The 138,806-nt window shown below is 56.3% G+C and overlaps 4 protein-coding genes across 6 annotated transcripts; 1 reads left to right on the top strand and 3 right to left on the bottom strand.

The window, feature by feature from the left end:
* Positions 1-297: 297 nt before the first annotated feature.
* DNAJA3 (DnaJ heat shock protein family (Hsp40) member A3) lies at positions 298-30,091 on the bottom strand. 2 transcript variants are annotated; one of them, XM_052664282.1, is made up of 12 exons: positions 29,881-30,091; positions 20,988-21,121; positions 16,869-16,952; positions 15,897-16,097; positions 14,732-14,884; positions 9,767-9,914; positions 8,626-8,690; positions 7,361-7,489; positions 6,792-6,907; positions 5,953-6,050; positions 2,010-2,126; positions 298-1,467 (listed from the first exon to the last, which is right to left on the bottom strand). In XM_052664282.1, the coding sequence occupies exons 1-11, from the start codon at positions 30,089-30,091 to the stop codon at positions 2,023-2,025; spliced, it is 1,443 nt and encodes a 480-aa protein (XP_052520242.1). In that variant the 3' UTR covers positions 298-1,467; positions 2,010-2,022. The 2 variants fall into 2 exon arrangements, with proteins under 2 accessions (XP_052520242.1, XP_052520250.1); XM_052664290.1 differs by lacking the exon at positions 2,010-2,126.
* Positions 30,092-38,769: 8,678 nt separating this feature from the next.
* CORO7 (coronin 7) lies at positions 38,770-99,264 on the top strand. Of its 2 annotated transcripts, XM_052664255.1 has the most exons (31): positions 38,770-38,874; positions 41,210-41,306; positions 42,124-42,198; positions 45,810-45,880; positions 46,262-46,445; positions 49,312-49,388; positions 57,652-57,702; positions 63,172-63,258; positions 63,709-63,791; positions 83,513-83,567; positions 83,958-84,015; positions 84,104-84,249; positions 84,331-84,423; positions 84,538-84,669; positions 85,092-85,218; positions 85,532-85,707; positions 86,192-86,300; positions 86,414-86,500; positions 86,581-86,723; positions 86,798-86,902; positions 86,980-87,065; positions 88,010-88,151; positions 88,242-88,331; positions 89,134-89,250; positions 89,520-89,655; positions 90,070-90,158; positions 90,484-90,570; positions 97,446-97,530; positions 98,261-98,397; positions 98,732-98,797; positions 99,117-99,264. In XM_052664255.1, exons 1-31 carry the CDS (start codon positions 38,815-38,817, stop codon positions 99,201-99,203), a joined length of 3,138 nt encoding a protein of 1,045 aa, XP_052520215.1. In that variant the 5' UTR covers positions 38,770-38,814; the 3' UTR covers positions 99,204-99,264. The 2 variants fall into 2 exon arrangements, with proteins under 2 accessions (XP_052520215.1, XP_052520220.1); XM_052664260.1 differs by lacking the exons at positions 97,446-97,530; positions 98,261-98,397; positions 98,732-98,797; positions 99,117-99,264 and adding an exon at positions 90,701-90,835.
* VASN (vasorin) lies at positions 67,738-78,326 on the bottom strand. The gene is made up of 2 exons (XM_052664268.1): positions 78,204-78,326; positions 67,738-70,330 (listed from the first exon to the last, which is right to left on the bottom strand). The coding sequence occupies exon 2, from the start codon at positions 70,319-70,321 to the stop codon at positions 68,303-68,305; it is 2,019 nt and encodes a 672-aa protein (XP_052520228.1). The 5' UTR covers positions 70,322-70,330; positions 78,204-78,326; the 3' UTR covers positions 67,738-68,302.
* A 641-nt stretch (positions 99,265-99,905) lies between the features above and the next one.
* GLIS2 (GLIS family zinc finger 2) lies at positions 99,906-106,293 on the bottom strand. Its single transcript, XM_052664276.1, has 6 exons — positions 106,078-106,293; positions 105,042-105,214; positions 104,332-104,508; positions 104,121-104,254; positions 103,905-104,023; positions 99,906-102,621 (listed from the first exon to the last, which is right to left on the bottom strand). The coding sequence occupies exons 1-6, from the start codon at positions 106,247-106,249 to the stop codon at positions 101,822-101,824; spliced, it is 1,575 nt and encodes a 524-aa protein (XP_052520236.1). The 5' UTR covers positions 106,250-106,293; the 3' UTR covers positions 99,906-101,821.
* Positions 106,294-138,806: the final 32,513 nt, after the last annotated feature.

Below are 138,806 nucleotides of genomic sequence, written 5' to 3' on the forward strand. Positions count from 1 at the left end.
TTAGGGACCTGAGGAGGCCACACTGCAGGTGTTTCGAGGGGCGGGCTCCCAGAGTAAAAGCGACATGCTGGATCTATCACTGCAGGATAAGCTCCCTGCTTCAGGTTGGGAGGGTCCACACCTGTCAGAGTGATACCTGTCCCTCGGTGGGGTTGATGCTGAGGAAAGCCACCTCCAGTCACCCCCAGGAAGGCCAGCAGATGTGGGGTGGCCTGACGGGCAGGTGAGCACCTGCTGCTGGGCCACCTGCAGAGAGCTGTCCGAACTCTTTCAAAGAAGAGATGACCACAATTCAGGTTTTAAATATCTCTTTGCAGTAGATAATCTTATTTACATTGATACAGAATCATTTTACATTCTTAGAGCACACACTAGCAGATGCTTTATTTCAGTAAATTATGGGGGGGAAACAGAAAGGACACTAATCAGAAGGGTTCTCCATTAGCCTGTCTCGCCAGAGCGGGGGGATCTGGAAACAGAGGGGAACCTGCGCATCCCAGGAGCCAAGGCTGGGAAATGGTGCTTGGTCTGGCTGGATGCTGGAGAATCTTCGATTGCTGAAACTGCGCTCTCTTCTAAACAAACATTCGTACGGGAAAAGACAATGATTCTCAGCACTGAATAATTTAAACACATGTCTGAACACAAGTCAGAAGTGAGTGGTGAGACCCAAGGCCCTGATAGTAGCGGGGCAGGGCTGGGGTTGAGAGGCCCTCAGTCAGCCCCAGGCCACACTGGCTGTGGTCCAGCAGAAGGGCAAGAGCCCCACTCATGCCTGCCTTAGAAAAACACAACTCAACTCTCGGGGGACAGGGCCACCCTGTCCTCCTGACAGAGGTCACAGCCCATGTGATCAAGAGCGAACTCTCCAGGGACTGTCCTCTAGGTGTCACCCCAGGCCCTCCAGGCCCCAGGTTCCAGCTGCTCAGTACCTTTGGGAATTAAAACCAACTCCAGCTGAAGGGTGGGTGACACCAGTGGGGTGTGTGCCCCAGGTTCCTGGAAAGGATAACCTGTCAGGAAAGACTCATTCTGGAACGTCCCGGAGGTTTGCTGAGAAGGAAATCAATCACGTCAAACTCGGTGCAACTTAAGGCTTCATTTTCAAGCTGTAAGCATGGCCTTTAATTCTTTAACCACATTCAGTTCCAAATTAAGAGTTTCAGCTCTGCAGGAAGTGTCCAGCCGTCTGACTGCCAGAGCCTGAAGAGGCCAAGTTACCTACCCACGGAAAGGAAACTACCAGCCCTGAGGCTGGCCATGCCTGACTGCCCAGCGTCTGTCCCATATGCCGCGACGTTCCGTGAAGAGCTGCGTGGCCACGTGAGTTCGCTGTAGCCAAGGCGGTCCGGAGGCCTCTGCAGGCAGGGGGCTCGGTGCTGCCATGAGGAATCCTCCTGCGTCCAAGGTGCCCTGGCCACGAGGAGGTGCTGCTGTTCCCTGCCTAGTTCCCGGTGGACCGTTTTCCTGAGCCAAGACACAAACAGGTACAGTTCACTGGCCTCGCAGGAAGGACACGCCCTGTTGGTGAACTTCTGCGGTCCCTGGGAAGGAGCCCCCGCCATCAGGGACCAGCACAAATGAAAGGTGTGTCCCAAGACACCATGGTGAGCAAGCAGGACTCCCATCACTGCCCCACCCCACTCCACACTAAAGCTGACATTGCCCTAGACATCCCAGGCAGGACAGGGCGGGGCTGGGGAGATCTGAGTTCTAGGCCTGGCTCTGCTGTGACCTGCCCTCTGTGACTATGGGCAACCTGGTTCCCACCATGGCGGGATGCAATGCCCCCGGGAGATGGTGGAAGGAGGGCTGGGGGCTCCAGGAGGTGGTTCAGCCCTGCACTACTGGCCAGCTCCCCTTGGGCTGAGGCTGGGTTCACACCATGCCTGAGATGAGAACCTCTTCACCTCTGGGGGTGGGGGGATGATACTGGCTAAAATGAGGGAAAACAGGGATTCATTAGTTCAGAGGGGCATGAAGGGGAGGAACCTCAGGGGTTTTCCTACCTCGGCTGGGATATCAGGAGGTAAACATTCTCTTAAGTTTGGAAAGGAATCCCTCCTTGTCCTCCCCAGCCTCAGGCCTAGCCTTGCCTCCCGCGGAGCTATCCATGGTGCTGCCACCTGGGCATAAACAGCAGAGAGAACTGGGGTCAAGGGTGCAGACCTCCTCGCAGCCCGCCCCAGGCCCCGCCTGGCCACCCAGGGCTCGCACTCCAAGAGCCACCAAGCGCCACCCCGAGAGGAGAGGTGGCCGTATCAGGTTGTCCAGGGTTGTCCCGTTCATCAGATGACTCAGCACTTAGAGCATCCCAACTGTTCCCCAAGTCACTGGCCCTCAAGAGGAAAACAAGGAACAGAAAGGGACATCAGGCAGCTGTCCCACCTTAACAACCATAACAGAAAAACAGCCGGTGCCGATGCATTCCAGGCCAGGCTACATGGCGTCCGTACCTCAGTCAATCCTTACGATAACCTTACAGGTAAATTCCAGATGAAAGAAACAAAAACCAGAGGCACAAAGGGGTTAGGTGGCATGACTAAGGTCACAGAGCAAATAAGTGAGCAGGAGGTCTGAGTTCAGACCCAAGCAGTCAGACACCAAAGCCCAGGCTCTGAGAAGGTGAAGAGCGTGTGCCGAGAGCCACTGACCAGCTTCCACACCCAGCTAGTGCACACAGACCATCTCCAGGGCACCCGGGACCCCAGGACATGTGCACTGCTCATCTGGGACGGGGCAGCCAAGGTCCCCGTGTGTCACCGGGCAAGCACCTGGCTCCAAATGCTCCAAGACAGGGTGGCCGCCCTTCTGTTTTCAGAGGGGCCGTGAGACCCCTCTGCACAAACATGTCACGTTAAAGATCGGCCACCCACGAGGCAAGAGGACCAACGCACTACGAGCTGGACTGGACTCAATGATTTTCATTGTGCCAGGAGAATTAGCGCATGTCAGTGTGCGGGGGGATGTATGTCAAGGGCAATGTGTAGGACAAATGCCCATGTCCCCAAGATCTCAGTCTGAGACGCCTTTGTCAGTGAGAGGCCCAGAGCTTTGGGCAGCAGGCCTCCAGAAGAGGTGGGGAAGGTAATCCATGGCTCTTTACAAGGTGATGAATAACCAGGTAACGCTCATTCCATGAATCTGTACCACCTTTTTCTCCACAGGTACAAGCTCCTAGTGTCATGAGCAAGGTCTGGCACTCACCTGGGGGTTCAGTGCCTGTTGGCCTTCCCCCCTCACACTGTAAGCTGGGCGGGACAGGGACCCCATCTCTCTGGTCATCGCTTCTGAGCACATGGCAAGTGCTCGGTGACCATCAGTGCGAGAAACAGAAGCCAACAGGACTCCAGCGTGACATCTGAGGACCGGACCCACCCTACAGGCAGAGGTGCGGGGTCTACATGCACAGTCTGACTACCTGAGCTGACTACACACTCAGACTGAGCCAGCAGAGTGCCTCTTGTTCCACTAAAATGTCTTTTTCCTCATCTTCCTCTTGCCTCCACCCTGCCTAAATAAAGGGGCTCAACAGTCAATGCCGTCAGCTCATCAGAGAAGAGACCGCAGGTGGATCCAAGCTCTGGAAGAGGTTCCTGCACGACAGCTAAATGGACGTACAGAGGTCGTCACAGGAGTTAATGACAATCCACAAACACAAACAACGAGCCATGCTGTCTCTAAACCCAAAAGGTCACTCAGTAACCTCAGAGTGCCCCAGGCCCCCAGCTCGCTGAGGTTTTTCTGCTTCTCAGACTGGGAACGAAGCCAGGGCCAGCCATTATTAAGGTTTTCAGCAGGGGCTACAGAGAACAAAAATAAACAAGCGATACTAAACCCACCAAAAACGTTTAGGTTGTTTTCCTACATAATGGTAACTTTTCCAAATGCCTTCCTGATACCTTTCCTGTGGTGAAAGCAAAGACACCCAGGACTCAGTCTGCATCTGCAGTGACTATCTCCACGGGCACTTGGGGGCTATTAAGCGACACACTAGCCTAAGAACCACTGATGACTGCAGGCAACTGCTTCCAGTGTAACTTTAATAGCAGAGATTCAGGCTCTACTTGAAAGTAGGATGCACCTTAGTACAGACGTCGGGAAAGGTTACTGTGTGCACCATGTCCTCACACGTGGACGCCAAAGTAACTTTCTTCACAGTAACAAGAGGCTTAACCACACCCAGGCTGCAGACTGACCGACAGTGCATTCCAGTGCTAAGATTCTTAAAAGCCATTTAAATAATTATGTCTGGGAGCCATATTTCCCACTGAATACAATTCTGAAATGACAATGGAAGTGAGTGGAAAAAAAAATAATTCAGGACACTCATTTCACTTTATGAACTCTTCACAAACACATGCAACACATATGTTAACATCATGATATATTCAGCAAAATTACGTCAATAGAAATTTAAAACGAAGAACTGGCAAAGTGTCTGGCACATAAGAGCCTTTCAATAAATCTCGGCTAAACGAGGGGAGAGGGAATGAGCTAACAGGATGAGAACCGAGGACATTACTCAGAAACTGACTGCAGGATCAACTTCCAATCTGAGCTCTCAGGAAGGGGCTTGATAACAACTGGTGGATAATACCCGACATGCAAACAGTGAACAAGGCCCAGGGTCTCACTCAGAGCTCAGTCAGGAAGACCTCAAGTTCCCCTGGAGGAGGGGCGCATGGCTGAAAGCTGGTTGCAGAGCAAATCTCACATGCTCTATGACTGTGGGACTATTTGGGACTCAGGAAAAAAACCTAGAGGTGCATAAGTAGAGTTATGTGGAAGAATCATCCCCACTTCTTTTTAGTCCAAGGGATAGTAACAAGAAAATATGAAAAAGTCTATGAACCAAACCACTAAAGTAAGTGCTCACTTTATGCCCAGTTGGCCACAGACAGAATCTGTGGCAGCTGTTTTTTCACAGAGGACTTGGTCCCCTGGATTTAGGGGAGCTAGGCCAACTCCATGCAGAGGGTGCTGCCACTGGGACTCCCAGCCCTGCCCCAGGGCTCCAAGACCAAGACCCCACCCCCAGCTCTGATCACCTGCTCTGACTGTACACTAATCTAATACCACTCAAGTTCTGAGAAGGTGACAGAAAATTCAGGACCCAGACAAAAACAACGTGGTACAACCAGGAGGCAACACATAGGGCAGCAGAAGCCAACTCACCCTCAGCACAGCCTGTCCCAGCCCAGCAGGAGGCCCAACTGACAGGGAACAGCATTTCCTTGGCAGAGCACCCCATCCCAGCAGAGCACCTCGTCTGCGCAGAGCACCCCCATCCAGAGGGAGGAGGGCTGCAGCCAAGGTGCCTGTAGCCAAAGCTTCTGCCTGAGGTCAGAGTGGGGGGCATGGCTACTCACCAATCACCAATAATTAACTGCACTCTACAGACGTTTAAGCTCAGAGTAAACAAGGCGTTTTGTTTGTTCACGGCCCTAGAAGCTCAGAGTTTAGACCTGCTGCACACAGGCAGACCTGGGGTCGTTAAGCCTGCCGCAGCTGCTGTTTACAGGACACTCTGAAATCCAGGGGAAGACTTCTGGGCGAGGAAAACATACATCTCCTCCTTTAGTGGCTACAAGCTAATCTCATGCAGGAATGAGCCCAAGGTCACAGGGCAAGTGGCAGAACCAAGGCTAGAACTCAGAAGAGCAGCCCTAAGACACAGAGCTGCTCCCTGGAGGGAAGCATCACAGAACTCACGGACCTCGGCCAGCAGCACGTGCACAGAGGATGAGGGCCGGGGCGGGGGGCCCTGCTGGCCAGCTTTCCCCAGAGTGTGGCTGCCCTGTGCCACTCTGCCCAACGCTCAGCCCCTCTCTTACTACTGGGCCCTCTGGAGACTCCAGGAAGATTCCCCAGTGGAAACCCCAACATGCTTCCAAACCGTCTGCCCTCCCAGGTACTGGGGGGCTCCCACGGGCCGCGGGGCTGTCTCACCAGTACTTGTGTTGGTGACGCCGTTCACCGTCCCCTCCACGTCGGTCTCGTCCTCAGCGTAGCTCATGATTAGGCTCTGCTGCCGGCTTGTCAGTCTCCTGTGGACCGAGCGCAATCAGTGTCCGAGTGGCTCCTCTGGGCAGCTCTTCAAAAGGACGTGGACGTGGCCAGTCCCCATGCAGCATGTGGGAAAGGCAGGACCCTCGACCCAGGCACCAGGCACACCCTGAACCCAAGAGCCCACACCCTTAAAGCTTCTGTAATGTAAACCTCTTCAGCTACCCTGAGTTGTTCCAAACAACTGCCACTGTGGCCATGGTAAACAGTTTACCAGAGGAATGAAAAGCTGTTACAAGTGTGTGTGGGAAATTATCTAACTAAAGAGAGTGCTGGAAACCCAGCCCTCTGAGAGGAGTCGGTAAGCCCCGTTCCAGATGTCCACAGCTCCCCCTTGGACTTTTCTCCTGAAGGCCAGACATGATACCTGCCGCCAGCTGGTTCTAGATCATCTCTCAGATGGAGGGTGACCCGAGAGTGATAATAAAACCAACAGCAGCAATAATAGCTAACTGCTCCCTATGGGTTATTCATTTCATCTCCCAGCAACTCAGCAAGGTCAAACTTTTATATCACGTCCGCTTTCAGAAGGAGCACCTGGGCAGGACAGACTTAGAGGGAGAAGTAACCTGCCTAAGCCTCAGTGCTTATAGCAGAAGTGCCACACAGGCTGGCGGTCGGGCTCAGCACCTGCCTAGGAGGTGAGAAGTCCTCGACCGGCTCCTGCTGGTGCTGGAAGCTACAGAGAGCGGGTGGGCCTCGCCACACCAGGTGGCACTTACTTCGGAACTCTGATCTTGATGTGAATGTAGTGGTCTCCGTAGCCATAGCTGTTAATCCTCGGGATGCCCTTCCCACTCATCCGAATCTTCTGGTCTGACTGAGTCCCAGGGGGGATCTACAAAGAAAGGAACCTCAGGTTTTCCTCCACCTCCAGCTGCCCAAATGAAAACATCTCACGACATGAAGACAATCTTACTCCCGAAAAGAACTCCATTCAGGTTTCTAGACCAAACCCACCAAACACCACACAGAAACTGGCTAGGCTGAGTCTACCCTGAGCAGAGCCTGTGACGAGCTTGGGGCCAGGAGTCTGGGGTGGAGAGCCCACAGCAGGAGGGAGGGAGCTCGGGGAGTAGGACCTGGGAGGAAGCAGAGCCAACCCGGGGCGCCACTGAGGCTGCTGCCCAGCCCAGCAGGATGGACACGGCCCAGGAGCTGCTTCCCGGCCGAGTCATACCCAAGGCATGGCCCACACTCCTCCTGCCTTCCGCCAGGTTGTTCCCAGGTTTCAGCCATTTCCCATTTTAGAAAAACAAAAAGAGCAGTGAGAACGTGCTTGCACTCTTACCGTCACGCTGATGGTCTCGTACAGGCCCTGCGTTCTGGCGGTGCCCCCGAGGATGGCCTGAGCTATGGAGATGAAGAGGTCTGAGTGGATGTCTGCGCCATCCCTCCGGAACACAGGGCTTTTCTGCACCTAGGGTCAAGCACGGGAGGGTTATTAACGCTCAGAGAAGTCCTTCTGGAGAGCAGACCACAGCCGCGGCTCAGCGTGCAGCATCCAGGGAGACAGCGTACTTTCACCAAAGCGCCCACCTCCCCAGGCTCCGGGAATTACAGGGCAGCTTCTTCCTTCACTGCAATGCCACAGTGTCCTCTCAGATGAAGCTGTTCAAGTCTTGAGGGAAATAAAACTAAATTTTGAAAACTTAAAAAATATAAAAATCTTACTTTATTAGAAACACAGATGAAATATTTCACACATATGTAAATCAGCACAAGTAATTACCACACGCTGTACACACAACGCTGCTTAGGTCACAGAAGACCAGGACACAGGTGACTTCTCCCCCTCCTGCTTACCCCTCAACAGTAGCCGCTACGTTTAGTCTGTATCTTTCCTAGGAGCATCTGTTTACCTTTTCTACATGTTTACATGTCCCTAAACAATACATGACACCACCTCATGTGGTTTGAAACTACACAGATGACCTCATTCCTCGGCCTGCAACCCGCTCGCTCCCTGTCCGTAACTGAGAGCTATCAGGGCGTCTCACAAAAACCTGTGCATCTCCAGCTTCTGCTCCGAGGTGCCCACAGTGCGGCCCCCTCGCCAACTCCTCCTGAAGGACAGCAGGCCGTTGGCAGTGTCTCACCGTTGTAGACGAGGCTGGCACACACCTTGCCTCCGCCTGCCGCACCTCCTTAGGGACATGCCTGGTAGAATCAGTGGCAGAGGTGCCACTTCCTCTGTTATCCTTGCCTCAGAAAACTTTGCCTGCACGTCACACATAAATCTGTAGCTCTGGCACTTACTGTCCCCATGAACAATTCAATACATCAATAAAAAATAAACGATGTTTTCTGTATTTTTATGAGTGCTTTGTGGCCAACTTGTAAACACCTTGGGGTAACTTTGTTCTCTCCACATTTAGCACAAAAGCTTAATGTAACACATGTTTAATCATCCTGCTGAGCTGGCCACTACTTGACTAGAAACTTGAACAGCCAGGCACATTCTGTGACGCTCTCACCTCACCCCTAAGAAGCCTGGGCTGCACCCTCTCCACGAGACCATGGGCCTAAAAGAGGCTGCGCAAACAGAGCACCTACCCTAAATGTGATGAAAATTTCTCGTTTTCCTACAGGCATCCTCACAGTCTGGCCATCCTCGACTCCTGTAAGCAAGAGAACAATTATTTTGGGATGTCTGAAGGCATTTTCTACGCTGGATCTATTTACAACCCACCCACTTACTCATTCCTGTTTCCTGTTAACAAGGAACAACACAGTTACCCAATACAGCAACAAGTGAAACAAGTGTAACTTTTCAAAGGTGTGGCATATAGTAGTGGCATATAGTAATTGATAACCAACCAAATGAAAGCACCTTCTATTCATTTATTCAAGTTTACCAGCAGGTCCACCTAGTATCCCAGTGAGTTTAGAGTCTAGTGGGGCACAGTGCTAAAGAATCCGCCTGCCAATGCAGGAGATGGAGAAGCAGGTTCGCTCCCTGGGTGGGGAAGATCCCCTGGAAAAGGCAATGGCAACCCACTGCAGTATTCCTGCCTGGAGAGCCCATGGGCAGAGGAGCCTGGTGGGCTGCAGTCCCTGCAATGAGTTGGATGCCACTGAGCACATCCGCAGGGGAGACAGTTATTAGCTGAATAACAACACCATGTATCACTACAAACAGAGATAATTGCTTACAAGGAAAAGATCACAGCTCCAAAGGAACATCTAAGGAAATGCTTCCAGAAGGCTCCCCTGGGGATGAGGAAGCTGCAGGCAGCAAGGCAACAAGGGAGAGACTAAGAAGATAGGAGGCTGAGACCAGGAGGGCCTGGAAGAGGAGGCCAATTTTTGGCCCCTGAGAACCGCCACAGGGTCTTCAACAGTGTGAGATGTAATCAGACCACCCTGTGCAAAGACCACTCCAGGAATAGGATTGGTTTGGGGTGGGGGGTGGGGGTCATAGGCCGGCCCTGGGGGCAGAGAGGGTGGCTTGGCCAGCTGGGCGGACAGTGGGTACAATGTTGGCCTTGGGACAGAAAGAGGTGGAGGAGCTGCTTCTTGCAGGAGCAGGGCAGGCACGCGAGGTGCCATTTCCTTATGACATACGCAGATCTTAAGGGTAACTGGTGCAGAGGAAAATGCATGAGACTCTGGTTTCTCCCTGAGTTTCAGCTCCAGAAACAAGGGCAGGTGGCCTCAGCTCCCAGCCCCCATGCGTGAAGGAGCCCAGACCCACCGGCAGGCACGGGGATCACCACCTTCTTCTTCTGCTTAGCCTGTCCTGCTCCTCTGCACACCACACAGGGAGACGTGATGATGAAGCCCCGGCCACCACACCTCCGACACGTGGAGCGCATCACAAAAGGGCCTGTGTTTATGGTTTCCTACAAAGACAAAAAAATGGGACCCTTAGACACCAGTGCACCCTGACAGCAAGGCCCTGGGACCACAACGAGCATGAGAAACGTCTCACCGAAGACCCGTATGTGTGGTGTGCGCCTGCACTACAACACACTGCCTGAGCACAAGCTGCAGGAGCTCACAGTTAACCTGACCTAGAGCACACTGCCTCCTGAATCCTGAACCACACCTGACTGTATGAGACTGAAAAATGAGACACTGCCTCTCTACTGAAGGTCCTCAAGCCCCCAGAGCTGAGCAAATCGCTTTAAAGAGAACCCTCTCTTCCCTTTACAAAAGGGACAGCTGGGAAAGAAAGAGGAAAGTGACAACTGGAAGCAACTCCCACTCAGAGTTGCCCCTGCCTGCCCCAAGGGAGGAGCAGCATAGGCCTCTGTCCCCCACAGCCCCCCACAGCACCCCCTTGTCACAGATGCCCATTGCAAGGAGGCAAGCAGCTCCTCTTGCAGCCACCCTCAGCCCAGTCCTCCAGGAGCCTCCTCAGCTCCCAGCCCCTTGCACAAGTGGGGCCTTATGGTCTGTGGCCACTCCCATCAGCTCTTCACTGGGCAATGGAACTCAGTTACCATTTTCTTTAACTCAACATCCTTGGGTTTTTTTAGGGGGTGAGGGTAAATTATCAACACGCTGTTGTAGCAAATCAAAGGATACAGAGATATATAAAAAATTAATCTCCCCCTCACCTTGACTCCCAGGGTGACCTGCTCATAGGAGCTCAGTTTGAGGTGTTCTTCCCATGACTCACTCACTCTCTTTCTCACCATAAAGAAGTTTTTAAGTAAAAATTTTACAAGAAGAGTGTATTGCATTATCACTCTGCAACATGCCTTTCCCTCTCACCTTTATGATGCATCATGACCAATGTACACAGGCCTCAATTTCTATTTTAATATTTTTGTTTCAGTGTTGAAGAAAAAAATCTCTGCACATAGACACCCTTCAGTTTTACCGTATTATCTCAATGTTCACTAAAGAAATAGAAAAAAGAAAGTCACAACAATTCAGGACCTTGGAGAAAGGACCTCAGGTGTGAGAGGGAACTGGGATCAATAAAAAGTATCTGTAACAAGAGGCAGTGACTCGATGGTAAAACGATAGCCACAGGAATCTTCATCCTCTCCAAGGGCGCACTCTAGAGGAAAGCAGGCACAATTTTACTTTTTCAGACTAAGCTATAGGATTGTGTACAGGTAACTGCGGACTCCCATCAGTGGACTATTTTTTTTTTTTTTAAGAAACTTATTTTTATTTATTTATTTGGCTGCTCCTGGTCTTAGTTGCAGCACATGGGATTTTCAGTTGCTGTATGTGGGATCTAGTTCCCTGACCAGGGATCGAAGCCAGGCTCCCCGCTTTGGGAGCTCTGAGTCTCAATCACTGGACCACTAGGGAAGCCCCCATCAGTGGACTATTATTCAGCCAACAAAGAGAATGTTTAAAAGTATTCAAAGATACGGAAAAATGCCTTCATTATAATAAACGAAAAATAGGAAAAATTTCACTATGATTCTCAACTGATGAAATCCACACACAAATAGGCAAAAATACATTCAAAGTCAAAAGACAAATACAACTAAAATCAATGACAAACACTGGTGATCCAGTGGTTAGGGCTCTGCTCTCACTGCCAAGGGTCTGGGTTCAATCCCTGATCTGGGAACTAAGATCCTGCAAACTGTTCAGCTTAGCCAAAAAAACATGAAAAGATGAGAACCCAGGCATCCAGCAACAGGGTCTGGCTAAACAAAAGGGGATTTATCCGTATGGGGGAATACGGTGGCCACAGAACAACTGAGGCAGCTATAAACGTAGACTATTTCCCAAACACAGTGAGAACCAGAAACAAAACCAAACCATCAAGGTACAGCTGGGGCTAACAGTTGTGTTCTATCTTTGGTATGAAAACAAGGCACACACAGACACACATGTCTACACAGACTTGCATCTAGAAAGACAGAAAGGATGCTTCTGGAGAGTGGAATTCAATGGGTAAAAGTCAAGAATGAGAGGGAGATTCATTGTACAACAGCTTTCTATTTGTACCCACTGAATTTCAATGATTTGCATATACAACCTGTTCCAAAACTAGTTAATATAAAACAAAAATGATATTCCTCATCAACAACTGATAGGAGACACATCAAAAGTGGGATTATCAGGGACTTGTTTCCTTTTTTATGCTTTTCTTCTATGCACTCAAAGATAACTTCTGGCGGTGGTTTAGTCACTCAGTCGTATCTGGCTCTTGTGACCCCACGGACTGTAGCCTGCCAGGCTCCTCTGTCAATGAGATTCTCCAGGCAACAATACCGAGGTGGGTTGCCATTTCCTTCTCCAGAGGATCTTCCTAAACCCAGGAACTGAACCCAGGTCTCCTGCATTGCAGGTAGACAAGGATTTTATTTTAAAGGTGGGCAGTAGAGAATCTCCCAACCCCCTTCAAAAAAGAAACCATATAAATGGAATACAAATATATTCAGTGGAAACCTACCTGCATTTTAAGCAGATAATATAATCACAGTGAAGGGGGAGAAAAAGAAGTGATCTGAGTAAGCTGAGCACAATATTTTGGCCATATACCCAAATGCCAGTTAAGCAGGATTGCTTTTTGCAGTGGTATGAGTGACAGTTTTCAACATTCTTTTTGTATGTTATAGGATTGAGCAAATATACAGGGTAACCAGAGCCAGATTTCTCTTTGTTAGAAATTAATAATCTCTCTTAGTTTCAAATATGGACAGGCAGGCAGAAGACTAGATAAGCCTTGCGGTGTTGGGCTGAAAGTGGAACTATCAGTTTGAACTCACTGGTTTGTTAAATGGATGCATCGGTGTACACATGTATGTATATATATATATACTCTATCACATGAAAAATATGGAAAGACAGGTATCGAACATATGTCTATAAGTGCACATGTGTGCGTGTGCTAAGTCGCTTCAGTCATGTCTGATTCGGCGACCCTATGGACTGTAGCCTGCCAGGCTCCTCTGTCCATGGGGATTCTCCAGGCAAGAATACTGGAGCAGATTGCCATGCCCTCCTCCAGGGGACCTTCCTGACCCAGGAATGTGTGCTCATACACACTCACATACACACATTTATTTCCTGTCTCAGTCAGCTGAGAGGACCTGGAAGCAGTGACACTCCAGATACAATGAGTACACCGAGAGCACAGATCTTGGTTCCTAAATCCTACTAGACAGTTGAAAGGAATCAGGACTCCCTGGAGAAATGGCTGGTTCCAGGATGTGGCTAGGAAAGTGTACAGAGGCTGTGACACAAAGTGAAGAAGTGCCAAAAGAACGATGGGACACGCCAGAAGAATACAGGAGCAGCCAGAAGAGACTTCCACAAGCACAGTCAGGGGCCGCTTGTGCATCAGAGTAACAGTGATGATGGTGTGGTGAATGAAATAAGAATCCGTGAGTTCATACTGATACAAATGAAAGAATAAATACATGGAGAAGAAAAGAAAGCTCTTCCTTTCAGTAGAATGCCAACTAATAAACGGAGAAAGGGGATTTCTCTGGTGGTCCAGTGGCTAAGACTGTGCTCCCAATGGAGGGGCACAGGATCAATCCCTGGTCAGGGAACTAGATTCCACATGTTGCAACTAAAACTCAGCACAGCCAAATAAGTTAATTTAAAAAAAAAAAAAAAAAAAAGAAGGGACATTGGAATCAGAAAAATCATCATTTTTCAAGTCACAGTAATAACTGATTTAAGCAAAGACTGATTAATGGATGCTGTAAGTACTGGGTATAAGTTTGATGGGACAGGACATTTATATAGTGTCAAAGTAAGTCACAAATTCCTTGTTAATTTCAAAGGAAAAAATAATAACTTTATAATGAAGAAACCCGGTGGACAGTTCCTTAACTGACTGGGATCAAATATAATTATCATCGCTAATGGGACAAACTGACACCTCATGACTCCTGACGTGATCCATGCAAAGGGCACTGTATCTCTGTGCTGTTTCTGTCAAAAAATGCATGATCTGAATGTTATCATGAGGAAATATCAGATGACCCAACTGAGGGACATCCTACAAAGCAGCTGGTCTGCAATCCTAAAAAATGTCAAGGTCATAAAAGAAAGACTGAGAAATCGTTACTGATTAAAGGAGACTAAAGCTATGACAACCAGACACTATGCAAGGTCCTAGACTGGCACCCTGAGTCTGGGGTCAAAAGAACATGATAAGGACAGATGAAAAACTCTGAGTAAGTACAGATAACAGTATTGTTTGGACATTAAATTTCTTGATTTTGAGAACATACTGTAGTTACATAAAAGAATGTTCTTGCTCTTAGAAAATATACACTATAAATGATAAACCAAATGGGATAAAATGTTAACAACTGTTGAGGCTTGGTAAAAGGAATAAGGGAGTGGTTATTTATACTAGTCTTACAAGTTTCAATTATATCTAAAACTTACCAAAAAGAAAAAGAAAAAAAGATTACACTTCAAGCAAAATTTAAGTTTCCCTCCCCCAATTTTAAATTACCAACATACTCCAAAACGTATTTTCAGAGGAGACAGCAGAATTTCTTTGCTCCTTCTGTACAGAGCACTCCTGGGACAATGTGGAAGGTTCTAGATCACAGAGTCCCACCTATTAAAGAGCTCTCAAAGCTCTAGGTACACTGGCACACAGAGAAGAGGCGTGGTGGGGAAGCACAGGGAGGCGGCAGAGACAGGAGCCCCTGGGGAAGCACAGGGAGGCGGCAGAGACAGGAGCGCCAGGGGGAGGCAGGCCCACCAGGCTCACCATGCCGGAGCCACCGCAGTAGTGGCAGTGCTGAACTTTGGTGCCTGGCTCGTTCCCTTTGCCATCACAGCGCTCACAGGTGTCAGTGATGTTCACGGTGAACTCCTTGTTGACGCCCTTGGCAGCTTGATTGAACGTCAACTCCATGATGTACTAGAGAAATCAAGGGACCACTGTTATCGCTCTGAAAGTAAGGGAGAGCGCTGGCTAAACGTTTACAGTTACTGTTTCTTTTAAAGACTCTTTTTTAAAGCAGTTTTAAGTTTAAAAAACTGAGAGGGAGGTAGAGATTTCTCTCATACCTTTGCCCCCACACGTGCACAGCCTGCCTACCGTGTAATCAACATCACTCACCAGAATGATACATTTTTTTTTTTTAAATCAAGGATGAACCTACATTGACACAGCATGACCATCCAGAGCCCACAGTTTACATTAGGGTTCACTCCTGGTGCTGGCTATTCTATGGGTCTGAACAAGTGTATAACACACAGCTTCCTCACAGAATCATGCAAAGTATTTTCACTGTCCTAAAAATCTTATTCATGGCTCCACCAATTCATCTGTTCCCCTAGCCACTTTTTACTTTATAACTTGTACTCTGTCAAGTCAAGAACAGATGGGACTCAACTGATTCTGCTCTACTCCTCATGATTTTCAACAGATACCTGTTGTGTAAAGGAAAATGTGCTTTTCAACAAGCTGAAAATGTTCACAAATAATATTAGCACGTGGTCCTAACAGTTCAAATGATCCACAATCATAACTTACATTGTAAAACGCTTCCCCCCACCCTTGGGTTCTCTTCTGATAATGCCTGAAACAAGACATAAACATGGAAGAAGCAGGACTGGCAGTGCCTCCCTATGGACCGAGTCTCCTAGAATAACGAGACGGGCTCTACATAAATTAACTACTCTATGGACTCTCAGAGCCACGGGGCTGCCCTGATTAAGCAACTGTAAGAATACAGGAGAACTGAATGTACACATTATTAATGGTTTTTCAAATACTGGAACCACTTGCTACAAAGATGGCTGCCTCCCAATCACCCCATTTAAGCTACTTTATCTTTTTTCTTTGAGAAAGAGAAACTGGTAAAAAATCTGTTTGTGTCACACTTAGCAGCTGAAATTTGAACAGTTCTTCAAAATGAGGGGCTTACCTCCTGAGGCTGATTGAACACACTCTGGAAATCACCAAAAGAGGAGGATGAGAACTCCCCAAAGATCTTCCTGAAGAGCTCCTCTGGGTCAACTGTGGGACCTCCTTTCCAGTAGCTCTGCCCAGAGCTGCCGGCCCCGGGATCGAAGCCAGCAGAGCCGTAGGTGTCGTACTGCTTCCTCTTCACTTCATCGCTCAGGACCTGCCGAGAAAAGCCCGGCAGTCAGTGCCCCCAAGGCTCCTGGGGCCCAGGGCACGGACACCAAGTACAGACGGTGGTGGTGGCCTATTGACATTAAACGTCTTGATCCTGTCAATTGTACTGCGGCTATGGAAATGGCCTGCCCTTAGAGAACGCACACAGAAGCACTTAGGAAGAAACAGAACACATCTGTGACTTACCCTCAAATGGTCAGGGGCAGGGCGGGGGATGCACACACATGTGCATGGACACACATACACAGCAGATATACAACACCCTACACACCCCCAACCCCTTCAGCACGGCTGAGTCTGAGAAGGAGGTCCGCACTCATTTAACTCTGCCCTTGTTCAGCTGCTGTTTCACACCCTCTTTGCTCTCAGATGACATTTGACACTCCTCCAGGGCAGTGGTGGTTTCTGCTTTTACAACATCCACCATCCCACCAGCCCTACGAGGGGGAGGTCACCAAACAGGCACGGAACTGGTTAATCTGACAAGAAGGTCCCAGACCCAGCTAAAGTCCCAGTGACTGGGACTGGGAATACAGATTACTGGGTTCTGTTCTTTGTTGAGATCCCTAGTGAGATCTCATGTGAGCATTTTGGAACTGCAAAGTTTGTTTTTTTTCCCCCATCAACAAGCTGGTCTGGAGGGGGACACGGCCTTCCCACTGAACCTTCTCACGCATCAGGTTTCCAGTGCAGCATGCTCTGACCCACACACACAGCTGAATGACAGGGACTGCACACACTGGGGGGGCCACGTTACCTCATAGGCCTCTGCCAGCTGGGAGAACTTCTCCTTGGCTTTGGGATCATCCTTATTCGTGTCTGGGTGATATTTCTTGGCAAGCTAAGGGAGGAAATGGTCAATTAGTATGGACACAAGATGATCACTAAAACTGAACCCCAGACACCAGTCACAGCTCACCACCTTTGCAGCAGTTGTCAGATTTCACAACTGACAGCAATTCTTAAAACAAGATTTAAGACTACATCATCTCTAACTAGACTTATTATGATAATCATTTCATAGTGTATACAAATGTTGAATCATTATATTGTACACCTGATACTAATGTCAACTACACCTCAATAAACACAAACTAAAAGCAAAACACACACAGCCAGAATTAAGAACATACACTCCATCTCTAGTACGTGCTAAGGGCCTCACATGCCCCAATAAGTTGGTCCCAGTCTCCATCTCGCCAATCTTCACCTGCCTTTGCACCAGGTACCTTACCTTCCAGCTCAAAAGGAGAGACAAGCTATTTACTCTCCCAAGATGGAAAAGCTAATCAAAACCACAGTAGTTATCACTTCACACCTGCTAAGGTGGCTTGAATCAAAAAGACAGGCTCTTTGAGGAAGACACAGTCGCCTCTGCAGTGTAGCTCAGTGCCACCTGCTCCTGCTCCTGACTCACCGCTGTACACTCTCGCCGAGGAACAAGGCAGTCAGGAAGCCGCGCCATGCCATAGCCTTTAAAGATACCGGCACGACTCCTGTGGAGCCAGTGGTGGCCATTCACCGGATTAGGATCACCCTCACCAGCCGCAACGTGAAGTCTCTGGAGAAGGTGTGTGCTGACCTGATCAGAGGCGTGAAGGAAAAGAATCTCAAAGTGAAAGGACCTGTTCAGATACCCACCAAGACTCTGAGAATAACTACAAGAAAAACTCCTTGCAGTGAAGGTTCTAAGACTTGGGATTGATTCCAGATGAGGATCCACAAGTGACTCATTGACCTGCACAGCCCTTCTGAAATTGTCAAGCAGATCACTTCCATCAGCATTGAGCCAGGAGTCAAGGTGGAAATCACCACTACTGATGCCTGTTACAACCTTTTTAATAAACCGATAATCAGTTGTTAAAAAAAAAAAGATAAGTATTGGCGAGGATGCAGAAAAATCAGAACGTTCACACACTATGGGTGAAAATCCAGAATGGTACAGCTAGTCTAAAACAGTCTGGCACCAGAAACAAGTCCACACACCAATGGTCAATTAACATACAACAAAGGAGGCAAGACTATACAATGGAGAAAAGACAGTCTCTTCAATAAGTGGTGCTGAGAAAACTGGACAGCTATATATAAAAGAATAAAATAAAAAGAACCCTCTGTAACAGCATGAGTGATAGTCGCTCAGCCATGTCCGACTCTTTGCAACCTCATGAACTACAGCCCGCCAGGCTCCTCTGTCTACGGAATTCTCCAGGCAAGAACACTGGAATGGGTTGCCATTTCCATCTCCCTCTAATACCATATACAAAAATAAACTCAAAATAGATTAAAGACCTAAATATAAGACTGGATACTATAAAACTCCTAGAGGAAAACATAAGTAGAACACTTTTGACATAAATCACAGCAATATCATATTGGATCTGTATCCCAGAGTAATGGAAATAACAACAAAATACATTAATGGGACCAAATTATACTTAAAAGCTTTTGCACAGCAAAGGAAGCTAAACAAAATGAAAAGACAACCTACAGAATGGGGGAAAGAGATTAATTCCCAAAATATACAAACAGCTCATATAGCTAGCTCAATATTAGAAAGAAAAAAAAAATCCAATCAAAAAATGGGCAGAAGATCCAAATAAACATTTCTCCAAAGAAGACAAATAGATGGCCAAAGGGCACATGAAAAGATGCTCAACGTGGCTAATTATTACAGAAATGCAAATCAAAACTACAATAAGGGCTTTGGTCTCGGCAGCAGAAGCAAGATGACCAAGGGAAGGTCATCGTTTGGAAAGCGACGGAGTAAGACGCACATGCTGTGCCGCCGCTGGGCCTCTAAGGCCTACCACCTTCAGAAGTCGACTTGCGCCAAGTGTGGCTACCCTGCCAAGCGAAGAGAAAGTATAATTGGAATGCTAAAGATAAAAGACCAAATACCACCAGGTCTGGTCGAATGAGGCACCTAAAAACTGTATACCCCAGATTCAGGCATGGATTCTGTGAAGGAACTGCACCTAAACCCAAGGGAGCAGCTGTTGTAGCATCCAGTTCATCTTAAGGATTTCAAAGATTAGTCGCACAATAAATGTTCTGGCTTTAAAAACAAATTAAAAAAACTACAATAAGGTATGACACACTGGTCAGCATGGCCATCATCAAAAAGTCTACAAATAAATGTTTGAGAGGGTGTGGAGAATCAATATCCATCAACTGATGAACAGATAAATAAAATGTAATATACCCATGCAACGGAATATTTGACCATTAAAAGGAATTAAGTACTGCTACCTGTTACAGCGTGGATGAACCTGGTAAATATTATTCTGAAGTTAAAAAAAAAGTCACAAAAGTCTACATATTACTTTTCATTTCTATTTCATTTCTATGAAGTGTCCAGAATAGGCAAATCCCTAAAGACAGGAAGTAGGTTAGTGATTTCAAAGGCAAGAGAGAGAGGAGAATGGGGAATAAGGGCTTATAGCGTGAGGTTTCTTTTCGAGGTGCTGAAAATGTTCTCAAATTGATCGCAGTGATGCTTATACAACTCTTTGAATAAACTAAAGACCAGTGAGTTCTACCCATTAAAAAAAAGAGAAAGAGAGAGAGAGGAGAGACTAGCTACTCAAGCCATAAGCTGTTAGGTCTGGTCTTGATCAGTCCTTGGTTCACAAATATTAGGCTTAGCCAAAGTATTTATTTCCCCACCAAAAAAATTTAAAAAAGAAAGAAAGAAAGAAAAAATCAAGACTCACAGCAAATTTACATAAAAGTAATTTAAAAAACTTCTCTTCTTTCTGGCCACACTGTGTACAGCTTGTAGGATCTCAGATCCCCGAGCAGGGATTGAACCCAGGCCACAGCAGTGAAAGCTTGGAATCCCAGCCGCCAGACCACCAAGGAACTCCAAGTAACTTTTAAAATTTAAATTCTATTCATTAACCTTACTAAACTGCTGCTGCTGCTAAGTCACTTCAGTCGTGTCCGACTCTGTAGTGTGTCCGACTCTGTGCGATCCCAGAGATGGCAGCTCCCCCATCCCTGGGATTCTCCAGGCAAGAACACTGGAGTGGGTTGCCATTTCCTTCTCCAATGCATGAAAGTGAAAAGTGAAAGTGAAGTCGCTCAGTCATGTCCGACTGTTTGCGACGCCATGGACTGCAGCCTACCAGGCTTTTCCATCCATGGGATTTTCCAGGCAAGAGTACTGGAGTGGGGTGCCATTGCCTTCTCCGAACCTTATTAAACTAATCTTCTTTATTCCGACATTATGGCTTCCCTACGTTTTACGGTATTAAGGTGCTCTTTCTTCCAACAAATGATATTAACAGATTGCACCTAATTATTTCTAACATCTGTATTAGGCAAAATAAAAAAGATAGCATTCTACATTGGCACCCTTGCTCTTTATTTTTTTTTTAATTTTTATTGTGCTGATCAGAGCAAAAGTCTGGAAACCACAGGTTGAGATAACTCACAGGCCACTTCACCAATCAGCCCAACACATTCTGGGATATGATAATGGGAGTTTCACACTTTTTGAGTTTAAAAAAAATAATAATTCTAAATTCATAAACTTTTATCTGAATGCAAAGAATGAGTACCTAAAACTTAGACCACCACATCTACCGATTCAGAAGACTCGGTAGATTCAGAAGAATAGACTTAAATACAAAAACAGCCATGGAAAAAGATTAAAAGAAAATCTCTGGTTCTGAGTCTGCGTTTCCTGAAGCATTAACCAGCGTGGCCTCAGGCACTGAGGAACATGCTCCAACAAAGCCAGCTTCGTCAGCCCACACTGTCGGCTGCACACAACCCACACGTATAGGCGCATGCACTGCACGGCTCAAGGTCACCCTAGATTCACACCATCTTTTCTACAGTCTCGCCTCTAAAATCTGGCTTCCACACAGACCTGGTAATAGGCTTTCTTGATCTCCTTCTGGCTGGCGCTCCGGGGCACTCCTAATATCTGGTAATAATCTTCTTTAGCCAAATGGGTGCTCGTGCGGAAGGAGGCAGTACAAACAAAAGGGTACCGTTTTACTCCTGAAAAAGAAAAAAGGAAAGAAAATCACTCTGGGAACGTACTCAACAAATGGAAATTGCGAGTAAGTGACCAGCCAGGCCACACCTATGAAGGAGCAGAGGTAGGTCATAGCTTTTGGAGGCTGTTCTCCTCCAAGCCTTCTGGAGACCAAACTCACTGCACCTCAGAAATGGCTAAAGGGACTTCCCTGGTGGTCCAGTGGGTAAGAATCCACCTACCAACGCAGGGGACATGGGCTTGATACCTGGTCCGGGAAGATCCCACACACTGTGGGGCAACTAAGCCCGTGAGCCACAACTACTGAGCCCACATGCTCTAGGGTCTGTGCTCCACAAGGAGAAGCCACTGCAAGAAGCCTGCGTGCAGCAACGGAGACCCGGCGCAGCCAAAAACAAAACCAAAAACGGCTAAACCCAGAGTATATGGAAAATACAAAAATCAGAGTGCGGGGTGTGGCTAGTCCTGCTGGACTACACGAGGGCTGCAGCCTCATTACCTCTCTAGAGATGGGGGCTGCACCTGGGGATGACTGAAAATTAACTTCACTCTCCTGTTACACAGCCGGCAGACCACTTACCACATCCCAGGTGCTGGCAGAGACCTCATCTCACTTAAAGCTCAGCAGCTCCCCAGGTTCTCTCCCGCCACCGTGCAACCCTGAACATCTGCTTATGGGGTGGTTTTTAGAGTGTGGTCCCTGAACCAGCCAGCATCATTGGCCTCCTGGAAATGTACATTTTTCAGGCGCCACCCAAACCTGAATCCAAAACTCTGGATGTAGGGTCCAACAAGCCGTGTCTAACAAGCCCTCCAAGGGACGATTCTGCTGCACACTGTTGAGAACTGCTGGGCTAAAGAAATGGTTCTTGGTCTTCAGCGTCACACATCTCTTTGAGAGCATCTGATAAAAGCACTGACCCCTCCCCTAGAAACAATACATATATACAGACACACAAGGTTAAACAACCCTGTGCCAGAACCTGTGTTGATCCCAGAGCACGTGAGAGCACATGGCAACCCCACCTCCACGCCCTGCCTTCCTTTCAGGCCTCTTGCATCAGCAGCAGGGAGGCAGCTGATGGGACACAGCTACTCAACCTCCCTCTACTCTACTGACCTGTCACCAAGCGAAGGTGGGGGAGCCGCTCTACAAGCTGCCTCCTAACCCCCAGCCCATCCTGTGACAGCTGAAGATGGGGAAGGTGGGGCTGGGGGGGTGCGGAACAGGCCAAGTTAAGGCGGGGGGTGGGGGGGGCCAAGAAAAAGAATGAAGACCAGGAGGCAGATCAGGCTTTTTAGTCAAAGTTTCCCCTGCCAAAGAGATTCACCACTCATTCATTCAGCAAACATGCCTGCCAGGCACTGGGCTACTTGCAGCAGACAGCAGCAAATCATGCCAAAGGTCTTGCCCTCCAGGAGTTTGCATTCATTCATGATCTCAACACTGGACTAGGCACTGAGGACACAGACTGAGTAAAAGACTCAAAACCAGTGCCCTCAAGGAACTTCCAACCCAGCAAGGGCATGTGGGAAGCAGTGTGAGAAGGGATGTTAGTGCACAGGAACACAGAGTGCGAACATACAGCAGTATCCCCTAACCAGGGCCTCTCAACCCCCACACTGCTGAAGATGGGAGGATCTGATTCCCTGCTGGGGGGTAGGGGGGCTGTTAAGGGCTGAATTGTGTCCCCCGCCCAAATTCATATGCTGAAGTCTTAACCCTCGTGCCTCAGAACATGACTGTATTTGGAAATGGGGATCTTTAAAGAGGACCCTAACAAAAGTCTCAGACTACAGCCTTCAGAACTGTGAAAAAAGTAATGTCTTTTTAAGCCACTTATTCTCTGGTACTTTCTTATTGCAGCCTGTGTATTTATTTATATCCTAACATACCTATGTGCTTACTGGAGGATGTGTTAGCAGGATCCCCAGCTACCTAGTTATCAGGAGCACCTCCCACTCTCAAACAGGTAACTAAAACTCCAGACACTGCCAGTTGCCCCCTGGAGGGCAGAATCACCTGCAGCTGAAAACCAGCACAACCCAGTCTCAGAAGTTTCAGTGAAGGTCTTCTAAGGCAGCTGCTGTTAAGCTGCAGAAATTAATTTGGCTAAGGAGGGTTGGAATCCATCCAGATTTTCGCCTGCAGTCCTGGCGTTGTTTGCAATAGCATTCTCATTCACTTTCAAAAGTGCTCCCTTGACAGTTACATCATATGATCACCTTTGGTTTGGAGGGAGAAAGTCCTTGTTCAACTGTAGGTGCTATGACATAACTAGAGACTCAAGTAAGTGTGTATGGAGGTGGGGTAGGGTAAAGGGGTGGTTAGAGATGATGATGACGACAATGACAGGTGCTGGGAATAAACAGAAGGGCCTCTGAGTATGTTAGTTGTTGCTGTTGTTCAGTAGCTAAATCGTGTCTGACTTTTTGTGACCCCCATGGACTGCAGCACACCAGTCTTCCCTATCCTTCACTATCTCCCCAAATTTCCTCAAACTCACATCCATCAACTCAGTGATGCTAAAGTTGGATTTTATCCTGAGGACAACAGGGAGCTACTGCAAGTCTTAAACAGAGGCTTGATCAGATTTGCATGAAAAAGAACTCTCAAACCATTAACAAGAACTAGGAAACTACTTAAAATCTGTCTAGGCACAAAAGACAGCCAAGGGTATTGAGCATATCCAGGAAGGGTGCCGAGATTAAGGATAATCAGACATGAGAACAAGTAGGAAACAGTCAGTTCAGTTGTTCAGTCATGTCCGACTCTTTGCGACCCCATGGACTGCAGCACACCAGGCCTCCCTGTCCATCCCCAACTTTCAGAGTTTCCTCAAACTCATATCCATTGAGTTGGTGATGCCATCCAACTATCTTATCCTCTGTCGTCCCCTTCTCTTCCGGCCTTCAATCTTTCCCAGCATCAGGGTCTTATCAAATGAGTCAGCTCTTTGCATCAGGTGGCCAAAGTATTGGTGTTTCAGTATCAGTCCTTCCAATGAATATTCAGGACTGATCTCCTTTAGGATGGACTGGTTGGATCTCCTTGCAGTCCAAGGGACTCTCAAGAGTCCTCTCCAACACCACAGCTCAAAAGCATCAATTCTTCGGCACTCAGCTTTCTTTATAGTTCAACTCTCACATCCATAGACAACTACTGGAAAAACCAAAGCTTTGACTAGATGGACCTCTGCTGGCACAGTAATGTCTCTGCTTTTTAATATGCTGTCTAGGTTGGTCATAACTTTTATTCCAAGGAGCAAGCGTCTTTTAATTTCATGGCTGCAGTCACCATCTGCAGTGATTTTGGAGCCCAAGAAAATAAAGTCTGTCACTGCTTCCATTGTTTCCCCATCTATTTGCCATGAAGTAATGAGACCAGATGCCATGATCTTCATTTTCTGAATGTTGAGCTTTAAGCCAACTTTTTCACTCTCCTCTTTCATTTTCATCAAGAGGCTCTTTAGTTCTTCACATTCTGCCACAAGGGTGGTATCATCTGCATACCTAAGGTTACTGATATTTCTCCCGGCAATCTTTATTCCAGCTTGTGCTTCATCCAGTCCAGCATTTCTCATGACATATTCTGCATGTAAGTTAAATAAGCAGGGTGACAATATAGAGCCTTGACGTACTCCTTTCCTGATTTGGAACCAGTCTGTTGATCCATGTCCAGTTCTAACTGTTGTTTCCTGACCTGCATACAGATTTCTTAGGAGGAAAGTAAGGTGGTCTGGTATTCCCATCTCTTTCAGAATTTTCCACAGTTTGTTGTGATCCACACTGTCAAAGGCTTTGGCATAGTCAATAAAGCAGAAATAGATGTTTCTCTGGAACTCTCCCACTTTTTCAATGATCCAGTGGATGTTGACAATTTGATCTCTGGTTCCTCTGCCTTTTTTAAAACCAGCTTGAACATCTGGAAGTTCACGGTTCACGTACAGCTGAAGCCTGGCTTGGAGAATTTTGAGCATTATTTTACTACCATGTGAGATGAGTGCAATTGTGCAGTAGTTTGAGCATTCTTTGGCATTGCTTTTCTTTGGGATTGGAATGAAAACTGACCTTTTCCAGTCCTGTGGCCACTGCTGAGTTTCCCAAATTTGCTGGCATATTGAGTGCAACACTTTCACAGCATTATCTTTTAGGACTTGAAATAGTTCAACTGGAATTCCATCACCTCCACTAGCTTTGTTCGTAGCGATGCTTTCTAAGGCCACTTGACTTCACATTCCAGGATGTCTGGCTCTAGATGAGTGACCACACCATCATGATTATCTTGGTCGTGAAGATCTTTTTTGTATAGTTCTGTGTATTCTTGCCACCTCTTCTTAGTATCTTCTGCTTCTATTAGGTCCATACCATTTCTGTCCTTTATTAAGCCCATCTTTGCATGAAATGTTCTCTTGGTATCTCTAATTTTCTTGAAGAGATCTCTAGTCTTTCCCATTCTATGGTTTTCCTCTATTTCTTTGCACTGATCACTGAAGGTTTTCTTAAATCTCTCCTTGCTGTTCTTTGGAACTCTGCATTCAAATGGGTATATCTTTCCTTTACTCCTTTGCTTTTCACTTCTCTTCTTTTCACAGCTATTTGTAAGGCCTCCTCAGACAACCATTTTGTCTTTTTGTATTTCTTTTTTGGGGGATGGTCTTGATCCCTGCCTCCTGTACAATGTCATGGACTTCCATCCATAGTTCTTCAGGCACTCTATCAGATCTACTCCCTTGAATCTATTTCTCACGTCCACTGTATAGTTGTAAGGGATTTGACTTAGGTCATACATGAAAGGTCTAGTGCTTTTCCCTACTTTCTTCAATGTAAGTCTGAATTTGGCAATAAGTTCATGCTCTGAGCCACAGTCGCTCCGGGTCTTGTTTTTGCTGACTGTATAGAGCTTCTCCATCTTTGCTGCAAGAATATAATCAATCTGATTTTCATATCAACCATCTGGTGATGTCCATGTGTAAAATTGTCTCTCGTGTGTTGGAAGAGGGTGTTTGCTACGACTACTGCGTTCTCTTGGCAAAACTCCACTAGCCTTTGCCCTGCTTCATTCTGTACTCCAAGGCCAAATTTGCCTGTTACTCCAGGTATTTCTTGACTTCCTACTTTTGCATTCCAGTCCTCTATAATGAAAAGGACATCTTTTTGGGGTGTTAGTTCTAGAAGGTCTTGTAGGTCTTCATAGAACTGTTCAACTTCAGCTCCTTCAGCATTACTGGTCAAGGTATAGACTTGGATTACTGTGATACTGAATGGTTTGCCTTGGAAACAAACAGAGATCTTTCTGTTGTTTTTGAGATTGCATCCAAGAACTGCATTTCAGACTCTTTTTTTGACTATGATGGCTACTCCATTTCTTCTAAGGGATTCTTGCCCACCGTAGTAGATACAATGGTCATCTGAGTTAAATTCACCCATTCCAGTCCATTTTAGTTTGCTGATTCCTAAAATATTGATGTTCACTCTTGCCATCTCCTATTTTGACCATTTCCAATTTGCCTTGATTTATGGACCTAACATTCCGGGTTCCTATGCAACATTGCTCTTTACAGCATTGGACTTTACTTCCATCACCAGTCACATCCACAACTGGGTGGTGTTGTTGCTTTGGCTCCATCTCTTCATTCTTTTTGGAGTTATTTCTCCACTGATCTCCAGCAGCATATTGGGCACCTACTGACCTGGGGAGTTCATCTTTCAGTGTCCTACGTTTTTGCCTTTTCATCCTGTTCATGGGGTTCTCAAGGTAAGAATACTGGTTTGCCATTACAAATGAGAAGCAGGAAGCAGATCCATATTTTCTGGATCCCCCACACTGACTGACCCTAGATTTCCTGCAAATATGAGAAGCAGACAGTGTGGGAGCAGCAGGGACCACTTTCTTTGGTCATATTTGAGAAAAAACAGCAGAGCTAGTGTCTGAGCGCTTCACTGAAGGAGTGAGGGGTTACCTTGACCCACCCTGCCTCTTCCCCTCATCCACCTTTAATCCAGAAGGCAGAGGTCAGTAGTGGCAAAGGTTCTGGAAGCTGCAGGTTCAACATCATGAGGAGACAACTTGGGCTTGGGTTAAGAACAGGAGACAGTAATGTGTAAAACTGAATATAAAGACAAGTCACATTGAACTAGTAGAAGTTTGATGGCTTCTGACACCATCCCCAAAGCATCAGTGATTAGCAAATGGCAACCCACTCCAGTGTTCTTGCCTGGAGAATCCCAAGGGACAGGGGAGCCTGGTGGGCTGCCATCTCTGGGGTCGCACAGAGTCGGACACGACTGAAGTGACTTAGCAGCAGCAGCAGCAGCAAGAGTTCACTTAATAGATATATTCCCCACCACCCAAGATAAGACCAATAAATGTCTGGACCATTTCAGAACAAGCCAGAACAGGATGAGCCTCCAAGTCATTCCAAGAATAGCCAACCTTCCACTCTGGGAGAAGGTGGGTGTGAAATAACTACCTTCCACTCTGGGAGAAAAAGTCAGATTCAAAGTGTTGTTTTAACATCAGCTAATTGTACTACTGGATTTGCGATGAGATCGCAGACCAACGTTTGGGAGCTGAGTTGATGCTCTAAGATGTGATAGGTAACAGAGCACCATGAAGGACGCTGCCTCTCACACATGTTCAGTACCTGATACAAAACATGCCCACTGTGGGCACTGGGCTCACTTGGAGAAAAGGACAGGTGACCGCGTAGTTCCTCAGTAATGACCCCATGCCAGGCTCCGTATTTAGCGCTTGTCTGTCTCCTTTCACACATACACAATCACTAAAAAATGTTCCCCAAATGTGTGTACGTGATACGAACAAATTTACCTTCATAGATATATAAAGTGAATTCGCTCAGTCATGTCTGACTCTTAAGATATCTAAGGAATTATATTTCAGCATAAAGATGCAGGCAAATGCTATTCACAATAACCTTGATATTAGAAAATGTTGGCAAAACCTAAAAATGACCACTTTTGCTCATATTGAGAAATACAGCATGACATCATTTCCAAATCCTGAGGAAACCAGGGAAGACTACTGTGAGGAAATATAGGTAGCAGGAACAGAATAAACAAATGGGATCACCTGACCAAAATCATATCCCATCTCTTTGTTCTCTGCTGTATCCCCAGTACCTAGAACAGACCCTGGCATATAACAAGTCCTCAATAAATACCTGTAAATTATTTTCAATTAAGGATGAGAAACACAAAAGGATTTAAATAATCCACCCAGGTCTCTCTCTCTCTCTCTCTCTCACACACACACACACACACTATAGGAACCAGTGTTCACTGTACAAGGCAATCACAATTACTGATACATAATGACTGGCTTTTATGTAAGCATTACAAAACTGGATCTTATTAGGACATTATCTTCAGTAAATTACCTTGTCAGGACCCTCTAATTAATCATCTCGGTAAGTTTATAGATAAAATAGCATTTGCACAAATTCTAGGGGAGACACAAACATCTAGCACAACTCAGGCACATAATTAGTGGTTCAATGTTTCCCCCTTCCTTATCTCACTATAAGGGAAATTGCCCAAACAGTGTAAGAAACCACCATGGCTAAGCTAAAAAGCTTAATATATGCTAATTCAACATCACCCCCATCAATTACAGAAGCAGCAGGCAAAGAGCAATCACTTTTTAGTTTTGTGACATTCTACAGATTAACATCTAAGACTCAGTTTCTTAACCTATAAAACAGAATAACAGTGGGAATTCCCTGGCAGTCCAGTGGTTAGGAGTTCTCACTTTCACTGCAGGGGCCCAGCTCTACTCCTGGTTGGGGGACTAACATCCCACAAGACCACCAGCTTGGCCAAATAATAGTACTCGTCTACCTCATGGAAGCAATCCATGCCTCATACATAGGAAGTGCTTAGTAAATATTAGTTTGCATTTTTATTGCAATAACCAACACACAGTGCTCAGTCCCTAAAGTGTTCAACTCTTCCCGACTCCAAGGACTGTAGCCCGCCAGGCTCTGCCCATGGGATTTCCCAGGTATCAATAATGGAGTGGGGTGCCATTTCCTTCTCCAGGCGATCTCCCCGACCCAGGGATAGAACCTGCGTCTCCTGCACTGGCAGGCCAGATTCTCTACCGCAGAGAGCCACCAGGGAAGCCCAATAACCAACATAAGGACCTCTAAAAAACAGTGTGCCCTTCGATTTACACCGTGTGGCAGAAAGAGACTAAGCTCTGAAAGAATAACTCTAGGTTCGGGACAACTCTCCCTTATCTAACTTTATGACCTTGGGCGGGTCAACTCTGCTAGAACCTCAGTTTCCCATTCTTTAAAATGGGGATCATTATCCCCACCTTGTAGGGCTGTCACCGTCAAGTGAAATGAGGTACACAGTGCCCACCGAGCCCAAGAGCCGGTGCTCACCGAATGGCAGTTACCTCTGCCCCGCCGCTACAGGCTAGGAAGTAGAGGGATGAGAAAGGAATTGGGCACGGGAGCACTAGATGGCGGGAAAGAGGCCTCCAGAAATGTTGCCAGAGAGGTGAAGGTTCACGGCCTCGGAGCGTTTCGTCCCCTCCGCTCGAGGCTCCACGCAGCTCTTCCTCCTTCACCGCCTCTGAGCAGCCATCTGGGCCTCTCTGCCTCCTGCCGGCCCACCTCCCCCGAGCGGTTCCGCAAGTAGGTCAGAAGACACACTCCATCCCGCTACCCCCGTAGCTGGAGCGAAACAAGTCACTCCTTTCCAGGCCTTGGGCGCTAGAGCCTGCCCTCACCTGTGAAGCTGACACCGGGTCTCAATGTCAGCAGCGCCCCGGGACCGCGACCTCCCAGGGAAGGCGGGAAGGTGGTGACGCTCAAATTGCGGCCCAGCGACGCCCCCACCACGCCCCCCATGGGCGGCCGGGCCCCTCTCCCCGCAGCCGCCGGCAGCCGCGGGGTCCCCACAGCCACCAGCAACCAGCGTGTGGAGCGCCGCGCCGCCATCTTGGCCCGGGGACACTGCGCCTGCGCCACCCGGCTCAAGGAGGCCTCACGAGGACGACGCACGCGCGCGGAGCCGGCGTTTCCGGGGGCGGGGCCTGCTGCGGGCACTCGAGCGGGGGGAACTACGAGCGTTGCGCGTGCGCATCCGCACCCAGTGCGGTTTCTCGGTCGCTGACTCCGAAAAGGTATTTACTCTAAAAAGTGCTAATTGGTAACTTGGCTTAAGAAGACCCTTCATTCTGTGCTAGACGATCAAAAGTGCATCTTATCTGTGTAAAGACGTGGTTGAATGTAGCCGAATGTAACGGGTCTGAGGGGCCTGGCCGGGGCGCGGGGAGGGGGGGAGGCGGACTACAAGTCCCTGCGTGCAATGCGGCTGTACATCCGCAGATCCCAGCATGCCGTGCGGCTTCCTTCCTCTTGACTCTGAGTCTCAGGTCTTGCCGAGGTTACTCACTCGTGTGCGCAAGCGGTTGCCTTGGTTAACGTATTCCCAGAGCCAGGCTTCACGCTCACTGTTCCTCTGGCTGATTCACCACGAAAAGGACTTGGATCGCTCGGCTCTCTGCTAAGCGTATTTGTCTTCTCCAAACCTGTAGTGAACTTGCCGATCGCGGACTGTGAGCCGAGCTACCCAAAAACGAGTTTAATAAACGTTGTGGGTACCTACACGGTGCCACGCGCGTTCTAGAACGTCGAGGATACAGTGATGACTGACACACCATCCCTGCTTTGTAGGAGCACACAGTGAGGCGAGAGGCATCTTAGCCACTAAGATAACGTGGTAACAATGTTACAGGCACACAGGCGAGGGAGTTTCTCCGACAGATTGAGGGTATTGCGGTGTCAGGGAAGGCATCTAAGAGGCAACAGACTTTGGTGAAAACTGCGCCAGGTTGGAGTGGAGGGGAAGAGTGTTCTAAGTAGCAAGAACTTCAAAAGCAGATGCGAAAATACTTGCCCTGTACGCGCTAGCTAAACTTAGGATATATGACTGGAGATAAGTCTAGAAAGAAGAACCTGGCCTGGTTAGTCCTGCAGAGGGGTTTCCGCTTTCACAATCCCACCACCACCACCCCCCCCCCCCAAAAATAGAAAGGGAACCTGAGGGCTCCTGGATGGATTTAAGGTGATGTGTGCTCCTTGCCCCTCCCCCATTACACATGACATTTTTGTGTATGTGGTTATTAATCTGGGGAAATATCCATAGCTTTCATCAGTCAAATTCTCCACAGGCGCTAAGATTGAAAGAAGGTTAAAAACCACTGGTCCAGTGAAGAACAGTTAGGAGGCTGCTGTAAACTGCAAGGAATACTTGGGAGTTTGGGCTAGGGAATTCAGAGAACTGAGGTGAGCAAGGGATGTTATAGAGAAACAAGAAAAGATTGATATGGGATGGGAAGTGGGTATAAGTTTGTTTGATATATTCAACAAATATTTAAATGTCTCCAGCATAGTGCTTTTGGGGTTCCCTGGTGGCCCAGACCGTAAAGAATCCGTCTGCAATTGGGGAGACCTGGGTTCAATCCCTTGGTTGGGAAGATCCCCTGGAGAAGGGTGCGGCAACTCATTCTAGTATTCTTGTCTGGAGAATTCCCATGGGCAGAGAAGCCTGGCAGGCTACAGTCCTTGGGGTTGCAAAGAGTCAGACACGACTAAGCGACTAAGCACAGCACAGCATAGTGCTTTAAGAGTGTGGGCTCTGGAGTCAGACTGCCTGGGAACGAATCCCAGCTCTGCCAGTTAACAGTGGTATGTCCTTTGACAACGTACTTTACCTCTCTGCGCCCGTTTCCTTTCTCTAAAGTGGGCATAGTAGTACCAGGGCGTAGTCATACCTCAAGGGATCATCTGAGGAGAGAGTGAGATAATCCGTGTAAAGCCTTCATACTGTACTTGGCATGTAGTACATGTTCAGTATGTGCTGAGGCTCTGTGCTAAGCACTGGGACACCAGAGAGAATGCTGACAGTTACTTGCCCACAGGGATCCCAAAACCTAAGGGGAGGTGAGAGGGTGCTGGCTGAGAGAAGTACAGCTTTCAGGAATAAAAGCTGAGAACAAGAGCCAAAGAGATTTTCATTTACCACCTCAGAGTAAGTTAGGAATGAGGGCTCACTAGTATGAAACCTTTGTCAGCCTTGTAACCCTCATTTTTTGGTATTTTAGTCCCCCTCCTCCATCTATTTCCCCATAGTGATTAACAGCAAAGATCCTTCATACAGAAAGTGGGTACGTATTCTTGTTTTAGTGGGTGGCAGGAAGGCTATTTGTCAGGGAGCCTATATCTCCTCTTATGAAGCAGAGTGCCCCAGGGTAGTGGAGTAGGTGAGGGTGGATACTAAAGGAGGGAAGAAAGGCCCTGAACAGAACACAGAAAGCCTCTGGCAAGATTCCCTGGTGAGGGGACCTCCCTGTGATCCAGTGATTAAGAATCCACCTTCCAACGCAGGGGACATGTGTTCAATCCCTGGCCGGGAACTAAGATCCCAGATGCCACGGGCAACTATACCCGCATGCCTCAACTAGGGGCAACTATACCCGCATGCCTCAACTAGGGGCAACTATACCCACATGCCTCAACTAGGGGCAACTATACCTGCATGCCTCAACTAGAGACACAGCCAGAAAAAAAAAAAAAAAAGACTCCCTGGAGAGAATAGCCTAGGCCTGCTCCTGGTTTCTCTCACTGCTGATCACCATAGAAAAACAGGAGATGATACAATTACTAAGTATGAGTATGGTACAAAGCTTGGGAAGTCTCCACAGAAGTGGTCCTTGGTTTGTGCTTCCTGAATCAGCCTGAGTCATGGTTGTTTGGAGACAATGAATATGCTCTTTTTATGTTCTTTAAGCAGTGGTCACGCCAAACTAAAAATCCTGGGAAAGGAGCGGTTTGGGGGAAAAAGATAATGAAGTTCTTTTTTTTTTCTTTTGGCCACATTGGGTCTTCACTGCAGTGCTTGGGTTTTCTTGGTGTGGAGCACAGGCATTAGACGCATGAGCTCAGTGGTTTTGGCTTGCTGGCTGTAGGGTGCGCAGGCTTCAGTAGTTGCGGCACAAGGCTCGCTAGTCGTGGCTCTCGGGCCCTGGAGCATACAGGCTTCAGTAGTTGTGGTGCACTGGCTTAGTTGCTCCGCAGCAGGTGGAATCTTCCCGGACCAGGGATCAAACCCTGTCTCCTGCATTGGCAGGCAGGTTCCCATCCACTGTGCCACCAGCAAAGTCTGATAATGAATTATCTTTATTTGGACGTAACAACCTTGAGACATCTACAGGACCAATTTCAGGCAGTCTCTTTCTGGTTCACAAAGAACTTCCTCATGTTTTCTCTCCTGATACAATCACAGCCCTCTAGGTTAAGTAGGGCAGAGGCTAGCCCCATTTTTAGGAATGGACCCTCTCCCCAGCGTCCCGCAAAACAACACCAAACTAAGGCCTGAAAAGTGGAAAGGCTTCTCCAACGTCACACAGCTTGTGGGTCGGTGAACCAAGATCTTGTAACAGCCAAACAAGAGCTCTTTCCTTTAAACCATGTGCTTTCATAGATTATGATCAATAGTTCCCAGTCATACAGCTCTGGATGGCTTACAAATCACTTCCTCATGCAGAATATCATTTGCTTTTCACAAGGAAAGGAAGCAGGGCTAATATTTACTACCACCCTCACCTACAGACTATTTCACTGCCATGCAAGTCTTTCAGCTGTGATGAAACACAAACAGATCCTCCCCAGGCTTGTGATTAAAAACTGGGATGAGCACACAGGACAGAGCTACCCACACTGTCGGGCAGAATATGTCCTGGGTCTGTTTCCTCCACCACTTCCCCCCAACTCCCGCTGCCCCCTTCTCCAGTCTAAAGCCAAAAACTTGAGCTCTAAGGAGAAACAAATGTTTTGCAAGAGGCAGACAAGTTGCGCAAGCCTCTCCCCGTCTTCACTTCTCATTTTACTATTCCACTGGGCCCTCTCCGGCTCCCCCGAGTTGAGGAGGTCTGTGAGTGCTAGCAGGGAATTGAAGCATGGTCCACCAGGACATGCAGGACTGAAGGCCAAGGGAGACCAGAGGGGCTACCCCATGATTTCCAGTGGATACTGGCCACCTGAGGTACAAGGGACCTCCCAAGTCCTTGGCTCTGTGATGGAGTGGCTGGTTCTTCTCCAGTGTGAGTGAGGAGCCCTTCCAGGGAGGGCAGAAGGGCCTAAGCCTTCAAGGGCAATACAAGCCAGCTCACCATTCCTCTAGTAGTGTTTTCTTTCCTCCCCAAGACTGTGTGTGTTAGCTGCTCTGTCGTGTCTGACTTTGTGGCCCTGTGGACTCTAGCCCGCCAGGTTCCTCTGTCCGTGAGGATTCTCCAGGCAAGCATACTGGAATGGGGTACTGATCCCTTCTCCAGGGTATCTTCTGGAGCCAGAAATGGAACCCAGGTCTCCTGCATTGCGGGCAGATTCTTTAACCGTCTACCAGGGAAGCCCAAGAGAGTATGGGACAATTCCGAGGAAGTGTGGAGTGTCCTGCCCAGATGTTCCCAGGCCTGACCTCTGCAATGGGTGCAGTTCCCTGCAGCAGGAGATGAACTGTGTCCTTGCCTGGCTGACCCAGATACTTCCAATGGGACTTTCGTGGTAATGATTTCCTTGAAAGCCCTTTAAACCACAAGTGACTCCAGCTCCCAGCTGAATACCGTTCTGCCCAAACTAGGCTTAAACTTCAGCAGTGTTTTACAAACCTGAGAAATGAAAGGAACTTTTTTTTTGAATATTTATTTAATTTGGCTTTGTGGGGTCTTAGCTGCAGCACCAGGGATCTTCTTCATGTCATGGGGCTTCTTTCATTGTGGCTCATGGACTCTACCTGTGACCTTTGGGCTTAGTTGTCCCGTGGTATGTGGGATCTTCGTTCCCCAACCAGGGATTGATCCCATGTCCCCCCTGCAATGCAAGGTGGATTTTTATTTATCATTTTCTTTTAATTATAGGGGGATGGTTCCCTATGCCGTGTAGCCTGCCATGCTTCTCTGTCAATGGAACTCTCCAGGCAAGAATACTGGAGTGGGTTGCCATTCCCTTCTCCAGGGCATCTTCTCAACCAAGAGATTGAACTTGGGTCTCCCGCATTGTGGCCAGATTCTTTATGGTCTGAGCCACCAGGGAAGCCCTGCAAGGTGGATTTTTAACCATTGGACCACTAGGAAAGTCCCTGAAAGGAACTCTGAAATGGAAAAAAAAAGGGGGGGGGAGGGGCGGATCACAGATGATGAGAATAAAACTCTGGATCCCCCAGTGATTAGCAGACTCCAAAGTGCAAAACATCACCTTGAAAATGACAGACTTTTCTATGGAAATGTCCGTTAGTTTGAATTATCACCACAAAAGTTAAAGTGTGTGTTTCTATTAAAATATTCGGGGACTTCCCTGGTGGTCCAGCGGTTAAGATTCTGGGCTTCCATTGCAGGGGGCATGGTTTAAATCCCTGGTCATGGAACTAAGATTCCCCCATGCTGCATGGTGTGGCCAAAAATAAATATACATAACTTGCAAAAAATCAGAACAAATCACTAGATGTAGTAAGACTCCTGAACCCCAAGACTACATGGGTACACTTCCATAAACAAGAAAATAACAACACAAGCTGCACTATCATGTTTTTCTCCATTTTTGAAATGTATTTTGTTGCTTAATAGTTCTTTTCCTGTGTTGACATAACTACACATGCCTTTCTATGCCAGCTCCTGAAATGAACATGGCTTATGCATAAAAAAGTGTTTTCAATGTATATTTTAATAAACAGTCATTTCAGGGGCAGATAACTAGATCTAAATAATTTGCTGTTGGCACTGCAGCTGGCCTCATATCTCCCTCTCTTGCAAAAATTCTACTTTACAGAAACCACTGACCTTGCTGAAGATTAAGGGAACACCATGTCAGATACTTCTTTTCTTTAGCATCATAGTATAAAATAAAGATGCATCCTAAGGCTCTTTAATGCTTGTTTGTGTGTGTGTGTGTGTGTGTGTGTGTGTGTGTGTGTTTGGTTTCTTTTTGCTTGTCCCTTTTCCTTCTGCTGATGTCTCTTCCTGTGGTTACATGAAGCACTTCTGATTTCTCCAGAATGAAGACCACTACAACTGGACTCCCAAATTCTTTGTTCATTATTAATTACCCTTGGAAATAGGACCTGTGAAATCGACATCATCTTGCCATGCACCTAGCTAACCAGACATCCTCCCTTTGTTGAAATTTGATCCACATTTTGATAGACTGCCTTTGAGGGTGGAGAGGTGTTTTCCAGTGTCCTTATAAGCAAACATTGAGGTTGGGATTCTAGGATTGCAGAGACAAAGCTAGTAATTTTAGCCCTGGGGGGCTAGAAAGAATCGTGCAGGCTATCAGTTGAGTTTTGCAATCCATGAAAAAATTTATTCTGCTCAAGTCTGCAGCAGTCTTCCAGGTCTGAACTCTCTACTAGAATCACTCTCTCCAGCCAGAATGGACCTGGCTACATGTGGGATGGTCACTCTCTGGGCCTTGATGATATCCCTCTGGCCCTTCCCTCTCCCCTGCTATGGCACTCAAGTTGGTCACTATGGCAACCGAAAAGTTGACATTCTTCTAGTTTTCTTCCACCAGCCCCTAGTTTGTAGCAAGAGTCACATGAACCAGCACAGCCAGAGTCAGAACTTTAACCCCCAGAGGTAACAAATGGATGTGTTTAGTCGCTCCGCTTTGTCTGACTCTTTGCCACCCCATGGACTGCAGCACGCTAAGTTTCCCTGTCCTTCACTATCTCCCAGAGTTGCTCAAACTCATATCCATTGAGTCGGTGATGCCATCCAACCATCTCATCCTCTATTGCCCTCTCTCCTCCTGTCCTCAATCCTCCCAGCATCAGGGTCTTTTCCAGTGAGTCAGCTCTTTGCATCAGGTGGCCAGAGTATTGGAGTGTCAGCTTCAGCATCAGTCCTTCCAATGAATATTCAGGATTGATTTCCTTTAGGATTGGTTAGATCTGCTTGCTGTCCAATGGGCTCTCAAGAGTCTTCCCTAGCACCACAGTTTGAAAGCATCAAATGGACATTCCATGGGCTAAATTTGGTCTACAGATATGGGGACCTTAAACCAAAGGAAATAAGCCAGTCACAGAAGGATAAATGGTGTATTATTCACTTAGATTTGGTATCTAAAGTAGTCAAATTCATAGAAACAGGAAGCAGAATGATGGTTACTAGGGGTTGGGGAGAAGGGGAAATGGAGAGCTGTTGTCTAATGGCTATAGTTCCAGTGTTGCATGGAAAAGTTTAACACTCCTGAACTGTATAGGTAAAAATGTTAAATTTTATTTATTTTTCTTGCCACAATTTTTTATAAAAAGCACAAGCGATGTCTGCAATAATTGAAATAACCAACCAACTGAAGATTGCACTAATGGTGCCTTTTGCAAAGCTGCTGGAATTCCAGTGTTTGAAGAGTATGTCATGGGAAAGCTACACTTCAGTGGCTGTCAGCCTGCTCAAAATTTAAAATCCCAGCTCAGTCAACTTAACCTGACAGTCTATGGAGATCAAAGTTCCCTCCTAACTCAGTAATGGCCTCTGAGTGGTCACAGTTTACCTGTGAGAACTGAAAAAAAGAACTTGTATTTTAGGGATCCATGCATGCTAGTCGCCAGGCCGAGCTTTCAGAATGACCCTCTAGGCATTCTGCCTCAGTTTAAGCTGTAGTCTGCAGCCGGCTACGGAAAGCGAGTTTTCACAGCAGCTGGCCGCTGCGACTGATCATTCGTCTTCCTCAGATCAAAGTCCCCTTTCCAGACTCGCCTGAGCGGGTGTTCCGTCTGGTATCAAGCAGAAAGCCTATTCTGGAATCAGAGGCAATTTTCAAAGCGAAGAGAAAGGCTTGTGGAATGAATGGCCCCAGGTTTGTTCCGTAACTAAACAAGAAGTGCTGGTTGTGCAAATTGGCCATTCAAGGGATTCCCCACAGCTCTTATCTACTGCCGTTTCAGCTTATCTGTAATTGATTGATTGCCTACCAGGAGTCTTGGCCCACAGCGCCCAAGGCCTGCGGCCAAGACTTGCCCTTATAAGGGACGCCGAAGGCTCCATTCCCCCCTCCTACGGAGCCCACCTGACCTAAGCAGGGTGGGTGAGAAGCGGAGCCTTTAGGTCCCATCAGCAGGGATTTGCATCAGATACGGGCTCTCCTCTGCTGCCATTCATTATCCCTGTGACTCGGTGCCAGCGGCGCCTGAGAGCGTTCCCTGTCTCCGAAATGGAACTAGTTCATTGCTGCTTTCCCTCCTCCCGAAGAAGGGCGTGCCCCGAACCCTGGAAAGCCTCCCGGGGCCAAACCCAGCCCACAAAATCGCAGCCGTAGTCCAGGGTCCTGCACGCCCAACCCGGCCGGGGGCGGACAGCTAGCCGCACGTGACGTCTCGGTACGCGACTCCAACCCTCCGGCGTTGGGGCGTGGCCTCGAGGGGCGGTCGAGTGGCGATTGGCCGGAGGTGGGGCCTGCGGCGTGCGCGCGGAGGGAGAGGGGGATGGGGGTGTGGCCCGACAGGCCGGAGAGGGCTGCGATTGGCTTGGGGCGCTTAGGGGGCGTGGCCAAGGGCGGCAGACCGCGGGTGGGGCCGGAGGCGGCGGGAGTCCCGGCTGCTAGCTGTGCACCTGAGAGCCGACGCCCGGGTCCGCGAAGCTGCACCCGCCGCTGTCCCCGCCGCCATGAACCGCTTCAAGGTATCCAAGTTCCGGCACACGGAGGCTCGGCCGCCCCGCCGCGAGGTAAGCCCGGCTTCCGTCGCCCCTTGCCCGGCGGCCACCCTTCCCCCGCCCCTGGCTCCGCGCGGGGAGCCCCCCGAGCCCGCCTGCCCCGGGGGCGCCCCCTTAAGGCCCGGGTCAGGAGTCCAGGCCGCCCTGTGGCCGCCCGGCGGTCAGAGCCTGGCGCTCCTGAGACACTCGGCTCTCGTTGAGCACCAAGGTCCTGCCTCGCAACGGGACCCTCGAGGCGGTGCTGCCCGCCCGGTGGGGCCGAGGCCTGAGGCCTACGAGGCTGCCTGCCTTCCCGGCTTCCGGTCGGCCTCGCCTGGGAGCCACAGCGCCTCCTCCCCGCCTCCTTGATCGCCCCTGCCCGGGGCTGGGGTGCGAGAGAGATGCCCCTCTCTGTCCTGGCCTTGGCGAGTCCGGGTGTGTCACTGGAGAGGGGGAGCTCCTCGACCAGAGACGCGCCCCTCCCTTGGGTTTCCGCCGGCGCTTCCTCTCGCGGCTGGCTTGAGCTCTTCCCCTACTCAGGGTGATGCTGCCAAAGCCTGGGTGGGGCGTGGGAAGCCGAAGCAGGTGGAGGCCAGAGAAAGAGCTGAACCAGGTGGCGGGGGAGTCCCTCGGCCCGCCGGAAAGGCAGGAGGCCTGATGAGGGATGTGCTTCAGAGTCGATGCCAGCTCCGGTCTGCTGTGAAACATTATTTGGAAAGCCTGGGAGTGTCTTCCAATAATGAAGAGGAGAAACTGACCTCTGGTGACCCCATCAGAGGCCATCTCAGGTCAGGACAACCTGAAGCAGAAGCCTGGTTCTGATCCTCTGGACAGTGTTTCCTGGGCACGTCCCACGTCCAGCTGCTGGAACCACAGTGGTGAACATAACAGCGATTTCCTCCCTCTCTGGTGCTTACAGGCTCAGGAGAGAGACAGACAGCAAGCATGCAGGCAGGCAGGAGCAATGGAAATTTTAATAAGTGCCCTGGGGAACACACACAGTGGCGCTGGGATTAAGATGGAGATGGACCTAGAGGTGGAATTAACCTCAGTAGGGTAGTCCAGAACGTCAGCTGGGAGGACGTGACATTTAAGCTAAGGCAGGAAGGGTGAGAAGCAGCTGGGCATTCGGGAAGAGTGGGATGAGAAGGAGCCAGGTGGAGCAAGGAAAGTGGGGCAGGGTGGTTGGAGGGCAGTGAGAGGGAAGCATGATGTCAGATTAGTCCAGAGTGGACCTGCAGAGCCCGAGAGCCCCAGGAAGAAGCTGGGTTTTCTTCTGAGTGCAGCGGGGAGCCATTGAAGGGGTGGTCACTGATAGGTTCTCACATTTGCATTTAAGACGGTCACTCAGTGTAGTCAGTACACTTGGAGAGTGTCCTGACCTGAGATGGCCTAGAGTGGACTTGAGGGGCTCAAGTGGACTTGTTCCTGGTGGACTTCAGTCCAGCAAGGCAAGCAGACAGGTGTGGAACTAGAGATAGCAGAGAGAGCTTAACACGGTTTACATGTTGGGGAGATGGGAGGACAGGTGGTCTGTTCTCTTTGTCAAAACTATTGTATTTCCTATCATTGTATTTGTACAGTAAACACGAGTCCAGAGGGAAGAATAATACTGGATGATAACATTTTAGCCCAGCAGGTGAACACTGAAATAGAAACTAGGGTGGTGGAGGTGGTTTCCGGGACACTGTCAGCGGGTGGGCTGGGACATGTGGGTGCCTGATGATCATCAGGGGTGCTGTGAGGTGCTGATACAAGAAATATTGGGACCTCACCGAGCTCAGTCTTAGAAAAAGAGTTGCTCTGCTCTTATGCTGGGGTTGTTAACGTTAATGTCTATTCATGGGGGTGCATTGTTTACCTGACTATAGTACTTCATGGAAAGGCCTTGACTGTCCCCTTTCTGAGCTTGTATATTTTCTCTTTCTGGGGCCTGGAGGAGACTCGTACTTGGTGGAGGCCTTCAGTAATGCAGTTGAGGAAGTTGAGTCCATCTATCTTAGATGCTCACTTCTCCTTTCTCTGCTTCTCTCTCCCTTTTAACAGAGTCAGTCCGCACCCTCAGCCAATACACACACTGTCCAATTAGCCCCTTGACTTCGTTCAGCCTGAACTTCCTTCTGACATTTTCCTGCCCCTTATTAGAGAACTTATTTAATACTCAAAATTGACCCCCTTATGACAGATTGTTGTTTCAAGGACATTTTTTGTATTTCCTAAGGGACTGTGCGTGGGGACAGGGTTTGATCCAAAGGCCTGCATCTCTAATGGTGCAGCTTTAAGGTAGAGTCTCCCTCCAGTATGCCCTACTCCCTGCTTTAGGCAGAGCCCTAGCCAACCCTTTTTTGTTGTTTTTCTCTATTTTCAGGCCTGGATCAGTGACATTCGAGCAGGCACTGGCCCTTCATGTGGGAACCATATCAAAGCCAGCTGCAGCTTAATTGCATTCAACTCTGACCATCCAGGTAGGGAGGTGAACATAGATGTGGAGAGTAAGATGTTGTCACCCTACCAAGGGCAGAAGGACAGGCTTGTTGTAGGCCAGAGGCTTGGAGGGACCTCTCGGGGTTCAGAAGTCACCACCATGAAGGGCCTTAGATGCCTGCAAAGCGGTCAATGTGCAGTAAGCAGATGGACTTCAATTTGGGCATTTGACAGCACACATTGTATAAACGTGTCGGCTGTGGTCTTCAAGAGCTTGGCCTGGAGTGGGTATGGGGGCTGTTGCTTTTGTTTCCAACAGTCCCCATATGCAACCCACTCCTCACGCGGGGGCAGCTGGGGTCAATAGGGCGGTAAAAGCTCCCTGTGTTAGTTGGGCCTCTGAAGGTTGCTAGTGATGACTCAGACCTCAAATTGACATAAGCAAGAAACAGATAAAACAGATACCATTTGGTTTATATAACTAACTTCCAGGGGATTCAGGCAAAGCTGTATCTCACTGTATCCTGTTCCTCAGCTCTGCTGCCCTCGGGTGACAGCTTCTTTCTCAAGTAGAACTGGGAAGGTGGCAGCTGGTGGCCCCAAGCCGACTACCAGGGCCAAACAGCGCCATAAAGAGACAACTGTGTCTTTGCATAGTCGATGTCGTGGAAGTCTTATGTGGGGCCGGAACCGAGCCTGGGCCAACCACTCCGTCCAGAAGGATGTGGTCTTACTGTTTTTGGAGGTTCTGGGAAGGTTAGGGTTAGGCCAAGCTTTTGGGTCTCGTGTCCTTTGGGAGCCCTGGACAGTAGATCCCCTGTTAGGCCTGAAGTCAGAGCCCCTGTTTTTGTTTGACAGGTGTACTGGGCATTGTACCTCTGGAAAGCCAGGGAGAGGACAAGAGACAGGTGACTCACCTGGGCTGCCATTCAGGTGAGTAGAGACTGGACCCAGGAAGCCTGGAACTCACCCCTCCTGCCCTGGGGCAGGGGATTCCTACTCACCTGGTCCTGCACCCCTGTGGTTGGCTGGGCCCTTCCTGTCACCCTCACTGTGGGAAAGCTGTTGCTGGTTGAGAACTCCAGCCTGGGCAGAGAGGAGGGAAGCTGGTGCTCCAGGTGATCAGGCTGGAAGGAGGCGGATTTGCACCAGCCTGTGCTCCAGGCTGATGATGGCTCCCTGTCACCGTGGAAGACTCAAGCCCGTGTGGTTCTTAGCCCTCTGTGCTTGTCTGGAGGCCAGCAGATCACCTCTCACAGCAGGCATCCTCCCAGCCAGGCAGGCTGCTGAGGGCCCTCCAAGGAGGTGGCGGGTTGGGCTGCAGAGCCAGAGATGGGCCCTCACAAAGAGAGCTTTTGTCCACCCCTGCAGCTGCTTCTGGGGGCGCCCAGCAGTCCACCTGGCAGCCTGCCCACATCGAGGGAACAGTTGGTCTTCTCAGGCTGCAGCAGCGCCTCTTCTTTCCTCGTCCAGCTGCAGTGGCCACGGGCCCAGACCCTCTGGCCTGTGTTCCTGGCTGCCTGTTGGGTGGCTTGGGGTGAGAGAAGGGCGCTGATCCTCCATCCCCAGTCTGGATGTGCAGCTCAGTGTCTCAGTCCTGATGCAGAGGGTGGCAGTTAATAAGATGACGGTAGTGAAGAATGATGGAGCTTTCCGTGGGCGCTCAGCACTGTCTTCGTTTTCTTACCCCATCCTTGTTTAAAACTTAAAACAACTTTGTCAAGGTATTGTTTACATACTTATAAACATTGCTTGTTTTATTTGAAGCATTTGATGACTTTTGTTAAAGTTACGGGGTTGGGTATCCCACCATTGAGTTAGAGCATTTCCTTTATCCTGGAAAGACCCCCCTCATGTCCCTTGGCAGTTAATGTGTTTGCCTCAGGCGCTGAAGCCTCAGGCATTCATGGACCTTTCTGCCTCTGCAGCAGGGGCTGCGAGCTACTGTGTGGCCAGAACTGGCCCGCTGCCTGTCTTTGTAAATAGTTTTATTGGATCGCGGCCACACCTCTTCATTGAATTATGTTCTGTGGCTGCTTTTCCCAACAACTGCAGAGTTAAGGAGACGGGTACCGTATGTCCCTCGAAGCCTGAAATGTTTTCTGTCCCGGCCTTCACGGAAAACGTTGGTTGATTTCTGCTCTGTGGACTGGCCTTCTCTGGACGTTTCACATAAATGGATTCACGTTATATGTAGCCTTTCAAATCTGGTCTGTTTCATTCGGCATAATGTCTTTGCGATCCATCTAATGTAGCCCATAGACGAATTCTGCTTTCTCATCCTTTTTCATACCTTTCTGAAGTAGGTTTCTGTTTTTATTTTCTATCTGACTGCACCATACAGCTTGCAGAATCTTAGTTCCCCGACCAGGGATTGAACGTGGAACCATGACAGTGAAAACACCAGGTCCTAACCACTGGACCACCAGGGAATTCTCAAGAAGTAGGTTTTTAAATAACCGATTTTTCAGCTAAGAAAACCAAGGCTCAAAGGGATTATTAGGAGCTTAGCGATGCTGGCATTGCTGCTGGCAGAGCCAGAGTCTGAACCCAGGTATTTTAGGCACAGTGCTGTTGGCTTTGTGATTTTTCTTCACAGGGAAGCAGCCCCAAGTTGGAGCTGTATGTAGGGTGGTGAGGGCCCTGTTACTGGAAGCTGGACTGGGCTTCGTTGGTGGATCATAGCCTCTCTGTGGCTCCAGCTTTTCAGCACCTCTCCCCAAGGGAGCAGCCTTGCCTGGAAACTGCTCCTGGGGGCGCTTCACTCCAGCTCCTCAGACTCTACCCTCGGGGCGCCAGGCACGCCTCTCCCCTTTGGGTGCTGGTGGAGGGTCGGGGGGGACTGCAGTGACAGGGGTTTTGGCTGCTGCTCTGACTTTGGGGTGCCCTGTCTTCTGGGACACCTTCTGCCTCTTAGCTCTCGGGTGGCGCTTTGGTCTGGGGAACAGGATGCTGGGCAGCATCTGGAGACCGTTTCTGCAGGACTGGGCTGGGGGACAGTGGCCGGGAGCATGCTCTAATGTGGGAAAGGCCGCGAGCTGTTGTGCTGAGGTTGTAGGTTCTGAAGCTGGGCTGACTGCCTGACCTTCAGCCTATCCCCTTCTTAGCTGTGCAGCTCTGGGCAAGTTACTTAACCTCTCTGTCCTCATGTTCTCATCCTCCACTTGGGGATGAGGCCACAGTGCCATTCTCAGGGTCGTTGTGAGGATTTGGTGAGATGAACCCTCAGGGCACGGTCCTACAGCCCAGCACAGCTGGGCGCCCAGATCAGCCGCTGCTCATTCCCTTGGGGAGGCCAGAATCTACACCCAGCCTGGGCCCTGCCCTATCCTGTCAGGAGCCCGCAGGGTTGGGTGGCAGGGATTCTGTGATCAGGAGTCCAGATTGGGGTTTTCCCAGGAGTGCCTGTCCCTGTCCGCCCCTTCTCTTCCTTGTCTCCAGGGTCCACTGGCCTGGGACGACAGTGTATCTGCTTGGCCCCACTGGGGAGGCTGGCAGGAGGGTGGTCACTATGCTCCTTGCCTTGGTGACTCGGGCCTGGCTGTCCTGCTCACATCTCAACCAGCTCTACCCCGCTGAAGCCCCCAGTCTCACTTTCCTTCTGGGCTCTCGCTCACTCCGTGTGCCCCATCCCCCATCCTGGTCCCCCCAGAGCTCAGCAGTTCAGGTTTTTCAGTTGCAAGGATCTGAGACCAACTCCAGCTTTCATAAGCCACAGAGGGATTTATTGGGAGATTCTTGGGGAGCTTCTAGAACTGAAGGAGCAACTGGACACACAGGCCTTAGGTGGGTTCTGCTCAGAGCTGACCGCCGCCTCCCAGCTGGCTGCTCTCCACCCAAGGCAGTCCCTAAGGTGCCTGTCACTCAGCCTCCTGTTCCCGGTCGTATTCCCTTCAGAGAGAAGCCGGCACCTGGGCTTGGGGCGGGTGAGCTCCTGCAGGTGGGCCAGCCCTGGCTTGTCAAGGGGCAGAGAACTCCTAGGTCGGCAGTGCCACCCCAGCCCCCTCCTGCCCGGTGCCCTGACCCGTGCCACCCTCAGTGTTCTCCAGGGCCTGCTTTGCCCCCTCCAGGAAGCCCCCCTCCATGCTCAGCCCTCCTCTTGCTGCATCTGCAGAGAAGTGCGTGTCCCTGTGGTGGTGGGGAGGGTCCGTGAGCGCTGAGTAGCCCGTGGTCTGTCCTGTTTGTGATTCCCTTGGGGGCTGGCACTTGTTTCTGTTCACCCGAACCGGGCTCTGGATTTTGCGCGAATGCAGGTGCCTGGTGACATGGGGAGCTTCCCACCCATCCTGCCAGTCTCTTGCTGCTGGGCCCTTGGCCACCAGGGGCCACAGGGGTCTGGGCCTGTGTCTGGCAGGTGGGGACTGTGGTGTTGGCCCACCGTCTCTAGAGTGCACTCCCCTTGAGGATTTCCAGCCTGCCATCGTGTGGGCAGAGGGGTCAGCCCGGAGGCCCTGGGCTGTGGTTCTGGCCTTGGGAGAGGGCACAGTGGATTGGAACAGGACATTCATCCTTGTCTGGCCGTGTCAGCTGTTTCTCTCCCACAGACCTGGTCACAGACTTGGACTTTTCCCCCTTCGATGACTTCCTCCTGGCCACGGCCTCAGCCGACAGGACGGTGAGTGGAGCGGCTGGAAGACCTGTTTGAGGCCTTATGAGGCCCAGGGCCCTGCTGGTTCCCAGTCCAGCCCCTCCTGCTAAGTCCCACCCCACCACATCAACTCTCATGCGCCCCTGGGAACTTGCTCTGAGCCACGGCTGTAACCTGTGCCCTGCTGCACGGCTCCTGCAGACAGCAGGGCCCGGGTGGGGTGGTGGGAGTCCTGGAGGGGACAGAGCAGAGCGCCTGGCTCCCCCACTCCCACGTCTTCCCCTCGGCCCCCCAGCCCGCCCCTCCCTTCCCCTGGGGTGGAGGCACCCGGAACACGGCTGGATGGAGGCAGGGAGACCCCCTCCGCCCCCACCAGCCCTGGGCTTAGAGACTCACTGTTCTCTGCAGGTGAAAGTGTGGCGACTGCCGGCATCTGGCCAGGCTCTGCCCTCGGGGCCCGGGCTGCTGCTGGGCCCCGGGGACGCCCAGGTGGAGGTGCTGCAGTTCCATCCCACCGCCGACGGCATCCTGCTGAGCGTGGCGGGCAGGGCTGCCAAGGTCTGGGACGCCACCAAGCAGCAGCCCCTCACAGGTAGGGCCACCGCGACGGCCCCTCCCCGGGCAGCCCCATCTGGCAGCACTTTCTGTCTGTTTGCAATTTCAGTAATGTGAGTTTCAAGACACGTGTCAGGTTTCACATGTGTGTGATATATATATGTATATGTAGTTACGTGTGTATGTATCTATGTATTTGTTTACCTGTGCGTGTATATATAATATGTAATTTTACAAGACTTGTTAACAAGCACCCTGACCCTCCCCACTTTCCATAGCTGTCTGTTTTCATCTCATTTGGCTGTTTTTTCTGCTTTCTTCTTCATATGTCTAAATAACTTCCTTATACTGTTATTTCTTGACTTGGGTGTCATTTCAGTTTTGAAAGCAGACTGCTAATTTCTCCTCTAGGAGATGAGAATTTTGCTGTCTTCGCCACTTCCCCCTGTCCCTGCACAGCTGCTTCTTCATTTCCCCCGGTGTGTGTCCTGGTTCATCGGACTGCTCCAACAGAATCCCACAGACTGGGATCATAACTGGGTTGTAAACATTTATTTCTCAGTTTGGGAATCTGGAGGTCTGAGATCCAGGCACGGGAGAGGACCTGCTTCCTGGTTCGCAGGTGGCTGTCTCTTCACACGGAGGCAGGGGTGAGGGAGCTCTCAGGGGTCTCTCTTATAAGAGCACCGAGCCCTTTCATGAGTGTAACCTTATCGCCTCCCAGTGGCCCTGCTTCCAGATTCCATCCCAGTGGGAGTTAGGTTTCAACCTGTGAATCTGGGGGCACACCAACATTCAGACCACGAATAGGCAGTGGCAGCTGTGGGTCAGAATCTTTAGTGTTTGTGTGATTTTGACCCATCAACAGGGACCCACCAAGGAGCCTAGGCATTTTCTGAGACAGAGTCGCCAAATCCTTTCTGCAGAGTCCTCCTAGACAAGTTCATCCCCTTTTTAGGGGATAGACGTGAAGCTCAGAGAACTGAAGGACCGACTTGCCCTGCAGGGCTGTGCAGACTGTCCAGGGCTGTGCAGGGTCACCGTGGTGGTGTCCCCCCTCTGGGGGAGGGACAAAGGGCCAACAGCATAACGGGTCTGAGGGACCCGCCTTCTGACAGTATCAGTTCCTGAGAAGTCACTCAGCGTTCACCATGGAGCCGTCTTGTGCCCCAAGGGACCTGAAATTCAAGGTGCTCCTCGCCCCCAGTGTGCTCCTGGTGCAGTTGAGAGCAGCCCAACCTTGCAGTGGAGGTGAAGACCACCAGGCAGTGTGTCATCAGGGAGTCACCGCAGCTGTAACTTCCGTCTCAGGCCCTTCTTGTCTGCCCAGCACTGTGCTGAGGGCTTCACACGGGGCTGTTGCCGTTCCCGTATAGTAGCTGAGGTTAAATAACGTGACTGAGGCCGCAGCGCAAGCGGGTGACAGGGCTGGGATTAACTTGAGGGAGGTAGACCTTGGCATGGTAGTTACCTTGGGCTGCAGAAAGAATTACCCCCAAACCCAGAGGCTTAAGAGAACTGAAAACATTTATCAGCGCCAGGGATTTGGGAGCAGCTTAGCTGGGTGGCTCTGGCTCAGGTTTTCTCATGAGGTTAAGGGTCCCACTGTCAGCGGGGGCTGCTGTCACCTGAAGGCTGGACTGGCCTAGGAGGATCTGCTTTTTAGATGGTTCACTCTCACGGTGCAGGCTGTGGGTAAGAGGCCTCAGTTCTCCCCTGTTGGCCTCCCTGTGGGCTGCTTGATCACCCTCACCACATGGCAGCTGCTTCCCCAGGGGACAGTCCCAGAGAAGCAGCAAGGAGGAAGCTGCTTATGCTGCAGCTTTGGGAGATGCATGCCCTCTGCGAAAAGCCAGTCACCAAGTCCTGCTCACACTCAAGAGGAAAGGGCTTGGGCTGCACATTTTGTTCATGTATATTTTACGTTTGTTTGGCTGCACCAGGTCTTAGTTGTGGCATGTGGGATCTAGTTCCTTGACCAGGGATCGAACTCAGGCCCCCTGCAATAAGAGCGCCCAGTCTTAGCCACTGGACCACCAGGGAAGTTGCTGGGCTGCACATTTTGAAAGGAGGAGGTGTTAGTTTCCTAGGGTTGCCGCAAGTTGAGGAGTGTAACGTAACATTTATTATCTCGCTATTCTGGAGACCAGAGTCTGGAATCAAAGTGTTGGTAAGGTTGATTCCTTCTGAGGCTGCACAGGAGACTCTGGACCACGCTCCCTGCCCAGTGCTCCTGTGGTTCCCGTGCTCCGTGGCCTGTTGATGGCTGTCTTCCCTCTCTTCACAGCGTCTTCTCTCTGTGCATGTTTGTCTCGGTCTGATTTCACAAGGGCACCATTCATACTGGATCAGAGTCTGTCCTAGCGTTAGCAACTTAACTTGATGATCTGCAAAGACCCTATTTCCAAATAAAGTCACATTCACTGGTGCTGAGGATTGGGACTTTGACATCTTTTGAGGGGAGACACAATTCAGCCAGTAACTGGAGAGATGTCAAAGAATTTGTGGACACATTTTAAAATTGTCATGCTATTCCGGGAGGGAGTGAAGAAGGCCCGAGCAGGTGCCCAGGGCAGGGGTGTGTGTGACACTTCCATGGGCTGTGTGGCCCACTGCAGGGGTATGGGGAGGCATGTTGATGGCTGGGTGAGCGAGGTGACCCAGGATCAGGGAGCTGGCTGGGGGCGTGGCCTGAGAAGAGTGGGGCTGAATGAAGCCCCGCCCCCAACCTGGAGGCCCGGCTGCCCTGGCTTCTGCACAGAAGGCACCCTCCCAGCAGCTACCCCTTCCCCAGAGTTACCCCCAAGCCAGGCCTGCCTGCACCCGCTTTCCTGAGACCCTCACTGCCTGGGACAGAGTGGGGGGACCCTGGAACCCTCCTGACCTTGGCTGCTTCTGTGCAGAGCTGGCGACCCATGGGGACCTGGTGCAGGGTGCCGCCTGGAGCCGAGATGGAGCCCTGCTGGGCACGACATGCAAGGTAAGGGTGAGTGGTGAGACGCGAGAACGTGCCTGCCAGGGCCTGAGGCATGCCCAGCTCTGCCAGGGCCGTCGCATCACAGAGCCTAGAACCCTAGCAGTACCTGTGAGGCTCCGCGGTACTTGGGGGGCAGCAGAGAACTGAAGCCAGGATGGCTGTTCCTCTCTGCTGTCCTCACTCCTCGGGCTCATACTTTTCTCTCAAAGCCCCTGCCCAGTGAGAAAAGCCCCGCACTGGTCCTTAAGGGCTCCCGTCACCACCCTCAGCCAGCCCCTCCTGGCTGCTGGCCACTTTGTTACCGTGGCAGAGAGTTGTGTCAGGCAGCATCCACAGCAGGGCACTGTGCCAGCCCCCCTCCCCCAGGCAGTCAGCAGGCCTCAGGGTCCTTGGTGACGTCAGGTCCTGTGTCCACCGTGGCCCATGCTGGTGGGGGCGGCCAGTGTAGGTCCAAGGATCATAGACAGAAGGATAATTGTGACCGCTGATGGTGACCCAGGCTGTTTAAAGAGGGATCAGAGGTGCTTTGAGTGGTTAGAGACGCCAGGGAGGCCTGGCCTCTGACCAGGGCCTGGGAGGGGAGGGCTCCTGGTGCGGGGCCGGGGGGAGCGGGCTGTGGCAGAGGGCAGAACCGTGAGCACACCGTCACGCTTGTTACTGTAGAAGCAGCTGGAAAGCAGCGGAGTGTTTAAAGCCAGACAGGGTGGGGGTGTGAGGGGAGCAGGTCTGCACCGTGAGGCTCCCTGGCCACAGTGTGGACAGAGCATCTGGCCAGTGTGGTCAGGGGAAGGAAGGAGGGGTGTCCAAAGCAGAGGTGGAGCGACCTTCGGGGGAGGGAAGGAGGAGCCTCCCGGGCAGGGGGCAATGCAGACAAGACACAGAGTACCCAAGAGAGCTGCGGGGGGGGTGTCACGAGGCCGGCTCCTGGGTTGCAGGCTGGAGGAGGGCCTGCCCCCGAGACCGTGGGGTCGGAGGCCCCAGGACGTCCCAGTGATGTCTGTTGAGTCCAGGGACTGGGCCTTGGGCAGCGGTCTGAGCTGAAGGTGGGGGTCTGTGTTCATGTGGCACCTGCAGGGTCTGAGCTGAAGGTGGGGGCCTGTGTTCATGTGGCACCCGCAGGGTCTGAGCTGAAGGTGGGGGCCTGTGTTCATGTGGCACCCGCAGAGGGACGGGAGCCCCGAGTGGGAGGGAAGGGGTGAGAGGAGGTAGAGGGAGCGAGGAGGGACAGAACCCATGAGGAGACAGGGAGCCCCCGGTCGGGGGAGGGTGCGTCTGGGGAGGAGTCTGCATGGAAGCAGCTGGCAGTGCACGACCTTCAGGAGCTTGTGGGATGTCTTCTGCCTGAAGCCGCCCATGAAGGAAGGAGCCTACACAGGCTCTTCTGGGAAGTGTGGCTCAGGCTTCCCAGGGGCAGTGAGGTTGGGGCTACCCTGCTGAGGAGGGGACAGATGTCCCAGGCAGAGGGGCTAACACAGTCCTGACAGACACCGAAAGAAACAGGGAGGGAGGAGACATGGAGGCAAGGAGGGAAGGGGATTGTCACAAGGTGTCTCCTTTTGATCACCCAAATACAGTATTTTGCTAAGTCACTTCAGTTGTGTCTGACTCTTTATGACCCCATGGACTGTAGCCCGCCAGGCTCCTGTGTCCTTGGGATTCTCCAGGCAAGAATACTGGAATGGGTTGCCATTCCCTTTTCCAGGGGATCTTCCTGACCCAGGGATCAAACCTGCTTTGGCAGCAGGTTCTTTACCACTAGTACCACCTGGGAAGCCCAAGTATAGTGTGGGGTTGACCAAAATGTTTATCTGGGTTTTTCCATAGCATCTTTTTTTTTTTTTGCCCCTTAATATTTATTTATTTATCTGGCTGGGCTGGGTCATAGTTGTGGTGTGTGGGATTTTTAGTTGGAGGCTGTGGAATCTAGTTCCCTGACTAGGGACCGAACCCAGGCCCCCGGCACTGGGAGTGTAGTCTTAGCCACTGGACCACCCGGAAAGTCCCTCTGTACATAGTATCCACATTACTCTACCCTGTACATTTTTTGTCCAGCGTAATAAACATTTTTTTCTTTCAGTTTATCAAAGATTTAACAGATGTCACAGGAAGCATTTTATCACATAGATTCACAGTTTGTTTAGTGGAGGGCCTGCTCTCAGAAGTGTGGATTACTTCCACTTTGTGTCACTGTGTTACAAACTATAACATTTGGATGTATCTCTATAGAGGGTTGTTCCCCTTTGTTCTCTGTAACTTCCTTAGCCTGGAGCAGGGGCAAGACTTTTTCTGTGAAGAGCCTGGTGGTAGAGACTCCAGGTTCTACAGACCAGACTGTCTCCGTCAGCACCGCCTGGTAAAGCGGCAGCCATGGACAGTATGTATATGACGTGAGAGCTGCAGCCTCGTGGCCAGTCCAGCCTGTGGCCTCTGCCCCACGTCCCCTCGGCTTCAGGCCCCCATCCCAGCCCCAGGCAGGGTGTCTGGGGAGCAGGTGTTTAGGGGCTGGACATGGGTCATTTCCTGTGGAGCAGCCAGAGGTACCAGCCCTCCCCAGAGCTCACGGCCCAACTGGGTCTGGTGTGAACCAGACCCCAGTGTGGTTGGAGCTCCCAGAGGGGTCACAAATGAGGCTGCAGAGGAATTAATTGGAAGGCAGGCTTGTCTCCCAGGGGTCCTGCCATGTTCAGAGATGGCCAGTGAAGGCGTGCAGCCATGTGGAGGGGAGGGTGGGGTGAGGGCAAGTGAGGGTGTGTTTTGAAAGGCAGTAGGCACCCCTAGCATTGGGGGTGACCTGATCAGATGGCGCTCTGGGGGTGGGGTGACAGCGAGGAGCATGGCAGCCTGGGAGGGGGCAGGACAGTGAAGAGTGGCTCCCTGAGGAGGGCCTGCCAGAGCCCAGGAGAACCTAGAGAACCCAGGGAGGGGACGAGAGCCTCCGGTCTGGGGATTGTGTGCGGAGGGCTCGGGGGCTGCATCAGAACCATCCCTGTTGAGACAAGGGGCTCATGCTGTCCCCACGCTGACCGTGTGCATGGGTGTGGGTGGCGGTGCGGGAGGGGTGACCGCGGTGGGCCCTCAGCATCCAGGGCTGAAGGCCCTCACCACCCAGCCTGCGGCCAGGCTGCCCCTGAGGTACTACCCCAGGGGCTCCCAGACTCCAGACTGGCCTCCTGCTTTGGGGTGGGGGGTGTCCAGCCCCTTCTCCCCAGCAGTCTTGAGTTCCATTTACCATCAAAATTGGGCACTAACTGGGGCAAGTGGAGAGAGAAGATCCATCTAGCCACAGAGCCCCACTTCCCCATCGGGTCCCAAGACGATGACTCAGCTCCATGCCTGCTGGTGTCTTCGTGGGGAGGATTAGTGGAGCCATCCAGCTCCGAGTCTGGTGGAACTCTGGCCCTCTGCACCCGGAGCCCAAAGGTGCAGGGACAAGAAGCAAAGATTTCCCAAGGGCATTGCTGGAGTGGTGCCCGGTGGAGGCGCCCCGGTTCCTGCCCCCTCAGTTGCTCTGCCTGTGAGGCTGGCCCCTTCCTGCTCCCGTCCCAGCTGCTACCGCTGCAGGAAAGGAAAAGTGGGTGGCCACTAGGGGGCGCACTGGCCCCACAGATGGCTGAACGCGGCCGGCTAGGCCTGCTCGGCGGGGTGGGCTGCGCTGGTGAGCTCAGTGCTGTGCTGGCCCCGCCAGCGCCACACCAGCCCCCAGTGCCCTGTCTGGACCCTGGTCTGTACCTGACACTGGGATTCTACGTTCCGTGGCCCAGGTCCCCGGGTGCCTCTGACCTCTGAGAATTGCTGCCATCACGTCCAGTGCACCCTGGGTTTCCCAGGTCACGGAGCACGTGAGTGGTGGAGCTGGCGTCCTAACCCTGGCCCTTTTGTCTCCACAGTAGGGGGAGTGCCCTTTGCTGCCAGGAGGCCTTCTGTCTTGCCTGTCACCTCGAGATCCAGCGCTGCCCCTGCTTGACCCGCCCTCCTTCTGGCTCCTGCTGCCGTCTCTGTCCTTAGCCTCCGGTGGTTCTTTCCTGGCCCCCACTGTCTTTTCTGTTTATTGCTGTCTCTGTCTGTGTCTCTGTTTTTCCCCATCCTCTCACTGTTCTTTCTGCCCTCGGTCCTGTGTCCCTCACTGGCTGGCCCCATCTGTCTGATCTCTGTCTGTAAGCAAACTCGTCCCGAACCTGAGACTGTGGAGTAGACAGTGCCTCAGGGTTAATCCCTGGTCTGTGCCTGGTGCCCACCTGGCACATAGCAAGGGCTCAGTAAACTACGGCCGCAAGGCTGTGCTGGGCGAGACCCGAGAACCCTGGGACCCTGCCAGGTGTCAGGAAGGCCTGGCTTTCGAGGACTCTCCAGGCTGGACCCCTGCCTTGTCCATCTGTGCGCTTGCCCAGTGCCCCCCATTTCTGCCATGCCCTCCCCGCGTGACTTTGTCTTCCCTGCACGTCACGTGCCAGCAGACTCCCGTCTCCTCATCTTCAGTCATGCTCTGTCCTCTTCCTCGAATGCCTTTCCCTTTCCAGCCCAAGCTCCGCTTGTCCTTTGGGCTCAAGTCAGGTCTGGTTCCTCCCCAGAGTTACCTGTGACCACCTCTGAGTGGCAGACACCAGCACTGTCTGCATCCCAGGCACCCGGGAGGGACCAGGCAGGCAGGGCCGGGAGTCATATATCCCCCTCCATCCCCGCTCCATCTTGCATCAGTGAGGTGTACTTGTTAAAGTTAAACCAGTGTTGCTACAGTAACTAAAGCCCACAGTTTACATTAGGGTTCACTCCACGTACTTCCTGTGGGTTCCCACAAGTGCACGACGTCCTGTGTCCCTCCTTACAGCATCACACAGGATAGTTCTGCTCCTCTAAGAAAGTGCCCCGTGCTTAACCCGTTCATGCCTGCCTGCCTCTTCCCAGACCCTCAGCAACCACTGATCTTTGTGCTGTCTCCGTAAGAGATTCGACTTCTCCTGGATGTTGAGTGTCACATAGGTGGAATCATGGAATGTGTACCCTTTCCAGATTGAATTATTTCACTTACCTAGTAATATTCATTTATGTATGGGTCTTCCCTACCTTTTTGCGGACTGATAGCTATTTTTTCAATTTTGGCATAAAAACGCTTATAAAATTTACTACTATAACCATTCTAAGTGTACAGTTCTCATATTAAGTATTTTACATTGTTCTGAAGTAGAAACTCTGCACCCGTTGAACAACTTCTCTTTGCCCCCTTCTCCAGCCCGTCGTAATCATTTTATTTTCCATACCTAGGAATTTGACTACTTTAAACATCTCGTATAAGTAGAATCATACACTGTTTGTCTTCCTATAACCGACTGACTTTATTTAGCATAATGTTCCTCAGTAGCGTCAGTTGCTCAGTCATGTCCGACTCTTTGTGACCCCATGAACTATAGACCACCAGGCTCCTCTGTCCATGGAATTCTTCAGGCAAGAATACTGGAGTGGGTTGCCATTTGCTTCTCCAGGGGATCTTCCTGATCCAGGGATTGAACCCAGGTCTCCTGCATTGCAGACAGGTTCTTTACTCTGAGCCACCAGGGAAGCCCATGATGTCCTTAAGCTTCTTCTATATTATAGCATGTGACGTAATTTCCTTTTTCAGTCTGAATAATGTTTCATTGAATGCGTTTTGTTTATCCATTCATCAGTCAGTGGACCCGTGGATTGCCTCTGGATCTTGGATTTTGTGAATAATGCTGCTATGAACATAGGTGTGCAAATATTTCTTTGTGACCCTGTTCCCAGTTCTTTTGGGTTTATACACAGAAGTGGAATTGCTGGATCATATGGTAATTCTATTTTTAATTTTTTGAGGAACTGCTTGACTGTTTTCCATATCATCTGTACTGTTTTATATTCCCACAAACAGTGCATAAGGGTTCCAACTTTCCACATCCTCACCAACACTTGTTATATTCTGGGTGTTTTTTAATTAATTAATTCATTTATTTTTGGTCACACCCAATGGCATGTGGAACTTCCCCAACTGGGAGTCAAACCCATGCTCCCTGCATCAGCAGGGTAGAGCCTTAAACTCCCAACCACAAGGGAAGTCCTATTCCGGGTTTTTTTGACAGCAACCATTCCGATGATGAGAGATGCAAAATCTTAACCATGATTTTGATTTGTGTTTCTCTGGGAATTAATCATGTTCAACATCTCTTCACATGCTCGTTGGCCATTTGTGTATCTTTGGAGAAGTGTCTATTGAAGTCCTGTGCCCATTTTTAATTGGGTTATTTGTGTTTTTTTTGTAGTGTGAGTTCTTTATATTGTCAAACGCAAGGTCACCGAGGTTTTCTCATATGCTGTCTGCTAGAGGTTTTATTGGAGAAGGCAATGGCACCCCACTCCAGTACTCTTGCCTGGGAAGTCCCATGGACGGAGGAGCCTGGTGGGCTATAGTCTATGGGGTCGCGAAGAGTCGGACGCAACTGAACGACTTCACTTTCACTTTTCACTTTCATGCATTGGAGAAGGAAATGGCAACCCACTCCAGTGTTCTTGCCTGGAGAATCCCAGGGATGGAGGAGCCTGGTGGGCTGCCGTCTGTGGGGTCACACAGAGTCAGACACGACTGAAGCGACTTAGCAGCAGAGGTTTTATAATAAAGGTTTGCATTTTAATGTTTAAGTGTATGTTCCATTCTTAGTTGATTTTTGTGAAAGACGTAAAGTCCATGCCCAGATGGATTTCTTTGCATGTGGATACCGAGTTGCTCCAGTGCCATTTGTTGCAAAGACTGTCTTTGCTCCTGTGTTGGAGGCCAGCTGGCTGTAGCTAAGGGGGTCTCTCTCCGTGCTTTGTTCCATTCCATTGGTCTGTTTGTCTGTCTTGTGTGGACCCACACTGCCCTGATTCCCAGAGCTTTAGGATATACTCCAGACCAGCAGTCCACCACCTTTGTTCTCTTCCTTTCCTGCTGTGTTGACCATTCTGAGTCTCTTGCCTGTCCACATAAAGTTCAGAATCAGTGGGTTGATATTCACAAAGTAACGTGTTGGGATTTTCATTGGGATCATATTGAATCTGTATGTCAAGTTGGGAAGAACTGATATCTTGACAATATTGAGTGTTCCTAACTGTGAACATGGATTAGCTCTCCATTTAAGTCTGTGATTTCTTTCATCAGAGTTTGGTAGTGTTCCTTGTGTCCATCTTACATATATTTTGTTAGATGTATAGCTAAATATTTCTGGGGTGTTTTTTTGGGGGGTGCTGATATAAGCAATATTGTTTTACATTTCGAATTCCAATTGTTCATCGCTGGTTGATTGTTTTTTGAAATAAGAAAATATGAACCGTGCTGACTGAAACAAAGGGGAGCCATGCTAAGATGTAAAAATAAAAAGCTGACCACCTCTCACCTGCCTCAGCCCTGGTTCCCAGTGTTAACACACGTCCCGTACCTGTCAAGACCGTTCTCCTTACTCAGCACTCTTGCAAAACATACAGGAATGTGGTCAGACAAATGGAGGTTTTGTTTATTTTTAACCACAGTAGAATCACACCACCACGAATTACTGGGCATCTTCCCTTTTGCATTTAACAGTTCATCACGGCCAAACCTGTAAATAGTCAGTGGATATAGATTCTGTCCCCCTCCCCCAGTTCTTTATGCATGTGTGTTTGTGTACACGTTCACACACTCACACACGCAGAGCGATTATTCCACAGAAATAAAGCTGTTTAAAGCATGGGCATTTTGTTTTATTTTATTTTTTCTTTTTCTATCTGTTCCCATCCCCACCTTTGGGTATTCTGAACCAGTAACTGCATGCTGAGTGTTAGATGGATGTGTAAGCATGCCATCCTGGTTAGACGCCAGGTTCAGTGTAGAAGTGATGTTGTCCTGTGAGCCCCTCTAGCCTGAACAGGCCCAGACACGTATGGCAGCTGGGAACCTCGAGTTTGGTTCTGTGCTTTGGTTTCTGTGTCTGATGGGGTCATGGGATAGCACAGTTTCGCAAGGTGGTTAGAAAGATGGGGCGAGATCGTACGCATAGTAGGTGCTCAGGAAATGTGAACCCTTGCCACTGGGTTCTCTGTTATGGGTGCCTGGGGCTGGCAGGGGGGCCTGCCCCTTGCTGTGAGGAGGAGGAACCTGGGCTGGAGAGGGCTTGTCTGGTGGGTGATGCTTGCCCTGTGTACTGCGGGGCAGGACCATCAGAGCCTGGGGTTGGAGGCCGGCCTACTGGCCCCCAGAGACCCTCCCTGCCCTAATTGTGCTGTTTTCTCTTCTCGGCTTTTCCAGGACAAGCAGCTGCGGATCTTCGACCCCAGAGCAAAGCCTGAGGCTGCCCAGGTGAGTCGTGTGGGCAGCAGGGCTGGGATGAGGCTGCAGCAGGTGTGGGCAGGGCAGCCGGCCTCTGGCACACAGGTTCTGCCATGCCCGTGCCCTGGCCCAGGCCCAGCGGGCACATGAGGGTCACCTGGGTGGTGGTTCCTGCTGCTCAGGCTGTTTCTGGGAAGCGTGTTGAGCCTTGGGAAGGTCCAGCTTTGACCACAGGGTGGGGCGCAGCCAGGCTGCCCACAGGCCTTCAGTGGAGCCATCCTGTGGCTTCAGAAAGCTAATTTGAGATGCCAAGTTCCTCTTCTTTGAGACCTTCATCCCCTCCCAGCTTTCCTGGTACTGTCAGCGGAGGTTGGCCACAGAGGAGCAAAGAGACCCAGCCCCTGCCTTCTGCACCCCTCCAGGTCCTGGGCCCTGAGCGTGTTTGGTCCAGTCTCCCAGCCAGCACTGGGGGGCCTGCCCGACCCATGGGCCCTGGGCCCTGAGCGTGTCTGGTCCGTGTCTGGCTGTGCACAGGTGCGTGTGGCCCCTCAAGTTCCAAGAGAGAGGCCAGGCCGCGGGTTTATGCTGCAGGCACCAAGCCACTGGGGACTCGTTCAGTCGTTTGAGGGCAGCCCGCTGCCAGGCACAGAATGTTCCACAGTGAACAACACGGGGCAGTTGCTACGGGTTTCTCTTGTGGGAGCGCTTTGACACTTCCCCGGGGAGCTGGCTCGGGGCAGAGGCTGGGGTGATACTGCTGACAGCCTGGGGCAGGACAGGTTGGCCCAGGAGCCCAAGCGAGGGGCCTGTCACCTGTGTCGTGGGAGCTGTCGGGGTTATAAGGCAGCAGTGAGGTGGATGGGTTTACATTTTTCAAAGTTTTTCTAGAAGCTGAGGTGCTATCTTTCCCAAGGAAGGTGCAGTGCAGTTCAGGGTCCTGGCACCAGCTGGTGGGAAGAGCTCCCCAGCGAGGCCCCAGGCCCAGCACAGATGCCTCAGCTCCGTATCTAGGGCCTGTTCCCGCCCGAGGTCAAGGCTGAACTACCAGTCTAACTCCAAGCAGCAGAAGCCAGGGGGCTGTATTCCCCCTGAGACATACACACACAACACACAGACACACACACACATCCAACAGCCTAAGCCCAAGTAGCAGTAGCCAGAGGGCTACATTCCCCCAACCCAGTACGTACACACCCACACACAACACACACACACAGATACACACACACACATCCACCAGTCTAAACCCAAGTAGCAGTAGCCAGGGGGTGACATTCCCCCAACCCAGTATGTACACACACACATAGAGTCCCCCAAGGCGGGCACACACACACCTTCACCCAGCTAGCTGCAGCTCTTTGTCTAGGACAGGGCAGTCAGCTCCACCTCCAACTGGCCAACCACCTAAAGGAGGCCCCGTCCTGGCAGGTGAGCCAGGCCCAGCAGAAGTGGCTTTGGCCCCACCCTGGCCGTGCTTCCACCCACAAGGCTGGCCCTGGTCCTTCGGCCCCATCGCCCTGTGACCAGTGGGCCAGCCGTTTGAGCCTCAGGGCAGCCTGAACAGCCGGCCTCCCTGCAGCTTTCTGCGGAACGCCTCCAGTGTTTGCCCAGAGAGAAGGACCAGGCTCAGCTCGAGGAGAGAGACGGGGGCGCTGTCCGCTCAGCTTTCTCTGGTCTGTCGCCCTCTCCTCGCCAGGGTCCGTGCAGGCCCGGCGCCGGGCACCTCCATCCCAGCCCCAGCCAGGCAGCGCCCCTGGCCCGTCCCCCAGCTGAGCGCTTTCCTCCCTTCCGTCCCCCCCAGCGAGGGGGAGGCGGCGACGGTGCTGAGGTGGAGATGGAGTGGCCGCCGTCCAAGGGCTGCGAGTTCAGCGAGGCGGGGGGAGCCCCCCTGAAGGGGGTTTCTGGGCTGAGGAGACCTGGGAAGAGCGTGGGTGGCTGCCACCCCCTCGCCGCTCCTGGGCCGGTGCCTGTGCTCAGCCCCTCAGCCCACGGGCGCGGGGGCAGCGGGGCCTGGAATGCCGCCCTCCGCCCGGCCCTGCCCCCCCCCCCCCCCCCCCCCCCCGCTTCCGCCGGGGCATCTGGCCCGCACCTGGCTTCCATTAGGAAAACCGCTGCTGGCGGCCGGGTCGGCATGAGCTGAGGGGCCAGCTCGGGGGAGAAGCCTTCTGGGAGCGCCTCCTCCCGGGATACTCCTCACCCAGAGCGGGCACTGCCCTCCCTCTGGCCTCCGCCCCCTGTCCCTGGGCCATCCCCGTGGGCTGGGACTTGGGGGCTCCTCCCCCACTGTCTTTTCTGGGCCTGGCCCCTGGCAGCTGGCGCTTGGAGCAGGAGATGCTTGGGCGGCTTCCTCCTGCTCACGCCCCCCGCTTTGTGTTTTGGTTCCATTGATGACGGATTACTGTGTCCTAGGCCCTTGGCATGCACAGCCTCCTTCCACCCTCCTGAGCATCCTGTCAAGTCAGCCCTTTGGTCACTTTTGTCCCTAGGGTCACAACAGCTCACAGCGGAGGCGAGTTGGGTCCATCTCACTCCAGAGCCCTGGGGGTCCAGAGCCCCTTCACTGTGCCAGGGCCCCAGGGGCCGGGGAGAGGGGGTGGCTGAGGCCCTAAAGCCACGGCCGTGCCAGGGAAGGTAGCTGCCACGGTGAGGGGATGCCGAGGGATGGGGAGGCTTGGGCCGGCCGGCCTGGGCAGGAGCAGTCAGAGGACCCCCGGTGCAGACAGAGGCAGGCTTAGGGGCCAGCATCATGACTGAGAAGGGGCGCAGGCGGGTGATGGGGGCGTCTCACCGCCAGAGAAGGTCCCCTTGGCCCAGACCAGCTCAGGGCTGCTCCTCCAGCCGCCCTGCCCCTCACAGGAAGCGTTGCCGTGGCGACAGAGGGGGTTTGGCGGCACTGCAGCAGCTGGAATGCCGGGTATGCGCCCGAGCTGGGCAGGCGCTGCCTGGCTGCAGCCCTCCTGTTCTCTCCTTGGGGCCAGGTGTGGGGGAGACATGGACGGAGGAGGGGGGACTCCTCCACCTGCAGGACACCTAGCCATCGGTGAGAGGGGAACCCCAGGGCCTGACCCGCAGGCTTGGCTCACCGTCAGGGGCTCCCTGTGACAAGGCTGGGTCCATGCTGCCTCCTGCCCTCTGCCTCAGGAGGAGAACCTGGGGATCCCGAGGGGAGGCTTCTCCTCCCAAGTCCCACTGAGGTCAGGGGAGAACTTGCCAGGTTTGAAAACGAAAGTCACTTTAGTCCTCTGGGATAGAGGCCTCTCTTAGTTGCTGGGGCTTCCCATGGTCCCTGGGCAGACTGAGCCGGGTGTACCCACAGCAGGCGCGCTGGGCCCAGGCTAAGCTCCGACCTGCCCTCCACTTCTTAGGTGCTGTGCCCTCTGAGGCCCGAGGCGGGGATGGAGAGCCATGGGGCGAGCCGGACCGCCCTGCCCGTCGCCACCTGCTTTCCCAGGGTGACAGCTGGACACCCAAGCTGCCTGGTGGGGGTGGCTCCTGGTCTGGGTGCTGCTGCCTCTGGTCGAGCCTGTCCCCTCGCCGGTCCTCCGTCAGCTCTGTCTACTGAGAACAGGAACGATGGTGGGCGGGCGACTGCCCTGCTGGGTCACTGAGGCAGATGGCTTCCCCTCTCTGTGCCTTTGGTTTCTCCAGGCCTAGAATAGGAAGATGGGAGACACAGGTCAAGGAACGTTCCATCCAAACGTGTGCCTCTAGAGGGGAAAGGCTCCCTCACTGCCCACAGGCTCTGTAGGACCCGGGTGCCGCCACCGCCTCCCCCGAAACCCCCTCCCCTGAGACCCCTGTGCCAGCTGTGCTGGCCTCCTGAGTCTCCAAGGCCCCACCCTTCACAGATGCCGGTCCCCACACTGGCTCGCGCCCGTCGATCTTTCGTATTTTAACTCAACTGTTATCTTAAATCCCTTTCCTCAATTATACTTCGTGTGCCCCATGACCGTCGTTTTGAAAAGAGCACATTGCTTTGTGCCCGACTCACCCCCAAACACTTCTGCAGTAGCAAGTCCGTTACGGTGCTCAGGTCAGGAAACTGAGCCACAAGCTGTTGGCTTTCCCCTAGCCAGTCTGACCCGAAGCTCGCGCCCTAACCTGCTGACATCATTGCTTCTATTTGATTCACGTGGGCCCTTCAGCCTGCACGTTCTGAGTGTGGGGACCCTTTTCTGTTTCACTGTGTCCCCAGTGCCCAGTGTCACATGCAGCTCGGATATTCATGTTACAAAAGAACAGATGAGTGAGCAGTCCTGCCTCACCCAGGACGTGACCGTCCATCTGAGAAGTGTCCAGCCCTACTGCCAGCACCCAGCGCGGTGCCTGGCCAGGGAGAGGGCTGTTGAATGAACAAAGGGTGTGCGAAAGCTGTGTGAGCTGTCTGGCACTCCTTACACGGGATGTTTGCACACCGATGAGAGGGCGAGAGAGCCCAAGTGACGCTGATGACTGACCCTGGGGTGCCGGTTCCGGAACTGACCCTCGCCCCGACCCCTCAGCCCATCTTGCATGAAGCGAGGGACGTCGGGCCCCAGTTCTCAGGCTCCAGCCTAACTTCCTGTGCCGACTCGAGCCGGATGGGAAGGGAGCAGTGAGAAAAGCTCCTCAACGACACGGAGCTGTTTCCGACGGGCTCCCACGCCGGGGTCGGCCTCCGCGGGCTGAGGAGGGGGCGCCGGGCCAGCTCCCTTCAGCCGCCTCCCTCCCTCATTCATTCCCAAGGAGATCGTGGGAAGCCTGGAGGAAGCTGGCCACGGTTTGGGGTGAGCTATTTTTGGTAACAGGGTCTTTCGTCTCAGGCTCCAGGGGCCAGGGTGACTGGGAGGGAGCTGTTTGCATTTCCTCTGCCCCTCCCCGCCCCCCCCCCGGCTCCCCTCCCCGCTGCCTGGGCCCCAGGGACAGGGCCGCCCGCAGTGTGAACCCACCTCCCCTCCCTGGCCCAGGAAGCCTTCCTGATAGCAGCCCCAGCACCACAGGAGGGCCGTGCTCTGCCCCCTCCAGTGACTGTTCCCTGCGCTGGGCACCAGGCCCTCTCCCTGGCCCCCTGGCAGTGTCAGGAGGCAGCCGTAATTCTCGTAATCCCCCGATTTGCACGCTGCTTTGTGGCAGGCCTGTTCCTATCACATGTGGTCTCAGTTGATCCTCGCGACAGCTCTGGGAAGCAGGCAGCTTGGGCCATGAGCCGGGAAAATGAAGTTCTAGGAGGGCATTGGGTCCCAGAGCCCGAGGACGGTGACCGGCAGAGGTCGGTGACCAGCAACCGAGCACCCCCTCTGGGGCACCCACAGGGATGTGCCACCATCCCGAGCCCCATGGCCACTTCAAGAGGGGCCTTGGCAGTGCACAGGGCAGCCGGACAGAGACTAAGCCCAAGCTTGGTGGCCAGGTCGGCCCTCTGGGTGCGGAGCTGGCCCCTCCTGCCCTCCGAGGGGCCCTCGGGTGGGTGGACCCCCCAAGGAGGGCCCTGGGGCTCAACGCCATCTTTTCTTCCCCCAGAGCACGCCGGCCCATGAGAACAGCAGGGATGGCCGACTGGTATGGACAGGCACCCAGGAGCACCTCGTGTCCACTGGCTTCAACCAGGTAGGGCTCCTCATGGCCAAACCGGACATACACACCACGAGGGCGGGACGAGCCCCTCTGGAAGGCAGGGGCCACGGCCGGTTCCAGGCCTGTCCATATACGGCCCTGCCCCGCGTGCAGCTGGGTCTCAGAGCCCCAGGGGACCAACGGCCGCTGAGAACTGGCAGATTCCATTTGCAGTAGCTAAGCCTGACCCTGGGAACTGTGGTGAACACCCCCAGGGACCAGAGTCCATGGAGGGCCCCACCCCCTTGTCACCTATGGGTTCTTAAAGGGGCAGGACGTGAAAATCCAAATCCTCCCTCCTTGGCGTGCCTTACCCCCACCCCCCACCCTCGTGACTGCCCTCCAAGCTCTGCTCTGGGGCAAGTGCCCCCGTGCCAGCCCATGTCCTTGGCCCCGGGGTTCCTGCATGGGCCCTTCTGAGCCCCTCTCTGCCCCTCCTTGCAGATGCGAGAGCGTGAAGTCAAGCTCTGGGACACCCGGCTCTTCTCCACTGCCCTCACCTCGCTCACCCTGGACACCTCTCCCAGGTAGGAGTGGCCGGAGCATTGGGTCAGCTGGCGAGTGTCGAAGGCCCCGTGATGTGTATAAACGTGAGCCACTGGTCGGGGGCAGGCTTCTGCATGGGGGCTCATGGTGTGTTTTGGCCTTTGGGGAGGAGACTGTGACTCAGCAGGTGGGGGACAAGGTATGTGGGGATGCGCTTGATTTTGCTGTGAATGCTCTGGTGGGGCTGAGGACTGGGACACCGAGGCTCCGATTGAGAGGTAGACGTGGGGTGACGTGGGGTAACATGGGGTCTGGAGGCAGGCCTTGGACCCGCAGGCTTGGTGAGACCCCAGCCCAGGCCCCACGCTGTCACTGGTAGTCCTGGATGTGTCAGGGGTGTGGGCAGTCACTTCATCCGCCCACCCTCCTGCAGGTGCGTGCAGGAGGGTTTACGGTAGCGTCCACAGGGTTCTGGCCGAGCCAGCTCGGTGCCGGGACTGCCCAGGCCTGGGGAGGCCAGCTGCAGGGATCAGGTACAGGGGGCTGGGGGAGGAGGAGGTGGAACCTGGTCCCCGAGCTCTGACTCAGTGTGGCTTGCTGAACCCCTTACCCAGGCAGGGACCCGCAGAGGTCAGAGCTCGGACGGGGCCTTGGTCCTTGGATGGCCATCCAGCCCCTTCCTCTCCCGTTTTACAGCTGGGGAAACTGAGTCACAGATGGAGCAGGGCGGGCCGTGAGGGGGCAAGCTGAGTGCCCAAGGAGCTCCTGCCAGGGTGGCCCCGTTGAGAGCCCCAGGGAAGGGGAAACGGTTGGGGGGCAGAAACCCTCGACTCACATCCTCTCTCATGACACAGGGAGAGGACAGGGAGCTGGAAAGGCCCATTTTGCAGATGAGGGGGCGAGGGTGAGTGAGGCCCCCCACATTCCTTTAAAGCGCACAGTGGGCATGAGGCCCCTGCCTGCTCTTGGCCATGGGGATCCCAGGGGTACTACTAGGACCCCTTCCCTGCATGGGAGGACTTAGGGCTCTCAGGCCTCCTGGCTTCGTGTCCAGCAGCCCCTTCCCCAGCCCTGGTGCTGCACTGGTATCTCATCCCCCAGGCTTCCCCAGGCCAGACACCCCTTTCTCTGCAAGCCCCCCAGCAGAGGGAGGGGACTGGCCCAGCCTGGACAAGGGAGTCCGCGCTGACCATCAAGGGCTCCTCACCCCACCACTTCCTGCCTTCTAGACTCCGCCCCTGATCTGTGCTGGTTACCTACCCCCACCCCGCAGGAACAGCCCCCGCCCAGCCCCAGCGTGGCCCCTGGGGGAGTTAACGATGCCCAGACCCCATGGTGCCACTGGCCAAGGCTGACCCTGTAATTACAGCAGTTAAGAATAGCCTCACAGGGCCAGCGAGGCCTGGAATTTCTCAAATCACTCCCAGATGGGCGGCCAGGCCAGTGTCCCGCCCCCTTCATCCCCCAGTCCTGGCCGCTGCCCCACTGGGCCCACGCCCTTGGCAGAGGAGCTGGGACTCTCCAGCCTTCTGCAAAGCCAGTGGACGCCAAGGCTACATGCCAGCCTCCAGGCCGGCCTGAGAGCTGGTGGGCCCTCTACCCCCAGGCTCCCCAGAAGCCAGAACCCCACAGGGGCCCCCTGCGACGTCGGGGGCTGCTGACTGGGCTGAAGGTGGGAATCGTGCAGGGTGTCAGCTGCGCGCACCACCTAGGCCTCCACCGCACCCGCTCGTTGTCTTTATTTTACAGATTTTCCACCTTCATTTGAGTAGAACAGTAAGAGCTACAGGAGGCCAGAGAGGGGTCAGGCACATGCCCCTCCCTGTCCCCTCCCAGGGGTCTTAGTCTCTGCTCCCAGCTGTGCCTTCCCTGGGGGCAGCAGGTCCTATCCCTAAGGCTGGGCCCAGGCAGACGGCCACCCCGCACTTCTGTGCAGGGTGGAGGCGGGGGTTACCGTTGGGGCTGACCGAGCAGCTCACACTCCAGCCCTGGAGAGGCAGAAACACTACCTGTCCTGGGTGCCCTGCCCCTGGGCTGGGTGAACAGTCAGCAGTTACCAGCCCTGAGTGGAGGCGAATGGAGGATTTTCTCCAGATGTTACCAGTGCATAAAAGCTGAAGCCAGAGAAATCGATGTTCTGTTGAGCATAAGGGTGGAGGCTGGGAACATGCTCTGGCCAGAGGCACCCACCCCACATCCCAGCGTGTTCCCTGGAGACCCGGAGCTTCTGCGGCCCCTCCCGGCTCCTGGAGGCAGGAGGCTGACCGCCCCTCAAGGGCCAGGGAGCAGGTGTCGGCTCTGCGCCCGGGAGCCTCTCCTTAGAGGGATTGAAGGGCACACGTAGCCCCGGGGTCTCGAGGACCCGGTCGGAGGCTGGTGTTTCCCCACCCACGGTCACCCTGGGTCGTGGCTGCCTCCTGGCTGTGCGTACCCCACTCGGTCCCCAGTCGCCCCTTCCTCGCCCAGCCCCTACTCTGATGGGAGGCCCAAAGACCTTTTCTGGGGAGGCTGGCATGAGTGCCCCGCCTGCCTCCTGCGGGCCCTGCCACCCACCCCCCTTGCCGCCCCACTCACCAGGTTTAGCTTTGCAGCAAAAACATTCCCTCAGCAGCCACTGTGCTGAGCAGCAGCCCACGGGCCCACAATGGCCCCTTTGACAGGGCCGCCAGAGGGGAGGGCCGGCCTCGCCAGAGCCGTTCCCCTAATGGGACCCAGGCACAGGAAACCCACCTGGGCCGCTGCCTCAGGGGGAGGGCTCCACCCTGGTCCCTCTGCCCACCGCAGCCCCCCGCCTGCCTCTGCCTTGCTCACGCCAGAACCCTCCGCAGCCGATAATTGAATCCAGAGCCTCGCGTGGCCAGCGCTGACATCAACGCCCAGAGCTGCAGGGCCTGTTCCGCAGGCCTGGCCGGGCCGCCTCCTTCCCACTTGAGTGAGCCCGGGGCCCAGGGGGCCACAACCTGTGTAGGGCAGTGGGCAGGGGCCTGGGGGGAGCTTGTGCGGGCCTCTGCAGGGCCTCTGTGGCCCCCCAGGGCCACCTCCCTTCTCTCCAGAGGGTGACTGGAAAAGGTGGCGGCGGGTGTCTGTGTCTGTGTTGGTTCCTCTCCCCAAACTCCTAGCACCTGGTGCAGCCAGGGCTGTGCACAGCCTCCCTGGCCCTGCCCCACCTCAGCCGGCGGCTTCCAGGAAAACACTCATAGTGCAGGGTTTCTGGGAAGCCTGTGTCCCCCCCAGTGCAGAGAGTAAAGGGGGGTCTCGGGCCAGCAGACCTCCTGCCCGTGGGTGCCACCTCTCGCAGCCCGGGCTGGGCCTCCACCTGCTTGCCCACAGGCTTTCTGCCACTTAGGACCTCGCTCCCTCCACCACAGCCCCATCTCTGTGGCTGGAGCAGAAGGCTGGGGTCTCCCTGCCTGAGCCCACGCGGAGGGGCAACGGGGCCATAGGCAGGGCTGACCCCACCTGGTCCAGGGCCGTCGTGGGCCTGGGGGACACGGCTCAAGGCACCCCTCCCCAGAGGAGGGTGGGCAGTGCACTGCTGGTCAGACCGGTCCCCGAGGAGGGAACCCCGGGGGTCTGTGTCTTCTGCGAGCCTCTCCCCAGCCTCTCCCGGGAGCCTGGCAGCTCCTGCTGGGAGAAGATTGGGTCTGGGGAGGGGAAGGCCGCCCCCCTGCCCCCAGGCTGAAGCGGCCCCCCACCCCTCCCTGTTCCCGCCTGGTCCCCCGTCTCCCCGGGAGGCTAGACCGGGCACCTCAGGTGAGCTGGACAGCCCAGGGCGTGCCGACTGGGGCCTTGCACCTGCTGGGAAGCAGGGTCCCGGCTCCCAGCTCCCCGCTGTAGGCCGACCCTGCGAGCCCTCACACCGCCTCCGTTCAGGTACCCTGGGGCTGTGCCGAGCAACACGCGTGTTTCTTTTTATCTTTTATTTTTCTTACAAAAGACCTTCATATCATCATTTGTCTTTAAAAAAAAAAAACCAAAGTCCTTGTCTCTGAGTTTGAAAAACATTTTCCCAGAATAAATGGGAAAGGATCTTTTATAAATACATTTAAAAAAAAAAACAAAAGCGAAACTTGTTCCTAAAGCATCTTTCTTTCCAGTTTCTTTTGCTTCTTCGCTCCCCAGGGCCGAGGCAGGATCACCTGCCCCCATCCCCAGTCCTGCTGTCCCTCTGCTCTCTTTTCCGGGGGCTTCCTTCACTGGCCCCCCAGAGTCTCCTTAGGGTGGAGGGGCTTGGCAGCCCCAGGCCTGTGTTACCAGCACACGGCAGGGCCAGCCCCACCCCAGGGGCTGCACATTGCAGAGGATGAGGTGACACCGTCCTCCAGACACTCGTGCAGGGGGGCCCTTAGAGGGTCATCCCTGGGCTCCAGCGTCTCACAGAAGAGGAGACCGAGGTCCAGAGATGGGCAGGGGCATGCCGCGGTCACCCAGCCCGGGTCCTGACGTGTCCTCATCGTCCAAATCTGAGAAGCTCCTTGATGTGGCAGCAGCACCCCCTGGCCGGTCCCAGTGGGGCCGAGGGCCCGCCCATGGCGGTCTGTCCCTCCCAGGCTTAGATGTAGGGCTTGGCTGGGAGGGGCCCCTGTGGGCTGGGCCCTGAGTAGCCCATGAGCGGCACCTCGCACTCCAGCCCGCCCGGCGGGGCTTCCCCACCACCCTCCAATGCCTTGGGGTCTGGCTCCAGGGGGGCCTTCACCCCCTCCAGCTCCAGGGGCCCGGCCCCAGGTCCCACTTGCCCTTTGCCCTGCGCCACAGCTGCAGCGGCCCGCCCCCGCCGCACACAGAAGGCTGCCCCGACGGCGGCCAGCACGGCCAGGAGCACGGCGGCCAGGGCAGGCGCGATCAGGAGCGGCAGGTTGCCCTCGCGGGCCTGGGTGACCGGGGCGTGGTTGGAGCGGACGGCTGGGGGTGTGCGGGCCTCCCCGCAGGCCTCCTCGCCCTCAGGCACCCTCCCAGCCCCCAGGGCCCGGACGCAGATGGAGTAAGTGGCGTTGGGCCGCAACTGGGTGACGGTGTACTCGGCGAGAGAGGCGGGCAGCCGCAGCGTCACTGGCCGCTTGTCGGGGCCCGAGAGGTTGCGATAGGTGAGGCGGAGGCTCCTCAGCTGCACGGCGCTGCCCTGCTGGAAGCGCTGGAGCCCCACCCTCAGGGACGTGGGGCTGGCAGGCTCGATGCCCAGGGGCAGGGGCCGCGGCGTGGCCGGGGCGGGGCTGGGCCTGGGTCCCGGCCTCACCCGGCTCTCGCAGTACAGCCCCGTGAAGCCCTGAGGACACAGGCACTCCAGGTGGCCCCGCGCCCCCAGGTGGCAGGTGCCACCATTGAGGCAGATGGACGCCGGGCAGTCCCGGGGTGGAGGCACAGGCCCCGCAGTCGGGGGCGTGGGGGGCGGCCGGCTCGGGGCCTCAGTGGCCAGCTCCGTGGGGAGGAGCTGGGTGGGAGCCGGGCTGGAAGGCAGGAGCGTGGGCTCCCGCACGGCGGCCCTCGTGGTGGGCGCCGTGGCCGTGGTGGTGGTGGCCGGGCAGCCAAAGTCGGCATAGTCGAGGTCCAAGAGCAGCCGGCCGGCGTTCTTGGGTGGGAAGTGACAGCGCGTCTCCTCCGGGCTGGCCAAGGTCAGGCGGCTCTCCCGGACCCAGGGGCCGAACCAGCTGAGGGGGCACACGCAGTTGAAGGGGTTGCGGGCGGCTGCCAGGAGCCTCAGGCGGGGGAAGAGGGTGGAGAGCTCGTGCGGCAGGGCCTGCAGGCTCAGGTTGCTCAGGTCCAGCTCCTGCAGGGCCGCTAGGCCGGCCAGGTCCTCCGGCCGCAGCTGGGCGATGCGGGTGTTGCCGGCCAGCCGCAGGCGTGTGAGGCCCCGCAGGCCCCGGACAGCAGGGGGCACACGCTCCAGCTGGTTGTCGGCCACGTCCAGGTCGTGGAGGTTGCGCAGGCGGCCGAGGAGCCCCTCGTCCAGGTGCCGCAGCCCCAGGCCGGCCAGCCGCAGCGCCTCCACGTTGGCGGTGTCCAGGATGCCGGGCTCCAGGGCTGGGAGGCCGTTGTGGCTGAGGTCCAGCAGCAGCAGGTGGGGCAGGCGCAGTGGGGGCAGTGCCCGCAACTCGTTATCCTGCAGCTTGAGCTCCAGGAGGTGGTCGAGCGCGTCAAAGGCGCCAGGCTGGATGTGGCGGATGCGGTTCTTGCCCAGGTAGAGGCGCTCAAGGCGGCGCAGGCCGCGGAAGGTCTCGTTGGTGATTTCCCGGAGCCTGTTGGCAGTCAGGTCCAGGTTGCTGAGGTTGGCCAGTGGCTGGAAGACACCCCCAGGCAGGCTGGCGATCTGGTTTTGCGACAGATCCAGGAGCTGCAGCCCCGGCAGGCCAGCAAAGCTGCCTGCGTCGAGCGTGGTGATGCCGTTCTCAAAGACGTACAGGCCCACGGTGTCGGGCGGCACGTCCAGAGGCACGGTGGTCCCCTGGCGGGCGGTGCAGAAGACGGTCCGTGGCTGGTTGCACTGGCAGCCAGGTGGGCAGCCCTGCGCCCCGGGCCCCAGGGCTGGCAGCAGCAGCAGCGGCAGGAGCAGGCGCAGGGGGGCCCTGGAGCGCATCTCTGGTCCCTGGGAGCAGAGAGGGAAACGGGAGACCGTGAGTCAGGGGCCCCAGGGGACAGCCACTCCAGGAAGGGTCAGGAGGGGAATTCCCAGCCCCCCTCTGCTCCCCACCCTCAGACCCAACAGCACACAGGAGCTGTGAGTCAGGTCCCCTGAGCCGGGGCCGGGCTCCTGCCGCTGCCCCGTCACTCCCTCGCTATGTGACTGTGAGTGGTCACATGGCCTCGTCATGGTATCAGTTGCCATTTCCTGCGCTGACACCAGGGTTCGGTGGGCTGACTGACGCACACAGAGGGGGCCCGGCTCCCAAACGCTCAGAGACCACGAACAGCTGGCCTCCCCCTTACCCTTAGCTCCAGCCCTCCAGCCTCTCCACAGCTCAGAGAGAATACGTGTTGGTCAAAAAGCATCAGGCTCTGTGCCCTCCCCCAAAACATCCCCCCCCCCAAAAAAAAAATCTGTGCAGAGGCAGATGGCAAAGGAGGGAGAATGCAGGTCCTGGAGCGGCAGCCCCTCCCGCAGCATCCGGGAGAGACGGGTGGGCAGGCGGCCGAGCGCGTAAGTAGAGAAGCTGGCTGCCCCTGGCCGCCGCCGCCACGCTCCGCATCCTGCAAGTGAGGAGAGACCACAGCAGGAAGACCTCATGTGGAAACTATGGGATCGGTGTTTTTCCACTTGCGAAGTCAGACCTGCCCAGGACGCAGCCAGCAGGAGAGTTCCTGGGGAGGGGGAGGCAGGGAACCTCGGCCTCCAGGCACCCCCATCTTTGAGCCATGATGACAGAACTAAAGGTGGGGGGCTCTGGCCTCCCTGGAGTGGCCCAGGGTGCAGGTTAGGGGATACAGTTTGCGTGGTGGAGAGAGCACCAAGCCTGGAGATGCTCCAGAGCGGATCCTCCGCCATTTCTCAGGATCCACTCTGGGCCAGGCATGGCATAGGAGGGGCAGCTGCCATCCCCACGCGCCAGTGGCACCGAGCGTCACCCAACAGCTCCTCCAGGTGGGAGCTGTTCTCCGTGCTCCCAGATGACAGAAGAGGGGCTCCTGGAGGCGCAGGCACTTGCTGCCTTCACGCTGCCTGGAAATCTGAGCTGGAGCCCAGCTCCTTAACCACGTCCAGGTGCAGCTGGGCCTGCCCTCCTGACACAGGGCCTAGTCCTGCCCGTGTGGGGTAGCTCCTCCAGCGGCTCCAGCTCCCACTCGTAGCCTGAACTGCCTGAGACAGGATAGGGCCACAGCACAGGCCCCCTTCACTTAGGCTTCTGCGGGGAGCTGGGGGCCACCCCAGCAGCAGTCCCCCCGCCCCGTGGGCCCCTAGACCCCGAGAGGCCGGCACACATCTCCTCCAGGTGCCTCCAGCTCACACAAGGGCCTTTTGTGTTGAGGCTCAGCTTCCCCTCCCCCACACTGGCCAGCCTTCCAGCCACGCAGGTAACAGGGCCCCCCGGCTGGTGTGCTGCCCACTGCTGTGCACCGGGCTGCCCTCCCCGGGGTCGTGGGCTCCTGGACCTGAGTCCAGGAGGGGCAGGTGGTCCTCCAGAGGCCGCAATGGTGTCGGGCCAGCTCTGGGTAAAAGCCTGTCACCAGATTGGGCCTGCATAGAGCCACCCACCTGCAGGGTCCCCTCTGCCCCTCGGTCATTAACGCTGATGACCACTCTCCGGAGACCTGACCCCGGCCTGTGCCTCGGCCTTTGCTCTCTAGGTCCTGTAGTCCTCTCCCCGAGGGGTGTCCCCATCGGCTTTTGCTTCCCTGCATCCCAGAGAACATCTCTGCTGAGTGAACTGTGGGGAAGCTCAGCCCGAACCCAGAGGCCCAGCGCACTGCAGCCCCGTTGGCGCCGTCCCTGGGGGGCTCTGGGCCGCACCCAGCTTCCTCCCCCGCCTGGGCCCGCTCCACCCGTACTGACTCAGAGGGGCGGGTATGGCCTGGCCACCAGATGTGCTGGGAGCGACCCCCGCCCCCTCACCGTGTCGGGGGTGAGCCACCTCCCCTTGAAGTCACCCTCCTGGCAGAGGGCAGGCAGGGTCAGGACGGGAGTAGGCAGGCTCGGGGACGGGGGCCCCTACCCACGGCCAGCCTGGCCACCCCTACAGCTTCAGCTCCCCATGGGCCTTACACAAGGTCACAGCTAAAAGCCCCACACTCCAGTATGGCAGCCCTGGGTCAGGGGCGCTCAAGGTGTGAGGTCACAGACAGCAGGCTGTCTCGGCACCCGTTTCCCCGTCTGTCCATCTGGCGTTTCAGAAAGGACACCTCCCAGGGCTGGGGTGCTCGGCACTGAGGGGCCAGGCATGGTCTATGGGGGCCTGAGATGCATATTGGGTGTGTTTCCCATTCTGCATTGAGGAGGGGCCTGGCATGGACTCTGAGCTTCCCTCTATAGTCTGCTGGCCCTTTAATCAGTGAAGTCCTCATGGGCGGGGGGAGGCAGGGATGCTGGGGGTCTGGCCAAGCTGGCAGAGGGTAGGGGGTGCCATCCTCTGCCAGGAAGACCCCACAGGCAGTAGCCACCCTGCCTCCCAGCCCTGAGGTTCAGGGCTGAGTGTTTTCACCTGAACCCCACTTCCCTCATCCAGAGGGGCTGGCACTGAGGCCTGGGAAGGTGACAGCTCGGGGCCATCAGCTCTGGGGGCTCTGCCACCAGGAACCGATGAGAGGGCCCCAGAGGGTAAAGGCTGACCATGGAGAGGCGGTGGTAGGGCAGCCGAAGGTCAGTTCCGCCCCTACACATGTTCTGAGCTCCCTCCTCACCTGTGGGCTGTGTCTCCCTAGCCCTGCTTCACCTGGACTTGGCTCTGAGCACCCAGGGTTGTGGTTCCCTGTTCTCCTGTTTGTTTGAAATGCGGAAGTTCCTTTAACAAGTTCTGGGAGCGATTCCGCCCGTCTGGGCGCGTGCTGGTGTGTGTGTGTGCATTGGGGGCGGGAGTGTCTCCCCGGGGTCACGGCTGCCCTGGCCCTTGCAATTTCAGCAGCTCCGAAGGACCAGGGGCCTGGGCTTTGATATCTGATCTGCTGACTCCAGCAGGGCAGCGGGACCGCTCCCTCTGCAGAGGGCGGGGGGGGCGGGGTGCTGGCAACAGCCCTGGGATGGGGCGTGGGGGGCAGTGTCCAGGGCCTGCCCACCCCTCATGGACTCGCCTTGGCCTGGCCCCACTACGGGGCCCGCCAGGGGACTGAGCCGGGGTGGGGCTTTGGGATCCAACTGCCTGTACTGGCTGCCTGGCCCCAGCCCTTCGCTTCAGTTCCCATCTGTGAAGCAGGGGGCGTGGGGTGGGTACAGCCCCCGAGTTTCAGAACTGTTTAGTTTGTATTTGGAGAACATTCTGAGTGGTCTCTAAATAAGTGGGTCAGTAAACATGACCTACTGAGGGTGTCACCCATGAAACCTCTGCACGCGTGGGGTGGGGGAGCCATGATGCATACATTTCAGCACAGACAAGGCTCCTGGGCCCAGGGTGGGGCCTCCACACACGGGCTGCCTGCCGTGCTTGGGCATGGAAAAGCGGGAGAAGCTGGAGCAAGCAGGCTGGGGCGGTGCTGGGGGCATCTTTCGTTCTAGAAGGGGTGGGGGGAAATGAGCTGTCCTTTGGCCGGCACTTCAGCATGTGATGGGGGGTGGGGAACAGGAGGAGGGACTCTGTGAGTAAGAACGTGGTCATCTCAGCTCTCGGGGACCCAGAGTGTCCCCACCCACCCCTTAGCATGGGACACACCTGCAGGCACCTACTCACACACAGGCCCTGGGTCAGGCAGAGACTGGCGAGTGGGCGGGACCCAGGCTCCAGACCTGAGGCTGGAGCGTCTCCCGTGCCTATTCAGTGGGCAGAGGTGGGTACAGGCAGACAGCAGCAGGCACACGCCCCTTCCTGCACCCGACGCTGCAGAGTGGGTACCCGGGGTCTGGGCTGCGGCTCTGACCCCGCAGCTCCCAGCGCCGGCCAGCCAGGCCTGGCAGTAGCCCAGCCCAGGAGTCTGCCAACCCCCCAGGCAGGCGGGACTGTGCCGGCAGCCAGGACGGCTGGCTCCAGTTTCGCTGACGTGTCTGAGGAGGCTCTGGGTCCGGGTCCGGTCCACCCGCCTCCCCATCCCTAGCGGGCAGCAGCCCCTGGCCCAGCAGGCGGGGGTCTCGATCCTGGGCCCTGGTGGAAGGAGCCAAGGGGACTGAGCCTCAGGTTCCCCAGAGATAGCCCTCAGGGTGAGGGTGGGGGGGATCCTCGCCCTGCCCTGTGATTAAGCCGGCGGTGGGGGCGGGGTGGGCCCACCACTCTTGGTGTCACCACCTCCAGCCGGTTCTGTTCTTGCTGTGGATAGGGCCTGACACACCACGCCACGACTTCCTCTGGTCCCTTCCCTTCCTTTCCCTTCCATCTCCCACTTACAGGGCTTCTCAACTCCAGCTGCACATTGAAAATCACCAGGAAGCTTTAGAAAAGTTCCAGTGCTCGGACCCCGCCCTCCCCCAGGCAATTTAGTAAGACTCTCTGGGGTGAGAACCGGGCAGAGTTGTGTTTCAGAGAAGCTCTTTGGGTGGGTGGGTCTCCTTGCCTAGCCTGGCCTCACAGATCCTTGGGCAGAGGGTCGCCGAGGCAGGCAGTCTGTATGGCAGTCGGCTCCCTGTCTCCGGAAGCCTGATTCCTGAGCCGGCAGCACCAGAAGAGCCGGGCCGGCCCCCTCCCCATCCCACTCCACAGCGGGAGCTGCTGGCTCCGGGTGGGTGCTGTCTGGGGCACTGTGGGTGACTTGGGAGCCGCCGGACCTGTCAGCCCAGGGCAGGGAGACCAGTGACTAAGGCCAGTCGCCAGCTTCAGGTAGCCCTCGGGGGAGCAGGACACACCTTCTTGGTCAGTGCAGGTGCCACCCCGCAGGACACCTGCAGCCCAACTCGGAATGGGCTGGTCTAGATGCCACCGTCGGCACGCGCCAGTGTGATGCCACCGGGGCTGGGCTCAGAGACGGGCCCTCCTCACTGCCCTGTCCCCACCCAGGGCCAAGACACCCATCAGGTAGGGCCCTAACCCTGCAATTAACCCTGAATTTGCCAGAGGAAGACCTTAGTCACCAAGGGAGGCCACCAGCCCCAAGCGAGCTGGGCCCAGGTTGTCTGCAGTCTAGACAGGGTGTGAGGAGGCAGAAGCCCCTCGCCCAGAGGGGTGCTTGCTCTTCTGATGCCCTCATGCCTGGGGCTCTCGGTCACCCTGCCACAGAGGAGGCCCTCTGCAGGGTCTGTGAGCTGATTGGTGGGCAGGTGGCATCGGTTGGCGGTGGGGGGGGGGAACCAGACCACGACCCTGCCTCTCACCTCTCACTGCTGCCCCTGCGGGCCCCAGGGACACCCCAGCCTCTTCTCAGCGCAGGCCAGCTCCCTCCTTCCTCCTTAATTAAATCTCTCAGGCAGCCTCCAAGGAATGTCAGAGCCTTATTGCATTCCCTGGGAGGAGACTGGTGGGGGCTGTCCCCCACCTTAGAAAAAAACCGGCCCCTCGCCTGCCCCCACTTCCAGTCCTAAGGTGGCCTGGTGCGTGTGTGGGGGCGCCCGCTCCAGCCTCCTCATACCCGGGGAGGCTGGAATGAGGAAACGCGGGGGAGGCCCACGGGCCTGGCCGCCTGGCCAGCCAGGCGGCCCAGCCAGCTGAGAGAAAGCAGTCCGGCTGCCTCTGGAATGTGGAAACCGATAAAAGGAAGGAGGCCGAGCCCCCGCCCCGCCTCAGGGCACCCCTGCCTGCCCCTAAACACAGCCGTGCTCCGGTCACGCGCGCGCGCAGACACATGCCCACGCCAGACACACGCCCACTGGGCTGTGCTTTGAGACATACACACACGCCCTCCTGCTTCTCCAAGAACTCTCAAATTCCACAGCAGTGAGGGGAGCTGGTTTTCTTGGCAGAGCCTTGGGCTCCCTGGCCCAGGGAGGGGATTTGGAGGGGGGCTCCGGGGGGGGACCCTTAACCCCGTGAAGTGGCGCTGCTGTCCCTCCCATGAGCTCAGGGCCTGCCATTGTCAGGGTTGCTTCTGTGGATACAGGGCTCACCCAGTCTTCTCTCCGGTCACTTAGGAGAACTGGCCAGCTGGCCTGCTGAGGTGGGAGCTGCCTCCAGGGCCCAGTTGAGACCCTGCCCCCCTGATCCCAGGAGCTGCCCGGGCCAGGGGTGGCGTCCACTTAGAAGTCCCCACAAGGACTCAGCTCTCTTTACCTGGGACTTGTCCTGGTGGGGACCAGTGGAGGTGGTCAGGACCCCTCTCCTGCCCAGGGCATCTCCCTGGGGACATCTGCCTGGGGCGAGCACAGGTGTGGGCACTGTCTGAGGGACTTTGTCGTGTTGAACCCCTCCTCCTCCACGTCCAGGGTCTGGAGAGCGTGGTGCCATACCAGCAAGTGCCCTGGGCCACCCACCCAAGCTGACCCTCTGGACCCTCGGGTCCCAGTCTGCAGCTGCAGGAGGCTGGGGGAGGTAGGGACAGTCAGTGCCCAGGCCCCCAGCCTGGCACGTGTGTGCTCATCCTCCCTGGGCCGGAGTGTGGGGGGGCAGATAATGGTCTGGAGGGAATCCAGCTGGGCTGCTCATTACCAGAGCCCTCTTCCTGCCTCTGACACTCTGTTTACAGAAGCTCTGGGGGCTAATTCCCTTGGGAGAAGACCGCAAACTCAGGGGACGGCTCTCCCATCCCCCTGCGCCCGCTTGCCTCAGCCCTCTTGGGCCTTGCCAATAGCTGGGCCCATACTGGACGTCATGGCCCGCTGAACCTGCTGACCCCACTCGGAGGTCACCTGCCCAGCCACCCCTCTGCGTCCCCAATGCCCAAAGTCTAGCCTAGTGGGATGGAACCTCGAGATTTAGTTGACTTGCAACCCCCCCCCACCCCGCCCCCTGGCCCTGGAGAGGGCCCTGGCCTGGAGGTGGGGCCTCTGGGTCTTGATGCCACACTCCATCCGGGGCCTCACCTGCCCTTGGTGCAGAAGGTGAGCAGAGTGACCCTCAGGGCCACCTCCTCCTTCCCACCTTTCACACTCCACCCCTCAGCCCCAACGGGAGGGGTAGTCAGCGACCCTGGTGTGGTAATCGTTAACGGGGGTGAGGCAGAATGCTTGGCACCAATCAACTGGCCTGCCAGTGACCACAGGGGACCTCGCAGCCTTCAGGCCCCAGGGCTGCCAGCCCAGGGACACAATAGATTAGGCTGGCTCCAAGCCACCGGGTTCTCAGCCTAAGCAAAGCCCCTTCCCTGGAAGAGGCAGAGATGGGGCAGCCTAATACCTGGAGTACGACCCCAGCCGGCCAGGCAAGGTCCATACCCGGCTCCAATGGGGCTGCATGCCTGTGGCCCCCATGCTCTGCCCTGAGTGACATGGGCCCTCAGGGCCGAGCCCAGGCCGTGGATCTGCACAGGGGGGCGGGGATCGGGGTTGGGGTGACCAGAACCAGACTGTGTCACTCCAGGAGGTAGAAGTAACCTAAGACTGTCCTAGCCATCCCCTCAAAGGGGTTTGATTCATAAAACTGGTCATGCCGGAGGGCCCAGCCGTGGGAGGAGGAAGCGAGGGAGGGGGTGTTTATTTTGTCTGCTCGCAGCCCCGCAGGCCGGTGAGCCGCGTACGCGCGCGCGCGCGCGCGCCCTCACCCCAGGCCGTGGAGCTGTCGGCGTCCGAGGACTACCAGATAGGGGGACGGGCTGGGGCGCACGGCGAGTTGGCCCAGGTGATCTTGCAAGGATTGGGGGCCCGCGTGCCCGCCCTGGGTGCGTGTGCGCGCGGCGGACGGGGGTGGTGGTGGGGGGAGGCGGTGGCGGGAGGTCCGCGCGCGTGATCGGCGCGTGTGCACAGCCCGCCCGGGGCGCCCTCCGTTCCCACCCCGCAGCCCTCAAGCCCGGCAGACACTCACCGGGCGGCGGCGGCGGCGGCGGGAGCCGGGCGGGACGCGCCGCGGCCTCAGTGCTTTCCAGCCTGGCTGCCGGGGTCCCGAATCGCGAGGTCCCGAGGCAGTCGGCGTCTGTCTCTCCCTGCCTCGGGCTCGGGCTGCGGAGTCGCCTGGCCGGAGGCGGGTCCCGCCTTAAGAGCCGGGGGGCGGGGCCGCCCCCCATTGGCCGGGGCGGGGCCGGCGGAGACCCGCCTCCTCTCCTGGCCGAAAGGGTCTTCTGGCCGGGCAGCCTGGTCCTCACCCGGCCGCCCTCCCGAACAGGCGACTGAGAGAGAGTCGTAGGAGTCCCGCGGTTTAGCCCGGTCCAGTTTGCCGACCCTTGTGTTTTGTGAAAAAAAGAGCGAATATCGAATGAGACCAAGCGTCCCAAACCTAGATGGGGCAGGTGATTTAAACTCAAGGAATGCCCCCCACCCCCCAGAGCCTCTGGAGACCTAGGGAGGGCAGCCCCGATGACCTGTCCCACTCTGCCAGAACTTGCGATTTTTCAGGGAAACTAGAAATCTGCATTTTTTAGGTGAAATCTCTTTAAGTGTGCTGTTCTTGGTTGCTAATTCCAATTTCAAGAACTTCTGGGAGGCCACACAGACAGCCCTTCTGCGAGCCTCATAGGCACAACCTCGATATGCCAAATCTGAATCCTGGGGTCCTTTTGCCTGACCTTTGCTCTGGGCTGCTTTCCCCGTGTCTTAGATGGGGGGGCTGAGACACAGGAAGGGGATGTGACAGACCAGCCACAGTTACTGGCAGCATCAAGGCCAGATGTGCTGGGGGATGCTGGGCTGAAGGGCCAGGTTGGGCCTCACTGTCAGTAGGTGGGGCCTGAGTGCCGCTGACAGTGGCCCTTTGATGGAGCAGAAGGGGAGGGTGCCAGGGGCTGGACTAGTTTAGAAAAATCCCCTGCCTTGGAGGCTTCCAGGAAAACTCTGCTCTGCCCTCCCCCCCACCCCACCCTCTCGGCGCTTGTGGTCAGAATTGTGCCTCGGAGCCTTTGGGGACCAGCTCAGCTCCTGACTTGCAGCCAGGCTCCAGGACACCCACCACCCCATCCAGCCCAGCCTGCAGCCAAAGCCTTTGGCTGGGCCAGCTCAAATCTCGGGGGGCCTGATGGCTTATCCCAGCAGACGGCCACACCAGTTCGGGATGGGGGCAGTTTGAGTGGCCTTTGAAGAACTTGATGGCCCCCAGAAGGCAGGATGGTCTCCATGTCCAGTCTCTAGCAGGGCTAAGCAGAGTTCAGCCGCAACAGTGACCTCCCAGACTTTTCTTTTCAGCTCTGCTCCTCCTCAGGACCTCCCCCCCCCACAGGGCTGCCTGCCAGGATGGGCAGGGGTCTGCACCCCTCGTTTTTGTTGTCTTATGTGGATGTGGGGTATGCCGTGCAAACCCCTGAATGTCCACTCCTAGGTCAGTGGGCAGGCCCTCAGGTGTATTTCATTTGACTCACGCGGGACTTTTTCAAAGTTGGAAGCTACTGGCAATGCTGAAAAGTCCAGTGTTTTCGCATTAGAACTTCCCGGCTTGCCTTGAGCGGAAACTCTCAGCCGAGGCTGGGTGGCTGTTGCTCCCTGTGACCAAGGCCCAGACTCACAGGTCGCCCCACCCCAGACTGCTGCACTCCCCCTGCTCCCTGCAGAGTTTGAGTCTGCGGTCGGTACCGTGTGGCTCTGCTCAGACTGTCCCTGTGCCTCTGCCCTTGGGCCCCATGTCCCCCCTGAGACTCTCAGGAAAGTCTAGCCTGATGCTCCTAAAGGAACAGGATTAGCTGACAGGTCCGGGGCTTCTCGCCTCTGTGACCTGTTCTTGCTGGTAGTGAGATACCGCCTGCTTAAAGCATCCAGTGCCCCCCCCCCCCCCCGATCCCAAGCCTAGGCTCACACTGGCCCTGCTCCCGTCCACACAGAAATTGAAGGGAAGTTCCAGGAGACGCCACCCGCCCCCCCCCCCAGTTTGTCCATCCTGTCCTCTTTCGGTGTCAAGGCACTACCCTGTCTTAGGACCTAGTTCTAAGGGAGCAAGAGAGTGGGGGTGGGGGTCAGGGCTTGATTCGGGCAAACCCCAGTGGCCAGCCTGGGTGATAAGAATAGAACTGAGGGAGCTGGACTGCTTTGGACCAGTGGCAGTGCCCAGATGTCTAGGTGGTGGGTCTGAGTAGAGTGATGGGCTAGCGGAGAGAACTAGGGGAGGCTTCTTGAAGCTGCTTTTCCTGGCAGACTCCCTGCGGTCCTTCCTGTGTTCTTTGCAGTAGTGTTGGGAAAGCTGGTGGGATTGTCAGGGGCCGACCCCTCCCGACTCAATGGATGTTTGAGCAAGTTCCGGGAGATGGTGAAGGACAGGGAAGCCTGGAGTGCTGCAGTCCATGGGGTCACAAAGACTGGGACACGACTTTGCGAGTGAACAACAAGCCCTCCCCCACAGGACCCACTTGACACCACCCTTGTTCTCCCATCTTTTGGGACCTGGGTTCAGGCTTTAGACTTTCCATGGCTTTGAGTCCAGAGCAGACCCCCAGACCCAGGTCAAAGCCATTCCTAGTGGCAGGTCCAGATGCCAGCCCTTCCCCCAGTGCCACGGCAGCAGGAGAGATGCCCTCGCCAGCGCTCATGCCCTCTGGCCCTGTGCCAGGCTGGGGCTTGGTTCTGCATTCCAGATCCAAACCTGGCTTGGCTGTCTTTATAAGGCCTGGGGTCAGGCCCGTGCCAGCTGTTGGCCAACCCTCGGGGCCGGGTGCCATGACCCCATTTCCTGGCCTGTGCGACAGCAAGGGCAGGATGCTCCTGCCTGGTGGAGCTGCTCAGGTAGCTCCGCCCGAGGCGAGGAAGACTGGCCTGACCTGTCAGAGAAGCCAGCCCTGCCCTCCATGACTTCCTGCCCCCACGCCCCTAGCACCTGAATCAGTGGGCCAGCCAGCCAGGGCCGATGGGGCTGGGGTAGGGGGGTGGGGTGCCAGGTTGAGCCTTTTCAGGAGGTTGGTTTAGAGCACCAGTGAGCCACCAATGCCAGGGTGGAACTGCCAGGCCGCTGCCCCATTTCTCACCATGGCAGCAGCAAGATGGCAAGAGTCCCTGCCCAGCCCACTTGCTCTCAGACTCTTGTTTTCATTCCTCCTGACTGTCTCTACACTGATCTCTGCTCTGCACAAATCTAATCCTACCTTTCTCGAGATGTGTCATTTGCTTCTTTATTGCTCATCTGGCGGGAGGAGGCTGAACTCCCTTCCTGATGCCCCAGGCCTTGCTCCGGGTGGCCTCTGCCACCCCACCCTTGGCCTCAGACCCTCTCTCACCGCCCAGGCCACCAGCCAGGTCGTCCTACTTCCTTTTCCTCAAACAAGGCCATGCACCTGCCTGCCTCAGGGCCTTTGCACGTGCTGCTCTTTCTGCCTGGAACTCCTTCCTTAACCTTTGGGTCCTATGTAACACCCCCTGCTCTGTGGCCAGCCAGAGTCAGGCCCTTCTGCCCTCTTGCCATGTGTCCTCAGAAAACTCTTCCATCACGTGTTTACCTTTGGAATTGTATCTGCCTATCACCCAGGCTGTGAGCTTTTGAGGACAGAGGTGGGGGCCTGTTACACTCACCTTTGGTCCCAGCTGACAGCCCAGCTAAGGTCTGGGCACTGACCAGCTCAACCAGGAATGAATGATGTGAGTGAAAGTCCAGTTAGAGCCACCAAAGGGACCCACATCTGCCCCCACTGGATCCAGTGTTAGGGCAGGGGATGTCCGAGATCACACAACCACTTTGTTCCCCTGCTCCCCCTTCCCCCTCACAGTGGTCAGTGGTCAGATCAGGCCAGAAAGGGCAGTTCTGAGCCCAGTTCGCCCTGCAGAGCCTGAGGTAATTAGAGGCTGTGTTGCTAACAGGTGACGGGCCCCGGGCACTCAGGGAAGCTGTTGGAGACACCCAGGGCCCCACCCAGCTTGCCAGTCCTCCCTGGCTCCCTTCCAGTGAGGATGGGGGCAGGTGGGCAGCTAGCTGGCAGGGGAGCAGGTGGGCTGGGCCCTTTGTTGCCTAGGTGAGAGCCAGAGGCAGCTGCCACAGCTGGGCGACCTCTGACCACGGGGACCACCGCGAGGGTGGCGGGGTTCCATCTGAGTATGAGTGTGTCTGTGTCAAGGTTGGGGCTCAGGCCCGTGGGTCCCCAGGGACGTGACACCAGACCAGGAGCGGGAACCAGATGAAGCCACCTGTCCGAGTGCTCCTGGGTGTCTCCCCATCTTCCTTCCCCCTCCTCAGGGCCTGGAAGGCGGCACTCACAGGGCTGGTGGGCTGCCGGGGGCCCTGCAGGGTCCAGGAGAGAAAGGGGAGTAAACCCCTGGGCAGTGACAGGCCATTGGCCGAGAGCGGCAGGGACACCGGGGGCTTCCAGCCTGGCCGCTCTGCCCTGCCCTAGGGCCCACCTGGGGAATGGGGGGATGGAGAACACGAAGACCAGAAAACAGGGCAGGAAGGAGCCCTTGCCCTCGGCCCCTGGCTCAGGCTCGGGCACAGAGGCTCAGAAGTGCTCCTGAGGGGGGTGCCGGGCCTCCACGAGGCCATCGAGGCCCAGGAGCCGGGTGATCGAGGCGACAGCCCCTAGCCCTAGTGCAGTCTGGGAGCACCCAGCCGACTGTGCCGGGTAGGGATGGAGGGGATCATCGGTTCCGACCCCCCCCTACCTTCCCCAGCCTGGTGTCTAGGCTGTTGGAGTGAGACCACAGACAAAACCTACATCGGGGGTTGGTGGGGGAGTTTTCCTGGCGCTACTGAGCTTGGGAGGAGATCACGGCTGAGGTGCAGAAAGTGGGGGAAGCTCTCTTGTGCCCAGGGCCTGCCACAGTCCTGGGGGGAAGCAGCTGGGCAGACGGAAATAGTATTAGTCACTCAGTAACGTCCGACTCCCTGACCCCATGGACTGTAGCCCACCAGGCTCATCTGCCCATGGGATTCTCCAGCCAAGAATGCTGGAGTAGGTTGCCATTTCCTTCCCACTCAGGTATCGAACTCAGGTCTCCTGCCTTGCAGATAGGTTCTTTACTGAGCCACCAGGGAAGCCCTGGGCAGATGGACCCCAGGAAAGAAAGGCTGGGAAGCGGGGGCATGTTGGGAGCACAGAGAGAGTGGGTGGGTGGAGGGTCCCCAGACACCAGCGTGGATGCTGCTGCACCCCTCCCGGCCACGGTCGAGTTTGGCCTGAGCCCCTGTCTAGGGTTGCGACACTCTCAGCCCTGCTGCCACCCCTTGGTCACGGAGACTTGGCTGTATTCCCACGACCGGCTGTCTCTCTCCCCCAGGTCTCTGATGCCCCTGCTGGACCCAGACTCGGGGCTCCTCGTCCTGGCAGGAAAGGTGAGGAGGACCCACCCATGTTGGGCCAGATCTGGTCCTGACTGGCAAAGTAGAGAGTGTAGGATGCTCACCGCCCCCACACAGAGGGGGAGCTGGGACAGTGCTGCCTGGGCCCCAGCCCCTGCCAGGGGCTGCGGGCACACAGTCAGGGTCACAGCCTAGAGTGTGAGCTGCCCGAGGACGAGGCTGGGAATGGAGCAGACGAGCACCCAGCGGGCGCTTGTTATACTGATCGCCAGGGGGCGTCACCCCAGCTCGGCTCAGTGCTTAGGCGTCTGCCGTGGTGGTGCTGTGACTCAGTTCTCGGGGAGGGACGGGGCGGCAAGAGTGGAGCCAGGCAGCCCAGACCACCAGCACAGTCAGCATGCACTCGGGTGGGCTTTGTTGCAGGGAGAGAACCAGCTCTACTGTTACGAGGCGGCCCCCCAGCAGCCAGCACTGAGCCCGGGTAAGCCCTGCCCGCCTCCCCCGCCCTGCACCATCGCCCACTTCCCCAGCCTGCCCTGACAGTCCTCCGCCCACCGTGTCCCTGCCAGTGACCCAGTGCCTCCTGGAGAGCGCGCTGCGGGGGGCGGCACTTGTGCCCCGGCGGGCACTGGCCGTCATGAGCTGCGAGGTGCTGCGAGTGCTGCAGCTGAGCGACATGGCCATCGTGCCCATCAGCTACCACGTACCCCGCAAGGTGAGGGGTCCTGCGGGAGGGGCTGGGAGGGCCTGGAGTGGGGGATCCTGAGCTCACCAGCCTGCCCCTGTCTGCTGCCAGACCATGGAGTTCCACGAAGACCTGTTCCCGGACACCGCAGGCTGTGTGCCCGCCTCCGACCCCAACACCTGGTGGGCGGGGAGCGACCAGCAGGTAAGGCCGGGGCCTGGCTGACAGCCCCTCCGGCCATGGCTGGCACTCAGCGGCCCGGTGTCCCCTCCCCGGGCCCTCACCTCTCCTGCCTCCACTGTGGACCTCTCCCCACAGGTGCAGAGGGTCAGCCTGCACCCCGCCCGCTGGGCCCACCCCAGCTTCACTTCCTGCCTGGCACCCCCTGCAGAGCCCACTCCTGCCACAGCCCGGCCCGCGGGGACACCTGTGGGCGACGCGGACCCCAGCGTGAGTATCAGCAGGGGGCGTGGGTCTGGGCAGGCCACAGCGTGTGGCCTGCCCCACGGGTGTCAGAAACTCGAGAAGCAGAAGTGAAAAAGCCCAGTGTTTTCAAAATCGTGCAAAATGCCTAGGAAGTGAGACTTTCACACACACACACAAAATCTAGATTTCTAGCCTCTCTTGAACAATCCTGACCACTCCGGGCCCGCCTTCCCACAGTCAGGAGCCGGCAGCTGCCACCTGCTGCCCCGTGCGTTAAAGCTCGGCTCACCCATGTCACCTCCTGCCCCGTCAGTGACTGCATCCCCAACCCCACATCCCACAGTGGGGATTCTCGCCCACCCCGGTGTCCCAGAGTGATGACCCCAGACCCTGGCGGGCCACCCACCCACAGGGGGCCTCTGGCTGACCGGGTGCTTCTCCCCCAGGAGGGCTTTTCCTCCCCACCCAGCTCGCTGACCTCGCCCTCCACGCCCTCCAGCCTGGGGCCCTCACTCACCAGCACCAGCGGCATCGGCACCAGCCCCAGCCAGCGGTCCCTGCAGAGCCTGCTGGGTGAGCGTGAGCCCCTAGCATGGGCGCCCTGGGCCACCCCCCACCCCAGCCACCCTCCTCTGCACCCCAGTCCTGACTCCCCTCCTGTACCAGTCACTTCCTTGTGGGGTGAAGTGAATCTTGATGGCCTGCACTTTCTGAGATCTGGGCAGTTGTGTTGGCCGGACCGGCAGAAGCTGGGGTCCTTTGCCGAGGGGAGCAGGCAGCCCAGATTCAGGGCTGGCCCAGGTGCCCCTGCAGGACTTCGCAGGGTGGGCAGGCTGGGGACTGTCACCTCATGTGGCTCCGTGTCCCTGCTGCCCCCTGCACCCAGGCCCCAGTTCCAAGTTCCGGCACGCTCAGGGCACCGTCCTGCACCGAGACAACCACATCACCAACCTCAAGGGGCTCAACCTCACGACGCCCGGCGAGAGTGATGGCTTCTGTGCTAACCAGCTGCGTGTGGCTGTGCCCCTGCTCAGCAGCGGGGGGCAAGTGGCCGTGCTGGAGGTGAGGGCCAGCCCCACCACGCAGTCCCCATGTTCCCCTGCAGGATGCTGAAGGCGTCGAGTGCCCATGCCAGCTCACCTTCTCTATGCTCAAACCGTGTGCCAGGCAAACCGCCCAGTGTCCCATGCTGGGGATGCCACTCTTATCCCCGTCTTACAGATGAGAGTGGTGAGGCACAGAGAAGCTTAGTGACCCATGGGGTCACATGACGTGTAAGTGTGGAGCTGGGAATCAAACCCAGGCCCCCTGAGCCCCGAGCCTGAGCTCTTCCCACTGCTCCAGCCACCCCCTCACTTCCTGGGGGCCTCATGGTTGGCACTTGGGGCTCAGAGCACAAGGTGACTGAGCAGAGAGCTTGGGCATCACCCGGGGGGTCATCGGCTGCAGACGGTGAGGCCCAGGCGTGCTGCTTGCCCTGCAGCCACTGGGACCGGGCTCTCTTGCCTGGTACTGATGGGCCTTGGGGTGGGGGCACCTCCCACAGCTACGGAAGCCTGGCCGTCTGCCTGACACTGCACTGCCCACGCTGCAGAATGGGGTGGCTGTGACCGATCTGGCCTGGGACCCGTTTGACCCCTACCGCCTCGCCGTGGGTAAGGAGGCTGGGCTGGGCGCTGGGCTTGAGGAAGGGTCCCGGGGCCCCAGATGGGGTCAAGGGAAGCCTGGGGGCCTTGGGCCAGCAGTGACAAGCCTGCTCACCCTGCAGCCGGGGAGGACGCCAGGATCCGGCTGTGGCGGGTGCCCCCCGAGGGCCTGCAGGAGGTGCTTACTACGCCCGAGGCAGTACTCACAGGTGATGGGGGCCTGGGTGGGGGCTGGGGGATAGGCAGAGGCTCCTGGGGGACTCAGTGTCACCCCACGCCTCAATCCCAGGCCACACGGAGAAGATCTATTCTCTGCGCTTCCACCCACTGGCGGCCGACATACTAGCCTCCTCCTCCTACGACCTCACCATTCGGATTTGGGACCTCAAGGTTGGAGCCGAGCGGCTGAGGCTGCAGGGCCACCGGGATCAGGTAGGATAGTTCTGGGGGGCAGGTGCCCAGCCATGGGGCAAGAGGCTGCTTCTCACGTTTCCACCTGCCCCCAGATCTTTGGCCTGGCCTGGAGCCCCAACGGGCAGCAGCTGGCCACTGTCTGCAAAGATGGGTGCTTACGGATTTACGAGCCCCGGGGTAGCCCTGAGCCCCTGCAGGTGAGCAGGATGGGCTGGGGGCAGCCCTCAGACCCGGTGGGGGTTCCGGCCGGGCCTCATATGCTGTATCCTAACAGGAAGGCCCAGGGCCCGAGGGGGCCCGTGGAGCCCGCGTTGTGTGGGTGTGTGACGGTCACTATCTCTTGGTGTCAGGCTTTGACAGGTGAGGACTCTGGGATCACCATTCCCATCCCCAGACCTCAGCATCCACTGTGCCCCATCCCCAAGATACACATACACCTGTTAGGTGTTCAGAAGCTGTCCCCACACTCACTTATTGGATGGATAGTTGAGTGGATGGGTGGATGGATGAATGGATGGATGGATGGTGAATGGATGGTTGTGAGGAGGAATGGATGGGTGGGTGGATGAATGGATGGGTGGACAGATGGATGGTTGGGTGGATGGATGGATGGATGGATGGATGGATAGTTGGATAGATGGGTGGTTGGGTGGATAGATAGATGGATGGTTGGATGGATAGGTAGGTCAGTGGATGGATGGTAGGGTGGGTGGATGGTTGGATAGATGGATGGTTGGGTAGGTGGATGGATGGTTGGGAGGATGAATGGATGGGTGGGTGGGTGGGTGGATGGATGGTTGAGTGGATGAATGGGTGGATGGACAGATGGATGGTTGGATGGATAGGTGGGTCAGTGGATGGATGGTGGGGTGGATGGATGGGTGAATGGACGGGTGGATGAGAGGGAGAGAGATGAGGAGGAGTCAACTGGGGGCCCAGAGGGATGAGATCTGTCCCAGGTGCGAGGAGCCCATTCCTGGTGGGGACCAGATGAAGCACACAAAACAGAACCAAGCCTCCTGGAGAGGTCCAGGGGAAGGGCATTTGGTGCTCTAAGGGGAGGATCGGGGTGGGGGGCCCTCCTAAGAGAGGTACCTCTGACCTGGGTCACAAAGGGACTGGTAACCACAGATCCGGAGCAGAGGGCAGTGGACTCTGGTGGAACGGCCCAAAGGGTGACAGCCTGGCTGGAGCAAGGACCCTAGAGCAGAATGTTGGGGAAAAAAGCCCAGACATGCTGGAGTCTTTGTCATGCCTGCCCCGGGCCCCTCCTGCTCTGAGGACCCACTTCTGTCCCGCTGCAGCCGAAGCGAGCGCCAGCTCCTCCTGTACTCAGCCAAGGCCCTGGCTGGTGGCCCCTCCGCAGTGCTGGGGCTGGACGTGGCTCCCTCGACCCTGCTGCCCAGCTATGACCCGGACACCAGCCTGGTGCTGCTCACGGGCAAGGTGGGCTGGGGAGCACAGGCGGGGGCTTTGGGCAGGTATCGGGGGGGAAGGCACCTGAAGCTAGCCGCTTCACTGCTGCCATCCCCCTAGGGCGATACCCGCGTGTTCCTGTACGAGCTGCTCCCCGAGGCCCCCTTCTTCCTGGAGTGCAACAGCTTCACATCGCCCGATCCCCACAAGGTGAGCCGGTGTGCCGACTCTGGGTCTGTCCCCAGGTAGGACCGCGGGCTCCCCGCCCTCTAGTGGCCACATGGGCAAACTGCATGGGCCCATGGGACTTGCGGGTCACCAGGCCCTGGCTGGCAGGGTGTGCCGGGCAGCCTCCCGACCTGGTTGTTAAACTCATCCATTACTGAAAATTAAACTACGTAAGGTTAAGTCTTATGAACCCACAAATAAGTTGCATTAAAGACCAAGGCAATAGATATTTAATTTATCACTTCGCAGTTATTTTGTTTGACTTCACTGTTACTTGTGCTGTCGAGGTTACTTAATCTGTGGGCCCTTGTCTGCCAGAGATCTATCCTGAGCTGTTACAGCACTTCTCTTCCTGTATCTGCATTCCCCCAGTCACATTGTTGGTGTGAAGCTGGCCAGGCGGGCAGTTTTTACACCATGGAACTAGGCAAATGCTACAAACCAGGGCATTTTTCCTCCCAAGAGCTAGTTTTTAAACATCACACCACCGTCCAGGGCTAGGCCTTGCTCCTGGAGGTCCTAAGTGAGAGGTCCTGGGGGTCCGGGTGCCAGCGAACTCTGGACTCCAGCATCAGCCGTGGTTCAGCTGGTAATCAATCTGCCTGCAGTGTGGGAGACCTGGGTTCAGTCCCTGGGTTGGGAAGATCCCCTGGAGACGGAAAGGCTACCTACTCCACTATTCTGGCCTGGAGAATTCGTGAACTGTACAGTCAGTCCATGGGGTCACAAAGAGTCGTTCACGACTGAGCGACTTTCACTTTCTCACACTCCCCTCCCACCCCAGGGATTCATCCTCCTGCCCAAGACAGAGTGTGACGTGCGGGAGGTGGAGTTTGCCCGATGCCTGCGACTTCGCCAGACCTCCCTGGAGCCTGTCGCCTTCCGGCTGCCCCGAGTCAGGGTGAGCTGGGGATGCAGCATGCCAATGCCCAGCTCCCCCACTCCCCGGCCCCTGTCAGGGGCTTTGGGGCCTGGCTGGTCTTGTTGCCAGACTGCCCCACCCACTGCTCTGTGAGGCATCTGCGCCCCTTACTCTGCTGACATTCTGAGCCCCGTAGAAACCTCAGACTGGGGTCCTGGGTCTTGCCATGCCCGCCTGCCCAGTGGAGGCCTGTGTGCCCTGGGCCTTTGCTTGGTGCCTCAGAGCAGCCCCTTCCTCCATCGCTGCAGAAAGAATTCTTCCAGGACGACGTGTTCCCCGACACCACCATGAGCTGGGAGCCAGCGCTCAGTGCTGAGGCCTGGCTGGGAGGTGCTAACGGGACGCCCCAGCTTCTCAGCCTGCAGCCCCCCTGCATGACCCCAGGTAGGATGAGGGCCTGGGCGATGGGGGAGGGGAGGACGGAGGGGAGCAGGTGGGAGCTGAAGAAAGGGGCAGAAGGTCCAAGTCTGACCCTCCACCCCTGCTGGCACTCAGGAAGCTCTAGTGTTCCTAGGGACAGGTGGTTGTACTTCGGACTTGGTCTCTGAGCCCCTAGACGGTAGCGCCCAGGGTCTGTGTTTCTATCAGAAGCCCCCCGCCCCAAATGTGCATGAGTACACTCACACAGCCTGGTGCCGAGGGCAGGCCACGTGAACCAAGGGTTGGGTAGCTGTGAGTGCCACCTTTGGACTCTCTGCCACGGAATCTCCTATGGGCTGGAACCCAGGGGTCGGACCAGGAAGCCTGGCCCCAAGGGGCCTCTCTCCTGCCTGATGCTTGTCCCTGGTCCCACCCCAGTGAGCCAGGCCCCCCGTGAAGCCCCTGCCCGGCGGGCCCCCTCCTCAGTCTACCTGGAGGAGAAGTCAGACCAGCAGAAGAAAGAAGAGGTAGGCGGGGAGAGGGCTGGCCGCAGCGGGGGAAGGGGTCCTGGCTGCACATGGCGCAGCCTTTCAGCTCTCTAGTCCAACCCCGACTGGGCCAGGAGCCAGTGTCACCCATCTGTCAGTTGGACAGCTTGATGGGGAGGTCTTCCAAAATTCTGAAACTGACCGTCATAAGGGGGTGGGGCTCAGGAAGCCAGGGAAGGGCAGGGAGAGGCCCTTCCCAGGCCTGGCCTGGCCCAACCCAACCAGACCCAAGTGCACTTGGGACCTCTGTATACAGAGACCGCCATTTACTTCCTGCCTCTTGTTCCGTCCACCCTGTCCCCAGCTTCTGAGCGCCATGGTGGCGAAACTAGGGAACCGGGAGGACCCGCTCCCACAGGACTCCTTCGAAGGCGTGGATGAGGACGAGTGGGTGAGTGGACTGGTTGGGGGGCCAGCATCCTGTCCTGTCCCTCCCCGACTCACGCCTGCAGCCTGCTCACCCATGCCTTCCTCCTGGGCCCTCCCGACTCCCCTCCCTGCTTCTTGGTTCATCTCCCCAGGACTAGCCTGCGCACCAGCCGCCTCTAGCCTCACCCTCCACTGCCACCTCCAGGAAAGCCTGGTGCCCCCGTGCACCTCACATCTCTCCCTCAAACTGGAAGCCACCTCCTGGCCCTGGCACACCTCATCCCAGAAGCCCTGGCTTCCTTTGAGTCTTGGGCATTTCCACGGCCTCTGGGCTCTGCTGCAGTCTCCATGGATTGTCCGCATCTCTGCTCTTTCTGGAACTGGGTGCTTCGCCTCACTGCCTGCTAGCATGCGGAGCCAGGGGCATAGGGGTGGGGAGGGGTGAGGGCTCAGGGGCATGTCCCTGGGCAGGCTCTGGGCTCCCTGTCCCCCCTTCCTCTGACCTGGGCTGGTCCCAGCTTGGGCTGGCTTTGCTCAGCACCTTCAGTTATCACATGCCGTCCCATCTGGCCTGCTGCCCCAGTTCCGGTCAAGGGTCTAGGGGGCTGGCCCCTCCACCTGGCCATTTGGAGCAGCTCCAGCCTCAGGGGTCTGGGACCAGTCACCCTGCTTCCCAAACTTGAAGCCAGGAGAAATGGGTGTCACAGAGCTAATAGCCCAATTAAAGGGGGTGTGAGCCCCACAGGGACTGGCCTGCACGTGTCCTGGATGTTTTCAACAATTAAACTTTTCTAAGCTGGTCACCCTGGTGCCACTGTGGTCTCTTGGCTGGCTGGAAGGGGAAGGGGACAGTGGTAAGGGTGACGGTAGTCTGGCCCTGGGCTCCACCTGGTCCCAGGCCTCACTCTGCTCCTGCTGGGAGTTCATTCATTCTTCCGACACATGGGTACCTGGCCAGGTTCTCTCTGGATGGCAGCTCCGGTCATGAACGGGAGAGACAAGGCTTTTCAAGGCACTTGGCACAGTTTTAGTAGGCAGAGGGGAGCCAGACTGTGCTCAAGTTCGCAGATAGACAGTGTGTAGAGAACTGTGAAGTAGATAAACTTCATGAAAGGGAGCCCCTGGGATGCAGGGGGAGACCGTGGTCAGGGTCTGAGAAGTGACGAAGCTAAGAGATAACTCCTGAGGGTCACGGAGCCCAGGAGAGAGCCCTGAGAAGAACGTTTCAGATGAAAGGAAGGGCACTGAGGGAAGACTGCATTTGGATACTCAGGAAAGGAAAGAAGGGTGGTGGTCCAGAACACGGTAGGAGGCAGCCGGACTCTCGTTCATTCAACAGGAATGAAGGACTTCCCTGCTGGCCCAGCAGTTAGGAATCCATCTGCTAATGCAGGGGACATGGGTTCGATCCCTGGTCTGAGAAGATTCCATGTGCCGTGGAGCAAATAAGCCTGTGCATCACAACTGCTGAGCCCATGCTCCAGAGCCCATGCAGGAGAGTAGCTCCGCTCACCCAAACTAGAGAAAACCTGCGTGCAACAAGAAAGACTCAGTACAGTCGACAATAAAAATTTTTTAAAAAAGCTACTTTTCCAGGTGCTGATGCCCAAAAGTAGAGAAAAGCAGAAAAGAGGTCTTGCCCACCAGGAATCCACATTCTAGTGGGAGGGAACAGATAAATGGTATAATTTGATAGAATGTGATAAGAGTTTCAGGAAGAAAAAAAATAGGGATCAAGAATGGAAGTTTAAACCAGACATGTGCATGCGTGTTGAGTCGCTTCAGTCGTGTCCAACTCTTTGCAACCCTATAGACTGTAGCCCACCAGACTCCTCTGTCCATGGGATTCTCCAGGTAAGAATATTAGAACAGGTTACCATTTCCTTCTCCAGAGGATCTTCCCACCCAGGGATCAAAGCTGCCTTACTTACATCTCCTGCATTGGCAGGTGGGTCCTTTACCACTAGCACCACCTGGGAAACCCATATAGTATGATTCCATTTCTGTGAAACACCCAGAAGAGACCTTCATTGAGGAGACAGTGAGTGGTCACTAGGGACCAGGGGAGGGGGAAACAGCTAGTGACTGCTCATGAGTATGGAGTTTTAAGCAGGGAATGAAAATGTTCTGAAACTAGTGGAGATGGTTGCACAACTGTGTGAGTATACTAAAAAGCACTGAATTGTGAATTTTGAAGGGGCGAATTGTATGTGGTATGAATTATCTCCCAATAAAGCTGGTAGTAGTAGAAAAGCAAAGAGGAACTTTCACTCCACGGTTTACACTGCCAAGGCCATGGGTTCAGTCCCTGGTGGGGAACTAAGGTCCCCTAGGCTGTGTGGTGCGACCGAAAATTTTTGAAAAAGCAAAAGAATGGAGTACAAGTTGCAGCCCTGGTAGGGGGTCAAGGTGGCCTCGCTGAGAAGGTGACATTGGAACAAAGACTTGGAGGAATGAGAAGAGCCCTCCTTCCTAGACAGAAGAAACCTGAAACGAAACAGATTTTTCCTTTTTTTAACTACTAGTTATATATATATATATATATATATAATTTATTAATTTATTTATTTGGCTGTGTCGGGTCTTAGTTGCAGCAGGTGGGATCTTTCTTGTCATGAGGGCTCAGCAGTTGTTGCCTGGGCCTAGTTGCCCCTGTGGCATGTGGGATCTTAGGTCCTGGACTGGTCTGCTGCAAAGTGGATTCTTAACCATTGGACCACCATGGATGTCCCTGAAGCCTTTTTTGAAGTTTTCCTGTCTTCTTAAATATTGGTGAAAATTTAGCATCTTACTCCTTATCACGTTTGTGAAATGTATGTTTATTCTGTCTTTTAAGTCCCAAATACTTTGGCAAAATGAAGGGAAAAAGTATCTCTCCCCACCCCCGATAGAACAGGCCTTATTCTTTGTTCCTAGCACCCCAGGGTAGTCACCGGGGCTACGGTGTCCTGTGTCCTAAGCCTCGGGAGGTTTCCCCGGCGCCTGAGGCTGAGGCAGGCCCCACCCATAGCCCCGCCCACAGACCTTAGGTCTCCGCCCACGCCCCTGAGCGTCTATGGAGCAATGCGCATGCCCTGCGCATGCGCTCTTCGCAGTCTCCCTTGACCTTTGACCCTCCGGCCGCCCTTGAGCCGGGGCCGCGGGGCGAGGAAGTCGGACCCTCGGACTCCTGAACCTGAGTGGCCGCCATGGTGAGACCCGAGGAGCGGGGAAGAAGCCGTTTCGAGTCCGGGGGCGGGGGCCGGGCCGAGGAGCTCCGGCCGGGCTGCAGGTGCCGCTCGCCCCGCTGTATGCCCGGCGGGAAGCCGGGACTAGGCAGGGGTCGCCGCCGGGCGCCCTTCTGCGGGCGCTGGCGACCTCGGGGCCCAGGGAGAGCCGTCTGGCTGGAGGGCGAGGCGGGCCGGGGAATACCGAGCAGATGCGGTCGCCGCGTGCACCAGCCTTGTGCAGGGGGTCCTTGCTCGATTCCCGAGCTAGTTGATGGTGTCGCCCCATTATTGTTCCCATTTGAAAGCTAGCTAATCGGGCTGCGGGACTTTTCACGAGCAAGTGGCAGAAGTGGGACTTGACCCTGCGACACCGATAATTGAGCGTATCTGCGGTATCATCCCGAGCCAGCCCACAGATCTGGCCCACCCTGGTAGAGTCAGGTCACCTGGGGACCTTTAACAGTGCAGAGTCCTGAGGTCTATCCCCTGATAGAGGATTGTTCCCCAAGTTGTTGAGGCAGTGGGTTTGAGGAACCACTTCTTAACTGATCGTGATAAGGTGAGAGCTTTCAAGTGCCAGGCCCGGAGCCCTGGGGCTTATGTAGGTTCTCATTTAATTCTTAAGCAGGTACCCTCGTTGTCTCCATCTTAGAGGTAAACAACCTGAGCTCCGAGAATCTGACTTCTCCGGGGTCTCTCGTCCTGGTTTTAGCTGATGCTACACACATAGTGGTTGTTCTTGCCTTGTAATAGTCACTCCCATTTTCTGAGGACCACTCCCCACTACCCCCCCAAACTGGGTCCCTCACAGATGTTCCTGCATGGGACTCAGTCAGCCTTGAGGGACCGAGTGAAAGGTGGCCCCCAAGGAGTTTGTACCTTAAAGGGGAAAGGCAACGAATCCATAAAATAGGACAATATATTGATGGGAAAAGAAAGACAGTGCAGAATGGGTTGGTAGAAATGGGGGGAGCCTGGGAAGGTTTCACTCCAGGAAATGGGGGTGATGTGAGCTTTGTCTTTATTTTTGGTGGTGGCACGTGGGATCTCATTTCCCTGACCAGGGATTGAACCTGTAACCCCCTGCATTGGAAGCATGGTGTCTTAACCACTGGACAGCCAGCTGTGTCCAAGCCAAATCTCGAAGGATGTTGAGGTTTGATAATATTGGCATAGGAAGGAGGGTATTCAGTGGGTTAGTAGGTATGGCGTTTGTTGGGGGTGGGGTAATGAAAACGCTATGTGCAGCTCAGTGAAGATCCTATTTGAGAAGAGTGACCCGAGATGTGTGAATTCAGAGCTACAGAGACTATGGAGTAAAGAAGTAGGGGAACTGACCCTGGAGTCAGGGAGTAAAGGGTCTGTCTGTAGTGCGTGCGGTGGAGAGTGGTGAGGGAAGATAAAACCAGAACCGTTCTTTGTAACCAGACAGAGCTGGGGGGTGGGCTGTATTGGCTGCAGTGGCAACAGAAATGGGGGAGTGTGTGTGTGTGTGTGTGTGTTGTGGGAAGGCCAGAGCCCTCCTTCAGCAGAGGGAGTGGAAGGCATTGGGAAGCCCTGTCAAGTGTCGCACCCACTGGAGCCCGCCACAGCCCATACCCCTGGATGTGCCCTGGCAGATGTGACAGTCCTGGTCCTGACCTCCTCCTGCGTGGTTGTGATGTGCGCAGCTGTTTGCAGGCGCCCTGGGCAAAGACAGCCTCCTTTCTATCCCGGTGTGTCCTTGATAAGAGGCTGGGTCCATGCTGGCTCGGCTCACCAGCCCAAGGAACTGTGCCGTGAAGGGAGCTTTGCACGTCAGTCTGTCCGGGTCCAGGTTCCCTTCTTGATGCACTTGACATGGGACAAAGCACATTCCCGAGTGCTCCCCAGCCCCCCACGCCACCTGTGGTCCTTTGCCAGCTGCAGGGCTCTGGTCCCACATTGGGCTGTGGTGTTCCCCGGACAGGGCAGTGCAGATGTGTGGTGATGCAGGCTCTCAAGTGTGGCAGCAGGAGGGGAGGTCCGAGGCCTGGCGGGAATTCCTGGCCAAGGGAATCCTCGGAACCACTGGCAGGCCTGTCAGCCTCTCTGTCCCTCCGTCAGGACTAGCTGTCCGTCTCAGAGCCTCCTGCCCCACGTGGGAGAGGCTTCAGGCAAGCCAGGGTTGGGGGAAGCCAGGTGAGACTCTCCCACCGGAAGCGCATCCTCCTGGGCCTTTTCACCTCAGCACCTGCAGCCTTGCCCCTCCTCTGACCCCTGGCGAGTCTTCACAGAGCTTTGCCTTCTGGTGTGAAATATGGGGCTTGTGAAATCCAAACTGACTTCTCCTATGGCTTGGAACCACACCCACCTCGCCCATCAGGGGGGCCCAGCAAGGCCAGTTCCGGAGTCCGGGTTCCACTGGGATCTGACAAGCCCGTCTTCGGCCTCTGAGTTGGGTCCTGCCCTTCTGTTGTTCGGTCACCCTCCCTGCCGACCCTACGTGAGGTGGGCAGCCTGGGGACACCACAGCTGAGAGCACGGGCTGTGGGTTTTCTGCCCATCTTCCTCCTGGGTGCCAGTGATGTGTCCTCAGGTTGGTCACTAAACTTCTCTGTGTTTCCCTGTCTCGAGCTGTCAGGATCAGATGGCACAATAGATAGAATGTGTCCATCACAGTGCTCGACACCCTGGCTAAGTTCTTGTTGGACACCAACACTTGGAGGCGCCACGTGATCCGTGGTGACCCGCAGTGAGCACTCGCCGGTATCCTTCATGCGCACCTGTGTACCATTTCACACGCATGCGCTGTCTATTATCCCTAGTCATAGCAAGGTCTGTGTTTCGTGTCTCAGCCACACTACTCGTCTTGCTTCACAAGTCCCCCAGGCTCTTGGCTGCTCCCAGGCGTCCCCTACACTCTCCTAGTCTGGGCTTCCCCTGGTCCCTCTGCCTGAAAAAGCCCCCGTGTTACCATCATGATCCTACTTGCCCGGGAGGAGTGCCCTCACCCCCCAGAGTCCCCACATCCTTCCTGAGGGTTCCCCTCCCTCCGTTGACTGTGCCCACCTCTGGTCCTGCTTGATGCCCCACTCACCTCCGTGGGGCACTGCACCACGTGGTCTGAGTGGAAGCCTCCCACTCTGCATGGCAGTGGGGATTCCCGCAGGGCTGGGTCCTGTGTGTCTTAACGCCCTGGCACTGACTCTCAGGCGGGGTTTGAGTGAAGCAGTGAGCCAGTGGAGGAACGGGGGCCAAGGGTGGAGGGCGTTTTGCTCTCTTGTTGTGTCGAATGGAATGGACTTGAATAATGTGAGGAGAATCAGAATGGCCCTGCATCTCACCACCAACAGATGAAGGCTGGACCCACCAAGCTCAGATGCAGAACTGGCGGTGAGTCCGGGACCGACCCCGAGTTCTGGCTCCCAGGCCATGTTGCCTTGGCTCCTGTCCGCTTTGTCCGAAGGCTGAGAGAGAGTCCCATCTCCCTCTGGAGGACTCTTTCGGGTACCTGCCCCCCAAAACTCAAGACTGCTCTCCTGTGAGCCTCCAATGCCTCCCAGAGCAGAAGCTTGTATCAGGTGCCGGGAGGAAGTGGCCTGTGGCTGCCGTGCTGGGGTCCCTTGCCTCAGCCTTCCAGCAGCCTTGCCACTCGGCCAGCACCTCCAGGACTCATCTCCGGGGCCCTGAGAATGCAGCCACTAACAGGTGCCTTCTTTGCCCACAGGCCAAGTACCTGGCCCAGATCATTGTGATGGGCGCTCAGGTGGTGGGCAGGGCCTTTGCCCGGGCCCTGCGGCAGGAGTTTGCAGGTAAGCTTGGCTTCCTCTCTCCCTCACGCTGGGCCACCTGTGAATGCAGGGACCCCTTGTGGGCTGGGTTCTGGCAGCTTGGGTGGCCTGGGACACTTCCTGTAGGGGGCAGTGCTTGATCTTGGGACATTCCCAGAGAAGGGAGACCTGATTGACGCGAGCATCCGGCCAGGAGTGGGCACACTGGCCTGCCTGCCTGCCTGTTTTTGCAAATAAAGTTTTATTGGAACAGCCAGCCAGAGTCCAGTAATTGCAACACAGACTAATTGACCTGCAGAATCTAAAATATATTCTCTGACCCTTTAAGGAAAAGTGTACTGGCTCCTAAATCAAGAGGTCACCCAAGGCGGCCTGCTTCAGTGGCCTCAGTGACCACAGGGCAGCCGGGTCTCATCTGGGCTGCCACCCCTGCCTGCAGCCTCACTCTGCTACCCTAGCAGCCTAAGCTCCCTGACTTGTCGCATGCCCAGGGTGAGAGGGTGGGGAAGACGAGGGACAGGGTCATCTCCTGGTCTGGGCTGGAGACCTGATGCCAGGTTTGACCAGCCCCTGCCCCGTCCTCTGGTGGGGAAAACCTGTCCTCACTTGCCTACCCACCCCTAACCCCCCAAAATCCACTCCTGGAGGAGATGCCCCCTGGCCCTGCCCGTCTCCTCCCGCACCCCCTGGTGGGGATGAGCTGCTCCCTGGGAAAGCCCAGGGTCAGGCGCTCAACCGCATATTCACACAGCCAGCCGAGCAGCGGCAGACGCCCGGGGACGTGCCGGACACCAGTCTGCAGCCGCCTCCAACCTCTCGGGCCTCAGCCTCCAGGAGGCACAGCAGATTCTCAATGTCTCCAAGCTGAGCCCCGAGGAGATCCAGAAGGTAAGGCACCCCCGGCCGGCTTGGAGATAAGCCGACCACAAGTGGGGAGAAGGTGGCAGGCTGCCAGCTGATGGGGGGAGGGAAGGAGGCAGGAGTGGGGGCCCTGAGCGCGGCCGGCTGGGACTCGAGGAGGCCACCATTGTTTGTTGCTGTGCAGGCCGCAGAGGCGGAGGCACAGGCCTTGTCTCATGGGCGCCTGTCCGCTTCTCCACCCCTTAGCGGCTCCCAGCATTGGAACGCGCTGAGGGGCAAGCCCTTTCGCTTTCCTTCTTTGTCATCTCCTAGCTTCCCCCGCTTCTGTAACCAGGGACTCACCGTCTCCCCTCCTCTGCAGAACTACGAACACCTATTCAAGGTGAACGATAAATCCGTGGGTGGCTCCTTCTACCTGCAGTCAAAGGTGAGCATGGGGGGAGGGCGGGCTGGGGCGTCCCTCACTTCTGGGCAGTTCAGAGCTTGGCAGGAGAAGGGTGCCCAGGGCTCAGGGGGCCCCCTGAACTGCCAGTCCCTCAGGGTTGCCAGTGGGGCTGTGTCGACCTGGGCCCTGTGTCACCCTGGATGGTGGCCCCCCAGCAGCCATGGCCTTGAAGAGCCAGGACTGCTAGCTGGCGGGGTGCTGGAACCAGCTCCCTGACCTGCCCACGGCCCTCCAGGAAGCCAGAGCAGGACCTGGGGAGGGAGAGGGTGCCCAGCCTAACTGTTTGTGACCCCCTCCCCAGGTGGTCCGAGCGAAGGAGCGTCTTGAGGAGGAACTCAGAATCCAGGCCCAGGAGGACAGGGAGAGACAGCAGCCACCTAAAACGTGACCGCTTGGTTCCTCCCGCCCACCCGCCCGCCTCTAATTTATAGCTCAGTAATAAATGTCTTTTCCGCATTTCTTGAGTATGCATGTCCAGATTCCAGAGGCAGGCCGCTCTTCCTGCCAGCCGTGGGGCTGTGCAGGGAAGAGAGGCGGTGGTGTTCGCCCGCCCATGGTTTGGCCTCTGACACTTGGCGGGGCCAGGGCAGGCAACCAGTGGTCACGCCGTCACGCATCAGACAGATGGGCCACTCCCACGCCGCCCTCAGGTTGGCCCTGCTTGCCCCACTGTGGATGGGGCCCCAGCTCTGCCACAGGCTTCCCTTTCCTGAGCTGGGTTGGGCGGTAGCCCCTCAGTAATCTGGGGAGTCAGCTCCAGGATACAGCTGAGGAAGAGGAGCCTTTGCCAGCCTGATGGCCCCGAGGAGGCCAGGGAGCCCGGTACCTCCCAGAGCCAAGATGCTCGTGGCGGGTGCGGCGGAACCCACGACATGTGTTCCAGAACCTTCCATCTCAGCACTGCCTGTCCCATCCAGCTCCCAGCAGCAGACAGAGAGCTTGTGGCACCCACAGGGTTGGACAGAAACCCCGGAACAGGGCCTTGGCCTGGGTGGGGGACCCCAGAGCCAGGCATGGGCGGCCGGAGGTGGTCTCCCGTGCAAGGCCCAGCTCCTGGCACATCTAAGACAAAGCATGTTTGTAACTCACTTTTATTTCATTTCTTTATAAACTTCCTCTCACATGGAGGAATATATTGTTATAGTCATTAGCTTATCTCTCTTTTCTTTTTTTAAACTCTATGCTAACAGCAATGGAGCCAAGAGGAGGAAAAACAAGCTACGATAGAAAGGCACTTAGAACCTGTTAGAATACTGATATCCTGGAATGTGCAACAGACCGACAACAACGACACGTACACCGGCCTCCTCGGGCCTGGTCTATCACCGAGTCACATGCTGAGCTAATGTCGCCTTCCTATGCCCTGTTCCTCTGCTCCTGGGGCTTGAGTCCAACCCCTCGCCCCAAAGGGGACTTAAGGCCTGGGGCCCTTGTTGGGGTGAGGGGCCTGGGTCCGGGGTGGGGTGCCAGGGAAGGAGACCAGCTCCCTCCTGCTCTGCTTGTGGCCCCTTCAAGGGGCAGAGCCAGCGCTGCAGGCCTGTCAGCGGGCCGGGTCAGGGTGACCCCTCTGGGATAGAAGGGCGGTCCAGGAAAGGGCGGGTGAGCAGAGAAGCAGCAGGGAGACCTCAGAGCTGCAGGGGCCCAAGGGTCCCCCTGCGGCCCTACAGCTCCCCCCTCCTGCAGCTGGGACGTGGAGAGTGCGGCCTAGGGCAGGGCCAAGGCCAGGACCCCCTAGACTGAAGCTGGGCCCCTGACGGGAGGAAGCACGAGGGCCCAGGGTGGGGCACGAGACAAGCTGCTGCCCCGTCAGGGCCTGGTGGGGAGAGCCTGGCCCCTGGGCTGGGGAGCAGCGTGGGCTGCAGGGGCACATGGAGCCCCCGTGCCCTGGGCTCCCCTGGCCCCTGGAGGGCAGGGGCTTAGTTCAGAGAAGCCAAAGGAAGCAGGCCACAGGGCCAGCTCTCCCCTCTGGCTTCCCCTGCCCCCACAGCCTCTGTGGCTGCCTTGCTGCCCCTCATCCCTTGTCGAGCCCAGGTCCTTCATCATCTGTCCGTAGCCACTGGGACGCTCCCATGCCCAGCACCGGCCTGGAGCCCCCTCCTCTGCAGCGGCTCTGCCTTGACGCCCCCAGAACAGAAGCCGTGTCTTGGCCTGGGGTTGTCCCTAGCCAGCCTCCCCCATCCCCGGGTGCAGGGTCCCAGGCCAGGCCCAGCCCCGCCTGTTCCCTGAGCTGGGCACCTCTCCCGACTCAGGGCTCCCTGAAAGCAGAGGGATGCAGGGGCAGACGAGTGGCCAGCCAGCCCAGAGCAGGGACCCTCGCCTCAGGCAGCGTGTTGGCCACTGCAGACGGCAGGCAGTGGGGGCAGCTGGTCAAGCGGGCCTCCCTCCCTCAGCCGGGAGGCGCCTTGTCATGGGAGGAGGTGGCTTCTTGCTGTGGCTTAGCCGTGGCCTGCGTCTGTCTTGCTCTCCCTCTGGAGGGTGGACCAGAGGGAGAGGGGTCAGGAGCCTCCAGAGCAGGGGCCCGGTGAGTAAGCAGGATGGGGTGGGACCTTGATCCCAGGGGGCTCCTCCCAGCTCACCACTGAAGGGGGTGGGAGGGAGTCTGGTGCCAGCGGGGAGGGCCGAAGCCACCCCCAGCTCCACCCCCACTGCTGGGTCAAGGCTGGCAAGTGGGCAAGGGAGAGAGGGTGACCTGCCCAGCTGGCCACGGGATGAGGGAGACAACCAGAGTGGGTGGGGGGCAGGCAGGCGTGGGCCGGAGGTGAGCCAGGCCTAAGCTCTCAGGGGCATGGCTCTCCACTGGCCGGCAGACTTGTTTCCCCTCCTCAGGAGCCCGGGTGCCCACCATGCCCTTCTAGCACCATCCTTGCTGCCCAGGGTCGCCCCCAGGGCAGGAGGACATTATTGCTATTTCGCAGAAGAGTTTCTGTTCGTCGTCAGGGGCAGGCAGGCAGGCAGGGCTGGGAGCTGCCGACTGGGCTGCAGGTGGTCAGTGTCCACCGAGTGGGTTCAGTTCACCACGGCTGGTTTGAGCAGCACGGAGCCCGGCGGGATGACCACCCAGCCGGAGGCCAGCGCCTCTGGGCTGCTGGCGGCCGAGTTGACGCCCGTGGACAGGTCCAGCACAGTACCTGGCAGCAAGGGCAGGCCGTCGGGGCTGGGCCGGGAGCGGCTGCCCTCAGTCCTCTCGAGGGGGGTCTTGCGGCCCTCCGAGCTCAGGGCCCTGGCCGGCACAGCCCCACGCCCCTTCTCCCCCTCAGCCTTGCCGCCAGCGGAGCCAGCGAGGAGGGAGACCACGGGCAGGCCCAGTCCGCCGGCCCCAAAGGGCGAGGGCAGCAGCGGGTTCTTGGCCAGGTTGAGGGGCAGGACGGGGCCGGGCAGCCCAGGGCCCATGCCCCCCGCACCCCCAGCGCCCCCGCCGTTGCCACAGGCCAGGGCGCTGAGGTCCAGGGGGCCGGGGGCCAGAGGCAGGGGCAGGCCGGGCAAGCCAGGGCCGCCGAAGAGGGCGGCGGGGTTGGGGATGATGATCTGCGCCCCGCTGACGTAGGGGCTGCTGTCGGGGGTGGGCAGTGGGGGCTTGGTGGGCGGGCGGAGCTGCAGGAGCTCGTGCTGCTCGTGGGACACAAAGTGGCCGTGGGCCTTGATGTGCTTGCGCAGCGAGCTGGGGTCCGTGTAGCGCTTGTGACAGCCGGGCATCTTGCAGTAGTAGGGCTTGTCCACGTAGTGGGTGCGCGTGTGCTTGAAGCGGTCACTGGAGTTGGAGTAGCGCTTGTTGCAGCCCTCGTAGGGGCACACATACGGCTTCTCGCCTGCGGGGTGGGGTGGGGCCTTAATGAGGGTCTTCCGCTGGCCCAGGCCAGCCCCGCCCACCCACTCACCCAGACAGAGACCTCCCCGAGACCACAGGCTGTTTGATTCGGGGCAGCCGTGTCCCCAGCACCTACGCAAGCTCTGACTCCAGTGGCCTGGCTGTATGTACCCTCGGCCTTGGGCCTATGCTTCAGGCTGTGATGACAGTGACCCCTTTCACAAGTAATGACACACAGACCCTGCTGGTGCCTGGCTCACAGTGAGCACACAGGGGTGCCCTTGACCCTGACTTGGCAGTGGCTCCAGGCTTACACCAGTGCTTCCCTGGTGGCTCAGACAAAAAAGAATCTGCCTGCAATGCAGGAGACCAGGGGTTCAATCCCTGGGTCAGGAAGATCCCCCAGAGAAGGGCATGGCAACCCACTCCAGTATTCTTGTCTGGAAAAAATCCCATGGACAGAGGAGCCTGGGGGTCCCAGAGTTGGCCACGACTGAGTGACTAACACTTTCACTTCACTTTCACCAGTGGCTCCAGATTTACTAAAAGGCTGTCCCCGCCGACCAGAGCTGGCCAGAACCCCACAAGGCTGTGAGCTTTTGAAAGTACCTCGAGTATAAAATATACACCAGAGGGTGGTCCAGTGGTTAAGAACCAACCTTGCTATGCAGGGGACATGGTTTCGATCCCTGGTCATGAAACTAAGATTCCTACATGCCTCAGAGCAACTAAGCCTGTGTGCCACGACTACAGAGTCTGTGCGCCTGCAACGAACGATCTCTCACGATGCAACCAAGACCCGAGGCAAACAAATAAATAACATACATCCTGGAGTCTGCAGACTTTGTGGGAAAAGAATTTCAGTGTCCCATTGATGTTTTAATATTAAAATGATTGCATTTTGAATATACTGAGCTCAAGAAAATGTATCATTGTATTAATAACTCATCTCATCGTGTATTTCTTTGTACTTTTTTTTTTCCGGTGAGGGTGATTAGGAAACTTAAGATTAGGCGTGTGGCTCTGCCGGCCAGTGCTGGCCCTACTGTGCGTGCCGGGGTCCGTGAGGGGCGAGTGGACACGCCACAGTCAGAGGGGGAACGAGTCGACAACCACACAGACACAGTGCCGAGCACGACGCAGGAAGACGCGTCTGTGCCCCAAGAGCGGGTGGGGCGGGTCTCCCCCTAACAGGACAGGACACCCCCCCAGCATGTGGTGCTTGGGAAGGGAGGGCCACACAGTGGGGTGTGTGCCCGTCCCCTGGCTGCCGGGGGCCCTCACCTGTGTGTGACCGGTTGTGGATCTTCAGGTTCTCCAGGCGGGAGAAGCTCTTGCTGCAGGTGGGGCAGCGGTGCGGCTTCTCGTTGGTGTGGGTGCGAATGTGGATAAGCATCTTGTACCTGCTCCGGGGGGGAGGCGGGGGGAAGGGGGGTGGGGAGCACGGCTCAGCCGCTGGACACTCAGGCCCCCCTTCCTGCCCCCTCGCCCCCCCCTCACCTGGCGTTGAAGCCGCGGCCGTGGCGGGCGCAGCCCTCCCAGTGGCAGCAGTAGCCCGCGTCCTTCTCGGGCTTCACGTGGTAGTCATTGACGTGGTCTACCAGGTCTTGAAGGAGCTCGAAGGGCTGGTTACACTGCGAGGCCAGGAACGTGCTGAGCCCGCGAGGGGGCCGCCCGCCCCGGACCCTGCCCCGCCCAGCTCCCCGCTCACCTTGGCCCAGCGACACACCAGCTGCTTGGGCAGGGGCAGCTCTGGCGAGAGGCACTTGTCCTTGGGGGGGGTGAGGAAGGAGGAAGCAGGCAGATGCAGGGCCCCCCCAGAGCCCAGCGGCAGGAAGAACTGGAAGGAGCTGGGGACACCGTCCAGGTAGCGCAGAGGCTGGAGGTCCTGGGGGAGGCGGGAGGCAGAGCGGGTCAGCAGCTGCCCGTGGGCCCGCTGGCCCAGACCCCTGCCCGCCTGGCCCATCTCCCTCTCTCCAGGGGCTGAGCAGTGCCCCACACAGGACATGTCCCAGCCCCAGCTACTGGTACCTGTGCACAGGACCTCTGTGGAAAGAGTCTGTGCAGATGTAAGTTTAGAGGTCAGGCTGGCTGGGGACCCTAAACCCAGCGACCAGTGTCTCCACAAGAGAAAGAGGGAGATTTGGAGACACACACAGAGGACAGGCCACGACAGAGGCAGAGAGACTGGAGTGACGCGGCCACAAGGCAAGGGGCACCTGGAGCTGCCAGAAGCCAGCAGCGGCCAGGGAAGAGCCCTCAGAGCCTTGGGAGGGCACACAGCGCCATCAGCACAGTGATTCTGGACTTCAGCTTCCAGAATACACTTCTGCCACTTTAAACCACACAGTTTGTGGTCCTTTGTAACAGTGGGCCCAGGAGGTAAGTGCACCGTTTCGAGAACGCGCATCTCCCCCTTACCGGGCCGGTGGGCGCTGTGGGCAGGTCCCCGTTGCCCTGGCGCTCGGGGGACAGCGAGCTGCTGCCGTTGGGGGAGTCCAGCCCAGACGGCGGCGACAAGCTGAGGTCTACCAGGGGGGCTGCCGAAAAGCGTCCCTCCACCTTCTCAGGGAACTTGGGGTTCAGCAGGAAGCCTAGGACAAAGGCAAGATTTGGGGGTACTGGAGCCAGGAGTCCTGGCGGGCCAGGACTTCCCACCCATGACTCCTCCACTGTGACTCGGAGCAGACGCCAGCCATGGCACCCCCATCCCCGGCCACCCCGGAACCCAGGAATCGGAGCCTCCACAGCCGACAGGTGTGACGATTGCCAAGGTGGGAGCCTGGCCATCGGTTAAGACAGGAAGTACTCATTCTTCAGATTGGGGTGGGCTGGCACACAGGGTAAGTAACTGAACAGGAACTTGAATCCAGGGCGCCTGGCTCCCATCACAATGTCAGGTAAGGACTTTACTCACTTTCCCCCCAGTCCTTTTCTGCCTCAGTGCCCCCTTCTGTAACATGAAAGGTTTGGGCTGGGTGGCCCAGCTCAGATATGGTAGATCCGGTTTTCAGGGTCCACATTCAGAAATGGAGTGGAAGACCTGAGCTTCAAGTAACCCCCCCACCCAGAGAAGCACCCGCTGGGCTTGATCCCCCGTCTGCCTGGTTGGCCAACCACACCACCTCCGAGCCCAGACACAGGGCCACAAGGCCTTCTGTTACTACCTGTGCATTCCCTGCTGCCCCTTAAAGCTCCCCCAAATCCACCCAGAGGCCTGTCTGTACTAGCTCTGCTGAGCCAGCTTCGGGAGCTGGGCTGGTCAGTCCCCTCCTCCCAGGGACAGTGATGAACATGCAGAGATGAACAGCTGGGAGGGTGGGTAGACAGTGTCAGGCTGGGGGCACCCTAAGTGAGGCTGTGAGGGGCTGCGGCTGCGTCCAGGTGAGCCCATCAGGGGACGTTTTTCCTATCGCCAGGGCTCCGAGATTGCTGCTCTGCCCCGGGCGTGCAGTACCTGACGGCGGGGAGCCCGGGGAGCCAGGTGTGGGGCTGTCGTCCACCAGACCGAGTTCCCTGTGCAGGGCTCGGTGCCGGGCTGCGCTCAGCGTCCTCTCCCGCTTCTCTCTCGCCGCTCGGAGCTTGGTGATGCTCAGCTTCAGGTCGAGCGGCTCGTCCAAGGAGTGCATGGTGGTGGGGGCTGGGGGGTGGAAGCAGCGGTGGCAGGCAGCGAGGGGTTCTGGAGCTGGTATTCAGGCAGGAACCTGAGAGCGAGCAAGAGCTGTGCTGTGACACTGGGACTCCAGACTCATCCTCAGGCTGCACTCACTAAAGCCCAAAGGAGCGGAGAGGCAGTGTGCGCGGGGCAGTGTGAAGGCTGTCTCCCGGGCACAGAGACCCTCTCGGTGGCCCCGGACAGCAGGTACATCAGAGACAGACAACCACCGACCTGGATCTAACGCATTCATCTCCCGTGAGGCTTTCTGGGAAGCAAAGCTCACAGGGTCCAAGCCTGCCATGAACCGAGCTTTAGTGACGGCCTCAAGCTGCAGAGCTAGGCAGTCGCACAGCCTTCAGATTCAAGGCTAGATCTTCTCCCTGGAACTGGCCGGGCAAGTCCCAGAGGTCATTTCTGACTGGGTGGGAGGTGATGCCTGGGACACATGCCTGATTTGAGCCAGAAGACCCAGAACCAGGCCAGAAGGGCAATGAGTGTCCTCCCAGATAGCCCTCAAAGGGCCTAGCCACTGACCACTGGGCCAACCACTCTAGGCAGCCCCCTAGGAAACTCCAAGAGAATGAGGCCCAGAGCCTGTCCCAGGCAAGCCCTGCAAAGCACAGCCTGGTCCCTAGGGTTGGGCGGACAGACAGGTGGCCTTGCGTTCCAGGGCGGAGGGCCCCACCGGCTGGGGACTCAGAGGCTCTGGGCTACCACCAGGGGGCAGCTGGGGACTATGGCCCAGCCACAGCCAGGATAGGGAAAAGTGATCAGTTGTCTAGTGGTTAGTAAAACACATACATACATAATTTTTTTAATAGTGATGATACTCTTATTTTGATTGGTACATTTTCACCACTTTCTTAGAATTTCTCAACGGCATAACATTCTTCACACGTAAAAAAACCCCAAGAGCAAGGTCAACTCTTCATTCCAAATTCCAACATCATTTTTCACGGCAGCAAACTTCACATGCTGGGAAATGCTGTTTCCTTGTGTTTGTTCATTGAGATGATTGCATCCTGACAATCTATCTGCCAAAGAAGATAATCCCTGCCATTCAGCAACTCCAGCTCTTCACAATTTTATACAGAACATTCCCAAGACCACCACATGGTAAAAGACTTTGTATATTTCACTAGTATGTGTGCTTGCTGAGCTGCCTGGAGCTTTCCACGGAGCAGGATGGGGACCCATGTTCCCAGTCATCTTCTCCACGACAAGCCCTGAGGCAACGCTAAACCAGCCTTGCCCCAGCTCCAAGCCTCCTCTCATCCGTCTCCCAGACAAGACCCTGTGTGCACACAGGTCACAAAGTCCTCACTTAGGGCCCTCTGCTTCTGAGGACACATCCCAAGACCCCAGCACATGGCAAAACAAAGCTGGAGTCTGAGCCTGGGGAGGGGGCTGCATTATCACAGTATTGGTAGTTGCACTTGGCCTTGGGACCGAAATCTGTGACTCGACTTGTTCCTCCATCAGGTGGGAGCTGGCAGATCTGTCTGGATGAACCCGCATGCAGGGCATGCATAGGTCAGGAGTTCTCAGTGACACTGGGGGCTGGGACCACACTGCCACCTTGTCCCCTTAGGAGCTCCAGTCCTAGACAGGCAGGTGGGTGGGTGACAGTGATCAATGGACCTGGCCCCCTCCACTCTTCCTCTGTCTGGGCAGGGAGCTGCCCTCTGCCTGACCCACCCCCCAGTGATGTCTGTCTGTCTGTGTGTCTGCTTGTCCCTCCACCTGTTTATTTTTAGACACAGGCCCAGTCCAACCTCCCTGAAGCTCCTCTGTGCTGGGAGCCTGGAAAGGGAGGAAGGAAGTAAATATTTATGCTGATTAAGAATTCAGGAGCCAGGAAGGGCTGGTGGCCTGGTCCCTCAGCTGGCCTAGGGCCACAGGCCTCCCCACAGCCTGTCCCCCGCCCCCCACACAATCTCTTGGAGGAGACCACAAGGGCAGGATGGTTTGGGAACTGGGAATTCAGACTGACACTGACTCTCAACGGCAACACTGCTCAAGTAACGTCCTTTGGCACCTGCCTACTGCACCCCACCCCACCCCAGGTCCCTGCCAGAGGGGAACCAGGGAGACACCATGGGTCACCGCATTTCGGAGACTTGCAGGAGACACTGCCTCAGCTCAGAAAGGAGGACCCCAAAAGGAGTTAGTCTCCCAGGGTGAGGCTGGGACTCCAGCACCAACTGAATCAGCAGACCCAGTCCCCAGAGACCCCACCCTAAGCCCCCTACTTCCTGCTACTGGTCCTGCCCTGGGAACAGGGGTTCATTCTGATGGAGCCAGAGCAAAGCCAGGAGACCAAAACTGGTCACTCCTAGAAAAGGAAGAAGGATCAGCCCCCAGAACCCACAGCTCCCAGCACTCCCCTACCCCAGGCTGTCCCCATCCATCCAGGGGTAAGACGCCTGTGACCCTCCTTCCTGCTTTGACCGTGATCAACCTGGAAGTGTCCCCTTTCACCCCCCACAGGCAGGGGGATGGCCAGTTCTGGGCTCGGGCTCTGCTCTTTGTTCCCGGTTTGGATGAAGGGGGGCAGGCGAGAGCTAGTGTCAACTCTCTTGGGCCTCAGAGGCCCTGAGCGGGACGTACCCGCGCCAGAACCCCGGGACTGGCGCGGTAATCACCCCCCTGGAGGCCGGCTAGCCAGCCATCACCGGATTGATTTTCGGGGGTGGGCGGGTGGACATGCGGTGTTTGTTTTCCGGATAAGGGCAGGGACCCGCCTCGCCGAGAGCAGAGGCAAGTTTCTTAGGCAGCGTGGAGCCCAGAGAGGGCCGGTGCCCAGCGGGTGCCACACGGAGCCTGGCTGCAGAAGCCCCAGCCCAGTTTCCCGCTAGTCGCGAGGTGACCCCACGAGCGCCAGGCTACCGCGGGGTTGTGCGATTCCCTGATCGCTGGAGGGGGCGGTTAGGGAGGCGGCGCCGAGGTGGCCGCGCGGCCGGGCGCCGCTGCTCCAGCTGCGAAAGGAACTAATTAGGGCGGAGGGAGCGGGAGGAAGCGGCGCGGGGCGGGAGCGCGCGGGGACCACCGGGGCGGCGGGGGCGGGGCGGGGTCACCCCGAGGGTGGGCCGCGCTGGCCCTCGGGGGGCCGGCCCCCGCCCCGCCGCGCCCGCCGGCCTGGCGCAGACAATGGCCGCTATTGTGCGCCCGCCTGCCGCGCGCAGACGGCCCCCAGCTGCAGCTCCCGCAGCGGCCGGCCGGCCCTACCTGGCGGCGCGACCGGCCCCCGGCCGAGGGGCGGGACGAGCGCGCGGCGGGGCCGGTCCCCGGGGAAACTGAGACCCGGAGGAGGCCCCGCCTCCGCCAGGTCCCGCGGCGAGGGGCGGAGCGCGGACCCTAAAGAGGGTGGGGGGGCGGTGTCTTTATCTACCGCGTTCCCACCATGTGCCGGGAGCCATCTGTGTGCCCCGAACCCTCTAAAGCCGCTTCTGCTGAGCACAGATGAGGAAACTGAGGCTCAAGGTCACCAGGCTAATAAGAGCCGCGGGCAGGAATCTGTCCTGGAGAAAGCCCCTCGTCACTGCTTGGGAGGGGCCCGCTAGCTGCCCCGCAGCCGGGAGAAGTGCGGGTGTGGATGGAGGCGTTGAGCTCGGCACACCCCACTGAGGCACCCGGGGTTTCTTTGCCAAAAAGAGCATAGGACCCGCTGTAAGATGGCCCCCACCGTCCCGCCCACCCCACAGCTGCGAGGAGCCAGGTGAGTGGAAGCCAAGATAGCAGTGTCGTCAGGCAAGAAGAGGCACACCCCTTATTCCCAGGTGATGGGGGTGTAGGGTGTAGGGACGTAGTCCTGACTCTGCCCTTTGGTCAGCCATGATCTGTCCAACCTAGGACTTGGGGACAAGGGCCCAGGAGGCAGTTCTCAAAAGTCCACGTGGCTTTCTTGCTATGGAATGAAAGCAGAAGCAAGTCCCTGGCTTCCCCTGTGCCCATCAGTTCCCACCTGCTCAGAGGATGCCCCTTGTGTCTGGTACAGGGACCAAAACCATCAGTACATGGGTCCTATGGGGGGAAGCTGAGGGCCAGGAAGGGACACCGCTCGCCCACATTGCACAAGTGGGTGGCAAGCCTGGGACTGGAAGCCGAGGACAAATATCACCACCATCCCCCAGCTGTTGATAGTCGGGCAATGTACCAGCACCTGTTTAAGTCAGGTGCTGTTTCATCCCCATTTTACAGATGCAAAAACTGAAGCTCAGGGAAATGAACTGTCCCGGGTCACACAGCTTGTCTCTAGCAGAGCCGAGTTTCAAGCCCAGGTGAACCCAGAAGCCATGTTCACCCATCGGTACCCCAGGGGACCCTGGATGTGGGAAGGGGCAGGCAAAGGAGCTCTGGCTTCCCACCCCCGCCTTGCCCATGGGTTTGTGGGAGCTGCATGCCGAACCCCAGAGGGGCAGCAGGCAGTGAGTGGGCGCTGGAGGGGCCGACTGTTGGGGGGCCCACAGGAAGGCTTGGAGAGCTGAGGGCAGACGTGCTGCCAAAGCAAATGGCCCCACAGCCCCGCATTCCTGGGAACTGCTGCTGCACCCTGCTCCGGCCAAGGGTTCCGCCCTCCTCAGATGCCCAGCGGCGGGAGCCGAAGGCAGGGGCAGGCCTCATCTCGGACCCACATCCTGAGCAGGCTGCAGAGCAGGGCTCCAGTATGGGTCAGACCACCTGGTCTCCAATTTGGCTCTGCCATGTCCTGCCCACGTGAGTCAGGGCAAGTCACCTCCCAGTCTGGGTCTCATTGTCCTTATCTCTAAATTAAGATGACAATAATACTGCAGGGGATGGCACCCCACTCCAGTATTCCTGCCTGGGAAATCCCATGGACAGAGAAGCCTAGTGTGTCACATACAGTCCATGGGGGTTGCAAAGAGTCAAACATGACTGAGCGACTTAACACACACACAATAGTGTAAGACACCCCCCTCCACTGGATTTTGGGGAGAAATCAATGATGCCCATCCAATGATTACTTTAGTGTTTCCCCCTGTTATATAATGTTCAGCACCTAGAACAGTGCTGGGCGCATAGTAGGTGCATAATTAAACTTGTAAATAAACTGTCACCAGCACTTGAGTCCCCCAAGTCTTTGGCCAGTTGGAGGGCTGTGAGGACAGAGGGGACCGGCCCTCCTGCTGTACCCACAGACCTAGAGTCTCGCCCTCACCTGGGAGTACCCCTGCTTCAGCTGAGGACACAACTAAACAAGCTTGCGCCCCGGAGAGGGAGGGCTGCAGGCCCTGCTGTCCCACAGGGTGGCCCCAGCTGGCCCCAGTGTGCTTCCAGAACCTGACTGCATCAAAGAGAGAGCGCTGGGAGGTCCCGGACAGTCTCTGAGCAGCCTGGAAGAAACGGGCCTCCTCCCAGGACCCAGGGAGGGGCTTATCCTGAGGCCTTGCCCGTGCACGTCCCAGGAGAGGGCCCAGTGTGGGGCAGACAGTACTTCCCGGAAGAGTGTGGGGTTTCGCCTTTCCTGGGAACCTCCAGATGGGAAAGCAGACCCTGCCCTCACCCCAAAATGGGTGCTCAGCCAGCACACAGATTGGTGGGGGGGGGGGGCAGCTACTCCAGGTCCCCTGGAGGCTAGACCCTGCCCAAGTGGGAACCAATGGCCCCCAAGTGACACAGCCAGGGCCAAGCTCCCTGCTTAGCCATAAAGTCCTTGGGAAAGCTCCCAGCTGGGCAGCACCTGAGCAGAGGTGCAGGCTGGCAGCCCCCACTTGGGCATGTACCCAGAGTCACCTGGAACAGGGCAGGGCAACCCGCTCCAGTATTCCTACCTGGAGAATTCCATAGACAGAGGAGCCTAGCAGGTTACCGTCCATGCGGTCGCAGAGTCAGACACACACACGCCCTTGCGGCTCTTGCTAGTGGCTTATGGACCTTAGGGACCCAGAGTCTGGTTATCAGGTCCCAGTCTCCCAGCCACCCCTCTGCAACTTGGTTTCCTCATCAGGAACACAGGCACCATGGATAAGGTGCCAGCTCATAGGGCAAGCTTGCCTGGCACCTGGCACACAGGCGGTGCCAGCAACTGGTAGCCCTGAGGATTCTTGTTCCCAACCCTGGGCTGGGTTGGGGGGGCCCCACACATTAACTCCAGGGTCACCCCAATGGGTCAGGCACCACTGCTGCTGGAAGGCCAGCAGCTGGCTCACCCACACCCCTCCCCAGCTCCAGCTCCCTAGGATCCACACTTCCCTCCCCAACGCCAGCAGGGTGAAACCAGAATGGGGTGGGGGTGCAGCTCAAACAGACACACACACCCGTCCAGCTGCAGGGCCCAGCCTGGCACAGAGGCCTCCCCTGGCCGGGTGGCTCCAGGCCCATCAAGGCGAGCCCCCGCCCCCTGCTGCCTGCCTGCCTGCAGCCACCTTTGCACAACTATGTCTGGTATTTTCCTGTCTGCCCAGCTTTGGGGGGAGGTGGTGCATGGGGCTGTGAGCACTGCCCGCACCTGGGCCAGGGCCAGAGGGGAGCCCGCCAAGCAGCCCCCACGCCCGGGGCCGGGGGGTGAGGGGGGGCACGGGTGGAGAGGGAAGAGCTGGGCCCTGGGCCGCCCAGATCCCAGGGAGGGTCCAGCAGCAGGGGAGCCAGACAGAGACACACACCCGGAGGCAAGGCTCAGGCAGGGCCACTCACAGTAGGCAGGCAGCACTGGGCGCTCGGCCAGTGCTCTCGAGGGCCTGCAGAGGCATTGGCCAGCGTCCCACAGGACATGGATGGGCACCCCTAGACATAGAGGTACACACATATGTGTCACACCTGTGCACGCGGGACATGGCAGGTAACCAGCGTCAGGGTCCTGGACTCTGGGGCTTGTGGGTGGGAGCAGGCATGAGGCCCAGTCCCCACCGAAGAGGAAACACTGCGCTTCCCACACAGACCCTGGCTGCAGAACGAGACCAGGAGTGCCTCCCGTGTCCCCACCCTCCCCCCACAGACTCGGGATAGGGATCAGCCCACTGGGAACAGCACCCGCCAACTCACAGGGCAGGAGGCAGTCGGCAGGTTCTGGACTTCACCCCTTCCCTGCACCTCATTTACCAACTACTCAGTTATGCATTCCAACACCAGGCCCTCCGCTTGGTCCTGGGGGCCCACAGATGAATGAGAATGAAGGTCACCCAGCCTGCACAGAGGTGAACAGTGTCAGGAGTGGGCTGCTAAGATCCACGTCGGCCACACAGACAGGGGCCAACAGGCTGGGGGCCTCAGGCGTTCGGCAGGCCAAGAATGGCCAGCGTGCCTCCTGTGTGCCATCTTTGTCCATCCTCAGGACCCTGGGAGTTAGGTGGTATCCTCTCCACTTTCCAGATGGGGAGACCAAGGCTCAGTGGTTCCACTATCTGCCAAAATCACAGAGCTTATCAATAGCACAGCTAGGATGCACCTCCAGGCTCCAAAGCCCACAGTCTGCACCCAACATGGCAGAGGCCTGGAGGTGTGGCCCCAGCTGACCCACAGCAAGTCTCCCTGTCATTCAGCAAAGGAGGAAGCCCAAGAGAAAGGCCAGGCCAGTGGGCACTGACCTGGAGGGCACTGGGGAGCCACGGAGTACTCTATACAGAAGACTGCTGTCGTCCTTTCCAGCCCATCTTCTATCCCCAGACTCTCCCCTTCAGCACCTCCTTTCTCAGGATTCCGTGCCTCTTGCCAGCCTGATGCTCCCCCCTCGGGTGCTAGCTCCTGCCCCACAACCTTCCACACTTCCATATTCTCCTCCAGCTGCTACCCTCCTCTGACCTCCTCCAGCAAGTCTCCCCAGATTCACCCTCCCTGATCTTTGCCTTCTGCAGCCACACGTGGGCTGTTCTTCCAGGTGCCTCAGCGTTAAGCAAGGGGGGTCTGCCTCTGTCCCCACAATGCTGAGGGCAGCCTCCCTAGCCTGCAGTGCCTTGTGCTGCCTGACATAGGTGCCCTGGTCCAAGTCCTCACTTAACACCACTCCTTCAACCAGAGGGAACTGGGCAGCAGTTGAAGTGCTGCTGGGGACTCAGACCCAGAGAACCAGGCCTGCTCCCAATTTGATGTGGACAGGGCTCTGGGCTTCTGTTCCCCCATCAGTGAAAGGAGGGGGCCGGCCGAGAGTAGGACCAGAGCTTGAACTTCCAAACCATCCCTCTAAGGGCACCATCATACCTGCCCTTCACTTTTCTCGAATGCCTGGTACTGAGTTTGCTGAGTGGATGAATCCATTGGTGGCACCTACCAGCCGGATGAGGTGTGGAGGGGCTTAAGCCCCAAAAAGGGAAGGGCTTGCCCACAGAGGTTTGGGGTGAGAGACCCAGGAGCAGATCTGGGTGGTGAGGGTAAGGTGTAACCCTGGTGGGTTAAGATGACCAGAAGGGTCCAGTTCCCCCAGCTTCATCTCCTGCCACCGCCCCCACCCCTATCCTCCCAGCCTTAGCACAGAGCCTCCCCAGAACAGCTGGCTTAGACCAGGCCCAGCAGGGGCTCCACCATGAACTCTGGACTCCACCCCCACGCCCTCTTCCCAGCCACCCTGCCACGCCCCTGCTCCCACTCTGGGCAGGAAAGCAAGTCCAGAAGCCAGGGGCCGTCTCTAAACCCAAAGGAAACACCCACTGGGTGGGGCTGTGCCAGGCCTGGCCTGTTTCAGGCTCTTGGGGCCCAGGGCCCATGGAATCACTCAGGGTGTCCACTAGGTGTCCTGAACCGGGGATTTGGGGGCTCGGCCTGGAGGAGGAGATAGCCAGCAGCACTGGAGTGGGGAGCACTTTGGAGCAGGGCGGCCAATGGGGGGCCCCACAGCCTTGTAGGGAGGGGGACATCACAGCTCTGGGTCAGTCAGCTTAGGAGAGTGGTGATAGGGGTTGGGTGGCAGGTGGGGGGTCCTGGACACAGGAAGGAGTGGCCCTGGGGAGAACTGGCTCAGGCAGGCTGGGACTTGCCAGGCAGACCCAGGTGGACTGTGGGGGGAAGGGAGAGAGGCTTCCTCCAGATACAGCTGCCCCCACACTGTGCAGAGGACGGGGGGCAGCAGAGAAGCAGGAGGGGCTCTGGACTGAACTGACATTTCAGGGGCCAGGGCCACACAGTCCGAGGCTCTGGCTCCCCTCTGGCCCTCTCTGACCCCAAGTGACCTTAGGCCAGGCCCTCAAATCTCCAAGCCTCAGTGTCCGCCTCCCACCTCCTTGCTGCCAGAGTCCCAGTGGAATGCTAGCCTGTGACCCTCAGTCAGCCAGGCAGGAACGTCTTCCTGGAGGCTCCCAGGGCTGAGTCAGGCAGCTCAGCAGTCTCCTGGGGCCTCCGCAGGTTCCCACCCACCCTTGGCCGAGACTGGAGGAGGGGGGCCGGGGGCCAGGGGCCCGGGCTGAGCCCTTCTGCAGACAGCCATCTGCCCGGACTGGAGTTCTGTGGACATACGCAGGTCACACACCAGGCCCGCCCTGTGCAGAGGACTACCTGGCTATCTAGCAGGAAGACAAAGGACCTTCGGAAGCTCCAGCCAACCGTACCCCCCCACAATGGTTATGTCCCTGGAAGAGTCTCAGCTCCCGCCACCCATCCCCCATCAGGGGCACGTGGAACAGATGGAAGCCCTCCCCCATTAGAATCACCTCCCATCTCTGTGCCCTGGAGGCCCCTCCCCACCTGGCTACCAGTTAACCAGACCCTCCATTCATCAGGGGGGGAGGGGGGGCAGAGAGCCAGAGCTCCCTGCCCCTTAAGGTGCCCAGAGCCAGGGCCTCTACTCAGCCCAACCTGAGGAAGCTTGAAGAGACATGTCCCGGGCAGAAGGCAGGTCAGACCCCAGCGAGGGGGGCGGCTGGGAGCTCCCTGGGAGGGGTCCCACAGCCCCAGAGCTGGAATGGGAAGGAGGACCAGGATCCCCTGCAGCCCTGGGCCCAGGCCTCGGTTCCCCCATGGAGAAGTCTGGAGCTAAGGCCAGGAGGATCAGTGCCAGGGAAAGGATGGAGGCGTGGGGCCCGGTGAACGCAGCTGCTAGGGCCAGCTCGGGCTCCTCTCTTGTGCCAGGCTGGGAAAGTGGCCACCAGACCCCACTGCCACCTTCCAGAGCCATGGCAGACCCAGGAACTCAGGCCCAGATGCCCATCAGCCCTCCTCCATCCTGTGCCTCAGTTTCTACCAAATAGGGATCAGTGGGTCTCTCTCAAGAAGCTCATGTAGCAATTTCAGGTGACGGGTGTCAACACCTGTGATGGCCACTGGCAGGCATCCTGCGGATCTTCTCAGGGAGCTGTTTGAGGCGTCCCCCACTGCTGCTCTATCGTCTGACCCACTTCACCTCCCCATCCTCACCCCCACCCCCGGGACCTTACGCTGGTATTTTTACTAGTTGGAGAGACAGCAGGGGTTTGTAGGGCCAAGTTGGAGCTTGGAGAGAAATCTGGGTCTACTCTAGACTGTGCCACTACATAAGACACCCCCCGACCCAAGTAAGTCCTTTCCTGTCCAGGTGTCAGGGTCACCCCAACTGTGGCTGATGAGCAAAGCTCGAGTGGTCCTGGTTGAAAGTGCAGGTCCCTGCCCCCAGAGTGGGGCTGAGGCAGCCACCTGGGAAACCTCGGGGGCAGCTGTGTCTCAAGGGCCTTGCAAAAGCTGTGATCTCTCCCACCCAGGGCTGGCCCTGGCATTCTCAAAGAGCTCAGCCCCCAGACTCATGTCTGGGCTGCAGCCCATCTCTAGGACCCTTTCACAAGCCCAGTTGGGAGAGATCAGCATCTTTTGGCTGGCCCCAGAGACCCCCCTCACCAGCCATGGACACCTCCCATCTCTGAAAAGGGTGCTTATCGAGATGAAAGGAGGACCAGCCAGCATCTTCCAGGGGTCACCCCTCTGGCCTCACTGTGAAATGTAAAATAACAATAACTCCAACAGAGGAAGACCCAGCCCCATTGTGCCAAGCTCAGGGCCTCTCCACTGCAATCTGAATTTCCCACTTGGGTAAGGGGCCTCCTCTGCCTGGGACATGGAACCTGGGGAGGCGTAGGGCACTGGAGACAGCCCCCACCACGAGTGTGCCTCTCAGCACTGGGGTGCGGGGACCCACCCCATATGCCTCCCAGAGAGCTCAACTACACGCCCCAGTCCCACATCTGGTCCCCCCCCCCCCGCCACAGCTGTCACCAACCCCGCCCATCCTGGGATTGCCCCAAACTCTGCCTGGCACCCATCCCCGCCCTCTCGCCCAAGTGGGAAACTCAGATGCCAGGCGAGCCGAGCCCGGGTAGATGGAAACGCACATGGGAAAACATTGTCAGGAAAAACACATTCTTCCTTCTGTACCGCAGCTCAGACCCTGGGAGGATTAGGTGGTCGATGACACTCCCACCACCTGGGCCAAGGCCAGGCCAAGAAAGGAGGGAAGAGGGATCCACAGGGTGGGACTGAGAGGGGTCCAGGCCCTCTGACACGCCCCAGGGAGGGGCCCTGGCAGAGCTCTGTCTTCCCCAGGCCAGGGTGCACCGTCGCCCTGTCACCCTCGGCAGGCGGGCGCTCCCAGCAAGGCGGGGAGCCCAGGCAGGAGAAGACATCAGACAACGCTGTGGCTACCCATTTGCAGTTGGGCTTTTCAGAAACAACAAAAGCCTTGGGGGGGGATGGGGGGCGGGACTCAGTTCACACGATTGTTTAAAATGAGGTTTCTGGATGTCTGTGGCATTCAGTTATTCATCCTGGCTCCACCCACGGATAACTGAGAGTTGGCTTTTGTTGGCCTTAGCCCCCCTCTAGGCACCCCCCCACCCCCAGGTCTTCTCGTGGACTCTGCAGTTCCGGAAGGTCACCTTGTACAACCCTTTGGTTTTATAGATGAGGAAACTGAGACCCAGAAAGGGGAAGAGCCTGGCTTGGCCAAGGACCCCTGGGAGTTGGTGGCGCAGCCAGAATTCAAATCCAGGACGTCAGACTCCCAGGCCAGGGGCTTTTCCCACTCACCCTCCAGGCTGTGGCCCAGTTCCAGTGAATCCCCCAAAGCCACCGACCCCAAAAGCAGTGGTGCCTGGAACTGGGGTGACTCACTGTCTGGCTTCCTGGGGCACCTCCTCCCCACCAGTGAGGGAAAGACTGGCAGGTGTCCCTGTGTAGAGAGCCAGGAGCAGGGAGAAGGGCCCCCCCACCCCCCCAGAGGTCCTACGCCAGGGTCACTTAGGGGCCGAAGAGCCCCAGCTGGAGGGATTTAACATCAAAGGTCAAAGGTCACAGACAGGGAAGGGCGGGCAGGCATAGGGGTCGGAGGGTCAGCGCTAATGGCAGCTCCGGAAAGGAGGGGGAGGGGAAGTAGCTAAGGAAAACAGCGCCGCTCCCAAGGGGTCCTCAACTCCTATAAATGGTGCCCAAGCCCCTGGCACTGTCTCCAGCTCAGATGACAGCAGACGGGGCCAACAGCAGACGAGGCCAAGCCAAGCTGGGCTGGAGCTCAGAAAGGGGTGTCCCTGGGAGGAGGGTCCCCAGGTGCAGCCCTTCCCCCAGTGCGGGCCAGGGCCAGCTGGGAGGCCCAGCCTGGGCCCCGAGGGGAGAAGAAGGAGCAAAGGGGAGGCAGAGGTCGTGGACAGGATGTGTGAGTGGGGCTGGAACAGATGTGGCAGGTGGGCACACTGAATCCCCTTCTCTGAGCTTCTTCCAAAGCTGCCAGTGAAGCCCCACTCTCCCTCCTGAATGCCAGAACCAGGCATGCCGGATCTTCACATGGCCACCTCCAAGGACCACAGCTCAGGCCCTGTCCCTGGCCCAGACCAAGAACCATGGGAGCCCGGGCCTTGGCCAGGTCCCCAGCTGGCCTGGCTGCCCCCTCAGTGTCAAGCGCTCCCTCCAGAGCCAAGATCCTGGGCTGTGATGGCTGGGGGCCCAGGGCTCCTCCCAGGATCCCTTCCCGCTTCCCAGGCCCCAGGGTAGGGCTGGGCAGCTCCCTGCAACCATCCCTGCCCAGGGTGGCCAGCCAGGCAGGCCCTCCTGGACAGGCCTACCGGCGGCAAGCTGCCCTGCTGTGGCCTGAGTACCCGGCTGGGCAGGGCAGTGTGCCAAGGCCTCCAGGTGCCAGCCTGGATTCCAGCCCCATCCCAGGGGGCCTGCGGGGAAGCAGGGCGCAGGCATCTCCCTCCTTCGGGATGCACCTGCCTCGCCCCCTCCTCCCGCCCCCTCTGGACCCTCCCTCAGGCGGGCTGGAAACCCCTGCCCTCCCTACTCAGCCCGGCCCTCCTGCGTGCACGCGGACAGCAGGGGGTAACAAGTGTTGGACAGGACGCCAGCTCCCAGTCCTGACCCCCGGCCCGAGGGAGGCCGGAGCGAGCCAGGGGCAGCAGGGGGAGGCTTCCCTAGACCCGGGAGGAGACACCTCTCAGCTCCCGTCCTAGAAACAGCCCCGCCGTGGGAAGGGGCGGCTGCCCGGCTGCCCCAGACAACTTCGTGCCCGGCCTTGGGGTGGGGGGTCCCTCTCACCCCGCAGCGCGCCCCCCGCCGCGGCCGCCCAACTTCCCTGCCGAAGTTTGCTCCCTCCTGGGGCCCGGCCGCGGCTCTGCCCAGCCTCCGGACGGACGGAGGTAAGGAGGGAGGAGAGAGCGCGACGGAGGGACGCGGCCGGGGGAGCCGGCGAGGGAGGGAGCGCGCGAGCCAGCGAGCGAGGGAGCGAGCGAGCGAGCGCTGGGGCCCCGGCGAGGGCTCACAATGGCCCGGGGCGAGGCGCGGACTCGCGGGGGAGGCGACCCCCGGGTCCCGCAGCCCCCGCCGACAGGCCAGCCCCTCCCGCGGTCCCCTTCCCCACGGCGTGATGTGCGGGGGGGGGGGGTGGGGGGGCGCTTCTTACCTCGGCGGCGGGGGGCGGTCGGGCTCCCGGCTGCGGGCTCCGGCGGTCGGGGGCGGCGGGGGAGCGAGCGGGGGAGGGGGCCGGGCGGGCGGGGGCCGGGGCGCGAGGCTCACGGGGTGCGGGCTCCCCTGGCACGGCCGCCCGGCGCCCGGCCGCTCCGCCACATCTGCAGCTCCGGCAGGGAAGGTGGCCGCGGCGGCCGGGCCGTGCGGGGATGTCTTAGAGAGGGAGGGAGGAGGGAGCCGGGAGGAGGGACCGGCGGGCCGCGGAGGAGGGGGAGGAGGAGGGGCGCGGGGGGCGGCCTCCCCCCCGCCTCCCTCCCCCGCTGCTTCCCTCCCAGCAAACCCCTCTCGCCGCCGCGGCCCCAGGCCCGGGGCGCCAGCTGCCAGGCGGGGCGTGCGCGTCGGGGGGAGGGGGCGGCCAGGAGCCGGCGCTGGGCCGGGGGAGGGGCGGAGGGGAGGAAGGGAGGGTGGCGGGGCCCCGGGGAGCGGGAACCGGGAGGGAGGGGGCGCCGGGCCGCGGCCGGGCGGCGCGCGCGTCCTCTTCTGCCCCATCCTCGGGTCCCCCCCCGCGGCCCCGCCCCCGGCCCGAGGGCAGCGCTAGGACACGGCCTGGGAGGTGGCCTGGGGGGGCCGGGCGGGCGGGCGGGGTGGTTGGCGGGGAGGGACGTCCCGCCCTCGGGGAAGCCCAGAGAGGGGGCGGCGCGCGGAGGAGGACCGGCGGGAGGGCGTGTGGGCCCAGAGGAAAAGACCCAAAGACCGGGGAGATGGAGGAGGTCGCGGCGGCCGAGGGGGCGGGGGGCCCTCGTCTGCCTCCCGCGGGGTCACCTTGGCCAGGCCCCCAGCGGCCCGGGGCGGCGGGGAGGGCGGCGGCAGTGCCTCTCCGCGGGCCCTGATTTCTCCGCCCAGCCCAGTTCCAGGAACGCGCGGGCAGCGCCCGGCGGGCAGAGGCCGGGGCGCCGGATTTGGGGCGGCGCAAGCGAGGGTTCGAGGCTGGTCTCAGCCCCTCCTTCCCGTCCGACGTCGGGCTGCTGGTCCTCCCCTTGTCCTAGGCCTCAGTTTCCTTCTCGGTGGAATAGGAAGGAGTCCCCACCGCGGTCTTGGTGCCAGCAGTTGGGGACAACCTGCATCATCAGCGCGAGCGCCTGCGAGGGTGGTTGATCGCGCCTGAACCCTCAGCGCCCAGCGCGATGCGGACGGTTAAGAAGTGCAAGTAGTGAGAAATCAGCTGCAGCAGGCTAAGTTGATTTCCACCTCCTGAGATTGAATCCCAGACTCGAATTCTTTAAGTGTGTTTTGTTTGGGTCAACCCGGAGACCCCGCCTAATTATCTTCTTGCTGTCAGGTGGCAAATCTTGGTTCAAAAACAAACCCTCCTGGTGTTGGCCAGCGCTGCCAGTTGGCCTTGAGGAGTCCGGGAGAGGAAAACCATGCACTCTAAGCGAAGCGTCTTGATTCTGGGTGTAATTTTGCCTTCATTCGTGCACTTGGTGCCCGGCCAGAACCTGAGAGGAGCAGGTCTTCATCACTCAGCGTCCTCAGTGCCTGGCACCATGCTCCCACACATAGTAGGTGCTCAGGATATGTTTCTCGGATGGACACAGAGCAGGTGCTCATTCCATCTTAAGTGGTCAGGTAGGTATAGTAGTGCTCACGACTGTTGGGTGAATGGGCACATAATTGGTGCTGTGAGCTGTTATGTGGGCAGGTAGTAAATGCTCATTACATTTCCAGCAAACGGATACATAATAGGTTGCATAAATGGACAAGTAATACGTACTCATGACTGTTGCATGAACAGACAAGAGGCTGTTGGGTGATACATGAAAGGCCAGTAGGCCCGCACCATTTGGAGGTGAACTTCCCTGTTCCCACCCCACCCCAGTTTCCCTGTGTGAATAATGTGGAGTGAGGCCGGGTTAAACATTAGCCGGCAGATGGTCCGGAGGGAAGGCCAGCTTCGGGACCTAGCACCTGCTAGGAGGGGGCTGTTAAGGGCCAATGCTCTGGGTTCTGGGTCCTCTGACCAGCCAGTGCATGGGGAGGGGGAGGGGCCAAGGGCCACAGAGCGCCCCCTTCCTGCCTCCCGGATTTGGCCCTCAGGGGGCCCTGCAGCCTGGGGCCTCACTTTGTTCCAGTTGGCCCTGCAGGCTCCAGCTGCGAGGGAATGCAGGTATATCCTAAAAGGTACACAAGGGGCAAGTTTTAAATCTGTTAAAACTGCTTATGGAATGCTTACAGGATGCCAGTGACAGTGGGGACAGATAGTAAACAATCCCAGCCATCCTTGCCCTTCTGGGTCTCACAGTTCAGCTGCAACTGATTCAAGTGAAATCCACAGGTCTCCACACTATGAGGGGACCTGACCACAAGAAACCTTAACCTGTGAGGACCTTTCTCATTTGTTTTTCTGCTCCCCTGTGTTTTCATGGACAAGCACGTTGCTCCCAGTGAGAACTCTGACTTAGGATTCCCACATTTGGATGGTAAATAACAGTATCTCCTTTCTGAGGTTGTTATGGAAATTAAATGAGGTATATTCTCAATACACATTAGCAATCACTACTAGGAATCAAGAGGCTTCCCAGATGGCGTTAGTAGTAAAGGACTTGCCTACCAATGCAGGAGACATAAGAGACACAGGTTTGATCCCTGGGTCAGGAAGATCCTCGGGAGGGGAGGGTGAGGGAACAGCAACCCACTCCAGTATTCATGCCTGGAGAATCCCATGGACAGAGCCCTAGCAGGCTACAGTCTATAGGGTCACAGAAGTCCGACATGACCGAAGCAACTTGGCACGTATGTACACCCACAGCAGGTAGCATTAAGCCTGACCCACTGCTTTTCAATTCCAGGACCCAGTTGGTGTCCCCTTAGCTGCAGACAAACCCCTAAATTTGGCACCTGCAAACCCAACAAGAATGAGGAACTCTATATAATTTTGGTGGAGTCAACCCAACCAGAAACCCTCAATTCTCAGCCAGACCAGTTCTTTCTCTGAATGAGATGGTTTACTTTCATTATATTCACAATAACCCTGAGGGTGGGCCCTATGGTTATTCCCATTTTGCTGAGAAAGAAACTGAGGCAGAGATTAAGTGACATGGCCAAGGTCTTAGAAGATAGAAGGAGGCATAGACCAAGTTGTGGTCTCAATCAATCTGAGTCCAAAGCATTTGTTATAATTGCTGCCTCCCTGAGGCATCAACTAAGTGATGGGATGGAGTGTGGAACATTTCAGAGGGCCAGACTCAGAGAGGGTTTTTCATGGTATGCTTTTCTGGGAGGCAGCATTTGTTATGGCAGTCAGGCCAAGCATGGCCTTCTAAGTGCAAGGTGGGTGAACAGGGATGTCTTCTTTCCCTAGTGACACTAGATTTCCTCCCTCCAGGAGCCCTTATTCTGAGTACCCATCCTTTGTCACCTGCTCCCCTCCCATGTGTTTCATACTATCTCTTCTATTAGAGCATAAATTCCCCAAGAAGTAGAATAGGGGACAGTATCTGTTTTGTCACCCCCCTACAGGGTCCTGCCCAGGGCCTGGCATCATCATAAATATTGCTGTTAGAGACTGAAAGTTTGTGTCCTCCTCTGTATTCATATACTGAAGCTCTACTTCCAACCCTGAGGTGATAATATTTGCACATGGGGCCCTTAGGAGGTAATTAGGTTTAAATAAGTTCATGCAGTCCCCATGATGTGATCGGTGCCCTTATAAGAAGAGGAAGAAAGTTGGAGCTCTCTCTTTCCCTCCCTTTCTTCCTCTCATGTGAGGACACAGCAAGAAGGTGGCTGTCTGCAAGCAAGGATACGAGCCCTCACCAGGAAATGAGTCTGTGAGCACTTTGATCATGGACTTCCAGCCTTCAGAAGTGTGAGAAATAATGGTTGGTTAAGCCACCCAGCCTGTGTTTTTTGTTATAGCCACTGGGACTAAGATAATTGCTAATATATTGGGGGGCTGAATATTGTCCCTTAATCCTTCCTCAGTGAACTTTTTTTTCCCCATGCTGCGTGGCTTGCAAGATCTTAGTTTCCCAATGAGGAATCAAACCGAGGCCACCCTACCCCCACCCCCGCCCCAGCAGTGAAAGCACCAAGCCCTAACCACTGGACCACCAGGGAATTCCCAATAAACATTTATTGAACATCTCCTAGGTTCCCGTTCATTCAACAGATGCCTATTAAACTGTTATCACATGTTCATTCAACAACATTTATTGAGGGTCTGTTGCATGCTGGGCTAGCAAACTCATCCAGGTTTCCAAGGGGATCGCTCAGTCTAGGGTGGTCTCCTTACCTGTCAGTACCCAGAAGGGACGTGACTCATTCATTCACACACATATACCTGCCCACTTAGTACATGGCTCTTTGGTTAACACATGATGAGTTTCAGTACAGGAGTAACTCAGCTGTATAAATATGGTTCTTCTCTTTCCAGAGCCTTTAATCTATTCAAGGGACTGGAATTGAATAATACAAGACAACATGTGAGCCTGAAGACTTGTTTCAGATGTAGGAGAGGTAATAGGAACCAGGATAGATGAATGGTATCTATCAAACCCCAAACTCTAGCTCTTAACCTCAGCCAAGTCATCAACTCTCTCCTAGTTTCCCTGTCTGGGAAACGGTGATCCTCATGCCTGCTACGGGGCTATATGAGGCTCTACTAAGAGGGAACACAAAGGGCTGGAAGGGAGAAACAGCACAGCAAATGGTAGCTGCGCTATTATTATTAATGAAGCCTGCAACCCACTGTGAGTGGGGCCCAGGCACAAGGATGGAGCTGTGGCAAGAAGTGAGATCAGGGTGACTTATTAACCTTGAGCAGTCAGCCTGGAGAGCTCTCTCCCCGTTGGCGCTGGCTTGCCATGGCTGCAAGGCTGGGGCTGACTATGGGTGGGGTGTTTATTCTGGGAATCAGCCCTGACTGTTCCTCACTCTCAGCTCCAGAGAGAAAGAAGGGCTTTGAGTCAGAACCGAGGGCCCTGCTGGGCCCAGCATGTATGACCCAGCCCACCTGCCAGCAGGGCCCCTGACTGAGAACGCCCGGGAGGCACAGCCCCCAGGGCCAGCAGGGTCTTTTGGGTTTGACACACACTCTCCCACTGGAGATACACCTGACCCCTAGAGGGCCTGAAGCACTCAGCTTTTGGAGTTTTGGAGGCTGAGCTCTAGATGTCAGCCTGGAGTGAGGCTCCTGGGCAGGGAGGGACAGACACTGGATGTGGGGGTGTCCATGCTGGCTTTTCCGCCCCTATAAGTGGCCCCAGTTTCCTTCATCAGGGCTCCATGGACATTCACCTGTTCAGTCGCACAAACCTGACACTTATCAGGGCTCATCCACCCCCAAGGGTGATTTGGGGCTTCCCTGGTAGATTAGTTGGTGAAGAATCTGCCTGCACTGCAGGAGACTCCAGGTTCAATCCCTGGGTCGGGAAGATCCCCTGGAGAAGGAACTGGCAACCCGCTCCAGTATTCTTGCCTGGAAAATCCTAGGGACAGAAGAACCTTGCAGGCTACAGTCCACGGGGTCCCAAGAGTCGGACACGACTTGGCAACTAAACCACCACCATACTTCACTGAATGTTCTGCCTTCACCATCTTGGGATTATTAATCATTTTGAACAGACCCAGTGCGTTTTCATTTTTGCACTGGATCGGGTCCATTGTGCAGCCTGTCCTGCTCCCCTGCTTTGTTTTTCCCCCCCTAGTCTTCCTCAAGTGAAGGAGGTTTTCAGATCCACCCCTCAGCCATGCCCAGCCAGCCTGGAGTGCCTTAAGTAATAAGCCCATTTCTTGAAAGGGGCGGGGGTGAGCACCTGCCACTTCAGCCTAACGGTACCAACCTTTCCGGAAAAAGGCCCAAGGAGTGGGGCTGTGTGGTGGTGGGTAAGTCACTCAACTTTCTGATCTTCTGATTATTGAGACAATGTTTTATTTAGCTGAGTTGGACTATTGGGAGGATTAAAGAGGTAGTTCATATAATACACAGTGCTTGGTGGAGTAAGCGCTCAATCCACTAGAACTATTATCAATATCGTTTTTAAAAAGGAGGATTCTTACAGGCGCTGACTTGGAGAGAGGGAGGGAAGGGTCAGCCCCATCCCTACGGACCTGCCCCGGGAAGGAGGAGCCGCCCCTCCCCCGACCCCGCCCCGCTGTCTTCCGAGGGAGGAGACCCTACCGTGGTAGGGACGAGGGGGCGGAGGAGCGGGAGCGACACATTTTTGAGTCGTGACCAAGTGGAAACTCCCTCCCAGAGGCGGAAGCTGGGGGCGCCCCACTGGGGCCAGAGCCTCCGCCGAGGCGGGATCCGCGGCCTGGGGGCGGGGCGGGGTGCCGCGAGGTGGGGGTGGGGGACCCGGGACCCGCCCCTCGCCTCATGAATATAAACGAGCCGGCGGAGGAGAGCGGAAGTGCGAGGCAGCCCTGCCCCTGCTGGCCCCGCCTTCGCCGCGGGCCCGCGGCCGGAGGGGTGTGGCCTTGCCGCAGACGCCCCGCCCCTCCCGCCCCGCGCGCTGGGCCTGCTTCCGGCCGGCGCGCCCCGGACGTGACCTCGCGCGGGCGCGCGCCGGAGCCGCCCTCGGAGAGGTACCCGCGCCCCTCGCGCAGGTAGGGCCGCCCTTTGTCTCCGGCGCCGGCCCCCGGGGCCTGGGTTTCCACCACCCGGCCGGCCAGAGGCCCCAGTGCTCGCTGCTCCTCTACCTCCGACCCGGCTTGGCGGCCCCCAGGGCGCGATCTGGCCCCTGAGTCAGGCTCGCAGTCGCGCCTGCAACCCGGGAGGCGCGACAGGAACCCATTCACTCCAGCGCGGGCTCCCCGGGGGCAGAAGGCTGCAAAAGCCCTGCATCTCACGGGGCTTGTGTTCCAGAGCCAGAGAGGCCAGCGGGTGCATCAGTAGAACGTCCGGTATGTCGGATGAGTGTCAGGGTGAGAACAAAAGCACGGGATGGCACACCCAGGCCGCTGAGGGGGGCCTGGAGAAGGTGACTTTTGAGCGAAGACCCGGAGGAAGCGAGGAAACAGGCCTGTGCCTGGGGGTGTCGGGGGCAGCCGGGCATTGAGGATGGTGTGGCTGGAATGGAGACAGGCAGAAGGAAAGGATGGAATCATGATAATAATGGCTCAGTGTTGAGCAGGTGCCCTGCAAAGTGCTAGGTGCTCTATGTATATTATTTTTTTTAAGCCTCAGGACAGCCCGGACCTGGGCGCTAGCATTATCTGAGAGGAAATCAGTCTCAGGCAGGCTAAATAACTTGCCCAAGGTCACACAGCATTGGAGCCCAAGGAGACTGGCGTCATTGCCCGATACACCCAAGAGACCCAGAATAAGGTGAACTTGACCGGGTCAGGTTCTTGTGCCGCACCTCAATTTCCTCCCAAAGTGCTGGAGGAAGAGGGTGTGACTGACCCCCTGAAGGAAAGAACGGGCAGGCAGGGCCTTTTAGCTAACAATCTTCCCCAAAGCCAGCTTGCTGTGTAATTCATACCCAGCCCTGAAATCCAGCCTGAAATCTACACAGAATGAGGATGTAGCAGGAGTCTTCGAGGATGTCTGCCTATCAAGGAGAGGCTTTTATTGCCTGGGAGGCACTTGTCACCCCTCCAGGCTCTGGAGCAGGTACAAGTGGGCTTGGGAAGGGAGGACAGAAGGCCCAGAGGCTGAAAGAGGCTGCTAGGATGGGGGCGGGGCGGGGCGGGGCCGGGGGTGGGGGTGGGGGGAGGGGGAAGGTCGGGGAGGAAGAGCCCTGTGAGCCTCAGTGCTCCAGAGCAGTAATAAAGGCGGAGTCAACCAGACAGACAGGCTCTGTGTGCGTGCAACCAGCTAGTGCAGAACAAGCAGAATCCCCCAAACATCCCTGCGAGCCTGGAGAAATTAACACACACACACACACACACACACACACACGAAACAAAACCCACCCATGTCTGCACCTGCAGCACATTTCTTTGACCACTGCTCAGACCAGAGGGAAAGGGCCTCAGTGCTTCCTGTTTGGGTTTGGCTGGCCATGCTGACCGCTCTCTGCTGTGGGAAGGGACAATCTCCCGTGAAGATTTGCTTATGCACTTAAGGTGGCTCCGATGGTAAGGCCTCTGTCTACAATGTGGGAGACCTGAGTTCGATCCCTGGGTTGGGAAGATCCCCTGGAGAAGGAAATGGCAATCCCCTCCAGGACTATTGCCTGGAAAATCCCATGGACAGAGGAGCCTGGTAGGCTACAGCCCATGGGGTCGCAAAGAGTCGGACACGACTTAGCCACTTCACTTCACTTCACTTCTGATCCTGAGAGTTTCTAACAGGGCAAGGGTGGTGAGTCTTCAGCTTTGCTCCTTCTCTAACCTGGCACAGACTCCAGCCTCGGCCTCTGGGCCATGGTGTGAAATGTGGCACTGGGAGGATAAGTCATGTGCCACATTCCTCTGTGTTGGAGCACAGTCCTGGTGGTACAGGACCACAGTGGAATTTACCATCACGCCCATTTGGTAGATGCTCAGAGAGGTTAAGTGGTTGGACTGTGTGTGCACAGCTGTCAAGGAGCAGAGGGGACTTCTTTGGTGGTCTAGTGGCCAAGACTCCTGGCTCCCAATCCCGGGCCCCGGGTTTGATCTCCAGTCAGGGAACTAGATGCCACATACTGCAACTAAGAGTTCAAATTCCACAACCAAAGATCTCGCATGCTGCAAAGAAGATTGAGGATCCCCTGTGCCCCAACTAAGACCCAGCCAAATAAATTTTTTTTTTTTTTTTTAAGGACCAGAGGTGGGATCCTAGTCCAAATCATTTGACTCCAGAGCCCTGCCCCTCAGGGAGCTGATTCACCCTGTAGAGGAGATATATTTCGTGTGTGGCCTGGAGACAACCCCCCACCCCTGCTGCCCCCCCCCCCCCCCACACACACATATACTCTGTGGGGTTGTTGGGGTGGCAGAGGGGACAATGACCAAAGGGGATGGAGACACTTTCTGCTCTTCTTTCTTAGCCACACAGTCTCCAGGCCTTTGCGTCTGGGTCAGATAGGTCAGTCTCTTCTCAGGGTGGGAGTGCTGCAGGTGGGGCCAGAGGCACCTTGGGGGCACCCGGCTGGCAGGGGGCTTCCCTGGGAGAATGACTCTTATTCTACCTGGGCTTCTGGGACCTTCTGTACACCCTGGCCTTGAACTGAGGGGGCGGCTGGAGCTCTGGCCGCTGACCAGGTAGGTTGAGAGTGTGGGAGTGTCCGGGTGGAGGGGGAGAGGTCTGAAGTGTCACATTGGAGTGCTGCAAGTCACAGGGATGAACCTGGAGAGAATGTGCGAACAAGCTGAGAGCTGGTCCCCTCAGATCAGTCTGGCTGTGTTGTCTGTCGCCTGCTGAACTGGAGAGCTTCTGAGCCTTACAGCCGCAGTGGTTCTCAAACTGAGAGACTTACTGAGGGTGGGGCCCAGGGGTACACATTTCTAACAAGCTCCCAAGCAGTTAAGATGCATCTGGTCCTCTGACTAAACCTGGAAAACCACGGTCCTGGACCTCCCAGCCAGGCAGCCATGAGAAACCCCTTCTGGAGCCTTCTAGCAGATCCAGAGCCTGGTGTGTGTGTAAATGTTTTCCACGACTGGATTTAAGTGCATTCCACTCTCCGTTGGGGTGCTGTCATCAGCTGAGCTTCTTCCCTGTTTAAAATAAATGATGGAGTCTCAAGTGATAGCTCTGCCTCGATCCATCCCCGGTCGTTTCCCCCAAAGAGCAGGCTGCCCCATCACCCGCTTACCGCTGAGCCGCTTACCGCTGAGCTGTCCTGAGCCTTCCCCCTGGGCAGACCTCCTTCCAGCTGTCCTTCCCGAAGCCCTCCGGGGTCTGCACTGCCTGCCTGCCTGTGGGCCCCTAAAACTGGGTATTCCCTAGGATTCCCTCCTTGGTCCTTTTCTGTTTGATTCCTTTCCTCAGTTGAAGAGGCAAAAGTGAGGGGGAGGGATTTCCCTGGTTGTTCAGTGGCTAAGACTCTGTGCTCCCAGTTAAAGGGGTCCGGGTTCAATCCCTGGTTGGGGAACTAGGTCCCACATGCTGTGACTGAAAGATCCTGTATGCCGTAAGGAAGATCTCTCTTGCTGCAACTAAGACCCAGTGCAGCCAAATAAATAAATGGGTTTTTCTTAAAGTGAGAGAGGAACCTCATTTCTATCCAAGAGAGTCCCCTCAGTGCTACCCAGCTTCTGAGGTGCATCAGCCTGACATTTTCAGGGGCGAGCGTGATATCTCCCCTTGGCTAACCCTGTGGAGCTCTTCAATATAGGCTCTGACTTGAGGGGAGTCTGGCCACACCTGTCACCCTGAGGGGGGTCCACCCACTGTGAGTTCCTCGATGCTCCTTCCAAGCTGTACCCTTGACAGGAAAGAGTGCCCATCCCAGTAGCCAGGCTTCCAGCTGGAAACTTCTGACTTCTTTCTGCTTTCCCTGTTAAAAGTCATAGTGCCCTCTCACCTTCCAGACCCCTGAGTGCACACACACCCCCACCCACCACACAGGTGTCTGTCCTGGTGTCCCAGGCTGGGGGTCTCTGTATTAATACCTTTTCTTTTATTACCACCCCCCGCCCCCCGTCACACATCTCTTGAGTCCCTTCATCTGGCCACTGCAGTTAGGGGCCTTTGAACTCCCCAGTGGCCCCCTCACTTTCTGAGAACTTGACTCAGCCCAGAGGTGTCATCTGAACTGGACTACTTGGAGGCTGCCTGGCTTTTCCCCTATCTGTGTCAGGGGCCACGTGGCACTGAGTCAGTGCCCCTACCTTGAGTCGGGGTCTTCGTTCAAATCCTGGCTTTGCCCTTCCCGCCCTTTAGCCTGGACAGATTCCTTGAGCCCCCCAAATTCCCATTTCCTTGTCTATAATGGCAAAGCGGGTATTAATAACAACAGTCTTATCTCACAAAGCACTTGTGAGGATTGATGATTTGTAACCTTGTCTCTAGAATTCCTTGGCACATTTAATTTAAACACTGCTTGGCGCGTTTAATCCTCAAAACCATGCTGTCAGAGACTTCGTTGCTAGTCCAGTGGTTAACAGTCCACCTGCCAATGCAGGGGACTCAGGTTCGATCCTTGGTCTGGGAAGATCCCATGTGCCACAGGGCAACTAAGCCCGTGTGCCACAACTGCTGAGCCCAAGTGCACCTGGAACCTGTGCTCCACAACGAGAGAAGCCGCCGCAGTGAGACACCTGCACATGGCAGCTGGGGAGTAGCCAAGCCTGTGCTGCAGCAAAGCCCCATGCAGCCAAAAGTAAAATACAAAATAAATCTAAAACAAAATGCTGTCAGGTAGAAAGTCACTGTCAGGCCCAATTTGTAGATGGTGAGGGAGGCTCAGAGAAGCCAAGAAGTTGGGCATGCAGCTGTAAAGCAGCAGAGGTGGCCTTCAGTGGAAACCAGTTCACCCCAGAGCCTGAGCTTCTAACCACCAATCCCAACTCTGGGTTCTGTTCACCTGTTCATTCATTCACCCATTTGGCAGGTATTTATGGTGTGCCTACTATCCAGGGCCGTGGTGTGAAGGAACAGGTGAAACCCCACTCTGTGAAGGTGCAGAGAGGAAGGCCTCAGTTCCTACAGGAACTCCTGGGGGCAATTGCCCAGGCTCCTCTTCCACACTCGCTTCCTTGGAGGCACAGACCAGGATGCCCATCTCTCCTCTCCACTGCTCCTCATACCTGAAGGTCTCCAGGCGCTGGACTGGATTAGGGTTTGACCCTTGTGAAGGAGGAGGTGGATCACAGCAGGACCTGTTGTAGGGCTTGGAAACATTGGAATCCTCAGGGAGTGGGACAGTGCAGTTGCGAAAGGAATGGGGGTGCAGCTCCCCCAGCAGATGGCGGTCACAAAAGAGGAGGGGCGACACCAAGTGTTGAGGAAGAGAGGGAGGAATTAGAATGTTCTCCCACTGCTAGTGGGCATGTTGGGCATATCAGGCGGTGCGGCCACTGGCAGTTCCTCAGGATAGAGTCATCATTTGACCTGGCGACTTCACTCCCAGGTGTGCACCCAAGGGAAAACACATGTCCACGAAAAACCTGTACACAGACGTGCACAGCAGTGTTATTCACAACAGTCAAAAGGTAGAAGCAGCCCAAAGGTCCATCAATGGATGAATGGATAAACACACTGGAATATTACTCAGCCAGGAGAAAGGCTGAAGTACTGACACAGGCTACCATGTGGATGACTGACATCACTTCTTTCATCAAAAGAAGCCAGACACAAAAGACCACATACTGTATGATTCCTTTGCTCTGAAATGTTCAGAATAGGCCAATCCATAGACAGTAAATAGGTGAGTGGTTGCCAGAGGCTTGGGGCAGGGGCTGGGGTGGGGTGGGTAACAGGTAAGCAGTGCAGGGTTTCTTTGAGGGTGATGAAAATATTCTAAAATTGATTGTGTTGAGGGTTGCAGCACGTTGAAATACTGAAAAATCACTGAATTGTATACATTAAAATGGTAAGTTATATACTATGTGACTTATATTGCAATAAAGCTTTTATTAAAAAAAAAAAAAAAAACTATTAGCCAGGAGCCTTCACTGGGGGTACAGTGGTTAACACTCTGCATTTCCAGTGCTGGGGACTCAAGTTTGCTCCCTGATTGGGAAGCTAAGATCCCACATGCCACACAACATGGTCAAAAAAAAAAAAAAAGAATAATTAGCCAGACTTCCCTGCATCAGTGCTGACAGAAGGCACGAACACAAGAACTCAAAAACTTTCTGAGGAATCGAGAGACATTCTTTGGGGTTGCTTTGCTGTAGTTCTCGGGACACAGAGAAGTGACTGTAGATAAGGTTTCCGTTCATCCTTCAGGCCTCAGCTTACACGTGACTCCCGAGAGAGACCCTCCCTTTGTCACTTGTCCTCTGTCAGCCTCTTCTTTCTTTCCTTAAGAGTTCTTCCTGCACTTGGAATTGTTGTCTGTCTGTGGAGCTGATTCGGACTCTTTCTGGGTCTGGTTCCGGGCAGTCAGGGGCTTGCCTCTCTCTTGCTTGCCCCATAGTAGGTGCTCAGTAAATTCCCGCAGCGTGAATGAACAGCAAGTACTGATAACAGCCGAGGCGCCGGGCTGGGGTCCACACTCCCTGCAGGGGAGAGAGCCAGCAGGGCGGGTCGGGGTGCCTCCCAGCCCCAGTGGCTTTCTTTTTCTCTGTTCCAGTTCCAGGAGAATGTCTCTGGAAAGGAAGCCCAAAGCCCGGTTTGGCTGGGAAGAGGCGAGCAGGGAGGGGAGCAGGGGCCGGGCGGGCCTGGGGAGGAAGTCTGCAGCCCCAGGCTGCCGAGGGCGCGGCGTCTGTGTTCGCACCTTTGGAATGTGGCTGATTCACTCTGGGGGGAGGCAGGCAGCCACTGGCTGCCGCCAGCCGCCGCCGACTCCGATCCGACATCTGGAGGCTGGATTCCAGGAGGAGAGATGGAGTCTTGCAGGCAGATGTCAGCTTTGAAGGTCAAAGCGAGCAAGGCAGCCAAGGAGGAAGAGGCCACCAGGGTCCCACGCTTCCCCACCCAAGATTCTGGGAGAGAGGTGAGGCCCCGTCCCCAGCCTTGTCCCAGCCCTTCAGCCACCAGACCCCCTAAGGGGGCAGGACAGCCTGGGGCCCTCCTTCAAAGACCAGTTGCTTAAGAGCTCATGTAACTGCAAAGGCTGAGGGCCTAGCTGGTCCCGTACTGTCACTGGCTTGCATCTCCCGGCCCAGTGTCCAGTGTGGCTTCACTCAGGCCATCGCTCCCCAAGGCCTGCAAACTCCCAGCCTGCCTCTCCCTGGGGCTCCAGCGAGACCCTTGGCTTGCCCCTCGTTGGCTCATCTGGGAACCAGCTAATGTTGGACACTTGGATGGGACAGGTCCGGGTCAGGAGCTCGCCCCAGTGCATGGCTCACACCCCTAGAGCCACACAGAGAAGGTGGGATTTGGGGGTGGTCCCCCAAAGGAGCCAGTGCCAGGGGATGGGCAGAAGCCACACTCTGTGAGCTGCCCCCACAGGACTGGCATCTGGCACTTCTGCCAGGCAATGCACTCGGCTTTATGACCCTTACCTACTGGGGTGTCTCACTGGCTACATTCCCTAAGCTCTCACAAGCTCATTTTCTTCATCTATGAAATCTCATGGGATTCTTTTTGGGATTGACAGAGACTATGCCTGCAGATCCTCTGGCACTTGCCTGGCCTGGAGAAAACACAGAGCTAAGTGACTTTGGTACCTTTCTCTGTCCTGAATCTAGGTGCTCTGTGATCTGCCCTGTGGGCTGAAAGGATGGTGTGTGCATGTATGTGTGAGTGTGTGTATGTGGGAGTGAGCATGCAGGCTCCTTTCTGTTTTCCAAGGAATTTTGTACTGTCTGGCTTCTCCCTGGGTTAGGGACTACAGCAGGCAGACGGTGGAGGCAGGAGGGACAGGAAAGGGCTGAGGGGAAAAGTGGGTGAGCGTCACCTGCAGGCCTGCAGGTTCAGGCCTGCCCCTGGGAGTCGCCTCACTGTGCCCTCAGCTCCACCGGGGCTGGAGGAGGGGCCCAGGCTCACTCCTAGGAGTGACAGTCTGTCCCTCCCTGCACAGCATAAGCCTGCCTGGTCATTTGACCGGGGTGTGTGTGTGTGTGTGTGTGTGTGTGTGTGTCTGTCTGTCTGTCTGTCTGTGTGTGTGTGTGTGTGTGTGTGTGTGTGAAGGGCGGGACCCAGGCTCACCCGTCTCCTATCCTGTCTCTCCTGGGTCCTGGGGACCTGTAGTGGGGGGTGGCTCAGAAAGGGAACCCAGGCCCAGGGCTCCTCAGAAGAGGAAACCCGGTGTCCAGAGTGGTCGGAACCTCTTGGAGCCTTCAAGAGAAACTTGGAGGTTCTGGGAGGGTGGAGGGCCGGCCTCCTGTAAGCTTTTTGCAGCTATTTGTGAAGTGCAGCCCCTCCCAGAATCTGCTGGGGCACAGTACATGCTCCACGGAGTATGCCTCCACCCCGCCCCACCCTGGGTTCAGCACCCTCCACTCCTGCCAGCCCTGCCTCCCAACATCCCTCTGGGATGCAATACATCTGGGCATCTGCTCATCCCCACCAAACCACCCACATCCTCCCACTTAAGGACTTGAGTCCAAATGCTACCTCCTCAGATCCCTGCCAGCCTCACGCACTCACACTTATTCTCCTCTGGACATGGTGGGCCTGGTACTCCTGTGTGGAGCTTATCACCACATCAGCCCCCTCGGCGATGGAGGGGCTCCTGCATCTGTCCCTTGTCCACGTCCTACGTGCCCTGAGCCTGACTCTAGGATAGGCGACCCAGACTGCTGGGACCAGGCTGCCTGGCTCTCTTCTCTAAGATTTTTCAATGTGTTCATCTGTCTCTTTTCCATTAGATGACGGACTCTCTGAAGTTGAAGGACATATAACAAGAGCTACATTTTCTGAGCTCTTACTAAGTGCTTTTTAAAAACTGAGGTATAATTCACATACCTTAAAAGTCACCCCTTTAAGATGGACAATCCAGGACTTCCCTGGTGGCCCGGTGGATAAAGAGTCCAGCTGCTGATGCAGGGGACACAGATTCCACATGCCACGGAGCAGCTGGGCCCCTGCACCGCAGCTGCTGAAGCCCTCGTTCCCTAAGAGCCAGCAAGTTGCAGCTACTGAGCCCGTGTGCACCTAGAGCCTGCGCTCCGCAACTAGAGGAGCCACTGCGATGAGAAGGCCGCACGCTGCAGTTAGAGAGTAGCCCACCCTCTGCAACTGCGGAAAAGCCTGCACAGCAACAAAACCCAGCACAGCCAAAAACAAACAAATAAAGCAGTTTGTACACGGAAAAATATTTACAATCCAGTGGATTTTAACGTATTCACAGAGTTGTGCATCCACCTTCAGCATCTAATTCCAGAATATTTTTATCATCCCCCCAAAGGAAGCCCAGCAGATTCATCAACTGTAAGATATGTACCATTTGTGTGGAGATTGATCGTGGAGGAGGCTGTGCACATGTTGGGGCAGAGGGTAGGTGGAAAGTCTCTGAATCTTGGCTCAATACTGCTGTGAACTTAAAACTAGTTTTCTGGGTTTTTTTAATCGATTTTGGGAATTTTCTGGTGGTCCAGTGATTGGGGTTCTGTGCTTTCACTGCACAGAGCCTGGGGTCAGTCTCTGGTTTGGGAACTAAAATCCTGCTAGCTGCATGGCACAACCCGCCCTTACATTGATTTAAAACAAAACAGAACCCTGAATACATTAGCAGTCACTCCCCATTCCTCTCCTTCCCCACCCCCAACCACTGGCAATCATTAGTCTGCTTTCTGACTCTACAGATTTGCCTGTTTGAGACATTTCATATAAGCAGAGTCCTATAATATGTGGTCCTTTGTATCTAGCTTCTTTCACTGAGCACCATGTTTTCAAGGTTCATCCACCTCAGTCCTTTTTTATGGGTGACTAATATTCCACTGTCTGAATGGATCAGCATTGGTTTATCCATCTATCCATCAGAGGACATTCAAGTTGTTTCCACTTTTCGTGAATAATGCTGCTAGGAACATGCATGTACAAGTTTTTGTAAAGATGAAGTTTTTCCAGTCTAAGTGTTTTTTTTGACGAACACCTCATTTAATCCTCAAAGCAGCTCTCTGTTTCAGTGCTGACATGATCCCCCTCCTGCAGGTGAGGAAGCCCAGGCTCAAAGAGATGAGCCAAGGTCACGTCACAGCTGGAAGCTATGGAGCAAGGACCCTCCTGCCTCCTGGTCAACAGACCCTGGTGTTTCTGCCTGTATTTAGCAGAGCTTTGTCCACTGTTACTGCACAGTAGATGTTGCTGACTCTTCAAACAAGGGCCAAGCACACCTGAAGTCCCAGAAGTCCTCTGTGATCTGTCAAGCTGAGTGGGTCACCTGCTCGGTGATGATCCAGTGGCTCCAAGGGATGTGCTTTAGGGGGTTACGAGAGGTCTCTGTGGCCATAGCATCGTCATCCATGGATCCAGGCTGGACCAGACCCGGCCCTGCTCCCTCCAGATGCCGTTTGCACCATCTCCTGGAGTATAAGCCCCAAACATTGCTGTCCCTTTCATTCACCTGCAGCCTCTTTGCTGGGGTTCCTGGGCTGCCTTACATCTCTTGCTTTCTTGGATTTGCCGTGCAGCCCTGGGTCACCTTCCGGTGGACTTTGTTCCTTTCTCCTTGCCAGGAGTGTGGCATGGCATATCTGCTGTCAGATATCCCGGGTTCGAGTCAGCTTTGCTACTCTGGCTATGTGGCTTTGGGCATGCTCCTGAGCTTCTCTGAGCTTCCGTCTGCTCCTCTGTGATGGGGGTCACAATAATAGACCCGCCGAAACTCTGTGGGACTGACTAAGGGCAGGGAGATGAGCAGCTCACGCTGTGCCCAGCACCCCACACATACTTGGGAAGAACTCGAGGTCGGTCCTCAGGGCAGAGGCGGGCTGGCAGTGGGCTGGGGAGGGGGCGGGGAGCTTCATGTGTCTCCCATGACTCAGTCCTGTCCAAGGAGAGGGGAGTCAAGGCCAGGCCTCTGAGGTCGGGCACCTTGGGACCTCCTGTCCTCCTCCCCACTCTGCCCTCGGCCTGCTCCCCACCCAGCGCTTCCGGCAGCGCCGGGCAGGGCCTCACGCATTCTCCGCTGGCCGCCTGGGCACGCCCTCCATCCTTCCCCAGATCCGCAGCTCCGTGGCCCAAGGGCTCGGACGCTGGCCCACCGTGGACCACCTTGAGCTGGCGCCACAGCCCGCAGCCTAAGGCAGAGGGGCGGTGACGAAGAGAGGGGATGGGGGCGGAGGGAGGGTCTTTTCTGGCCGCTGGAGCGGAGCTGCAGCTCCTGCCAGGGAAACCCTCTCTCCTCTCTGCCGCTGAGCCTTTCCCAGCCCTGCCCCTCTCCCCTCTGCTTCTCAAATTTCAGCTTCTGCACTACTGGCATCACAGCCTGCCGCTGTGGTCACTGCACCAGACAGACATTAACCCCCAGTGTGCTGGTGGGAGCAACGTGGCTGCATGTGGGCGCAGGTCCAGAGAGGCCGAGGGAGGAGAGGCCGCCACCCGGAAGCCTTCCTTCGCTCCAGCCAGCTTCCCCTCCAGGGAGCTTGCTCGCCATCTTTCTCCCTGTTGGCCCAGACTTGAAGCCAAAGCCCTCCCTGACCCTCAGGAGTTGCTCCTTCCTTGGCTGTCTGGGCCCTGACTCTCATCCACACCACGTGGATTCTGTATCACCGTGAACCTGGCCTTGTCATTTTAGCAGATGGGGTTCTCGCCCTCCACATCCCTCAGCTCCCCTCTTGCACCTGGCCTTACCTGGGCAGGGCCGGAACCCTGGGACCATGTGAGTGAGTTCTCAGCCTGCAGGCTGTTCTGGGGATGATCACAGCAAAGTCATTGAGAGGAGCCTGAAGGGAGCCAGGCACTGGTGCAGACTGGCTGGGTGACCCTGGCAAGTTCCCGGGGAATAACAGGATTGGGGGTCCATAGTGAGGATGAAACGGGGGATGCAGGTAAAGCCACCAGAGCAGCAGGTGTCAGGCACATGCGCGGCTCAGACTTCTCATGCCCATATACACAGGGGCCTCCTGGCATGCTGAGCCCCCCTCCCCAGGGAGAGCTCCTCCCATTTCCCATCAGCTTCCCCCCTCGCAGCCCACCCAGGTCTGCTTTCTCATCAAAGCAGGCGTCCGTCCCTCCCCTGGCCTGGCCGGTCCCATCCTCAGATGGGGCTGGACGTCCTGCCTTCTCTCCC

Source organism: Budorcas taxicolor, chromosome 2, assembly GCF_023091745.1.
Source record: "Budorcas taxicolor isolate Tak-1 chromosome 2, Takin1.1, whole genome shotgun sequence".
NCBI classification, from domain to species: domain Eukaryota; kingdom Metazoa; phylum Chordata; class Mammalia; order Artiodactyla; family Bovidae; genus Budorcas; species Budorcas taxicolor.

Coding starts and splice junctions, on each gene's coding strand:
- DNAJA3 (XM_052664282.1), bottom strand. CDS start 30,091: ATGGCGGCGCGGCGCTCCACACGCTGGTTGCTGGTGGCTGTGGGGACC. Junction 7,490..8,625: donor AAATTTTCATCACATTTAGG/GTAGGTGCTCTG, acceptor GCTTGACCCTAG/GTGCAGAAAAGCCCTGTGTT. Junction 6,908..7,360: donor ACGAGACCATCAGCGTGACG/GTAAGAGTGCAA, acceptor CTTTCTTTGTAG/ATCCCCCCTGGGACTCAGTC.
- CORO7 (XM_052664255.1), top strand. CDS start 38,815: ATGAACCGCTTCAAGGTATCCAAGTTCCGGCACACGGAGGCTCGGCCG. Junction 63,259..63,708: donor TGTCCACTGGCTTCAACCAG/GTAGGGCTCCTC, acceptor CCCTCCTTGCAG/ATGCGAGAGCGTGAAGTCAA. Junction 89,251..89,519: donor TCCGGCTGCCCCGAGTCAGG/GTGAGCTGGGGA, acceptor CCATCGCTGCAG/AAAGAATTCTTCCAGGACGA.
- VASN (XM_052664268.1), bottom strand. CDS start 70,321: ATGCGCTCCAGGGCCCCCCTGCGCCTGCTCCTGCCGCTGCTGCTGCTG.
- GLIS2 (XM_052664276.1), bottom strand. CDS start 106,249: ATGCACTCCTTGGACGAGCCGCTCGACCTGAAGCTGAGCATCACCAAG. Junction 104,255..104,331: donor TGGTGTGTCGCTGGGCCAAG/GTGAGCGGGGAG, acceptor CTGGCCTCGCAG/TGTAACCAGCCCTTCGAGCT. Junction 102,622..103,904: donor CCACAACCGGTCACACACAG/GTGAGGGCCCCC, acceptor CCCACCCCGCAG/GCGAGAAGCCGTATGTGTGC.